Source organism: Podarcis vaucheri (genome assembly GCF_965113315.1).
Source record: "Podarcis vaucheri genome assembly, chromosome: 16".
NCBI classification, from domain to species: domain Eukaryota; kingdom Metazoa; phylum Chordata; class Lepidosauria; order Squamata; family Lacertidae; genus Podarcis; species Podarcis vaucheri.
This window is the reverse complement of record NC_138754.1, coordinates 2,546,504-2,661,623: the sequence shown is the minus strand read 5'-3', so window position 1 is coordinate 2,661,623 and position 115,120 is coordinate 2,546,504. Positions and strand designations below refer to the sequence as shown.

The 115,120-nt window shown below is 48.5% G+C and overlaps 1 protein-coding gene across 5 annotated transcripts; it reads right to left on the bottom strand.

Annotated features, from left to right (window-relative positions):
• Positions 1-12,896: 12,896 nt before the first annotated feature.
• On the bottom strand, positions 12,897-102,913 carry RORC (RAR related orphan receptor C). 5 transcript variants are annotated; one of them, XM_082202250.1, is made up of 11 exons: positions 102,722-102,913; positions 60,254-60,283; positions 27,038-27,123; positions 24,708-24,849; positions 22,822-23,337; positions 21,887-22,008; positions 18,844-18,976; positions 17,341-17,448; positions 16,029-16,139; positions 15,134-15,243; positions 12,897-14,725 (listed from the first exon to the last, which is right to left on the bottom strand). In XM_082202250.1, the coding sequence occupies exons 1-11, from the start codon at positions 102,795-102,797 to the stop codon at positions 14,561-14,563; spliced, it is 1,599 nt and encodes a 532-aa protein (XP_082058376.1). In that variant the 5' UTR covers positions 102,798-102,913; the 3' UTR covers positions 12,897-14,560. The 5 variants fall into 5 exon arrangements, with proteins under 5 accessions (XP_082058376.1, XP_082058378.1, XP_082058379.1 ...); XM_082202252.1 differs by lacking the exon at positions 102,722-102,913 and adding an exon at positions 68,452-68,523; XM_082202253.1 differs by lacking the exons at positions 60,254-60,283; positions 102,722-102,913 and adding an exon at positions 53,046-53,143.
• Positions 102,914-115,120: the final 12,207 nt, after the last annotated feature.

The window sequence follows — 115,120 nt, the reverse complement described above, 5'->3', positions numbered from 1 at the left end:
CCTGGGCATGGGGTAATCAGACGGTTTGGTCATCTGGTTCAAAAGGCGGTAGTCCACAACTAGTCTTTTTTGGGGCGTGTCTTTCTTTTTCACGAAGAAAACGGGACTGCCCCCCACTGCCTTGGACTCTCTGATGAAGCCACGCTCCAGATTATGCTCGATGAACTGTTTGAGTTCCTGCATTTCATCTTCAGACATGGAGTATAGCCGCCCCTTCGGCAGCGTCGCCCCCGGTAGGAGGTCAATCTTGCAGTCATATGGCCGGTGAGGGGGTAGCTTGTCCGCCTCCTTCTCGCAGAAGACCTCCAAAAAGCTCGCGTATTTGTGGGGGACCGCTTGCAACGTTCCCAACTGCAGTTGTGATTCCTCCTCCTCTCCCTCCCGTCGGGGCAGGATGCAGTGTTCTGCGCAATAAGAGGAGCCGAAGATCAGTTGTCTCTGGTACCAAGCCAGTGTCGGACTGTGCCTGTCCAGCCAACTCATGCCCAACACAATGGGCGTGTCCGACAGTTGGGTGACATTAAAACTGATGACTTCCCTGTGGTTGCCAAGGCGCATCACCATCGGTGGCGTCTGCTTCACCACCTGCCCCCCTAGCAACTCTCTGCCATCCACTGTGACGACTTGCAGGGGCAGAGTGGCAGGCAATAGCTGTATAGCGTGCTGCTCCACAAAGCTCTGCGCTATAAAGTCTGCGTTGCTTCCAGAATCCACAGAAAGCGGCACTTCGATAGTGACGCCGTCGGGTAGCTGGAGAGATGCTGTGAGCTGCACTACTGGTTTGGGTGGGAGGGGATCCGTGGGTTGCAATATCGCTGGGGACTGCTTCACAGATGCGTCTGGCTGGGCCCCAGTGCCTCCGTCTCCAGCCAGACATCGTCGTTTCCCTGCTGTGGTTCTCCTTGCTGCGTTGCTGCAGTCACCATTGCTGAGGCTGCAGTGTGCTTGTGGAGCCTCCGGGGACACTCCTTCGCCAAATGGCCTGGATCCTCGCAGATGTAACACTTCCTGTTCCCTCTAGGAGGCTTCGCTTTCACTGCTGCCGGTGCTAGGGCTCTGGCTGCTGACTGAGCCCTTGCACCTCCAACCTCCATCGGTTCCCCTCCCCCTCCTGGCGGAGGTGTGGATTGCGCACGCGCTGCTTCCCTCGGAACGAAAGAGAAACTTCTCGCTGCTTCGCGCCCTCCACGTCCTTCATCTCTGCACCATGGACGTTCTTCCAGCCTCACCCCCACAGTCAGCGCCCTTTGGACCACCTCCTGCGTGCTTCGGGGCCTCTCCCCCCTTGCAATTTCATCCTTAACCGCAGAACTTAGACCCTCCCAGAAGAGGTCTCTGACAGGGGGCGAATCCCGATCCCATTCTAAAGCACTGACCAGCGCAAAAAATCGGGCGTGATACTGCCGGACGCTCGCCCTCCCTTGTTTTAGTCCATGAATCTCCCGTCTGGCAAGATCCACATCAATAGTAGACAAAAAACACGCATCCATCGCTTTGATAAAGGCATCTGCATTCTGAAGCGCCGGATCTTTATCCCTCCACAAATTGCGCAGCCAGGCTTTGGCATCCCCATGCAAATGGGACAATATGAACCCCACCTTCTCTTCCTCATCTCTAAAGTCTTTTGCCAGCAGTTGCAGTGCGCACATTACGTCTGCTCTAAAATTAGGGTACTGTTGCAAAGTCCCATCGAAGTGAGCCACAAGCCCTCCTGCTCTCCGTGCCAATCCCACGCCCTCCGGTCTGGGTCCCGGTTGCCCTTGCTTAACAAGCATTTCAAACCTGGCGTGTAGGTCTCTGTAGGCGGCTGTAGTCTCCTCCTCCCGTTTCTTGGAAGCCAATACCTCTGAGGACAACTGGGTCACTGCCTCTTGCAGCGCGGAGATCCTCTGTTCTTCCGTCATCTTGCTAACCTTTGTGAGCTTGCTTACAGACACCCCTCTTCCTCCCCTAGCGGCTTCTGCTCCCGCTGCGAGGTTTCAGGTTTCTGAAGCTTTGAGGAGATGGGTCTTACTGTCAGAGCTGCTACCAGGTCCCAGCTCACATAGGACCACGCCACACAGCGTCCACTTTAAAAGAGTCTTTATTGAGTTACAGGTTTCATTTCCGAACTGCAGCGTGCAGCTCTACACCTTCTGCCCTAGGTCGGCGAAGACCCATCTGAGTCCCCGCCTCTTGCACACCAGCTTAATACCCTAGCCTTGCTCCACCTCCTTCGCCTCTCCCTACGTCTCTGGGTCCTTCTGCCCCCCTGGGACTCCTCCCTTCTACTCTCCTCTGACGCTGACCCCCCTGATCCTTCCGCTTCCTTTCGGCGGGCTTTGGGACCTGGCTCACTCTCCGGGCTGCTTACTGCTCCAGCTTCCGCTGCATTTGAACTTGGCGCGCGCGCCCAACTCTCTACTTTCCTCTTGACCGTTGCCTCGCTCTCTGAGGAGGGCGTGACCACCCCTGACTCGTGCCCTCCCTCCTGCTGACGGCCTCCGGAACCCGATGCCTGGCTGCCTTCCTCCCTGCTGCTCTCAGTCTTGAGCGTGGGTCCCGACTTCCAGCTGCTGCTCTCTGAATCTCCTCTGTTCCCTTCCTCCTGGGGTGTCCCCCCGGATCCCCCCCTTGCTCTGCTCACTGGGGCTCCCTTTTGGGAGTCCTCTGACTCACTGCTTAGGCTTGGAGATCTCGGTTCGTCATCATCACTCATTCTCCCTTCGGCTTCCTCCCCCTCGCTCTCTGTTTCCACCCTTCTCTGCGTCTCTGCTTCTGAACCCCTGACAATATGTGTGTGTTTATTGGGAAGTTATTTGATTTGTATGTCTGTAAAAAAAAAAATCTAAAATTGGAAAAAGTGTAGAGAGAGACGAATGATTGAATGAATAAAGTGAAACCTTTGTCTTTCTCCGGGGGGGGGGGGGCAGAACTCGCAGATATCTCTGGAAGCTGAATGTTGGAAGAGTCAGGACAGGTGGTGGTGGGGAACGGGTTTTGGCATGCAGCGCAGAGTTAAAGACTGTGGAACTCCTCCCCACAAGACGCAGTGATGACCGACAGGCTGGATGGCTTTAAAGGACAAATTCACGGAGAAGGAGAGCGCTATATATGGCTACTATTCATATGTGGTGGGATTGTCCGTTAGTTAATGAATTTTGGAATCAGATTTGTATAGAAATATCGGGAATTGTGGGTAGGAAGGTAGAAATATCTAAATTAATGGTTCTTATTACCCTGATCGTGAAGCTGAGGCTCCAAGACTTTGGCTACCTCATGAGAAGAGAAGACTCCCTGGAAAAGACCCTGATGTTGGGAAAGATGGAGGGCACAAGGAGAAGGGACGACAGAGGATGAGATGGTGGGACAGTGTTCTCGAAGCTACCAGCCTGAGTTTGACCAAACTGTGGGAGGCAGTGGAAGACAGGAGGGCCTGGCGTGCTCTGGTCCAGGGGGTCACGAAGAGGCGGACATGACTAAACGACTAAACAACAACAGCAACGTTCTTGCTCCTGATCCTGAAGGCAGGAGACAGCGCTGATGGCTAGCAGCCATGGAAAGTCACCCACTCCATGAATTTCTCTAACCCTTTCTAAAGTCGTTCAGGCTGCTGAGCATCAATTTTGGGAGTGGATCCCATGATTTAACTCATGGGTAGGCAAACTAAGGCCCGGGGCTGGATCCGGCCCAATCGCCTACTAAATCTGGCCCACGGACGGTCCGGAAATCAGCGTGTTTTTACATGAATAGAATGTGTCCTTTTATTTAAAATGCATCTCTGGGTTATTTGTGGGGCATAGGAATTTGTTCTGTTTTATTCTTTTCAAAAATAGAGTCCGGACCCCCCCCCCAAAAGGTCTGATGCACAGTGGACCGGCCCCCTGCTGAAAAGGTTTGCTGACCTCTGGTTTAACTGTTCCCCCAGTACTTCATTTAGGCTGTCCTGGATCTCCCAAACATTTCGCTTCATTAGATTTGCAAAAACGACACTTTGCAGCAGGGGCTGTCAAACTTTTCTCTTTCAAAACAAAAGTTTGCTGGCGCCAAACTGATTATTATTATTATTAATATTGATAAGAAACACATTGGAAAACAAAAAGAAACAACTCCCAACAAGGCTTGATTTATAACGCAGAACACAACAACTTAATAATATGATTATGGGGCATGCAGAAAGTATAAAACAGCGCAGCTACATAAAAGCATGAATCATTTGCAGAACATAAATGAGCCTCTTCAGCATGTATTGCAAGTTCAGTGAGAGGTGTGAGCTTGCTTTGGCCGGGTAATCTCATTTGCATGAGGTCTAATTTGAGACAGAGAAACTCTCATCTCCTTGTCTTTTCTGACCTTTTGTATTTGTCAGAGTTGAAAATCCCTGTTCACAACAATGTGTCGTGGAGAACTCTGGGAGGATAGCCAATGCTTTTGAATATCCAGTGCTTTTTCTCGGAAGACGGGACACACGTTGTTGTTGTTTAGAATGGATGCTTTTGAATTGTGGTGCTGGAGGAGACTCTTGAGAGTCCCATGGACTGCAAGAAGATCCAACCTCTCCATTCTGAAGGAAATCAGCCCTGAGGGCTCACTGGAAGGACAGATCCTGAATCTGAAGCTCCAAGACTTTGGCCACCTCATGAGAAGAGAAGACTCCCTGGAAAAGACCCTGATGTTGGGGAAGATGGAGGGCACAAGGAGAAGGGGACGACAGAGGACGAGATGGTTGGATGGTGTTCTTGAAGCTACGAACATGAGGGAGGCAGTGGAAGACAGGAGGGCCTGGCGTGCTCTGGTCCAGGGGGTCACGAAGAGGCGGACACGACTAAACGATTCAACAACAACAGCGCCATGCTTTGAAGGGAGGCAAGAGAGGCAAAGCGGTTGTGGGAAGGGCCTCATTCCCTGAATGGCAGGAGGCGGGGGACATAACCTCTCTCTGACGGCGGCGAATAGCTGCCAGCATGTGTCCTCAGCCTAGCGGAGAAACTTAATCAGGCTAATGCGATCACATACAGGCCAGAGACTGAAGGAACAAGGTGTCTGGAGCTTCGCGCGGGGGAAATATGAGATGCTTTCTGCCAAAACCAATCTCCTGATGGCCCCGCTTTGGCCGGGGTCCCTGCCCTCTCCCAGCAAAGCAGAGAGAGCCTCCAAAAGTGCGAGACTTAAATGGGACTGAGGAGAGATGCACAGATCTGCATTGAGCCCACCAAAGTAATAGGACGGCTTCTGAAATTCTCCTCATCTGAAGCTCTCTCCAGATTTGGGGCTTCCAAATTCCTTGCTCTCCTTTCCCAAACAGAATCTGGAATGTTTGGGTTCCAGGCTTCCAGGCCTCATTGAGGAAAAAGGGGATTTTAAAGCTGTCTCGAGTTGGGCAAGAGCTTTCAGGGTTCTAGACCTCATGGAGGAAAAAGAGTTTTCAACTGTGCTGAGCTGAGGCCCAGCTTCTCAGAGCTAATTCTTCGCCGGTCTTGCATCGAGCATGAAAATTTCTGCATGTTTCCAGGTGCCAAGGTACCCTTTGGCTGCGAGTGTTTTCCATTGCTCTGTATCGTTTAAGAAATCTCCCTCATTTGGTGGTGCCCATTGCCCATCGCAGACCAGTAGAAACGCTCTGTCATAATGACCCTGGAGTCTTCCTGGACTACAACTCCCATCACCTGTGACCCTTGGGCCATGCTGGGACTGCTGGGACTTGTAGTGCAACATAATCTGGAGGTCGAAAAAGGATGGAGTATACCAGTGTAGAGAGGCAGCGGTGGTGTAGTGGTTAGAGTGTCGCACCAAGACCTGGGAGACTTCGAATCCCCACTCACCTATGAAGCTCGTTGGGTGACCTTGGGCCAGTCTCTTGGCTTAACCTGCCTCACAGGGTTGTTGTGCGGATTAACTGAGGAGGCGCAGAACCACATGCGCCACTTTGAGTTCCTTGGAGCAATAAATAAATATTTATTTGCAAATAGTCCAAAAGGACATGGGGATCTGAGGCTCAACAAGATTGCCACAGAGTTGGGTAGGCAAACGAACGCCCGTGGGCCGGATCAGGCCCAACTGCCTTCTAGATCATGCGTAGACAAATTAAGGCCGGGGCGGCGGCGGATCCAGCCCAATCACCTTCTAAATCCGGCCCATGGACGGTCCGGGAATCAGCATGTTTTTACATGAGTAGAATGTGTCCTTTTATTTAAAATGCATCTCTGGGTTATTTGTGGGGCACAGGAATTCGTTCATCCACCCCCCAATATAGTCCGGCCCCCCACAAGGTCTGAGGGACAGTGGAGTGGCCCCCTGCTAAAAAAGTTTGCTGACCCCTAGACAGAGATATGTATTTACTGACTACATGGGTCTTCCTTAACTTTGTGAGGTAGTCAAAATAAAAAAAATTCCTTCCAGTAGCACCTTAAAGACCAACTAAGTTAGTTCTTGGTATGAGCTTTCGTGTGCATGCACACTTCTTCAGTATCTGAAAGCTCATACCAAGAACTTAGTTGGTCTTTAAGGTGCTACTGGAAGGAATTTTTTTTTATTTTGACTATGGCAGACCAACACAGCTACCTATCTGTAACTGTTTGTGAGGTAGATTAGGCTGAGAGACGGCAGCCGTCCCAAGGTCCGTGTCCATCCCCCATTGTGCCTCCTGTGGCCAAGTGGGGATTTGAGCCCAAGACTCCCAGGGCTCTAACCACTGCACCACACCGGCTCTCAAGAAGGATGGAGTCTCTCTCCCACGAGTAGCCATTGCTTCTTGAGTCTGGGCCCAGGAGACCCCAACGGCTGGCCTGCCAACGCTCAGCGATTTGAGACTGAGAAGCGGTGGGCGGCGAAGGGTCAAGCCTCCCTCCCCGCAGAGCTTTCCCCTTCCAGATCCTCCTCCCCAAAGCTGCTTTTGCTACTCATTACGCATGTAACACCTCATCCCACCCGCTAAGCTCAGCCTATTCCGACGAGGGGGCGGGTGTATTTCCCAAATGTGTGCAAGCCTCCGTTCCTAAGTCATCGTTTATTTCTCCGATCTGGCAGGAAACATCCATTTAAGTACGCGGGAGTTTGCGCGGGGGTTTTTGCGCGCGTGTGTGTTTCTGCAGGGAGAGGGGCGCGGGGTGCTGAAGTCGGAGTTAACTTACCATTGTCTGCTGTGGATCTCTCCGTGCTTTTAAAAAAAGCCGGTTAGCATTTGCAGCTGAAGCGCAAACTCACCCCCTTCTCCCAAATGTCGCGAAAAGCTTCCCACGAAGACTGGAAGCCACCTGGATCTTGGCAGACGGAGCCGGCAGCATCATATTCGCTGTCCGCCTTTTAAAAATAAAAATGAATGAATGCACAACTGGGGAAACGGAAGAGAACTGTGATGCTTTCGGGCTGGAAAATCCCTTCGGACGTGCGGGTCTGGGGAGCCATATTCCGGCAATGGAGTCTGGTCCATGGGGGCAAACGGGGCACGGACTCACTAGCCCCCCATGGCCAGCCCCCTTACTCACAACCAGTCCAAGGGGTGCCCCTCCCTGCCAGTTAACCTCCTCTTTTTCCTTAGTCTCAGTGGTGCCCCTTGCAGAAGGATGGGGACAAAGCTAAAATCATTTGGCTCCGCCTCTTGTCGGCTCCGGCTCCGCCTACTGTTTTGGGCCCCCTTTGCCAGCCCCACAGCTGCACCGAAAGAGATTTAGTGGATCTCTGCCGTAAGCCAACAGCTGCAGGGATCAGGAGCCACAATCGCGATTATAACGAAAATAATTATCGCTTCTAAACTCTGCTCAGAGCAGACCCAGCGAAATTCAGAAATCGAGGTGAGCCGCGCCCATTAACTTCAACAAGTCTACTCTGAGTAGGACCGGCACTGCGTACAACCCAAAGCATCCCGCCTCCTAATTTCCCCCAAAATCAACCCAGCTAATCTTTATATCTGCAACATAGATTCTTTCAAAGCTGTAAATGACGAGGTATGTATAAATGAAAGGCAGCAAAAAGCAAAAGTGAGTTGTAACTGAAATACGGAGTGTGTGTAAATAAATGCAGATCTTCTCTCCCCCCGCTCAGATTTATCCCTTTCCTCTGGAGTCTCTGCTCTGTTGACTTTCTGATTGGACGCTCTTTGCGGGCAGGGACCTTTCAAGTTGGAGCAGAGCTGGTTTGCTTCAAAGCACCCCCCATTCCCAAACCTCACGCGCACGGATGTTGCCGGCAAGTAAGCCTGGGATTTCCGCAGCACATAGAAACCTAGAGCTGGAAGAGACCCCAAGGATCACCTAGTCCAGCCCCCATAAGTGCAGGAATCATGACATGCTTTCATCCTGAATTTAGGAACCCTGCCTTTATACTGGAGCAGACCATTGGTCCATCCAGCCCAAGATGCTCGACTTGGACTGGCAGCAGCAGCAGCTGTTCGCCAAGATTCCTTCCTTCCCTCGCCACGGACGGAGGCAGCAAGGACTCGCCAGTGGAGACCAGAGTCCTGCTGTTGCGCTCCTCCCACGGGGCATTTGAGAAACCAGGACTCCGGACCAGATGGATCCAGAAGGGCTCTTACGCCCAGGTCACCTTCTGCCCCCAATCCTGCCCCCCAAACCGGTTCCAAACCGGGAATCCCAGGACAGGTCCGTGAGAGCGCTCTTCGCGCAAAGGAGATGCGCAAACCAGGTTCATGGTTTTGCAAACCTCTCTCACCCTCTTCCTTCCTCCTTGAGCTTTCCAAAAGGTCCAAAAAGCACACAACGCGCTTTCTCCCGTGGCAAAAAGGACCGAGCCGCTTGCTGATATCCCCACCCCACCCCTTTTAAAAATCTGCTCCGGTCTGTCCAAGGGAGCGAGCCGGGCGGCTTACCTGGAAGGTGCTTCGGGGAGACACAACAAGGAGGCTTCTCTCTGCCCAATGATGTCTCATGTGTGTCTCTTTCCCTGCCTGTCTCTCTCTGCCGCCCCCCCCCCCGCTTCGCCACCTCCCTCTCTCTCTCCCCCCTCCCTCCGCCAGCCACGTGGATGTCATTTTGCCAAGGGAATGTTCCACCCCATAGTTTCTTCTCTGTGCTGAACAACTCAGCGCAGACGGCGGCGTCGAAACAGCCAAAGCCACCATCGTTCCAAGACAAGGTGGCCTGACAAAAGAGGAGAAGGGAAAGGGAGTTAATTGCTGGCACCCATCTGTCTCGGGAGACAATGCAGAAGGGCGCCTTTGGGGGCGAAATCAGACTGTTGGAGAGTAACAGCGCCTGCTGTGGCCCTGGAGAACAATAGGGGAGAGAGATGTTTTGTTGCAGCTGGGGCAGGTGAAGGCGTCTGGCACCTGTTTGCTGCTGCAGGTGCCCCATGGCGTTTCTTCTCTCTGCCCTCCTCCCAGCGGTCATTCCTCCTGTGGTCACTGCTATGGATGCACAACCTGACTGTCTGTCTCCAGGCACTGCGGTCGGTCATCTGCAAGGGATTCCCACACGGTGGGGTTTATGTTGCCGAAGTCTTTGTAGCGCAGATTTGGTCCGACAACCAGTCTGGTGCCTGAAGCCAGCTCCCAGTAGAGCACGTCAATAATAATAATAATAATAATAATAATAATAATAATAATAATAATAATTTATACCCTGCCCATCTGGCTAAATTTCCACAGCCACTCTGGGCGGCTTGCAATTGAGTGTTAAAAACAATACAGCATTAAATAATAAAAACTTCCCTAAACAGGGCTGCCTTCAGATGTCTTTTAAAGAGAAGATAGCTGCTTATTTCCTTCACATCTAAAGGGAGGGCGCCACGACCGAGAAGGCCCTCTGCCTGGTTCCCTGTAACCACACTTCTCGCAATGAGGGAACCGCCAGAAGGCCCTCGGAGCTGGACCTCAGTGTCCGGGCTGAACGATGGGGGTGGAGACGCTCCTTCAGGTATACTGGACTGAGGCCGTTTAGGGCTTTCAAGGTCAGCACCAACACTTTGAATTGTGCTTGTGCCAATGCAGATCTCTCAGGACTGGTGTTATGTGGTCCCGGTGGCCACTCCCAGTCACCAGTCTAGCTGCCACATTCTGGATTAATCCAATTAATCCTTGGGGATCCTGCCATCTTCCATTCTGTGCACATGGCCAAGACAGCGTAGACATTGTGGGATGTGAAACACAAGAGCAGTCAAGTACAACATTCCTAGAGTGAACCTGTTTACACATGGGGAGGAATGTTTGTCCAGCCAGCAGGTAAACTTCCTGTTTCCTTCTGGGCTGGGACAGACTTCCATTGCATGGGACTAGAGGTGGGCGTGGCCTCACCTGTGCAGGTAAGGATGAAAGCACAGGGCAGGGCAGCCATCTCTCTCTTTTTGACTACATGCATCGAAGAAGCAACATCTGCTTAGTCAAAGATGCTCTCTTCGCCTCTAGCCAAGAGAGAACAAAGGGACTGTCCCTTTATGGGATAGTTTCCAGGTGTATGTTACTTTTCTAAGATAAGTCTGCCTTCTGGGATCCGATTGTGAACAGAATGTGATTAAACTCTTTTTATACTTTTATAGAAGACTGTGTCGTGTCTTATCTTTTATGAGGGAATAAGGGACGCGGGTGGCACTGTGGGTTAAACCACAGAGCCTAGGATTTGCTGATCAGAAGGTCGGCGGTTCAAATCCCCGTGATGGGGTGAGCTCCCATTGCTCGGTCCCAGCTCCTGCCAACCTAGCAGTTCAAAAGCATGTCAAAGTGCAAGTAGATAAATAGGTACTGCTCTGGCGGGAAGGTACACGGCGTTTCCGTGTGCTGCTCTGGTTCGCCAGAAGCGGCTTAGTCCTGCTGGCCACATGACCCGGAAGCTGTACGCAGGCTCCCTCGGCCAGGAAAGCGAGATGAGCGCCACAAGCCCAGAGTTGGTCACGACTGGACCTAACGGTCAGGGGTCCCTTTAGCTTTACCTTTAAGGGGAAAATACCAGAACAGTTATTATAGAGGCTTTAGCGAGCCTGAGCAAATGCATCCGCTGTGAGTTTAAAAAGGGGAATGTTACTCTGCTAAATTGTGAACTTGTTCACACAAGTTGGAAAGGCTATAATCAAACAACATATCCTCTCCTGGATCCCTGAACATTCCCACAGACATCGCTGAGACAGCAGTGCGAACGTGCTGGGGATGTGGGCATGACAGAGAGCATCTTTCTTTGAGACTTTGTCCTGCTGTGGGATGCCCAAAATCGTCCTGACACAGTGAATGTGGAAGCTGTTGAAGTGTTGCTCTTGGAGGGTTCAAGTTCCCCATGTCTCATGACCACAAAGCAGCGTGCTCAACATGCAAGCCCTGCTAGACCTTCACCTTGGTATTGGTCGCTAAGTATCACATTCTACCAGACCCTTTCGGAGAGGCGCGCCATTGCTGTATCTGCCTTGCCAATACACCTGTCCAGCTCAGCATCGATGGAGAGGTTGCTGGTTATGGTGGAACCCAGGTAGACAAAATCACCTACGTGTGTGGTCACCCATTCTGAGTGCATTGCCATTCAAATGATGTGTGTATGCGCCATGTCAGTGATGCGCGGCAGTGCTTACCTGGTCCCTCCCCCCCCGCGTTTTATTTTATTCAAGTTGGTGCCCCTCTGGAAAGCCCAACGGATGTTTCCCCATTCTGGTTGCCAGGCCAGGTACGCCCCACTCGCGGAGACTTCAGGACCCAAACCTGAGACCTAGGCGGTGTGCCCCTCTCAGCACTGAGCTCAGGAGACGGAGGTTAATTGGGAAAGTGGAGGCGGTGGTTGTGGTGGAGGGCATATCCCACAGAAAGCTATGCAATGCTTTGCAGAGATGGAGGTTAATTGGGAGCGGAGGAGGGCTGACCCCCCCCGACAGTCTTATGCAATAATTTGCATTCGGCTCCTGCCAGCCTGAAGCTTAGAATCATGGCGAAATAAATAAAGTCCATCGGGTTCTGTGGGACTTAGGCCACAACCCCACTTTAAAAAGCCATGGTGTCCCCCAAAGAACCCTGGGGCTGTAGGGTGTTTTTTTAAGGGCACTGAGAGTTGCGAGGTTAAAGGTAAAGGTAAAGGTACCCCTGCCCGTAGGGGCCAGTTGTGACCGACTCTAGGGTTGTGCGCCCATCTCACTCTAGAGGCCGGGAGCTGGCGCTGCCCGGAGACACTTCCGGGTCACGTGGCCAGCGTGACGAAGCTGCTCTGGCGAACCGGTACCAGCGCAGCACACGGAAACACCGTTTACCTTCCTGCTATAAAGCGGTACCTATTTATTTACTTGCACTTAGGGGTGCTTTCGACCGAACGATGGGAGCTCACCCCGCTGCGGGGATTCGAACCGCTGACCATGGGATCGGCAAGCCCTAGGTGCTGAGGTTTTACCCACAGCACCACCCGCGTCCTGAGAGTTGCGAGGAGACTCCCTTATTCCCGACAGAGAGGTACAATATCCATTTTACAGGGGACTCTGGGGAATGTAGCGCTAGCACCTCTCGGCACCCTGAACAAACTACAGCTCCCAGAATTCTTTAGGGGAAGCCGCAAAGGCTTTAAAGCGGCATTGTGGTCCTTCAAATGTGTGGTGTAAATGTGACCCTTCTCACTCTCTTGCACATTCTGAATTTATTATTATTCATGTTTAATACTGTATTTTATGCTGTTTTTTGTTGCATCAATTAAGTGTTTTAAATTTGTTGTTAGCTGCCCTGAGCCCGGTTTTTTGAACTGAGAAGGGCGGGGTATAAATAATAATAATTTCTTGTTGTTGTTGTTGTTGTTGTTGTTGTTGTTGTTGTATGGAAATACACCCTCTTCAGAAATAAGCCTTAGCATCCCTGTGATGTTTGTCACCAGCAGAACTTTTTAAAAATAAAATTCAGAGAGGTTTTGGGACACTCCCCCCCCCCCAGTCCAACAACATTTGGAGGGCCGTAGATCAGATGAAGGGAATGCATCAAACAAGGGAAAATGAGGCCAAAAAAGGGAGGCTGGTGCTTTTATTTTGCTTTTATTTTTGCTTTCTGACCTCTCACGTAATTCATAGGCGGATTTAATCCACCGATCCAAACCCATACAACAAACTGACTAAGCGTACTTTAACTGAGAGACAGTCCTAACAAAAGGTACAAGAAAAAGGTAGGTTTGCATCACCTGGTAACAGTCTCTCCCTTCTCAACCCCGTTCCGGAAGAAGAGACAAGGAATTTTCCACACGCCCACCCCCCACCCCCATTTCTGTGCAAATTACAATTCCCAGAATTTGTTGAGGCAAATGTTAAACTGGTACAAGACTGATAAAAGTTTTTAAGTGCAGGTGTGGTTTTGGGTGAAGGAAAGCTGTGAGGGCTGGTTAAGCAAGACTGGAAGTTGCTGGCGGGGGTGGGGGGTTGGACGCTACAGAAAAATGTGACTTAGTTAATTCAAGTCAAGTTTTGCAGCTATTCCCCTCCTTCCTGGGCTATCCAGTCCCAATCCAGCCTCAGGTTCCATTTTTGTTGCTGTCCTACAAACACAACGGCCCCTTCTGTGCTTAAGCCACACAGAAGGTTTCTCCCCAGCCAGCCTGACCTCCTCACTTCCCTCACAGAAACCGCACAACCTGTCGACATCCTTCCGTCAACCGTTTTGTGCCCAATCTTGTTTTAAGCACAGGAGGAGCGTGGCAGAAGGTGGCATGGGCTTCGCGAGACATTTGATGTGAGGCAACCCCAGGCAACTACTCCAGTTCATCGGGAAACTGCTTGGGCAAAAGTTACCCAAAAGCATTCGGGTTTTGTGCATATGTGCCAATATTCTCCCCCTCCCGTTTTAAAAGAAAGTGAAAGCAGCAGGATATGAGGTTTGCGGGGGGTTGTTGGTTTTTGGAAGTTGCTGGTGAGTTAGAATCTAAACCGAGAGGTCAGTGTGTGTGTGAGACACACACACACACACAATGAGAGAAAAAGACAAGAGACTCTTTCGTTATCAAATACAGAAGCGGACAGACACTGAAAAATAGAGATCTATCTTATAGAACCACATTTGTCCACAATATATATATATTATTATTTCTTAAAAACTTGGTTTCAAGAAAAAAACAAAAAACAGAACAGCTTGGTTGAGTCTTGTGCCATTAGGCAGCAAAAATGAGGTATTTCTTGGCTACCTAAGTCGGCCATTTTGGCCACGGCGTTACAACGTGGGCAGCTAATTGGACTTTGCCCCTCCAGGGAGACTTCGTCACGGAGAGAGCTTCCTCACGCTAGGAGTGCTGTTTGTCCACAAGACCCTCCCCTTACTTAATACTTTTAAGCTTCCACAGCGGTAGGCTTCCAAATGCTTTCCAAAGCGGCTGTCACACACGTTGCCTAGTCCCTCAGCCCCGTGGTTTCCTCTGAGGGGCTAGTGTGGGCTCGCTCCGTGCTTATCCAGGGACGAAGAGATGCGGTCGAGGTTGCGTACCAAAGCTGGTGTCAGAAGTGGGGATCTTTCGAGCACAAAACCCAGGCATTCCGCTTCAGCTGCTCTGCTCCGTTTTGGGCAGGCAAAGATGGCAGCAAGACTGTTTTGGTCTTGGTTACCACCTCCTGTCCCTTCCCGCTCTGGCGTCAGTTGCAGAGGAGAAGCTGGAGAAAGGCAGAGAGAGAGAGGGTCCTCACCCTGCTGGGAGTGGGGGGATTATACCCCTGCTGTTCCCTGTAGAGGGTCGCAGTCTGCGCTGAAGAGCTCTTTGTACAGGGGCGGGAAGACGGCGTGGACAATGATGGGGTACATCTGGCGGAAGGAACGCAGCTTTTCCACATGCTGGCAGCAGAGGCTTCGAAGCTTCCCTTTGGGAGGCAACTGTCGGAAGTGAGAAGAGAGAGAGTTTACATATATCTTCCTATATACATAACAATGTAAGGCTGTTGTCATGCTGCAGTCTGCGCAGCTGGCAAAAGGTGGCCACATCAACTCCAGCATGACTACAGAATGGCAGGCAGGCAGGGAAGCGGACAAGGAGGGAGAGGTTGATATATCTTCCTATAGACATAAAAACGTAAGGTTGTTGTCATGCTACAGTCTGTGTAGCTGCCAATAGGTGGCAGCATCAACTCCAGCGTGATAATAGAATAGCCGGCAAGCAGGCAGGCAAGCAGTACAGGTAGCCGGTGATCTAGGTGAGGTGTTTAACGGAGGGAGAGGAGGTGCTTAAGACAGGGGGAGGGTCTCTCTCACTTGCACCCAGCAAAGTCCCCAGTAGATACGCACCTTGGCCAGGATGCCTTCCCGGTGGTTTTTCCGCAACATGTGCCTGAAGGCCAACTCCAGATTGTTCTGCAGACGCTCCACCTTGCTCTTCTCTTGCAACCAGGGACGATCTGCAAGGAAGGACAAAAACTTGGAAAGAGTCCATTGCGGCTGTTGGGAAAGCTGGCCGGCTTACAATTCGCCTGGGGTGAGCAGTGAACCGTCTGCAAGCGACACCTGGCCTCTTTTGAACATGCAGATCAACTGGCTGTTCAAAGCAAACATCAACATTTGTGGTGAGGAACCTCAGTCCTGGGGGCTGGATGAGGCCCTCCAGGGCTCTTTACCCGGCTCTCAGGACTCTCCCAGACCACCCCCACCACTGCATTTTCTCAGCGCCCCTCTCCATTGCGGATAAGTATAATCACTGGGTTGAGATCAAACCACTTGGTCTGACCTCTCTGTTATATTTAAGGGGGTGTGTGAGTTTTTTCGCTCTGCTGGAACTTTAGGGTCCCCACTCTTCCGTGGGGGGTTTCTCAGGGGTGCGCCAAGCCCTGGCGGCACCCTCAAGCCCTATTTTGCCGGGACCGTGTAATCATTTAATCGGACGACACGGAGCTCACCGCCATTAACCTCCTGCAGCAGACCAGAAGTGACCTCTCTGGTATATTTAAGGCAGCTACATAAGGCAGTATAGGTAGGATTGTAAGTAAACTACAACTCCCAGGATCCTTTGGGGGCAAAGTAGGGGGAAGAAAGTGCAAGTGTAGCAAAAAAGATTACAGCACAGACTTCTCCACCGGCATGATGGGAGCTGAGGTCAGGTGGCCCCTCCCAGCCACTAGGACCCCGCCCTCTGCCACCTCCAGCGACTTCCTCAAACACGGCGCAGGATGAATCGGCAGCCTCTTACTTGAGTTAATAAGCACCAGCGCTGTGAAGAGGGCCATTTCGTTCTCAGAGAAGTGCAGAGCACAGAGACTGTGAGCAAAGTCGAAGATGGAGTTGATCAACTCGTTGCATCCTGGAGGTGGAAGATGGGGAGACTTGGATCAGTGACAACAGCAAAAAGGTAATCAACCTATTTATTAGCGCGTTCATATCTCTATTTATTTATTTAGGTTCCAAAGCTTTAATAAAACAGAACTTTCTTCAAAACAGACTTACAACAATAGCGATACGTTCAAATAGTTGCACAAAATCATGTGCTTGTCCAAGAACAGGTACATCTTCTTAGAAATGTAAAATTACTCCAAACAGAACTGAAATCAAAGTTCTTTCTCTCCATGCAGCCTGCATCTCCACAGAGAGAAGCATCTGCACAAGGCGGCTTGAGAACAAAGACAACTCCCGCAAAATGGAGATTTGCAGCTGAATACCCCTCCCATGTAATCAAAGTTAAACACCACATGAGAGAGTAGCAGAGATACATTCTCAGTTAATTATCAGCCTGTTTGGTGCTCAGGGGACGCGGGTGGTGCTGTGGTCTAAACCACAGAGCCTAGGGCTTGCCGATCAGAAGGTCGGCGGTTCAAATCCCCGCGATGGGGTGAGCTCCCGTTGCTCGGCCCCAGCTCCTGCCAACCTAGCAGTTCGAAAGCACGTCAAAGTGCAAGTAGATAAATAGGTATGTGCGCTTCTCCATGCACAGGTACATCATCTTAGAAATGTAAAATTACTCCAAACAGAACTGAAATCAAAGTTCTTTCTCTCCATGCAGCCTGCATCTCCAGGAGAGAAGCATCAGCACAAGGCGGCTTGAGAACAAAGACAACTCCCGCAAAATGGAGATTTGCAACTGAATACCCCTCCCATGTAATCTAAGTTAAACACACATGAGAGAGTAGCAGAGATGCATTCTCAGTTAATTATTGGCCTGTTTGGTGCTCAGAGAACTTCACTCAGCTTTAATGGACATTTCCTTTTTTTAATTTTTTTTTTTGGGGGGGGGGCGTGTTCATATCTCACCTTTCCCTACCCGGAGCTCAAGGTAGCAAATACGTGGGTCTGTCCACCCCCTCATTAAATCCCCACAACAAATTTCCGAGGTAGGCCAAGCTGAGATCTCAAAGCACGGCTTGCTCCACCCTGGCAACTCCTCCTCCAAAGACTTATCCCCCTTTCCTCAACTTCTTTTGGATGGCACAACTATCGGCCTTGGGACCCATAGCGGGCTCATTCCGTTTTTTTAGTCTATCGTCCTGAGATGACGGTCGCCGTCATACCGAGGGATTTGAAGAGCTCTGGGCCGGCGTATTTCCCTTCAAAGAAGACCGTCCGGTTCTCGGAATTGAAGGCACGACACATCCTCACCAGAACTACTTCCATGGCACCTGGCGGGGCGGAAGCAAAACGAAAATAAAGACTTAAAAGGCAAGGATGAAGCAAAAATAGGAAGTTGCAGACTTTTCTCTTTGCCTCACCTTTGGAAGGAGGTGGGAATGTGGGGGGCAGCCAAGCTGGGCACCCCTTTTCAGGGTGGGTGGGGAGATAGTGGGGACTCCAACACCTCATTCCCAGGACTAGACAGGGAAGAGACCCCCCCAAAGCAAGTATCATCTAAAGGTGGCCCTAGTGGACACCCAGTTTTTCATTCCTCCAACCTCGTTCACCAGTTTGAGATTTAAAAAAATATCTTCACTGAAGCAGCTTCCCTAAGCTGTAAAAAAGCTGTTGCAGATTGTGATTCTTCCTGTAATCTTTCTAAATCTGCAATTTTAACATTTTCAATCTCTAATACCCTTTTTTGCAAACCTGCAACTTCTGTTTTAACCTCTCGGAGGTCTTTGCGCAAAATTCCAAAGTCTTTTTTAAATTCCTGGAGACAGTGCTCTGACCTCAATTGCAAGACTCTGCAAACCTTGCTTATTATCTTTCATAAATTCCAAAATTTGCTCTTGGAAAGTCTGATCTTTGGAGGCTTTTCTAGTCTGTAGTTTAAGATTTAAAAAAATATCTTCACAAAATCAGGTCAGCATATTAATGTTTGCCTTTCTCCTTGCCCAACATAATATGTTTTCAAGTAATTTAATACTACAATACACTGCACTGTATTATTTTTGCAAATATACCCATTTTTAATCCAAACTTTCCTCCCAATACACTGGGTTTGCACCCACCGCTTGTCGTCTTCAGAGGGGGCTCGTTGAAGGTGGTTCCAATCATTTCGGTGGGTCTACTCTTGAGTAAAACTGTGCTGTAGACCACCAATTTGCAGGGCATGCAGGTGTGTGTTGTTTAACTACACTGCAAAATTCAGAGAGCTGCGAATTTCCGAGAGCGGCTGTAAAAGTGCTATTTTCTTGGGAGTGAGCTGGGATGTCTCAGTCAGTACAGCAGGAGACTCTTAATCTTAGGGTTGCGGATTCGAATCCCAGGTTGGGAAAAAGATTCCCGCATTGCTCAGGGTTGGACTAGATGACCCATATTTTAAAAATGAATAAAAATGTATTAAAAAATAAAGATTCTCTTGGAAGGGGATTCCACAATCTGGGAGCAGCCACAGAAAAGGCTCTCTCTCCTGTGTCAGTCTGTGATATCGATGGGAACGAGAGATGAGGATTTTAAGCTCCTGGGCAGGTATGGATCAGGAGGTGCGACCTTGCAGTTAGCCTGGGCCAAAGCCACATGGACTCTCCTCTTTCCTTCTCAGCTGATTTGGCTCCATAAAATGTCCAGCAACTACAGAAGCCTAACTGCGACCCGCCCAAAGAAGCTCCGTTCCTCACCCGCTTTGAGGAGCACGATCTGGTCGTTTTGGCACAGGTCCATGAAGCTGTCCATGCGTTTGGCGAACTCCACCACGTACTGGATGGCCTCGGTGATCCGGCAGGCGCAGCGCTCCCACATCTCTTCCATGGACTGGAAGGAGAGAGAGAGAGAGAGAGATTGGGATGGGGGGGGGGAACCCACTATAGGGACAGGAACGAGCCAGCAGTAAATCACAGTGAGCAAGCAAAAGAGAGGGATTCATCCCAAGGCTCTCTGAGGCTGGAGCTGAGAGGCGACTTGCCTGCCTCCCTGGCCCATCTGGCAGGCTGAGTCACTGGTTCAGTCATTCAAGGCATACACAGAGCAAAGGATCACTCGTTACTCAACGGGAGCGGCTGAAATCAAAGGGAGCTTTCTCGCTCGCCCCAAACCGCCCCGTTCCGCACCGGCTTAGGCATTCCACCAAATGAAGCGCACGCCAGCAGAATGCTTACGCACGGTGGCGTTGGCAGCGAGGGAGAGGAATCGCGCCAAGTCTGGGGTGTTGCCATTAGTATATAAATAATAGCCCTTAAGGGCTTGGGACTAGTTCACCTGTGAGATCGCCTCGCCCCCCAATTTGCCCACTCGGCTGGTTCAATCTGCAGAACTGGCACAGTCACAGGAGCCTTGATTTAATTCTGCAAACCGCCCTGAGACACCCCCCCCCCAAGTATAGTGTGGTATATAAATTCAATAGAGCCACTTCCGAGCTGGGGAGGAGGTGGGGTTGCGGGCCCACCCCCTCCCTACGCACGCAGAGGCTGGCTCACAGCCCCCGCGAGAGTAGGGGAATCCTCGGGCGCGTCACCGCCCCGGCCAGCCAATCAACAGGCCGGGGAGGCGTGGCCTAACACATTTAAGGCTGGCGCGCCCGGGGACTGCCCTCTTTTCCCCATTCCAGCTGCTGCGGCTTCCCATCCCACCCTCCCTTAGGGTTAGCCAGCGTTGACCTTGCTATGGACTCCGGTTGGTCGCCACAAGGGGCCTGGTAGGAATTTTTCCGTTTGGCAAATATCCAGCCATTTGGTTTTTTCGCCTACCTTGTAGCAAACGTCACAACTTTCCCGGTATTGGCGGTTAGGCATTGGCAGGGGTAATTGTTATACAAATGAGGGGGGGGGAAGGAAGCGCCATACCTTCCCCCAAGGCGAAGGGTAGTCCGGTAGAGGACTCTGGGGGGCGTTGCCCTGTCCGAAGCCTATGGAGGTGTGGGCCTAAGGCACGCCCCCAAGCGGTGACACCTGGGGGGTCCTAGTTGGCGTACTTCAGCAGGAGTCCCCCGGCTGGTGGTTAACCCTTCCCGGTCTCCATGCCGGGTAGTCGATAGGAACCAATGCCTAAGGCCAATACCTCTCAATTCCTGTAATCAATAAAGTTGTGGCCCTTTACGCCCATTAACCTTAAATAATGTGTCCTGTGTCTTCATTTCACAAGGGGGGAGGGGACTTGCTGGCTGAGTTTATGTTGACAGAGACCACATCCTGACAGAGACCACATCTCATCCACAATGAGATTTTCGTAAGCCGTCAGGGCTTATTAATCTATTGATAAATTGTTAATCATAACAGTTTGCGAATTCCATCTCTTCTCAGCTGCAATTGCGATCTCAGGTGTCCATTTTTTTCTGCGCAATGCTGGATCATTTGCTTTATCTATTTCCTCGTGTTCTACCTAAGAGCGCTGAATTGAATTTTGGCCAGTAGTGGAGACGATTAGAGGTAGGCGATCGCTTTCAGTCCTAATATTGACGTTGAATTTTTTAATTGATTCGAAAGCCTCCCTGTTAGTGAGACAGTAGTCTACTGTGCTGGCTCCATTTATATTTATGAATGTGTACTCGCCTTCTCTGTCTCCGAGGAGGACTCCATTAACAATGATAAGGTTAAGACTTATTTGTAAAAAAGCTAGGCAGAAGCCAGAATGTCTATGAGGGGGTGGGTTTAGAAAGAGGGCACTATTTTCTTTTAGATCTCTTAATATTGGGAATTTTATTTCCAGGCTATCATCATTTGAGCCTATTCTGGCATTCATATCTCCTATTATGTAAAATGGCGATCTGGGGTACTTAGTTTGTAGGGAGTAAATGAAACTGTAGGGACGCGAGTGGCGCTCTGGGTTAAACCACAGAGCCTAGGGCTTGCCAATCAGAAGGTTGGCAGTTCGAATCCCCGTGACGGTGTGAGCTCCCGTTGCTCGGTCCCTGCTCCTGCCCACCTAGCAGTTTGAAAGCACGTCAAAGTGCAAGTAGATAAATAGGTACCACTCTGGCGGGAAGGTAAACGGCGTTTCCGTGTGCTGCTCTGGTTCGCCAGAAGCGGCTTAGTCATGCTGGCCACATGACCCGGAAGCTGTCTGCGGACAAAGCCGGCTCCCTCGGCCTATAGAGTGAGAAGAGCGTGCAACCCCAGAGTCATCCGCGACTGGACCTAATGGTCAGGGGTACCTTTACCATTAAAGGAAACTGTGGAATTTACGCCATGTGCTCTCGATCTGTGTTTGCACTGGATATGGTGGGATATAAGTTGAAACAAGAATGATACTCTTGGATTCCAGATGCAAAGTGATCCCCAGCGCTAGCTGCTCGAAAACTGAGTGCTCAGTAGTAGAAGAAGAAGAGTTTGGTTTTGATATCCCGCTTTATCACTACCCGAAGGAGTCTCAAAGCGGCTAACATTCTCCTTTCCCTTCCTTCAAACACTCTGTGGGGTGAGTGGGGCTGAGAGACTTCAAAGAAGTGTGACTGGCCCAAGGTCACCCAGCAGCTGCAGGTGGAGGAGCAGAGACACGAACCCGGTTCACCAGATTACGAGTCCACCACTCTTAACCACACCACCACACCAGTGACGCCAATTGAGTGGAAACCAGAGTTACTAGGCGCCCCCCCTCGGTCGTCTCCTTCCACCGTAATAAAGATTGATTGATAAATTCAATAAATAATAATAATAAGGCAGCTTACAGACAATACCCCACACGGTAAAGAGGCGGAGCCTTTCGGCACTGAGGAGAGCGCCCCCTCACCTTTTTCTGGTAGCTCCCCACTTCCTCCCGGGTGAAGGTCTCCCACCTCAGCAGCTGGAGGTCTTCCAGGCGAAGCTGGCACGTCTCTCGGTAGGACTTGACGACGTTCTGTGTGAGGTGCTCTGGGGAACGGCGGGGAAGAGGCGGACAGGTCAGGGTTTGCGCGGACTCACCTAGCTACTCCCCCTCCTCCTCTGGCTCCTCCCCCTGCCCCACTGGAAAAGAGGGGAAGTGGCGGGTGTCTCTGTGTGTGCCTTCGACCCAAATCACAGCCTGCGCATTCCCCGTTCTTCCATCCGGGCTTTGCAGGACTGGGGCCTTCCTGAGTTTGGCCTGGAGAGGCAAGGCACGGCCGCACAGGTGAGGCCGCTTGGTAACTGGTGGAAAGAGCTGGGAAGGGATATAAGGCCAGCATTTCCCTTCGGCTCTTTGCCACAGCAACACGCTTCCTGCCTTGTTGTGTTTGGTTCCTTGACTCCTTGCTCCTCGGACCCTTGACTCGTCACTCCTTGCTTCTCAATCCTCGGACCCCTGACTTCGTGACTCCTTGCTTCTCAATCCTCGGACCCCTGACTTCTTGACTCCCTGCTTCTTGACCCTCGGACCCTTGACTTCGTGACTCCTTGCTTCTTGATCCTCAGACCCTCAGACCCTCGGCTTCTTGACTCCCGGCTCTCTGACCCTCGGACTCCTGGCTTCTGGATCCCTGTCCCTGCTCCCACCCCGCCATCTTGCCCCTCGGTCCTGACGTCCCCTGCCAGGACTTCGATCGCCCCGTGAACCGGACCGTGACACCATGGCGTTGGAGAAAGGGACCTTGTTGCAGAACCAGCCTTTGACCTGCCTGGCCATCACAACCCCATACTGCTTCACCCCTCGGTGCCGTGGCTCAAAAGTGCTGAGCTAGAAAAGTCCACCCTCTTCCTTCCACTCACCGATCTCCGTCAGGGACGAGTTTGGGGACTCCAAGAGGCTGGTGAAGCTGGGGGCGGTGTAGAAGTCGAGGCTCTCCCCCTCGCCGCACGCCGGCCGCTTGGCCCCGTGGGCGTCCGGGTGCGAGAGCTCCGGCGATGCCTGCGTCCCCAGGGCGTAATAGACGCTGCCCCGGCTCTCCATCTTGATGCGCTCAGGGCTGTACTCCTTGGTGAAGGGGGCGCGCAGGTCCTCTCCCAGAATGCTCTGGGCCTTGGCAAGTCCGTTGGAGTAAGCCAAGGCGGCCGTCTCGTCCGGGCACTGGCTGAGGCGCGCCTGGCCGTTCAGGAGGGCGGTGGTGGAGCAAGCCGAGGCCTCTAGGAGGTCCGGCGGGGGAGCCAACTTCAACTGCCCGTTGGCGACACCCAGAGAGTAAGACGAAGCCTCTCCGTCCTGCTGCTGCTGCTGCTGCAGCTGCTTCTGGACTTCAGCGTGGAGGCTGTCCCGCTGCTTCTTCGACATCCGGCCAAATTTGACGGCTGGGGAGGGAAAATGAGATTTGTTACGCATTGGTCGGATGTTCCTGCCTGAACCAGGCAGAGGGCCTTCTTGGTGGTGGCACCCGCCCTACGGAATGCCCTCCCAGCAGATGTCAAGGGGATAAACAACTACAGTGGAGGCTCGGGTTGCAAACGTGATCTGTGCGGGATGCACGTTCGCAACCTGCAGCGTTCGCAACCCGCAACATCGTGTCTGCACACGCGTGGGTTGCGATTCGGCGCTTCTGCGCATGCATGACCCCCCAAACCCAGAAGTAACCCATTCTGGAACTTCCGGGTTTTGGCAGGTCCGTAACCTGAAAAAAACATAACCTGAAGCGTCTGTAACCCGAGGTATGACTGTATCTGACTTAGAACACGTCGGAAGGCAGCCCTTTTTAGGGAAGTTTTTAATGTTTGATGTTTTATCGTGTTTTTAATATTCTGTTGGGAGCTGCCCAGAGTGGCTGGGTATGAATATTTATTATTATTATTACAGTGGTACCTCGGGTTACAGACGCTTCAGATTACAGACTCCACTAACCCAGAAATAGTGCTTCAGGTTAAGAACTTTGCTTCAGAATAAGAACAGAAATCGTGCTCCGGCGGCGCGGCAGCAGCAGGAGGCCCCATTAGCTAAAGTGGTGCTTCAGGTTAAGAACAGTTTCAGGTTAAGAACGGACCTCCAGAACGAATTAAGTACTTAACCCGAGGTACCACATTATTATTATTATTACTGACATGATTAAGGCCACATTCACACTAGTCAGTAAGACTTGATTTAAATCTTTTTTTTCCTTTTTTTTTTTTACAGAAAGACTCATTCTTGCTGGTACAATCTCATATTTTTACAACCAGATGCAGGTTTCATTTTTGAATAATAAATTTCCAGAGTAGTTGTTACAGTTACATCAAAAACACTCATTTGGTTATACAATTAGAAACACATTGACAGATAATCATGAAATTATTGTGAGGTTCAATAAGTTCACTGTTTATATTTGGACAACTTTTCTGCTGTACTTTATTGGAAGGAGAAAAATAATCATTTCCTTAATAAAAATTTAAGCAATTTATTTAACTAAAGTAGTAACATTATAGCATATATATCTATTTTTGTTAACCGATGTGGTTAAACGGTTTGTTTGTTTTTAAACACCTTAGACTGAGTTTTAGCACACATGAAAAACTTAAAACAAATCCTTATTTCCCGATGAGTAGCCTTTGGAAATAGAAAACTATCCTTGGAAAGATTTTTCCTCCAAAAGCATTTTATTTTAAAAATTCGATTTAAATAAAAATAAAAATCCGATTAATTTTTTTTAAAAATAATTGATTTTTATCCACCCTGCCACCAACCCGTCTCTTACCGTCCCGAGACATGCCGAGGCTGAGACATTTCTGCAGGCGGCAGTGCTGGCACCGGTTTCGGCTGGTGCGGTCGATTTGGCAGTTCTGCTGTCGGGTGCAAGAATAGGTCACATTCCCTTGCTGGCTCCGCCGGAAGAAACCCTGAGAGCAGAAGGCCGAGAAAGAGAGAGAGAGAGAGTTGGACCCCCTCAGAATACGGGCATCATCCGCGCTACCCATCTAAAGCACTATCACCCCACTTTAAACCATCGCGGCTTCCTCCAAAGCAGCCATTCTCAACCTGTGGGTCCCCAGGTGTTGTTGAACTACAACTCCCATCACCCCTAGCTAGCAAGGCCAGAGCTCAGGGATGATGGGAGTTGTAGTCCAACAACATCTGGGGGGGATCCACAGGTTGAGAACTGCTGCTCCAAAGAATCTCGGAAACTGCACTTTGTTATGGATCAGGGCTGGATTTAGGTTTGATGAGACCCTGAGCTACTGAAGGTAATGGGGCCCTTTATAGGTCCAGCTGTCCTTAAAAAGGTAAAGGTAAAGGGACCCCTGACCATTAGGTCCAGTCGTGGCCGACTCTGGGGTTGCAGCGCTCATCTCGCTTTCTTGGCAGAGGGAGCCGGCGTACAGCTTCCGGGTCATGTGGCCGGCATGACTAAGCCGCTTCTGGCGAACCAGAGCAGCGCATGGAAACGCCGTTTACCTTCCCGCTGGAGCAGTACCTATTTATCTACTTGCACTTTGACGTGCTTTTGAACTGCTAGGTTGGCGGTTGGCAGGAGGCAGGACCGAGCAACGGGAGCTCACCCCGTCGCGGGGATTCGAAGCGTCGACCTTCTGACTGGCAAGTCCTAGGCTCCGTGGTTTAACCCACAGCGCCACCCACGTCCCTTCAGCTGTCCTTAGGCAATATCAAATTGTCACTGGTTTTTTGTTGTTGAATATATGCTATATGCTAATTTATGGACCTAATAAGTATCTCAAGCTATTTGCACATGTGGCCATGCAACCAGTCCATGCAGAATATAGGCACCCGATATATAGAAAGGAGCAAAGCATTGATATTTTAGGGAGCAGGCTAGGCCCATGACTTACATCCTAGGAGCCTACACAACACAAAACACTGTTGCTGCATGTAGGTTTTATTTTATTTGTTCTTTATCTTATATTTTGGAAATGTACATCCAGTTGTTTTTTCCCTTTAAATTTTTTTGCCCCCCCCCCCAGAGAGTGGGGCCCTAAACTATAGCTTATTTAGCTTATACGTAAATCTGGCACTGTTAAAAATGCTGAGAGATGTTTTCTTCCCAGAACGACAATCCCCAGAGTTCCTCTGGGAAAAGGGATCGATTGTTAAACCACCCTGGGAAAACTGCTGCTCCCTGAAAGAGGAACTCCTAACAACACTAACTGCTAACACTAACAAATAGAATTAAGAATATTGTATTGAACGTAACATTCCATAATACATAACACTATTCCCCCCCCCTTTATAGCAGTCATGGTTTTCTTTCCTAACCTACAACCAAAACAACATCCACAATTAAATCCACGTTTCAGTTTTCGTAATTTGCCCAAAGCTCCTATTTTTACTTAAGAAGACCAAAAATGTTTTATATGGAGCTGGAATGGATCTACCAGAATCCTAGTTTATTTATAAAATCAGATGTTTTGGGGCCACAACTCCCACTGAATTGTTGTAGTTTGGCCTTTGCAGGATAACACCCTTAGCTGATCTGGGTTTCTATGGCACTGGTGAGTGCCATGGAACCCATAACCATAGCTGTCAACTTACAGATTTGAAAATAAGGGACCAGCAGCCTCGAAAATGAGGGATCAGCAGCCAAAATAAGGGATTTTCCCAGCACAGGTATGTTCAACTTCTGAGCCCCTCCGAGCCAAAGGCAGAAAGCCCAGCCAGCAGCCAAACGAAGCCTCAAGCGGTGGTTCCCACAGCGCAGCAACCCGGCAAAGGGGATGCAGCAAGGAAAACCACCGTCACCTCTCCGCTGGGAAGCGCTGAGCAAAGGCGAGTCCCCAGGCAACGCGGCCGATTTGATTGGCACAAGGCATGCAAGCTCCACCCCCCAGTCGTTCTTAGACTCCTTATTGGGTGAGCAACGCAGCCAAGCAACACAGTTGGAGCCTCCCTCCTCCCTGGCCGGCAGGGAGGGAGGGAGAGGAGCTGCTTCCTTTGAAACCCGGGAAATTTAAGGGACATCATCATAAAGGGACAGCAGCGGGAAACGGCGCTGGGATAAGGGACTTTCCCACCAAATAAGGGACGGTTGACAGCTATGCCCATAGCAGGTTGTGGCTGCCTCTTCTGACTCACTTTGCACCCTTCGCAAGTGATGACGCCGTAGTGGATCCCGGAGGACTTGTCTCCGCAGATCTTGCAGGGGATCACCTCGATCTGGGCTGTAGTAAGGGAGGAGGGAGAAACAAAGAAGGCAAAATCTGGTTAAAATAAGAAGCAAAGAAGGCAAAATCTGGTTTAAATAAAGAACTTCCATTTTAGGCTTGCGTTCATTAGGAGCTCGCAGAAATTAGGGTTGCTTTTGTTCTTGCAACTGATTTGTTAATCGCTTTCCAAACCAGCACCTCAAGCCGATTCTCTCTCTCTCTCTCTCACACACACACACACACACGAGGTAAGCGAGAACAGTTTTAAAAACACAAAAGCAACATATAGGTTTAAAAGAAGACTAAAACTCTAACAAGTTGCAAAGACCCATTTGTGCAGCTGGGAAACCCTGTTGGAACAAAAAACGTCTTCAGTAATTTCTTATGCCTCTTGCCAGGGACGCTGTTCCACAGAACAGGGACGGCCACCCTAAAAGCCCTGCTCTGGGTTCCTGTGTAGGGGGATTGTGAGATCTTTGAAGCTTGCGGGAAAGGCTCTCTAATGGACTGAAGCGATCTACTAGGTGTATATGGCACGTGGGTGGCGCTGTGGCCCAACACCCCAGTGAGTGACATTATGGGGCTTGTCAGGAAAGAGTTATTCTTCTGTTGTTTTCCAGACTGTTTAGGAAAGATAGGTACATTTTGCTTCCTTTTGGCAAAAAGCACCCGCTGCAATACAGACCTTGGTCCACTAGGGGGCACCCTTGTACTACATTCTTCCTCGCTGGCTTTCAGAACACCACCCCGCAAGAGAGCCTCTGAGCATATGAGAAGTGTCCGACTCTTTCGGCTTTCAAAATCCTTACCAGCTCACATGTTTTCGGTAGGGGTTTGAGGTGGTAAGGGAAAGGACTTCCTGCTCATACTTTCTAGGAATCAAACGAAACCTCCCCACCTTTCACAGGGACCTGAGTTCGAATCCTGCCTGAACCAGTCACCACGGAGAAGTCACTACCTCTCAGTTTTGCAGGAAAGTGGGGCTAGGTCCCTGGAGTTGCTGTTAGGACCAATGAAATAGCTCAGTGCTTTTGCAAACTGGAAAGGATGGCGCGAAGACAGATTTTTAGCAGGGCCCTTAGTCTGGGGCTGCCTGCCTGCCTTACGTAAGTTACACAATGCCACTGCCTCGATATTTCCCAAAAAATCCCCTACACAGGTTTGGGGCAGTGCTAAAAGGATCTGTATTGTGTGTGAGAATATAAATGGAATACACCCCAATATCTCCAAATCTCACCCCCTGGGAACCAAGATTTTGGTTCCTCTCTTGTTGCTTTCATGCCGGCGACCAAAAACCCGCCATTTTTAGTTGTGAATTTCTTCCCCTCAACCCCTTTTGGGTTGATTTGGTCTTTCGCTTGCAATTGAGGTGGTTCTCCCTTTGCTACCATGCTAACAGTCGCCGCAGGACTCCTGGGTCCTTTCCCAAGTCTCTCAACTGCAGAACCTTCTTTTTCAAAGCCACCGCGCATCCCCGGGAACACGAGCTGCGAGCCGCAAATCATCGTCGACAACAGTGCCCTAAGGCGCGTGCAGAGACCATTTCCCTGCTGACCCCGCTGAATAACTGCAGCTCAGCTGTGGCGAGCGATGGCAGGGGGAGCAAAGAGGCAGCTGCTTTGAGGCAGAACGACTCCCTCGCTTCTCGCACCAGAAATGTTTAACCACCCTGGGGTGGCACCGCGGAGAACCCACCGTGCGGAGGCAGGGATGTCGGCACAACAAGCCACATGAAAGGGGAGAGGGCTGCATCAAACCTCTGCAGGTGGCTGTGGGAAGGGGAGACGGAAGACCCCCGAGACGTGAAACAGAAGGACAAGAAAATCTATTTTCCCACCCTTTGTCACGGCATTTTATACGACGTTAAGAAGAGCTTGGCTGCTGGATCAGACCCCAAAGACCCATCTGGTCCAGCATCCGGCACTCTTTCACACGACCCCTTGCCCATGTGCAGAGAGGCGACTTGCACCCGTGTCCACAGTAATGTGCACACAAGCCTTGCCTCTCAGCTCAAGCGTGTGGGTAGAAATTAGATCTGGAGTGGGTGTATTTTGCTGCAGGGTTAGGTCGTACGAGCTGCACCTCATCTCAATCCTACTCAAACAGATCCACTGATAATAATAATAATAATAATAATAATAATAATAATAATAATAATAATAATTTATACCCCGCCTATCTGGCTGGGTTTCCCCAGCCACTCTGGGCGGCTTCCAACAGAACACTAAAATATAATAACCTATTAAACATTAAAAGCTTCCCTAAACAAGGCTGCCTTCTGATGTCTTCTAAAAGTTTGGTCCTTATTTTTCTCTTTGACATCTGGTGGGAGGGCATTCCACAGAGCGGGCGCCACCACCGAGAAGGCCCTCTGCCTGTTTCACTGTAGCTTGGCTTCTTGCAGGGAGGGAACCGCCAGAAGGCTCTAGCAGCTGGACCTCAGAGTCTGGGCAGAAAGATGGGGTGGAGATGCTCCTTCAGGGACACTGGGCCAAGGCCATTTAGGGCTTTAAAGGTCAGCACCAACACTTTGAATTGTGCTCAGAAACGTACGGGGAGCCAGTGTAGGTCTTTCAAGACCGGTGTTATGTGGTCTCGGCAGCCGCACCCAGTCCCCAGTCTAGCTGCCGCATTCTGGATTAATTGCAGTTTCCGGGTCACCCTCAAAGGTAGCCCCACATAGAGCGCATTGCAGTAGTCCAAGCGAGAGATAATCAGAGCATGCACCACGTGGCACACGCTCATTAATTTCAACGGGTCTACACTGAGTAGGGAGTTATACTGCTGGCTACAAACCTAAGTCGTTTGCGCCTGACTCAAGTTGCCATCCCCTGGAAGTCTAGTTTAAAAAATAATAATGAAGTCAATCTGGAAAAGTTTACATCTGTCCATTCCTGCCTTAGTCCATCTTGCAGCGCCGTTGCAAGGAGACCCTCAGGGCACTCTCTCTGCTTTGTGAGAGTCTCTGGGTCTTTACAGGCAGGGAAAGCGACACTGTTTTTTTGCATTGCATCACCTGCAGCTACCTAAGTGTAATGTCATATTAATAATAGAAAGGGGAGGAAAATTAAACCACGGAGGCCAGTGGTTTCTTCCCTGAACCACAAGAAGCCGCATGAGTCAGCCCCTAAATTAGTCAGCCCGTCCACCTTTAAGATTCTGCCAGTAAAGAACAACTCTCACTTTTATACAGAGATTGATGCCAGTAAATCCGCCCTCCTGACGCAAGGTCAACAGAGCTTTGGGTGCACACGATTGGGTCGATTGCAAAATGAAGAGGAGAGCAAAAACACAAACCAAATAAGCAAAAAATAATAATCATATATGTATCTGTATTTTATATACGTGCTGATGCGGTTCGGAAACGGGGAGTTGATTCCCGTCTAGGCTCCGCGTCACAGCTTCCATTGCCTCATCGGAAATGGCGCTTGCATCAGCAGAAAAAGGAATGAAGGCAGACCCTGTTCGCTCCGGGCGAGGAGCTGTGCTAAAAATCCGCTCTTTCGAGACAAACAGAGCCCCCTCCCCAATTCTCCGTTGTCCTTCAGGGGAAGAGATTCGGTTCTGTTTGCAGCGAAAAGCAATCTTCACTTCAGCTGTGTTCGCAGCATACATTTAAAGCACTATAATACCATTTTAAATGATCATGGCTCCCTCCCCAAAGGATTCTGGGAGCTGTGGTTTGTTAACGGTGCTGAGAGCTGTTAGGTGGTGCCTCAATTTATCCCACAGAGCTAAAATTCCCCAAGAGGGACTGATTGTTAAACTACTCTGAGAATTGCAGTTTTGTGGGGCTGTCCTAACTACGTCCGGCACCCTTAACAAATTTAAGAATTCTGGGGGCAGCCATGGCTGTTTAAAACGGTATAACAGGGCTTTAAAAGCATGGGGTGAATGTGGCTCTAATCTGCACTTTTAGAGAAGTATCCTTTGAAATTTGCACTGCTCTGAATTTTGCAATCTAATTCTCCAGTCCAGTTGTGTGCACAAAAATACTATACTAGTGTAAAGTGTGCATTGAAATGCATGCTTTTCAGTGAAAATAACAGGCTTAAAATGCGCCAGGGAAACTGTTTTGCAAAGAAATGTGTGCATTAAAAAAACTGCATATGGAAATGTGTGCAACAAGAGACATTTTGGACCGAAATGTCGATGAATTTTCATGAGGAATTTAAAAATACATATCGCAAATTGATGAGGAAACACAGAGGACTGAACTCAAACTGAAAGAATGAGAAACCAAAGTGGGCACATTCGCCCATCCCTAGTTGCCACCATCTTGAACGTAATGCCAGTGGGAATTGAAGAGCAGGGTGGAGAGAAAACGACAAACAGATTTTTTGGGGTGCCAAATGGTGTTACAGAAATGAGAAAGGATGACAAATGTCGCTGGGTTGGACTCCAGGCTCAGAAACTACAGGAAAACTCCCTGCCCTCTTGTGAAACTGCTGACTATCAAGAACGCAAGGCAAATTGTAGGGCCTGCCTGACAGAAGATGGCAAGCCCAGGCTGCGTTACTATAGCAACCGGACAGGGCCCGACACCATCTTGCCTTCGTTTTTCAAGAACACCACACTAGGGCGCCTTTGAAAAGGCCCTACCCCGAACAGAAAACATGGGCTCCCTTGGGCATGAGTGAATTGTGTATGTGTCAGGTGTCATCTGAACCGACAAACACAACAAGTACACAATCTGGGCATCACATGGAGTCACAGTAGGGTTCTTTGTTCGTGTGGCATCTGCCCAATGTGTTCACGCACTCTCATGCATCAGGAAAAGCAAAGCATAGGAACGAACAATGCAACCTATGAGGGCACTGAGATCATTCTCTATTTTTTTTTGGCCACATTTCTTATCCCTTTCCATTTTTGAATCCATGACCTGAGGGGTGGAGTTCATGGCCTGATGCAACAAAGTGTGCAGGATGCATAGCTCTCTGGAGAAAATGGGGAAATCGGAATGATGTTGTAGCAGAAGATATCTAGATCAGCATCACTCCAGGAGCAACTCTCTTAAGGAGGAAAGGTTGTTGTGTTTAGGACTTTTTAGTGCGGAGAAAAAGCGAAGAAAAGGTGACGTGATAGAAGTCTGTAAGATTATGCCTGGCCTGGACATTCAGTGAAAACCGAATGTTGGAAGATTCAAAACGGAGAAAAGAAAGTCCTTCTCCGTGCAGCGCAGAAACTGTGGACCTTGATCCCACAGCATGGCCACCAACTAGGACAACTTCAAAAAGAGAATTAGACAAATTCATGGAGGAGAGGGGCATCAACGCCTACAATGCTTCTGAAAAGCATTTGCAGGAGGGGAGAGTTGCTCTTCAGCTCAGTGTCAGGAGTGCATGCAGGAGCCACAGGCCTTGGGACCAGTAGGGCTTCGCAGGATTGGGGCCTTCCTAAGTTTGTTCTGGAGAGGCAAGGCAAGGCCGCACAGGTGAGGCCGCTTGGTAACTCACAGCACCTGGTGGCAAGAGCTGGGAAGGGATATAAGGTCAGCATTTCCCTTCGGCTCTTTGCCAAAAAACACGTTTCCTGCCTTGCTGCGTTTGGCTCCTTGCTTCCTGATCCTCGGACCTCAGCTCATTGCTTCTTGATCATTGGACCCCTGACTTTGTGACTCGTTTCTCGACCCTCGGACCCTTGACTTCATGACTCCCTGTTCCTCGACTCTCGGACCCCTGATTTCGTGACTCCCTGTTCCTCGACTCTCGGACCCCTGATTTCGTGACTCCTTGCTTCCTGACCCTCAGACTCTTGACTTCATGACTCCTTGCTTCCTGACCCTCAGACTCTTGACTTCATGACTCCTTGCTTCCTGACCCTCGGACCCTTGACTTTGTGACTCCTTGCCTCTTGATCCTCGGACCCCTGACTTCATGACTCCTTGCTTCTTGACCCTCGGACCCCTGGCTTCCTGACTTTCGCTCCTGCTCCCACCCCGCCATCTTGCCCCGGTCCCGACGTCCCCAGCCGGGACTTCGATCGCCCGTAGACCGGACCGTGACACTCGGATCCTGCTTGCAACTTTCCCACAGGCAACTTGGTTGGCCATTGCGAGAACAGGATACTGCCCCAGGTGGGCTCCTTTGGCCTGACTCAGCAGGGTCTCCTTTTGTTATTAAAAGGGGGAAAGTGACCCCGTTTTTTTCCAAATCCCGAAGGGACCTGGATTGGGGAGGCAGCCAAATGCGCATTCCTAGCTGCACATGGGAGAAGAGGACGGTTGTCTGCTGGCTAGCGCATGCGCCACAATGCTCTGCGCCAAGGAATGCAGCAACAGCCACCCTAAGGGCTTGGGCGTGGGGCTCAAAGCAAACCATTGCTTGCAACTCTCCCCGCACAGCGTTTCCCAAACCGGTCGAGATTACAATCTGTTTGATGAGGCAGTTTAACCCTCTGCCCTTTGGGGCTGACAACTCTTCCCCCCCTCCCTGATTGGGGTCGTGGGGAAGAGGCGCCGAGGGGTATGTGAACTAGGCGAGAGGGGCGGCAGCGGGTGAGTGGGGCAGAAAGTGCCTGCTGGCTTTTCAGAGACCCAGGAAGGGGTGTGTGGGTTTGGTTTCCAGGAAACCCTAAACCTTTTATTTCTTTCTTTTGGTGTGTTTTCTAAGGGGGGCTGAAGATGTCAGCAGACCCAGGAGTGGTAGAGCTGTTTGTGAACTGCCAAGGGTCCTGATAACATCAGAGGATGCCGTGGCGAGGAGAACGTAATCGGTAAGGGGGCTCATTTCTGCTCCCAGCTGTGGTATTTGGGGTCACAAAGGCACAGGCACCAGCTGTGACAGACTGTGGGTAGGAGATTATAAAAAAGAAAACTCACCTAGTTCTTCTATACAAAACAGAGAGAGCTGAATAAACCATCAGGCACCCAACACGCTACAGAGCGCCACTCTGGACCAATCTGAGCCCCCTGCCGCCCTCATTTCCCAAGGCACCCAGAACAGCCCTGAGCTTGGGGTCCCTGGGAAACCATCCTTTTCCTGATTTTCCCTTTGGGGGCAAGATTTTTTTTTTTTAATGTTCATGTGTAGAGTTGAAAAATAAGTGGCATTCTGATGTTCCACAACTCTAGCCTGGACTTTTGAAAATGTAATCACTTGAATCTGTGACGGCCCATCTACATGTGCAAGATGTTCCTTGCAGGTTAGAACCATCCAGCGGCTGGCCTGAATGTAAGGATGTTAACGGCACTTTCCGTTCTCTGACACTCTGATCCTAAAAGGTAAAGGGACCCCTGACCATTAGGTCTAGTCATGACCAACTCTGGGTTTGCAGCGCTCATCTCACTTTACTGGCCGAGGGAGTCGGCATACAGCTTCCGGGTCATGTGGCCAGCATGACTAAGCCGCTTCTACCGAATCAGAGCAGCACACAGAAACGCCGTTTACCTTCCCGCTGGCATGGTACCTATTTATCTACTTGCACTTGGACGTGCTTTCAAACTGCTAGGTGGGCAGGAGCAGGGACCGAGCAACAGGAGCTCACCCCGTGGCGGGGATTCGAACCACCGACCTTCTGATCAGCAAGTCCTAGGCTCTGTGGTTTAACCCACAGCACCACCCGCTCTGATCCTAGACACCTGTACTTGCAAGCAGCCAAATTGTTTTGGGAAAAACAATGGACATGTGTTCTCGTAGTTGTTCCTGAACCATTACCCTTGACCGTTGCTCGTGTTCGTGGCAGCTGATGGGAGTCTGAGTCCTAGCACCTGGAAAACATCACAGATGCTCCCCGTCCCTGTGTTAAACTCTTACTGATGTTGGGGTTATGCTCATGGCTGAGTCACTGGCTCCCACTGGGTTCGCCCCTTCCCGCTCAGAGCCCTCCCTTCCCCAAAGAGGGGATCCCACTGCTGACACCACTTCCTGACCTCCCGGGAAGACAAAGAGCGCACCTTTCCAACCACAGCCTGCCTTCCTGTCCCTGCTGCCCCCCTTGGTATCTGGGAAGTCCACAACATGCCAGGAAAGGGTTTTGAACCGGGCCAACTCTAGGTTTGAAAGGCTACCACCGGCACGTTCGACACGGCATCAAAATCTGCTCTCGCTCAAAAATTGCACCTGTTATAAAAGAGAGAGCAAAACAAAACCCAGCCACAACGCAAAGAGGCATTCGAGATGACTGTGTGTTTATTGCTGCCGATTCATGGCCCCCCTCCCCTTCCTTCCCCCCCTCGCAGCGTAGGGGCAGCCGCAGCAGCAGCAGCGTGGAGGAAGCCTGAGTCGTTGACACCCTCGCCACATGAATCAAAGCAGGAAAGACGCACAACACAGCAGGCGCCTCCGGGAGAGATGGAAACCCAACTCCCACCCACTGTGCGTGTCTTACTCAGTTCGCCCGGGCACTCTGGCAAGAGTGAAGGTGCAAGGGAAACAACCCCAAACTCCCTTTGCCGTGACCGAGAGTGGCAGGACCCGAGGGGTCCTGGGACGCAAAGAGCCCTGCGAGGCTTGGGGATGGAGAAAACATCAAGGGGAGCTAGGGTGGCGTAGCGGGTCGAGTGCAGACCTTGGGGAGACCACAGTTCAAATCATTCCCCTAGGAACTGGATTTCCATGGGTCAATCCCTGCCTCTCAGCCTAAGCTACCTCACAGTGTTGTTGCGGGGATTAAACGGGGGGGGGGGGGACCATGTACAGTGGTACCTCGGGTTAAGTACTTAATTCGTTCCGGAGGTCTGTACTTAACCTGAAACTGTTCTTAACCTGAAGCACCACTTTAGCAAATGGGGCCTCCCGCTGCTGTCGCGCCGCCGGAGCACAGTTTCTGTTCTTATCCTGAAGCAAAGTTCTTAACCTGAAGCAATATTTCTGGGTTAGCAGAGTCTGTAACCTGAAGTGTTTGTAACCTGAAGCATATGTAACCTGAGGTACCACTGTAGGTGGTCTCTCTCGCCCTGATCTGTGTCTCTCTCGCCCTGATCTGGCCACTGTGATCCACGTGACGGTCACCTCCAGACTTGATTATTGTAACTCGCTCTACGTGGGGCTGCCCTTGAGACTGACCCAGAAACTCCAGCGGGTGCAGAATGCCGTGGTGAGACTCCTTATGGGGTCCTCGCCGCAGGATCACATTCACCCGGTGCTATACCAGCTGCACTGGCTCCCAGTGGAGTACAGGATCAGGTTTAAGGTGCTGGTTTTAACCTTTAACACCCTATACAGCCTAGGACCCTCGTACCTACAGGACCGCCTCTCCTGGTATGCCCCACAGAGGAACTTACGGTCTTCAAATAAAAACATCTTGGAAATCTTGGGCCACAGGGAAGTTAGGCTGGCCTCAATCAGAGCCAGGGCTTTTCGGCTGACTGGACCTAATGGTCAGGGGTCCCTTTACCTTTTACCTTTAGATCACAGTCTCTTGGGAGTTGGACATGCCTTGTGTAAACCATACTGAGGTACACGGATTGAGGGTTTGGGTCACTCTGGTTTTAGATAGTACATGGGTAAAGGTAAAGGTAAAGGGACCCCTGACCATTAGGTCAGTCGTGGCCGACTCTGGGTTTGCGGCGCTCATCTCGCTTTACTGGCCGAGGGAGCCGGCGTACAGCTTCCGGGTCATGTGGCCAGCATGACTAAGCCGCTTCTGGCGAACCAGAGCAGCACACAGAAACACCATTTACCTTCCCGCCTGAGCGGTACCTATTTATCTACTTGCACTTTGATGTGCTTTTGAACTGCTAGGTTGGCAGGAGCAGGGACCGAGCAACGGGAGCTCACCCCGTCGTGGGGATTCAAACCGCCGACCGTCTGATCGGCAATTCCTAGGCTCTGCGGTTTAACCCACAGTGCCCCCCGCATCCCTTGATTCAGAGTAGACCCACTGAAATAGCCTCCTCCTTATTGCCCCAATGATGACCGTGCCCCACTGAGCCCAGGATGTGTACACCAACTGCCTGAACCTTCGGCTGCTCCCGTAAAGAGCAGGGTGGCTATCACAGCAGAACATCACCTGTGGGGCAAAGCTCACCTGCCCCCACTGCCAGAGAAAGGATGCTTCTGGGTACTGCTGGGAACTTCAGGTTGACGACGGAGAAACCTTTCCATTTCTCGCAATTTCTCCTGTTTTCCACTTGAGTTTGCAATTTTATCTTAAACTCCTCACAAAAATGTGGCAATATTTTACACACCATTTTTCCTAAAATGCATTTTTTTGGGTGTGTGTGTGTGTGATTGTCTCATAAAACATTTTTTAAAATGTTATTTTTTGTTTTTCCCCAAAGGTTTTTTAACAAGTTTACCTCACATACAATATATCATTCACTTACATTTCCCTTTTTGACTTCCCACCTCTCCCGCCGTGGTGTTTTTATTCTTATCTTTATTCTTATCTTATTAATTGCTGCATTATACTTATTGCTCACCCCCCCATACTCCATCTTGTCATTTTTTTAAAATGTGATTTTCACCAAAATTCCCCTCATAATAGAGGAAATGAAGAACACTGGAAGAGCTGTGCTGGATGAGCGCAAAGCGGTCCTCATCGAGCCCAGAACCCTGTTCTCATAATTTATTTGGCGGGGGGGGGACGAGAATTACGGTAAGTATAAGCTGCTTATGGACATAAAAGAAAGAGGAGGTTTTTCCCTGCCTGATTTGAAGATATATTTTGAAGCAGTGGGCTTCTGCTGGATTAAAGACTGGATTAAATTAGAATATTTTGGACTTGGAGGGACTGGATAATAGGTTTGGATGGCATGCATATCTTCGGTATGATAAAGTAAAGGCCCATAGTGGTTTTAAGAACCATATAATCAGGAAGGCGCTTTATTATGTATGGATTAGATATCAGGATCTTTTGTTAAGAAAAACACCCAAATGGATTTCACCAGTGGAAGCTCAGGTACAAAAAAAGTTAAATATGGAGAATAAGTGGTTGAGATATTCTGACTTACTGATAGGTGATGCTGAGAACCCTGTTTTCACAGTGGCCAAATGCCCTTAAGAACCTAAGAATCGAGATAGACTATTCTGGACCAGGAGGTTCCATAAGGACAGAAGAAGACCCCAGTTGAATCAGCCCGGCATCCTGTTCTCACAGTGGCCACCCAAATGCAAAACCCGAAAACTGAAGATGAACCCAGTTTGAACACAGGCTTCAAAAAGGCAGGGAGGATTATTTTGGAAAATATGTGTGTCTTTATATTTTCTTGCTTCTCGCCCCACAACCTGTCTCTGACCCGAGACTGCCTTCCCACAGCTCTATGATTCAGCTCCGCTGCCTCGCCCCTTACCGACGGCAATTTGCCCCCAAGCAAAAGTTCCTCTGCTGTCAGTCGTTTATCCCTTTGATCGTGACTCACAAAACAGGAACACGACTGCAGTGACCTCGGCACCCAAACAGAGTGGTCGCGGTTGCAGCGACCAAGTCTAGATCAGCCCTTTGCCCACCTGTGGAAGTGCACCGCAGCCAACATGGCGACCAGACATGGATAGCCTTTGAATTGATTGAATAATAATAATAATAATAAACTAATAAAATGTTATTTATATCCTGCCCTCCCCAGCCGAAGCTGGGCTCAGAGCAGCTAACATCAGTATAAGCAACACAGTTTACATAAAATCACAATCAATTAATCCTCTTTTAAAGATGCCTGTGCTGGTTTGAGGATGTAAGATTAATGTTTGTTTATAGAAAGTTTCTTTGTGAGGTGTTATATGTTGGATTGGAAGAAGTGAATTTTGTTTCTGCATAGCGGATGGAGGAAGAATCGGAAGTTCTTTAGTTTCTGAATCTTATTTTTCTACCTTTCTCTTTCTTTCTTTCTTTCTTCCTTCCTTCCTTCCTTCCTTCCTTCCTTCCTTCCTTCCTTCCTTCCTTCCTTCCTTCTCTATTTCTTTCTCCCCATCCTGCCCCTTTGTGTTTTTATTGCACCTAGATAAAAGTCTTGGTTCGGTTTGGCAAGAGATTTAAAGTTTTGCATTTCCCCTCTACAGACCTTAATAAAATGTATTAAAAGATAAATACAGTCGCCCAAGATGGCGGCCACCTTTGCCTGCTGTGGGAGGGAGTTCCGCAGTTTAACCATGTACTGGATTAAGGACTTTTTTTCCCATCTCTCCTGAATCTCCCAACACTCAGCTTCTTTGGAAGTCAACAAGTTCTAGTGTTACGACAGGGAGGAAAACATTTTCTTTATCCACTTTCATAGAATCATAGAATTGGAAGGGACCCCGAGGGTCATCCAGTCCAAACCCCTGCAATGTAGGAATCACAGCTAAAGCATCCATGACAGATGGCCATCCAACCTCTGCTTAAACACCTCCAAGGAAGGAGAGTCCACCATTTCTAGTGGGCGTCTGTTCCACTGTCGAACAGCTCTTACCGTCAGAAAGTTTTCCTGAATGTTTAGTGGGAATCTCCTTTCTTGTAGCTTGAAGCCACTGGTTCAAGTCCTACCCTTAAGAGAAACATCATTTCATAAACCTCTATCAAGTTACTTCCTTCTTGACTTTCCTCTAAACCAAGAAGTCCCAAACGCTGCCCCCTTATCTTACAGGGGAGTTGCTCCACCCCTGTGATCATTTTGGCTGCCCCCCATTCTTTTACACTAATAGGGTCTGAACAGAAGGCGTTGGGGCCGTAGCACATAATACAAATGCTGACCCAATGTGTGGCAGCTGTAAGAAATGAAATTCCCATCTTATGGACCATTAGGAAAGGGCTTGGAAGCAAAATTGTCAATAACTTAACACCAATATATATATACGTATATATAAACGTCGCCCAGACACCCCGACTCTTACACGGGAAGACACCCGAAGACACCAAAACCTGCATATATATATATATATATATATATATATTGGAATAAATGTGAGTGGGGCGGGGTTCAAATCACAGGTGCAAACAGGGATCGGATAATTCCACTTTCTCCCAGTTTCCCATTTCTCCAACCTTAAGGCCGGTTACTGACCATAGCAATAAATATTTGATCTCCAATTTTAAGTTCCGTTCTCCACATTGGTTTGCAAATTTCTTTCGTTTCCTTTTTCTTTAAGGCAGTCCTCATGAAAAGGCAATTCGTGACGAATTTCCACTTATACCTCTGCGTGCAATTCCCCCTATTTCTGCCGAACAATTCATCCTCACAGAACGGTTTTGTACATCATTTCCACGAACACATGAATTCCTCGGCATTCTCTACCCTGTCGTATGCCTTTTCTTGAGCACATTCCTTTGCTGGAGAGTGGCACAGCAAAAATTCACAGAAGTGCTTATTTTTAGAGAGCCGGTGGTGGCGGCGTAGTGGTTAGAGTGTAAGATTAGGACCTGGGAGGGACCAGGGCTGAAGCCCCCACTCATTGGGTGTGACACTGGGCCACTCGTTCACTCTCAGCCTACTATACATGAGTGTTGTGGGGATTAAATGAGGACGGGGAAAGCTGTGCTTGCCATCTTGAATTCCTTGGGGTGGAAAGGCTAGGGTGTAAATGTAATAAAATAAATAGATCTTTCAAACTCCATCCCAGAAGAAGTAAGGACACTGAGGTCCAGCTCCGAGGGCCTTCTGGCGGTTCCCTCACTGTGAGAAGCAAAGCTACAGGGAACCAGGCAGAGGGCCTTCTCGGTGGTGGCACCCACCCTGTGGAACACCCTCCCGTCAGAGAACAACAGAGAACAACAACTACCAGACTTTTAGAAGACATCTGAAGGCAGCCCTCTTTAGGGAAGCTTTTAATGTTTAATAGGTTATTGTATTTTAGTGTTCCGTTGGAAGCTGCCCAGAGTGGCTGGGGAAGCCCAGCCAGATGGGCGGGGTATGAATAATAAATTATTATTATTATTATAAGAACACCAGAAGAGATCAGTTTGTTAGACGGTGGTTCTGATAACGCCGAGGTTGCAGGTTCAATCCCTGTACAGGACACCTGCGTATTCCTGCATTGAAGAGGGTTGGGACTAAATGATCTGCAGGGTCCCTTCCAATTCTATACTTCCATGGTTCTATAGCTCTGTGGCTGGATCAGGCCAAAGGTGCCCATCTAGCCTAACATTCTGCTCCCACAGTGGTTATATGCCCTTAAGAACCTGCAAATCCATATAGACTGCCTCTGGACCTGCAGGTTCCATAAGAAGAGCTCTGTCAAACAAAACCAGGCTATTTATGTATGCAACGTCAGCAGCAAGGGTTATAGTGGCAAAACACTGGAAAGGCAAAAATATACCCACTAAAGAGGAAGGGGTAGTCAAATTGTGTGAGTACTTGGAGCTCGCAAAGCTGACAGATGCAATAAGAGATAAACCTAAAAAGTTGGTGAAAGAAGAATGGGAATGTTTAACTAATTATTTAGGGGACAAGGGCTCAGCAAGAAAGATCTGGCTATGTTTAGAATGATGCCGCATAGAGAAATGTTCCCTGATACCAAGATGAGGGATTCCTTTGGAATGCAGATAGAGTTAATTGATAAGAATAATGATCTGTTGTGAGCTTGACGGAAGTGTACAATAGATGAGCTTTCCTGCTTTGGCTCATCTTCCTTTTTCTTTCTTTTTCTATTTTTCTTTTTTCTTCTCTTTTATCTTTCCCATAGTTGCTTATGTTCTGTGTCATGTACTTCAATATTTTTTCTAGTCCCCCCCCATTACTATTAAGGATTTTTCCTTTGTAATTTTGTTTGTCTATATTTATATGTACCTGTTTAAAGCAAAATAAAAGTTTAAAAAAGAAAAGAAAAAAAAGAAGAGCTCTGTCGGTGGATCAGGCCCAATGCCCTTCAAAGTCCAGCATCCTGTTTTCACCAGGGCCAACCAGGTAAGATGATGACATCAAACTCCAGAACTCAATTAGATCAGCACTTTTGAATTGATTTGTTTCGGACTCAACCAAAAGCTCAGTCCTCTCCCACACAACTACAGGTATTAATTCGGCAGAGCGAAGTTAGGAAGCTTGCATCATTACCAAATGCTAGAAAGGTCATGGTTTTTTGCGTGTGCGTGTATCTGCGATATCTGCTGTCGTTCTTTTTCTCGTTCTTCATTTGCTGTGTTTTGACGGCTGTCTTTTTAAAGTATCCGCTTCCTCGCATTTCGGTGCATCGTTTTTATTCTCTGCGTTTTTTAACGGAGAAATCGCTTTGAGGTATTTCACCGGAGGCGATTCATAAACGGAATCGAATCAAACACGCAAAATGATATAGCGGTTTAACATTGCAAGCAGCCAACCTGAAATTATTCAAGGCAGAGGACATCTCTATAGAAATCTTATTCGGCGGCATTTCTAGACAGTGAATGGGGACACAGGCTTTAGAAACACGTTGGAAGAAAAGTAAAAAAGAGACCACAAGACAGAAGGTTATAAAATTAGGTGTGGCACGGAGAAGGTGGGGGAGAATAGCTTTCCTCTCTTTCTATCCTAATACTAGAATTTGTGGACGGCCAATGAAGCCAAATGTTGGAAGATTCAGGACAGAGAAAATAAAGTGCCGTATTTTTCGCTCTATAACACGCACCCGACCATAACACGCACATAGTTTTTAGAGGAGGAAAACAAGGGAAAAAATATTCTAAACGAAACAGTGGAGGTATGATTTTTGTGGTTCATGCTGTGGCCACAGACATGTGATCTGACAGTGAGTTTGGAGTAGCCCAATGCAAAAATCCTGAGGATCCATGTGGATCCATGCTTTGTAACCACGCTTTTGCACCACTGCGGCCCCAGGCAACAGTGGGTGTGTTATTATTTTGGTGCAAGATGTAGCCATGGACATGCTATGTGATCTGATTGTGAATTTGGGGTGACCCAGTGCAAAAATCCTGAGGATCCATGTGGATCCATGCTTTGTAACCACGTTTTAAGTGGGGAGGGAAGGAAAAGTACTCAAAGGACAAGGAGCATGCGTGGGGTGGGTGGAGAAGGATGCTGCTAATAATGAAGAAGAGGGATATAAGGGGAGAAGGCTCCTTTCCTCTCCCGCTTTGCTCCTTTAAAGCAAGCAGGCTCTCTGTCCCTCTCTCCTCCCCACTCAGCAGCTCTTCTCCCGCTTTGCTGTTTCAAAGTGAGCCACGGAGGAGGGAAGGAAGGGGAACCATGGATCCTCTGCTCACGACTGCAGCAGATCCCCCCCCGCCACCCGTAGGCATTCCCTCCATAACGCGCACAGACATTTCCCCTTGCTTTCTAGGAGGAAAAAAGTGAGTGTTATGGTGCAAAAAATACGGTATTTCTTTAGTTAAACTATGGATCTCCCTCCTGCAGGGGCCAGAGCGGTTTAACAGCCAACCGCTCTTCTCAGGGGAACTCTGGGAATTGCAGTTCTCCAAGAGAAATATTGGCTCGCCTGACCACTCTCGGCACCCGTCACAAACTACAGCTCCCAGAATCCTCTGGGGAAAGCCAGGACTGCTTAGAGTGGCACCATAGTGCTTTACATGGAGGAATGTGGCCTGTGTGTGTGTGTGTGTGTGTGTGTGGAAAATAGAGTACCGTACAAGGGAAAAAATGCATGTGTCACCTCACTCACTTAAACCTCTGGCCCTGTCCATCACAGGCATACAGCCCTTAGGAAGTCTGCCAAGAAGGGAGTGTGGCCCTCAGTCTCAATAATAATAATAATAATAATAATAATAATAATAATAATAATAATAATTCACCCACACCCATCTGACCCAACTGCCCCAGCCACTTTGGGCAGCTCCCAGGAGAATATTAAAACACAAAGAATATCAAACATTAAAAACCCTCCCTGAACAGGACTGCATTCAGAAGTCTGCCAAAAGTCAGATTGTTCCTTGATATCTGATGGGATGGCGTTCCTCAGGGCAGGTGCCACCACCGAGAAGGCCCTCTGCCTGGTTCCCTGTAACCTCACTTGTTGCAATGAGGGAACCACCAGAAGGTTCTTGGAGCTGGACCTCTGTGTCCAGCCTGGATGAGGGGGGCCAAATATGTTTAGGGATGAAGCTTCCCTGCCCCCTGATCTATCTGCTTAGCATTTCTCAAGGGGAATAAATAATAATATTTCTACCCTGCCCATCTGGCTGGGTTCCCCCAGCGACTCTGGGCGGCTTCCAACAGAAGGTTAAAAATACATTAAAACATCAGTTGTTATAAGCCAAAAATTGGAAATCACAAGAAATACCAACAATAGAAGAATGCAGATGAAGATGGTGTAATTTTGGAGCTGGCTGACCTGACTGGAAGAATCCATGACCAGAAAGAGGAGGAGACACAAGAGGACTGGAAGAAATTCAATGAACATTTAGCTAAATATTGTAATATAAGATAAATAGAAAATCATTGGAAGTAATAAATAGGTCTAGGGGTAGAATAAGGATATGTGGTAGTAAACATTAAGGATTGGAATATTAATAAAGGAGAAGAGATTAGTAAATGAAAGGAGTTAATGTTATTAGAAACATGAACTTGGAGAACTGCTATAAATGTGATATAATGAAATTCAGTTAGAGGGGATTCGAGGAAGTCAGTTAGCAATGTTAAGAGAATTAGGTATTAGAAGAAATAATTCCTTTGTGTGTTTAATTTTATTGTACTGTAGTGTGTTTTTCTTTGTTGTGTGTTTCGTCATGTCATCTTGTGATAAATGTGGAAAACCAATAATTTTTTTTTGAAAACAAAAACACCAGTCGTTCAAAACTTCCCTAAACAGGGCTGCCTGCAAAACCTACAGAGGTGCTTGTGGCCACGACAAACCCACCGGACTCTAGTGATGCCACAAAACTCTCCGCAGGCAGGTGCGTGCTTTAAAAGGAGGTGCCGTGGCAGCTTGAGGGGGTCTCCGACGGGTGCTACAAGCGGCGGCAGTGCGATGGGGGGCAAAACTGCCGTGAGGAACGGAGAAGGAGGGTTTGCACGCGAAGCTTAAGCCACAGAGCTGACGCTTCAAAGAGGAGCTCGCTGGTTCCTCCGTCAGGCCTTGAAAACAAGCCTCCCCTCTCAATTTCCTCCCGTTGCTTTAACATTTCGGTCTGCTGGCGCATGGCGTCAACCCACATCCGAGTTCCATCAACCCCCTCAAGGCTTTCTCCCCACATCCCTTCTTTTCAGCCCCCCGAGGACGGGAAAAACCTTCTCTGAAAGGAGCCCACGGGCGGCTCCCGGACCGGTTCCGGGTGCAACCCCCGGGGCAGTTTATTCCATCTCCCCAACATTTCCCTAACCAGTGGTTCCTGCGTTATATCTGAGCTTCCGCACTGCACAGAAGCTAATGCTAGGAAACTAATGGACTACAACACATGCCTAAACATCAGGGGGGAATGGTAAGGGCTGTTCGACTGTGGAATGGTCTCCTTTGGGAAGTTGTGGTCTCTCCTTCCTTGGAGGTTTTTAAGCAGAGATTGGGTGGCCATCTGTCATGGATGCTTCCAGTTGAGATGGCTGCATTTGGGGGGGGGTTTGGACTAGATGACCCTGGGGTCCCTTACGACTCTACAATTATACGATTCAGTGTTTTTCGACTCCATAAAGAATGTGTTTCCCTGTTTTAATTCTGCATGGTATTTGAGCTTTCACATGCCACAAAAGCCACTTCCACAAACATAATGGACTATAATGTAGGTTTAGCACTTGCTCGCATGTTATTTGATTCTGGGGGGGGGGGTTGCAGCCCCCGGAACCTGGAAAACTGCAGGCATAAAGTGACAAACTTTGGGGTGCTATACAGTGGTACCTCTGGTTGCGAACGGGATCCGTTCCAGAGGCCCGTTCGCAACATGAAAAGAGCGCAACCCGCAGTGGCGCATCTGTGCGCCTGCGCGGGTTGCGACCCGCTGCTTCTGCGCATGCGTGTGACGTCATTTTGTGCCTCTGTGCATGCGGCGAAACCCAGAAGTAACCCTTTCCGCGAGACGTAACCTGAAAGAACGTAACATGAAGTGGACGTAACATGAGATATGACTGTCTCAGCAAAACATTTTCTCCTGCCAACTTTATGGGGGAATTTGCAGGCGAACCAAAGGCAGCATGCGCAGAAAAGATATGGAGGAGTTCCGTTGCTCAATGACATCTGTTGTCGCTCCTCATGGCACCCACTGCCACAAATGAAATTTAGTGTGACGTGTGGATCTATCGGCCGAAAAGCCACAGTTCCATAGCACAACAGGTGCCGCCGCAATGTGAAAGGAATGTTTTAAAACGGCGCAGAAGCTCTGGGCATTCTAACAGGGAAAATTAACACAATACATTAATACCTCGTGTTACGTTTTGCTTCATGATATGTTTTTTCAGGTTGCGTCCCGTGGCGACCCGGAAGTACCGGAAAGCGTACTTTCGGGTTTCACTGCTCGTGCATGTGCAGACGCACAAAATGATGTCACATGCATGCGCAGAAGTGGCAAATCGCAACCAGCGCATGCGCAGACGCGCCGCTGCGGGTTGCATTCTGCTCATGTTGCGAACGGGCCTCCGGAACGGATCCGGTTCGCAACCAGAGGTACCACTGTATAAACTCTGTGCTAGAATCCAGTCTCAGCTTTTCCTTGAGAGATGCAGGCAGACCAAGCAGCCCCCAAAACATTTATTCAACAAGGTGTGTGCTGTGGCTATCAATCTCAACCCAGAATCGGGGAGGTTCCCAATTGAACCTGAAGCTTTCTGTATGCGCTGCAAGTGCTCTGCTGTCTGAGCTACCTGCCCTATCCCCCCATTAAGATTCTAGTCCTCATGGCTCTGAATGGAAGACAGATTTAAATAGGGGCATAAGAAAGCTGCCCTACTGAATCCAAATGCAAAGCAAAAGATCTCGGGATCATTGCCACCTGTTGCAAAGAACCTTTAGGCCACCAGGGGTCACTGTGCGCTCACCAGTCCCAGCTAGCAATTGTAAATTGCGCAGGAAGGTAAAGGGAACAACTAATTTTACATTGCAATCAGCAATATAAAATTAAAACCACACACACTGAAATTAAATTTGCCCATGACCTTTTGCAAAACCTTGGGATCCCCTATCTCCCATCTGATAGTCTGTGACAGATTAGCCCAGCAGATTTTTATCTGACACAGACGAAAGGCATTTATTGCTCAGAATAGAGAGTGGGAAGGAAGATGTAGGTTGAGGGGGGGTGAGAAGGAAAGCAAGAGGGGGGGAGCCTTAAAAAAACAGTGCCCATTTCGCCACACGCAGAAAAACGGAAGGTGGCAACTAATTTTGAAGTCTTCACACCCTTTTCAAAACCCCGGAGAGAGGCGTTTTGCGCACGAAAAGATTTTAAGCAGAGTGAGCAGTGATCTCCCTTCAGGGAGATTGCCAGAGGAACGGCTTTTCTGGTTTCTGGGCGCCTGCTGAAAATTTAAGTTGTGGGGAGCGGGAAAGAAGCTGTTAAGTCGAGCGCAAAGTGTTTCCTTGAGAAACCTCTGGGGCAAGTTGAGTGAGGCTGGGACCCTCTTTGTTGCTTAAACTGACAGGGTTAAAAAAAAGCAACAAACATGCGGACAGGGCCAGAGAAAGAGGGTACACCTGAGTCGAAGCGAAGGTTTTGGAAGTCCCAGCAGAGATTTAAACGTGGGCTTAGACAAGTGGTGGTGGGGACAGATGTTGCTGGACTCAGTCCCATCAGTTTGCATAGCTAGCAGCCAGGGATTATGAAAGGCTAGCCATGTAGCGAGACCCCCAGATTCCTCATCCCTGGCCTAGGTGAATTCCTATGGCGTACAATGATGCAATCTTCTGTATCATCATCATCATCATACACAAATTTATCAGTGTTGTGTTCAGTTGCTCAGCATATAACTACTGAAATTAATGAACCTATGGTAGCTGCGCTCATTAACTCTCAGTAAAAGGTAAAGGTAAAGGGACCCCTGACCATTAAGTCCAGTCGTGACCGACTCTGGGGTTGCGGCGCTCATCTCACTTTATTAGCTGAAGGAGCCGGCGTACAGCTTCTGGGTCATGTGGCATGACTAAGGTTGATTTTCCCTCTATTTAAGACAGGCACCCCCAAAATCAGCCCTCCAGATTTTTTGGGACTACAGTTCCCATCATCCCTGACCACTGGTCCTGCTAGCTAGGGATGATGGGAGTTGTAGTCCCCAAAACATCTGGAGGGCGGAGTTTGGGGATGCCTGATTTAAGAGCTCTTTTCTATAGATTAGGTATATTTTTGGTTAAGGAAAACTTCTTCCCATATTACTGAGACGGCTGCAAAATACATTCAGATCTGGACAATTTTTTGGGTCAGTTCCTAGTGGGGTGGAATGTACAGGTGGTATTCGATGCTAGTCCTACGCTGAGTAGACCCACTGAAGTTCATATACACGACTAAGTTAGGCTTCTTAATTTCAATGGGTGCAACTCTGAGTGGGACTTCGCTGGATGAAACCAACGTATTTTGCTGACACTCGGTTCCTGGGTGCTGTTGCTTTTGGAAGATCCACAATGCCGATTTGTGTGATTTCATGTTTTGAAACAACATTGCTCGTTTTTAAGGCTGAAATAGGTGTTGAGGACTACCTCATTTTTTTTTTGTCTTGAGCTCACTTCCCAACATTTATGCATCAGTTAGGAATTGTTTTCTTTTCTTTTCTTTCCCTGAGTCCTCATGGAGATACATCACCATTATATTTGCGTCTTGTTCTAACCAGCTGCATACTTTAATTGTGTGTTCACTTCTATCGGTCAGCGACCACAACAAATAAACCATTCATTCAAGTTTATCAGAGCTCCTTACGAACTGCTATTACTAAGTATGACAAACTGAAACAACCCAGCTTTCTTCTGAATAATTTGTCACTTCGCAATGAGGACTAGCGGCAACCAGTTTCAAGATTCAAGTTTAGGTTCCTGTCTGCAGATACTTGCCTGGGCATTTGCTAAACTCCACAAAATTATCCAGACCGCTTTATATTGAATCTGAGTCCCCCCCCCCCGCTAAAACACCTTGAGGACTAGCGCCAAATATTTTAGATTTTTTTAATTGCCTAAACATAGAACTGTTTCATAAGAGCCCTTTTGAAGAGGCCAACAATAATAAAAATAGTTTAAGAATGACTTTCAGAGTGCAGAGAAACACGTCGAATTAGTAGTTAATTCAAACAATTAGCTTTAAAGATGACACATTTTTTTAAAAAAACAACAACACAGAAATATTTGTGGTCCAGATGCAGGAAGATTAAAGCATGTGGGAGGGTGGCAGAGCTAAGAAAATATGAATAGCTTCAGTTACATAAGACAGTGCTGGATATCAGAAATACATCTACTGAAATTCAGAAAAGTGTGGCTATAAAATAAGTGGATAGGCTCGATCCTGACCTTCTTTTGGAAAGAAGTTATATACTGATTTTAAGAGTATTGCAAGCTCTGCATGGATCGAACAACAATTTTGTAAGGTAGGACAGTTCTTACTAAGACACACTCAAAACTGGGGATGGGCAAATTTGTCCATTTTGGCTCCTCTCGGTTTCTCATTTCCCCCCAGTCTCAAGTTCATTTTCCTGCATTTCCATATCAGTTTGACAATTTTTGAAAGAAGCCCTCAATTAAAGCCATCTGCAGATTTCGCCTCGTATACGCTGTTGCAATTTTGTCCAATATGCAAATTCTTGCAAAGCGATTTCCCCTAATTTTAATGCGTTTTTGTACGCTGCTGTTGCAAAAGTGCATTTTTACACACTCGTAACCCCGGTTATGTGCATCTTTGGAGACATTACTTGGAGGGAAGACTGCACTGCAAAATTCAGAGAAATGCAAATGGCAAAGGACGGCCAAGTTTCAGTTTGCCTACCGTTTTCAAAAGTGCAAATTATAACGGCAGGCACCCTCCTACTGCCCCTAACCTTAAGTCCATGTTAATCAGACACAGAAGCCTGTTCTGTTCACCTTCGGCTCTTTCTGCTGTCTCCTGGCATCCATTTTTTACAGGTCCTGGGGGGGGGGCAGAAGACCTGGTCCCTCCTTTCTCCTTTGTCAAGTACAGATCAATGGTAGTCCATTAATAGCATTAAAACCATGATTCTCCCCAGCAAGAGTTTCACACCTGACCGACTGGGGGTGCTCCATTTAACCCTGAAAAATTCAGGTTGTCTTTGTGAAAGGAGGAGATCTGGGGAGAGGCTGACTCAAGAGACTTCTAAATGGCCAGGCAATGGAGAAAGAAAAATATATTTGCCCCCCAACCCAGGAAAATCAGCATGTTGTAACACGACTCAGCAACCCCCCACCCAGAAAGAACAGAATATGCATGAGCCTGATTTGAATTAAATATACCTGGATTTAATAAGGATGAGAATATTTTAACTGGGGTGTGTAGAGAAACAACCCGTGATTCATTACCAGAAGGAAACGGTTTTAAATTCCCCCTGTCATTCTCGACTGTGTCGAATGCCGAGTACCAGCAAGAAAGAGGCAAATTCTCATTGCAAATCTTGATGCAGCACAGATATGTGAAGAGGTCGCGAATTAAACTACCGCTGTTTCCTTTCATCCGTAAAATGGAGAGAATAAGAGCAAACTTGCACTGACTTTCAGTGACTGTATGACCAAGATACATCGAAAGGTATCCCGAAGGCTAAAAAAAAGTGATGATCACTTTTAGTATTTGCTTTTTTAAATAACGATGGTGCCAGGGAAGGGGTCCTTGTAAAGCCATCTAGTCAAACCAACTGCTCTGTGCCAGATATCGAGAGTTAGGTCCACCCTGATGGACGGCTGCCCATCTGGAAGAGCTCTGGTGAGAGAGAGAGTTCACCACAACCCTTTTGGAAACTGCTGAATTGCTCTGAACTGCTGAGAACTTTCAGCCAAAATCTCTCCCTCCCTCCGTAACTTAAGCCCATTACAGTCTCACCTTCTTGCAAAGCCAAGAAAAACTCTACGGCCCCATCCCTGCGATAGACAGGGATGTGAGGTGGCATTTTATTCATTCATTGGAAGGATCTATAATCTGCACCCATAAATTCCAGAGCTAAAATTACAACCAAGATGTTTAACCAAGGACCATGAAATCCATCAATCTAGGATGTAAAATAAAATGAAATGTCCTCATGAAAATTCACTAGCCTTCTTGTGCAAATTTCTCCTAACAGACACACGGGCAAATATTTTTCCCAACACACATTTTGGCAAAGCCGTTTCCCTGTATTCCCTAAAATGACACTTTTGGGGGGGTGCATATCTCATTTTTACCAATGTGCATATGCCATTTTCCCCCTTTTTGATGCAATGCTGGCTGGAGAACCAGACTGCAAAATTCGCAAGTGTGCAAATTTCAAAGGACGGCGAAGTTTCGGCTAGGAAAGTATAAATTAGGTCCGGATCACCTTTCCGTGTGAACCAGTTTGAATTCAATCTGATTAACAAGGCAGCCAAAGACAGGTTGCAGCCAAACAGGATCAGACAAATGTAAAACACGGTTTATATATAAGCTATACATACAATTCAAATTTCTCGCCAAATCCCTACTCTACAGCCTCCAGGAATGTAGGCAGGAAATTCAGCATTGCACACCGTTATCAGCTCACCAGCAATATTAGCATCATTATTGTTTTGAAGGGGATTCCTTGAGCAACACAGCCCTTAAATTAGGAAAGCCACAACTTTGGCTCTGCTCAGGGATTGGGCCTTTGGGGGTCCCATAAAAAAACATGATTGTTCCATGTGGTGGATATGTACATAACCAAAAAGTTTGGGGAAAAATATAATATAATGAAGAACCTGTTTAAATGGATATTTCCAAAAGACCAGACCTTTTCCTTACATATATAATAGAGACAGCTGTCCCAAAGAGAGTGATCAAACTATTTATGTCTGTGATAACGGCAGCTAGAATATTATATGCACAGAAATGGGAAGAAGAAGCAGTTCCAACAAAGGAAGAGTGGTTTTTGAAAGCAATGGACTATGCAGAAACAGCGAAATTTAGAGATCAAAATGACCAACTCTTCATAGAGGACTTTCGTGGACTATATATATATCTCGCCGAAGAATTGATGCTTTTGAATTCTGGTGCTGGAGGAGACTCTTGAGAGTCCCATGGAGTGCAAGAAGATCACACCTCTCCATTCTGAAGGAAATCAGCCCTGAGTGCTCACTGGAAGGACAGATCGTGAAGCTGAGGCTCCAAGACTTTGGCCACCTCAGGAGAAGAGAAGGCTCCCTGGAAAAGACCCTGATGTTGGGAAAGATGGAGGGCCCAAGGAGAAGGGGACGACGGAGGACGAGATGGTGGGACAGTGTTCTCAAAGCTACCGACATGAGAGTGACCAAACTGCGGGAGGCAGTGGAAGACGGGAGTGCCTGGCGTGCTCTGGTCCAGGGGGTCAGGAAGAATCGGACACAACTAAATGACTACACACACACACACACACACACACACACACACACACACAGTGGTACCTCAAGTTAAGTACTTAATTCGTTCCGGAGGTCCATTCTTAACCTCTAACAGTTCTTAACCTGAAGCACCACTTTAGCTAATGGGGCCTCTTGCCACCACTGCACGATTTCTGTTCTCATCCTGAAGCAAAGTTCTTAACCTGAGGTACTATTTCTGGGTTGGCGGAGTCTGTAACCTGAAGCGTATGTAACCCGAGGTACCACTATATATATATATAGAGAGAGAGAGAGAGAGAGAGACAGTCAAATCGTTGGCAGTATTTGAGATAAAAGCAGGGAAGAAAAATGATAAAATAACAACTTCAATAGAGAAACATTTTTTTGTGATAGACAAAGATATAATGCAGAAGAAAAGGTGTGAGGAAAAACACTGTGGAGGTGAAGGTGAGAAAGTCAACTTAGGAAACAATGCATTTGATTTGAAGGTTACCGCGAAAACGTTTGAAAAATTCAGTGCAAATACACACACACACACACAGCCCGATTGTTCTGGGCTCTGGAGCCACAGGTGGCATCTTGCAGCCTTGCCTCCGCTCAGTTATGGGTTTCTGGGGGTCTCATCAAACACCCCATTGCTCGGGCGCCGGCTGTAAGCCAACAGGTGGCCCCAAGCAGTCGCTTCGCCTCCCCCAACCTCTCCCCACATACCTCGCATGGTGAAGACGGCTTGTGGGGAAGGGGACTGGCAGCGGTTTGGTTCTGCAACACCTGTTCGTCTCTGGGCATCAGCTGCAACGAGCGAGAAGCGCTTTTGGGGAGTGTGTGTGTGTGTGGAGTCAGATTTCCTTTTTTAAAAAAGGCAGCAACATCAGCAGACTGACAGGTGATGCAGCACCCCACAGACTGGCGCTCCCAACGGCCAATCAGAAACTCCGGTTGTAATTTTTTTTTGGGGGGGGGTTAAGAGAGCAAGAGGCAGCAGTGAGTTGGAAAGTTCCAAACCCACAAAAGGCCAAAGAGAAAGGCAGAGAGAAGATAAAAAGCCACAAGAAAAGTTTCCGTTTGGGGGGGGGAACATGGATGGATGAGAGGGTCTGAGGCGGGAGATGGTGAGCACAGAAAACTCTGAGGCTGGAATGTGGCTTTCTGTTTCAAGGGGAAAGTCACGTCAAGGGTTGGCCGTGATGGCAACGTCGTCCCTGGAATGGCCAAAGGTACCACACTCCGCCTCAGGTTGTTTAAGGGTTAAAAATCAGTGCCCAGATTTGGGCCTGGAAACAAGTAAGCAACTGGCAAAAATCGGAGCAGAATCGGCGTGATATGGCCCAAAATGCCTGGTTCCAAAGGCTGGATCAGGCCGGAGATGCAATGCTCCAGCCCCTTGTTCCCACAGTGACTGTGATGGCCTGGGAATCCGATTCAGAGGCTGAACCGGAGGAATCCCAGCCTGCACAGGAGTCCCCGCCACCAGGGCCGGCTGAACTGGGGCAGGGCCTTGATTCTGAAGCGCCTGCACCTGTGCCGGATCCTCAGGAGGAGGCACCAGGTGAATCCACTCTGACTCCAGAGGTGGTTGAGGACTCAGTGCCTACAGGTGAGTCTCCCCCTGGGCCCAGTAACCCTTCAGCCTCTCCTGAACTGCAGAGGCTCAGGGCAGAGAGGCGAAGGGAACTGGTTTCTCCCAGGAGGAGTGCTCGCCTTAAGGCCAGGGGAGGCGGGTCTCCTGGGGGCCGGGACCGCCCCTGGCATCAGAGAAGATAAAGGCCAGTCAGCCCACTCCCAGGTTGCGGGAGCAACGTCATTGTTGAGTACCTGTTCCTGCCCGGACCCAGACCTGACCCTCCAGTGTTCCTGTCCCCGCCCGGCTTCCTGCTTCGGACCTTGTGAACTGTTTCCAGGCTAGTGACCCAGGACTGGACTTTGACTACGCCAACGGTAACCTTTCCCCCGGGACCAGCACAGTGACTTAACATGGTTCCCCCAAAAAACTTGCAAGCAGAACTCGATCACAACGGCTGAACTCACTCCTGCAGTTTCGAGCAAGAGGTCTTCAGACCTGGGACCCCTTCGGACACCGCTGGCAGCGTGCGCACAGTTGACGTGGCTAAAACCAAGCATTTCGGATGCGCAGCGTACAGCCGTTTCTGGAGTGTCAAGAAAGGACTCCAAATATGGAAGTAAAGAAGGAGAAGGAGAAGAAGGAGAAAGGAAGTGTGTGGCTGCCCATTTAGGGAGATTTCTCCCCACAAATAGCACCCCAACAGCACATCTGTCCAGCACTCAGATCAGAAAGGAAAACGTAACTGGTGGTACCAGTTTTTCTCCCTCCCTCGTGACACTCGAACTCATGAACACGCAATGGATCACAGGTGGTACGTGGTGCCAGGAAGGCCAACAAAAATGAATAAAACATATAATAATAAGTGCTGGAGATGTAAGAAACAAAACGGAACCTTCTACCATATGTGGTGGACATGCCCCCAAATTGGGAAATTTTGGAGCATGATCCACCAAGAAATAAAGAAAATACAAAGAATATCATATAGTAAAAGGCAGGAGGCATTCCTTTTAGGAATTTTAAATGATGATATTTAAAAAAGACAAAACTATTTTTTTCTTAGACACGACGTCTGCAGCAAGAATCCTGGTGGCTAAGTACTGGAAAGGGAATCAGTTACCCACTAGGGGAGAATGGTTATGTCAGCTTTCAGAATATTTAGAATTAGCCAAATTGTGGTCTGAAGCTCAACATCAAAAAAACGAGGATCATGGCCACTGATCACCTCCTGGCAAATAGAAGGGGAAGAAATGGAGACAGTGAGAGATTTTACTTTCTTGGGCTCCATGATCACTACAGATGGTGACAGCAGTCATGAAATTAAAAGACGCCTGCTTCTTGGGAGAAAAGCAACGACAAACCTGGATAGCATCTTAAAAAGTAGAGACATTACCTTGGCAACAAAGGTCCGTATAGTAAAAGCTATGGTTTTCCCAGTAGTGATGTATGGAAGTGAGAGCTGGACCATAAAAAAGGCTGATCGCCGAAGAATGGATGCTTTTGAATTATGGTGCTGGAGGAGACTCTTGAGAGTCCCATGAACTGCAAGAAGATCCAACCTCTCCATTCTGAAGGAAATCAGCCCTGAGTGCTCACTGGAAGGACAGATCCTGAAGCTGAGGCTCCAAGACTTTGGCCACCACATGAGAAGAGAAGACTCCCTGGAAAAGACCCTGATGTTGGGAAAGATGGAGAGCACAAGGAGAAGGGGATGACAGAGGACGAGATGGTGGGACAGTGTTCTTGAAGTGACCAGCATGAGTTTGACCAAACTGCGGGAGGCAGTGGAAGACGGGAGTGCCTGGTGTGCTCTGGTCCAGGGGGTCACGAAGAGTCGGACACGACTAAATGACAACAAAGCCCTCTCCTCCACAAGTTTGTCCATCCACCCAACATGGCAGCCATGGCTACATTTGGCCATGGTGAGAACAAGAGGCTAGACAAGGTGGGCCTCCAAACTCAAGGCCTGCACCCTTGTTTTGACACATCTGACGTGGCCGACCCACCTCGCCCTCCCTGTTTATCGAGGTCAAACACCCCCCTCCCACCGCAAAGCACGACGTCAGGAAGGGACGCCCTCTGTTTCCCGAGATGGAGCCCCGCTCAGCGCTTGGGCGAGCCCAACCGCATCCCGTCGTGCAGAGAACCGTGGTGCTGATCTGTGTCCCACAGCGACAGGAAGGGGCCCACCACACAGATCTTGTTCCAGGCACCAAATAAGAGGGGGAAATACGCCAATGTCCCCATTTCTCTCCCCTACCAGCCCCAACCCACAGAGGCACCGGAGGTGGAAAGAAAGTAGGTCCTGGGGCGTCAAGAGAAAAGCAACTGAGCACAAGGCGCCGCGATAGAATGAGGTACGACAAAGGCCCATTGGCACGACCTTGTTGGAGGTGGCGGGACTCTGGCTCCTGGCAACCAGCAGGACTAGTGGTCTGAATAGACAGTTCCAAGCTAGACGAGCCAATGGACTCAAATTCCCATCATCCTTGACCTTTGGCCATGTTCATAGGTGCCAACTCCTTGGTGCCCTGGGTGCCCGAGTGTCAGGGAACTGCCGTCGGCTCAGAGGCGAGAAATAGAAGGGCAGGTGTGTTACAGGGAGCCTCCGAAAATCTTGCGAAGCAGTTCCTCTTCTGGGGAGGAGGAAAGCCCCACCTCCAGTGGGGAAGAGAGGCAAGGACCAGAGGATGCTGCTGGGAGCCTTAACTCTGCTTCTGGGCAAGCCGGGCAGGAGGGAAACACGCCCTTGCCATCGCCCATCCTGCGCAGTAGTTTGGGGCACAGAGAGGGGAGGAGACAGCTGGGGGTAACGAAACTCTTATGTTGGGGGAGGTCCAAAAAAAGACCCCTCCCGGATTCTGCTAGCGATTGAGCCAGACACGAGCTTTGGGGCTCTTTACTGTAAATAGTTTGCAGCAAAATAAAGCCTGTAAAACACAGGTCGGAGTCCTGCCTGGTTACTCCCGAGCAACCGCAACAGCACCTGACGCTGAGCATCCACAAATTCCCCATGAAGGGTCCAGGCACCCACAAATATCCGTGCCCCTAAACTGGCCTCAAAACCAATCTCTGTATGATGCGGTCCTCTTATCCTAAACAAAAAGAGGCCTAAAAAGATTGGTAAGAGAATTCTCAGTGTATCGCCAGAGAGAACACCTGGTCGTAAACTATCAGAAAACCAAAGTTATGGTTTTCTCAAGAAAATAGAAGCCCCACAGTTGGCACATGAACCATCAGCCAATCGAACATGTCAAAGCTTTCAAATATTTGGGCCTTATCTTCCAGTCCACGGGGTCATGGGCAGCACACCAAAAATGTGCAAAAGAAAAAGCATCCCAAAGTGCCAAGACTTTGACTCGCTTTTTCCATGAAAAAGGGTGGCAAACATATACCATCAGCCCTAGAAGTCTTCCAAGCTAAACCCCTAGCACAGCTACTATACGGGGCTCAGATTTGGACTGGTGAACCACCTTAGCACTTTGGAAGCTGTTCAATCAAAGTTCCTAACTTTTATTTTTTCTGTACCGCCATGCGTCCCAAATGCATCATTGAAACTGGAGGCAAGTCTCCCTTCAGTAGAAGTACGGACTTGGCAAAGAACTCTTAGCTTCTGGCCCTGCCTAAACTCAAATCCCCCTTGTTTACTATCCCTAGTACTTCACGACTCCCATAAAAGTGCCTGGCTTAAAACCGTCTATCAAAAACTTCACTCTTGTGGCCTGTCCCCACAACACCTACTCACTATGGGCCCCACTAAAGCAAACAGTCTAACTGGTCAGCGTCTAAAAGATATCGAGCATCAGAACAACCTGGCCACTAAAAGGAAATTCTGCCCTTGGTATGTTCATTTCCCACCTCTCCATTTTGATTCTCTGGCCCCATATCTGCACAAATGTATTATCCCAAAATACAGATGTGCTTTTACACTTGCAAGACTGGATGTTTTGCCATCTGCGGTGCTTGAGGGCCGATTCCAAAAGATTCCGCCTGAGAAACGTCTTTGCCCCTGTGGAGATGGCAGCACCGAAACAGCGGCACACGTCCTCCTGTCTTGTACTCTCTACAAAGACCTGAGGAACGAGATCACCACCCCACTCGTACTAACCATCCCAGGGCGCTCAACCACTGCCACAATGTCCTTTCTTCTATCAGATCAAAATGAGCAGATCACAGCAAAGGTTGCGAGGTTCATAGCAGGGGCCATCAGAACAAGGGCCACTAACTGATGGCTGATTCAGGACTTTAAATTGTGCTCTTTTATCAAATTTCCTTTTCTGCGTATACTGTAATGTTTTACTGTTGCTATGGCCATTGGCTAATGCGAATAAAGTTTTATCAACTCAACTCGGTGCTAGGTTCGCAGTACCCATGTCCCTGGGCACCCACAGTTAGTACTCCTGGCCATGTTGGCTAGGGCTGATGGGAACTGGAGTCCAAGAACACTGGTGGTCCGACCATCCTCGCTGGCCATGTTTGCAGCGGCCGATGGGAGTTGGAGTCAAAGAACGCCATTGAACTACATCTCCCATCAGCTTCAGTCGGTGTGGCCAACAGGCAGGGATGATGGGCATTGTAGTTCTATGATGTTTGTGGACTCCAGCTCCCATCAGCCCCAGACATTCTGGCCAACTCTCAAGGATATTGGGAGCTGTAGTTCAGCAATAGCCAGAGGACCATAGGTTTGGGAAGGCTGCACCCTCACGTATTTGACAAATACACAGAGGAATGGGCCATAGATGGTCGCCAAGCCACGACAGCTGAATGGAGCCTCCATGTGCAGTGACACTTTACCTGCAAAGGCCAGTTCATAGAATCATAGAATCATAGAGTTGGAAGAGACCACAAGTGCCATCGAGTCCAACCCCCTGCCAAGCAGGAAACACCATCAGAGCACTCCTGACATATGGTTGTCAAGCCTCTGCTTAAAGACCTCCAAAGGAGGAGACTCCACCACACTCCTTGGCAGCAAATGCCACTGTCAAACAGCTCTTACTGTCAGGAAGTTCTTCCTAATGTTTAGGTGGAATCTTCTTTCTTGTAGTTTGGAGCCATTGCTCCGTGTCCGCTTCTCTGGAGCAGCAGAAAACAACCTTTCTCCCTCCTCTATGTGACATCCTTTTATATATTTGAACATGGCTATCATATCACCCCTTAACCTCCTCTTCTCCAGGCTAAACATGCCCAGCTCCCTTAGCCGTTCCTCATAAGGCATCGTTTCCAGGCCTTGGACCATTTTGGTTGCCCTCCTCTGGACACGTTCCAGTTTGTCAGTGTCCTTCTTGAACTGTGGTGCCCAGAACTGGACACAGTACTCCAGGTGAGGTCTGACCAGAGCAGAATGCAGTGGCACTATTACTTCCCTTGATCTAGATGCTATACTCCTATTGATGCATCCCAGAATTGCATTGGCTTTTTTAGCTGCCGCGTCACACTGTTGGCTCATGTCAAGTTTGTGGTCAACCAAGACTCCTAGATCCTTTTCACATGTACTGCTCTCAAGCCAGGTGTCCCCCATCTTGTATTTGCTACTGAAGGCCGGTCCCTGGCACTTCCAGGCAGGGGACATCCTGGTCTGAAATACTGGAGAGCCTCTGCCTGTCAGTGTAGGGAGTCCTGATCTAGATGGGACAATGGCCTTGGCTTGGTGTGAGACATCTCTCTGTGTCACTAATGGATTTCAAGACCTGCTTGCGTGATCCTTTAAAGGTGCTGACCTTTAAAGCCCTAAACGGCCTTGGTCCAGCATACCTGAAGGAGCATCTCCACCCCCACCGTTCAGCCCAGACACTGAGTTCCAGCTCCAAGGGCCTTCTGGTGGCTCCCTCGCTGTGAGAAGCCAAGTTACAGGGAAGCAGGCAGAGGGCCTTCTCGGTGGTGGCGCCCGCCCTGCGGAATGCCCTCCCACCAGATGTCAAAGAGAAAAATAGCCACCAAACTTTTAGAAGACATCTGAAGGCAGCCCTGTTTAGGGAAGCTTTTAATGTTTAATAGGTTTTTATATTTTAGTGTTTTGTTGGAAGCTGCCCAGAGTGGCTGGGGAAACAATAATTCTTATTATTATACCGGGACGCTGTTCTTTTTAAAGCATTTGAGCCTTGCGTTTGCAGCTGCCGATCATTAACTCGCAAAGGAGCCCACCAGTTGTTGCAAAGTGCTTAGCAGCTGGCAGGAAGATACAGGGCACTTACGTTCTCCGCTGTAGTTAACCTGATGTTGAGTAGTGGGTACTTTGCACTTGCTCAGAGATCGGGGTGAGCTGAGGGGCAGGAAAAATCTGGTAATTTCATGGACTTTCCTTTTTCAAAAAAGCTACCGTCCTCCTACCAAACCCAACAAATAATGAAATCCTACTCACACGTGTGCGTCTTCTTCATTGCTGCTGACCCTGCGAATCAAGAAGAGGGCAAGTTCAGATGGGTTCATTCGTTTTCAAGAAATAAGTAAATGAGACCAAATACAAACCAATGGTCCAAAGCAGTGTAAGCTGCCTGCCTGCTTGCCTGGTGAAATATCTTCACCCACAGCCCCGGCCTGCTATTGGCCAAGCTGCTGTGATGTCACGGAATGTTCGGCAAGCCATGAAAAGGTTGGCTACGGAATTAAAGCAAACACTCCACCTGCTCAGAGTGACTGGGAAAGTTTGGCTGGAAAGAACTTTGCCAAAGGGAAACGAGACGGGGTGGTGGAAAGGAGGGAGAGAGGGGCATGGTCAGGTGAGGTACGGTGCCCAGATATTAAGGAGGAAGCAGAGCTAGGGGGTGGCAACAAAGAAGCAAAGTGGCCGAGAAACCAAGAGGTAAGGACAGAAAAGGGCAGAGGTCTGTCAAAGAGGGAAGTCAAGAGTTTGGTATTTTGATGTATCAAAATTGCTTTTTCGGGGAGCAGAAAATACCAGTTTTTTAGGCTCCATATTAGGGACGCGGGTGTGGGACTTGCCGATCAGAAGGTCGGCGGTTCGAATCCCCGTGACGGGGTGAGCTCCCGTTGCTTAGTCCCTGCTCCTGCCCACCTAGCAGTACGAAAGCACCTCAAAGTGCAAGTAGATAAATAGGTACCGCTCTGGCCGGAAGGTAAATGGCGTTTCCGTGCGCTGCTCTAGTTCGCCAGAAGCGGCTTAGTCCTGCTGGCCACATGACCCAGAAGCTGTACGCTGGCTCCCTCGGCCAATAAAGCGAGATGAGCGTCGCAACCCCAGAGTCGGCCACGACTGGACCTAATGGTCAGGGGTCCCTTTACCTTTACCTTAGGCTCCATATTACCACTAGTTTGCAAGATGGGAGCAGCCTCCACTGATCTGAGGGCAGATGGGAAAGTTAGGATGGTATAATTCAGAATGGGTTCAAGTGCTTTGTTGTCTTAGCACAACAAATCCCTTTTAGGGCATAGCCCCGAAAAGTGTGAGGTGGGAGACTGATTAACAGAAAGTTGGGATGGTAGAATTTGTCTGTTTCAGTTGTTGCAGTTTCTTAAATTCCCTTCTCCACATTCCCAAATCAGTTTGTGACTTCTTTTTTAAAAAAAATCCTAATGAAAATTCTTCAGCATTTTAGTGCGAATCTCCCCCCAATGCACAGATTTTTACGCACTGTCTTGACAAACGGACACATTTTTGCAAGCAATTTCTCCTAATACAATGCGTTCCCCCCTATTATTTCCACAGACGTATTCGTTTTATGAACTTTCCACTAATACAAGGCATTTTTAAAATGTTATCCTCACAGTTATATTCCTTTCACCCCCCATGCATGCATTTTTGCAAACTCTGACCGAAGAACTCCATTGCAAAATTCAGATTAGCATGAATTTCAGCGGATGTCTGCTTCGAGGTTATACCGTTTCTGAAATTTGCAAATTTCATAAATTCGATGTTAAATGCAAACTGAATCAATTTTTTCCTCCCATCCCTAATGGGAAGCTGTCTGACACCCCTCAAGCAAATCAGGATGAATTCCCAGCAAACATCTGGACTTCTATTTGACAGTAAACATTCTCAAAAAGTGTTGCAGTTTTGCACTTTGGCCACAAGAGGGAGCACCCAAACAACCTGGTGGTGAGGAGAGTTAAAATAACTTCTTCGATCAAGAGAATCAATCCGATCAATTGCTTGTTGATAAAACCCTGGAGTTTTGCTGCAGCACGCTTTGTCCTTCGCATTGGAGCAACGGTTCTCAAACGCTCCCCCACCCCCTGGCACAGACCAATTGAAAATTGTTGAGAGTTTTGCTGGATCAGTTAAATAATTTTCCTGCCAGGTGCAGGAATTTTAATTCTCTGTGCTAGACGTGGTGTGATTTTTCAATTGCATTCCTTATTGCTCCTTTTATTTATTATTTTTATTTATTATATTGCATTACAATTTGAATTCCAGTTTTAAGATTTACTATTCACAGAATCACAGAATTGCAGAGCTGGAAAGGTATGGATTATTAATTATTTTTGCTACTTCCACAACATTTGCACCCCGACTTTTCCTCCAAGGAACTCAGGGTGGTGTACTGAATTCTCCCCCTTTTCCGCCGCATCCTAACAACCACCCTGTGAGGCAGGCCAGGCTGAGAGAGCAAGACCGGCCCCAGGTCAACCGCAGACTCCGTACTGCAATGCAGTAAACTATAACGTACAAGATGGGCACGATGGGGGCGGAGACGCTCCTTCAGGTATACTGGGCCGAAGCCGTTTATTGCAGTTCCCAGGGAAAACTGGAATTCAAATTGTAAAAGTCCGTGTGGTCCAGCCACCTGGCTCTCGGAATCTAGATAGACTGCCCTTGAACCTGGAGGTTCAAGAGAACTTTAGAAGAGCTCAAGGGAAGCTCGCAAGCAGAACCCGAGGGGAGCAGCAACGCTCCTGATTGCGACTCCCAACAACTGGTACTCTTTTGAGTTGCACTGCCTCCAGCCGTGGAGGAAAACATAGCCATTGTGGCTAGTAGCCACTCTCTGCTTCTGACGAAGGGCGGTACAGAAATCTAACTAATAATCCTCTTTCAAAGCCACCCAGGCAGCAGCAGGGAGTTCCGTAGATTACCGTATTTTTTGCTCCATAAGACGCACCTAGTTTTTAGAGGGGGAATTCAAGAAAAAAAATATTTTTAAAGGGAGTGCTGAGCAGAGCCTGTGTGCATCCCAGGCACTGCTCAGCGCTCCCTTTCACGAGCCACGTGGAGCGTGTGTGCCGCACTTGCAGGCTTTTCCCTGAGGAAGGAGAAGGGCTGCCCATCACTGACGGGCTGCCCTTCTCCCTCCTCGGGGAAAAGCCCGCAATTGCTGCGCAGAGCATGTGTGCGGCTCTTGGGGGCTTTTGCCGCCTGCCTCCCGCCTGCATTCGCTCCATAAGATGCACACACATTTCCCCTTACTTTTTAGGCAGGGAAAAGTGTGTCTTATGGAGCAAAAAATACAGTATCTGTTATGCCCCGCTCTGAAAAAGTCTGTCCTTGCAATTCTTGCAATCGCTTTCCACGGTTTTGTACACCTCTTCCACGTTGCTCACCTTTTCTTAACTCCATCAGTGGCGAACGCCTGTGGACTGCCAGGGGCTGCCGGACTCCAACTCCCATCAGGCCTGCAGATCACCACTGCCAACAAACAAGGACAATGGGACTTGGGAGTCCTGCAGCAACTGGGGGTGGGGACTAATTGCTGCCCACGACTAAGCTGCCCTGAAGGTTGTCGCTATTCCCTATAGGGGGCTGGCTGCAACCCCTCGATCATTTCAGCCGCCCTTTCCTTCAAAGCCACGCTGCGTACGTGTGGCAGTGAAATCCCCGTACCGCTGATGAGCTAATTGGAAGATCCTCTGCGGTAGCTAAGCCACGTCTAAGCCGCTTTACCCTTTCTGTTCTTCATCTTCACTCCTTTATCTCTGGGTCTATTTATAATTGGGCCAGGATGCACTCTGCACATTGCAAAACAGGAGTGCCACTCTCCCACCCCACTCCGCCTCCGAGAAACTCAGCTCTCCCGCTTTATTTTATTTTTTTGAGCAAGTTGCTAGTCCTTAAGGGTGCAGAGCTATTCCGCAATCAGAATAATAATAATAATAATAATAATAATAATAATAATAATAATAATAATTTTTTATTTACCGTATTTTTTGCTCTATAAGACTCACTTTTTCCCTCCTAAAAAGTAAAGGGAAATGTGTGTTCGTCTTATGGAGTGAATGCGGGCTGCGCAGCTATCCCAGAAGCCAGAACGGCAAGAGGGATCTCTGCTTTCACTGCGGAGCGATCCCTCTTGCCGTTCTGGCTTCTGAGATTCAGAATATTTTTTTTCTTGTTTTCCTCCTCCAAAAACTAGGTGCGTCTTGTGGTCTGGTGCGTCTTATAGAGCGAAAAATACGGTATATCCCGTCCTCCCCAGCCGAAGCCGGGCTCAGAGTGGCTAACAACAATAAAATAATGCAACATTCTAAAATCATTCCATTATAAAATTAATTCAAATCAAATTGATGGCAACCATTGGGCTAGAGTTCTGTGAGGATTGCCAAAGGAGGGAGTCAGGCTGTGCCCTGGCCAAAGGCCTGGTGGAACAGCTCCATCTTGCAGGCCCTGCGGAAAGATGTCAAGTCCTGCAGGGCCCTAGTCTCTTGTGGCAGAGCGTTCCACCAGATCGGAGCCACAGCTGAAAAGGCCCTGGTTCTGGTTGAGGCCAGCCTAACCTCTATGTGGCCTTAATAATAATAAAAACATTTTAATAAAAAACCGGGGGAGCAGGGCATCACGCACCTGCGATCTGGCACAGAACTAGCCTTCCTGAGAAACTTAGCCAGGTTTCATTTTCAGAAAAGAAAGAGAGGCCTCCGTGGTTTTAGTCCTTGTGACCGCTTTGCAAGGACAGCACCCGCCGAAGTCTCAGGGGCGTTTTGCAGTGGCGGCTGGTTAGGTGTGGAGAGAGACGCAGGACTGACAGGGGTGGGAATGCAATTCCTGCATCCTTTGGACCTTTTCCTTTGTATTTATTTAGCCCAATTTTCTGCCTGTGGAGCAGCGGTTTAAAAAGATCTGGAAAACAACAGCACAGTTGCACAAAAACCCAAACTGTTTAAAGACACCCCTTCCTCTCCTCTAGTCAAAAAATCAATCAGTCCCTTAATTACGGTCAATAACCATAATACGAGTCACAAGTGTAGAATGGATAGCGAGCCAGTCCTCTGGTCATAACCATGAGAACGGGAAACCTCGCTTTTCAAAACTTAGGGTCACTGCAAACTGGTGTTGGTCTTCTGCCAGTGTATTCTGTAAGATCTCATTGCCACAATCTCAGCGCATTAGTGGTACAGCTGTACAGTGGTACCTCGGGTTACATACACTTCAGGTTACAGACTCCGCTAACCCAGAAATAGTACCTTGGGTTAAGAACTTTGCTTCAGGATGAGAACAGAAATCATGCTCCGGTGGCGCGGTGGCAGCAGGACGCCTCATTAGCTAAAGCGGCTTCAGGTTAAGAACAGTTTCAGGTTTAGAACGGACCTCCAGAATGAATTAAGTACTTAATCTGAGGTACCACTGTACTTTGGTTTTCGAACAGCTTAGTTCCTGAACGTTTTGGCTCCTAAACTGTTCCAGTTTGCAAACTATTTTCAGAAGCCAAATGTCCAGCTTGGTTTCCAAATGTTTTGGAAGTCAAAGGGACTTCCGGAACGGACTCCATTCGACTTCCAAGGTATGACTGTACACAGATAATGGACTGTCCACACATCTTTCTAATTTCTTAGTTGTTCTGAGGTGCTTTCCCAACAGCAACACATTTTTGCTGTCCAAAAGGGGCACTCTTGCACTCTAGCGCAAGAGATTTAAACTGGAAGATTTGTGATATAAAATGATACAGGATTTCAGCAGGTTACAGGCTGGGAAACCACTGGAAATGAAACAGGATCCGCCCCCCAAAAACCATTCTCCGAGGAGTTCCAGGCAGTGTACAGACTTATCCTCCTCCCCCTTTTATCCTCACGATAACCCTGCGAGTTCAAGGTCACACACCCAGCGGGATTTGAACCCGCGACTCTCCCAGGGTTCTCTGAACACTACACCACCGCCGGCTGCTTTGAACTGGGGTTTCTTTTGCCAATACAGTCGTACCTCAGAAGCCGAGCGGAATTCGTTCTGGAGGTCCGTTTGACTTCCAAAACGTTCGGAAACCAAAGCGCGGCTTCCGATTGGCTGCAACCGATTGGCGGCGTTTGGGAGCCGAAATGTTCGATTCCCAAGGCGTTCGGCTTCCAACGTATGACTGTAATTTAACCATGTTATTCTTTCCATCAACCGCTTTGAGGTTTTATCGCCACATCTCGTAAGATAAATAAATTAAACACATCTGGCATGTTCTAGCATTCTGTTTCTCCCCATCTGAACTTTTTATTTTTCATAAGAAAAACAGCAAAGGTTTGTTTGCCTTTCGTTTCTGTTTGCTTCCTTTGCCCCTGAACTTCGATTTCTCTGAAGAAACTGCAAAATCCATCAGTTTTTGGGTGGAGAGGAGTTCTCTTCTCCTAGCAGCCAGCTTTCATAATAACTAAAACGCTGCCAGAACTTCGAAAGTCCTTCTCTGACAAACTGGTACCATGAAGTATAGTAAATACAGCACTTGTGGAAACATTTAAATAATAAAAAAAAGGATTGGCACAAGGCCGGAGCACGAAGACTCTTTTGCAACCGAACGGCAGAGCTTTATAAAGCACATGATTAAAAAAGAAAAATGAAAATAAAGGACAACCTCTCATGTTATAAAACGGCTAAAGATTTGCCTTCTCTACAAAGAGCAGCCTGCGACAAGAACTTGCTGTGTTATTTTGCCTAAACGTCGAGGCTAGGGTGGGATATTCCATTATTTATACGTATGCTGTTGCGATACGTTGAAATAATTTTATAGAGAGGGAGGGTGGGGAGGAAAATCAAACCAGAAGGAGACGGGAAGAAGAAGAAGAGGAGGAAAAAAGGAACTCTACAGATCCGAGGTCAAAAATGGTCATTTTGCAAGCACTGCCTAAACACCCAACTTCTGGGTTTGAGGAGTCATCTGCACGGTGTTGTTGCATGTTGAAATAATTTAATAGAAAGAAATGGAGGAAGGAAAATCAAAGCAGGAGGAGACGGGAAGAATATGTGCACTGCCTAAACACCCAACTTCTGGGTTTAAGCATTAATCCTCACGGTGTTGTTGTTGTATGTTGAAATAATTTAATAGGAAGAAACGGAGGAAGGAAAATCAAAGCAGAAAGAGAGGAGGGGAGGGAGGGGAAAAGAGGAACCACACAGATCCAAGAGCGAAAAGCGAGTCCCCGTTCCTTCCCCTCCGCCAAATCCCTCTCCCTCTCTTTCCACGGATGAGGTTTAAATAAGGAAGTGAGCCGGTCGCTAGGGGAGCCTGCAGCCAGATGAGAGAGCTGTCCTCACGCGAACCCGGCCGTTACATAACTCAGCTACCAAGCCTTGGCAAGCAGCCAGGCCCCAGCGGGTGGAAGCTTCTCCAGCAAGCCGAGCCGAGCCAACGCCAGCTGGGGAGTGCCTCTCGCCTTCTCCACCCCGCTTGCAGCCCTGCACAGGCCAGGAAGGGGAAAGAGGGAGAGGGAGAAGGGGGAGGCTGTCGAGAAACGGCTGCAAAAAGAGGTGGCAAGGATAAAGGACTTGGCCCCTGTGATCCGTGCAACAGCATAGCGGTCAACTTTCAGATTTGAAAAGAAGGGTTCAGCAGCCTCACCTGTCCCAGGGACAGTCTACGGGATATCTAACAATCCAGGATAGCAGCGGGAAGCAGCGCTGGAATAAGGGAATTTCCCGCAAAAAAAGGGAAGGTTGACAGCTATGTGAAACAGTCACCTCCCGACTCAATTATTGTAACTCGCTCTACGCGGGGCTGCCCTTGAAGCTGACCCAGAAACTCCAGTGGGTGCAGAATGCTGCGGCGAGACTCCTTACGGGGTCCTCACCACGGGATCACTTTCACCCGGTGCTCTACCAGCTGCACTGGCTCCCGGTGGAGTACAGGATCAGGTTTAAGGTGCTGGTTTTGACCTTTAAAGCCCTATACGGCCTAGGACCCTCGTACCTACGGGACCGCCTCTCCTGGTATGTCCCACGGAGGACCTTACGGTCTTCAAATAAAAACATCTTGAAGGTCCCAGGCCACAGAGAGGTTAGGCTGGCCTCAACCAGATCCAGGGCTTTTTTGGCCGTGGCCCCGATCTGGCGGAACGCTCTGTCCCCAGAGACTAGGGCCCTGCGGGACTTGACATCTTTCCGCAGGGCCTGCAAGACAGAGCTGTTTCGCCTGGCCTTTGGCCAAGGCACAGTCTGACCCCATCCTTTGGCAATCCTCACAGAACTCTAGCCCAATGGTTGCCATTAATCTGACTCTGAATTGATTTTAGAATGAATTGATTTTAGAGTGTATTTCAATTAATTGATTGTGATTTTATGTAAATTGTGTTATTTTTACTGTTGTTAGCCACTCTGAGCCCAGCTTCGGCTGGGGAGGGCGGGATATAAATCAATTATCATTATTATTCTTATTAAAATCACGCACAGAAAAACAACAACCACACTCTCCCTACCGCCTCTCCAAATCTCTCTCTCCCCTCCCCAGAAGGCTTTCACAGTGCAGCACTCCGAACACCCAGCTCTCAAGCGTGGCAACAGAAGCCACTGACTCAGGGCAGGTGGGGCAAACGGGAATCGATCGCCTGGCACGGGGCTGCGGCCGGTTCTGGGGTGGAGCAGCCCATCAGCCAGTTTCCATTTATACATTTGGAAGCGAGGAGGGATGGGAGGGATAGGCGCCCGTAAATCCGTGCTAAATTTGGGAGAGTCGGCAGAGGGGAATAATAATAATTAAAATATATATTTTTTAAATTTATACCCCACCCTTCTTGGTTCAAAAACCGGGCTCAGGGCGGCTAACAACAAATTTGAAACACTTAATTATAAAAGCAGCATAAAATACAGTCTTAAAACATGAATAACAATAAAATTCAAAATTCAAAAATCAATTACATAATCCCCAGGGCTAGCTGGCTGCATTGGTCCTACTTGGGCCAGCGAGGAGGCCAGGGGAGAATTAACTGTGGGGTCTCAGATCTTCATAAAAGAGGAGGGGGAGGCAGAAACATGGTCTCATGGGACAGAGCATTCCGCCAGGACAGTTGATACAGTGGACCCCCGAGTTACATACCCCTCTGGATACACAACTTTCAGGTTGCAAACGCAGCAAACCCGAAGTGTATACAGTCATAGGTAAAGGTAAAGGGACCCCTGACCGTTAGGTCCAGTCGTGACTGACTCTGGGGTTGCGGCGCTCATCTCGCTTTATTGACCAAGGGAACCGGCGAACAGCTTCCGGGTCATGTGGCCAGCAGGACTAAGCCGCTTCTGGCGAACCAGAGCAGCGCATGGAAACATCGTTTACCTTCCCACTGGTGCGGTACTTATTTACAGTCATACCTTGGGTTAAATATGCTTCAGGTTGAGCGTTTTCAGGTTACGCTCCACAGCGACCCAGAAATAACGGAACGGGTTACTTCCGGGTTTTGCCGCTCGCGCATGTGCAGATGTTCAAAATAATGTCACGCATGCATGGAAGCGGTGAAACGGCGCATGCGCAGAAGCACAGTAGCGTGTTACGTTCTACTCAGGATGCGAGCGGGGCTCCGGAATGGATCCCGTTCACATCCAGAGGTACCACTGTACTTCTGGGTTTCGCCACGCACGCATGCACAGAAGTGCTCTATCATGCCGCGCACGTGCGCAGAAGCGGCACCTCCAGTTACAGACTTTTCAGGTTAAGTACGGACCCCTGGAAGGAATTTAATTCATATCCGGAGGGTCCACTGTACAGTCCTACCTCGGGTTGAATATGCTTAATGCTGAGCACGTTCAAGTTGCGCTCCGTGGCAACCCGGAAGTAACAGAGCGCCTTACTTCCGGGTCTTGCCACTCGCGCATGCGCAGACGCTCAAAATGATGTCACATGCATGCGCAGAAGCAGCAAAAAGCGACGTGTGCATGCGCAGACGTGCCGTCTCTATTTACACTTGCTTCTGGATGCGAACAGGGCTCCGGAACGGATCCCTTTCCAATCCCGAGATACCACTGTAATTGTAGGAGGAAAAGAAGCTTGGGTTGATCTAGACTAGAGAAGCAGCAGGGAGGGGACTTCCGGGGTGGCGCCTCCGGTGATGGCGGACTCCCTCTGAACTGGAGGGGACGCTGGAAGAAGATTGGATTGTTTTTATTTTATTGTACTTTTTTGTATTATTATTAATAGAAATGTTTCATGAATGTTGGGAAAATGTTGAAATGAAATTACTTGGCTCTTGCTAAAATGTTTAAAGAACTAGGCAAAAAGGTAATGGTTACGAGAAGTTGGTAAAAAAGATCTAAGTTTTAAGCTCTAAGGTCGCTTTTATAAGATAAAATGAGAATAGAGTAAAGTAACGTAATGATAAAATATTATGAGTTATGGAAAGGATTTGATGCGATAATTATTAATCAAGATACAAGAGATGGGAGGAGGAGGAGGTCATGGAAAGAAGGTAATGGAATTTGGAGAATTTGATAAGGATGGTTTTATCTTTTCTTCTCCCCCCCCCCATGATTGTGTTTTTTTTTCTTTTTTGTAATTTTGTCTTTTTTGTGTGTGTATTTTTAAAAAAATTATTTTGTTTCAATAAATATCATTTTTTTAAAAAAATAGAGAAGCAGCAGGGAGAAGCCTGCTTAACCCTCTCCCTGCCTGTCGCTTTTCCGTCGCAACCCTCCCCTGAGCATCTTCTCGCTCTTTTTTGAGCCCCAGAGACATTGTCTGTTCCAGGTTTGGGACTCTCTTGAGCAAGACCCCCACCCGCAAGACCCCTTCCCTAGGTGAGTGTTCCTGCTTCCTGCCACCATCACCAGCTCCTCCTCATGGCTATGTACCCATTTTCTTGGAAGGCAAGCAGCCGCTGAAGAAATAGACATGGCATCTACTACTCCATCTTCCTCTCGCCCACCGCCACTGTTTGGGCCAGAGCGAGAGGCGGGTGAGGAAGCATGCAGGTCGCCATGTTGGAGAGGAGGGACAGGTCCAGGGAGACGGGAGATGTGGGCCCATGGCTGATGCCCAGCTGGGGTGACTCGCATGGCGCCAGTCTTGCCTGCAAGGGAGAAAGGAGCTGGGGGAGTGGAGTTGCAAAGGGGCTGGACACAACTGGGCGGGGGACCCTCTCCGGTCAGACTTCCCCATCAGAAATCCCTTAGCCCTCTTTGCCACTTGCTGAAGGGAGAAATGAATGAGGTTGGGACAAGTTTGCAGCAGAAAACCACTCGGCAGGGGAAGGGCGAAGCTCCTGTAGAAAACATCTGAAAGCAGTTTTTTATGTCTAATGTTTTTGTATCTGCTGGAAGCCACTCATAGTGGCTGGGGCAACTCAGCCAGGTGGGTAGGGCACAAATAATAATAATAACAACATTATTATTATTATTATTCCTCCCCCATTGCTACTTTGCTCTTACAAATTGCCCCCCCAAAAAAATTCTTTTTAGAAGAGGATTTTCTTTGTCTCCAAGGTAAAGTTCAGCCATCTAGTTAATTTCCAGGGGTGTCATACTTTCCTTCTAATGTGTTCTGCTTTTGCTCCCGGATTATGCTGTCCTCTCCTGGTGGGGGCAGCGCTCTGCACATGGCCTTGAGCACTCCGCACTCTGCACACAGCCCCAAACCCTTTCCCAAAGCCTGGGGAGAGTCTGCTCTCCCTCTGAATCGTATTTCCCCTCTTTTCCAAAGCAAACCGTGCCATAAGAGCCACCTCCTCCCTAAGGCCCCAAGGAAGTCAGACTACCCTCCACCAGGGCCTTCTCAGTGGTGGCTCCAACCTGGTGAATGCTCTGTCCCAGGAGACCAGGGCCCTGCAGGATTGAACCTCCTTCTGTCGGGCCTATAAAACAGAGCTATTCCGCCTGGCCTTTAATTTGAATTCAGCCTGATCTTTTCTTCCCCTTCCTTCCCTTTTTATGAAGATTACCCGCTCTGGGATCCCACAGCTAGTTCTCCCCTGGTCTCCTCGCTGGCCCAAATAGGACTCATTTAGCCCTGGTGATCATCTAATGTTTATTGGATGGATTTCCCCCCTAAATTGATTCTTGAATCCCGAATTTATTATTCACGTTTTATACTGTATTTATGCTGTTTTTTTTGTTGCATCAATTAAGTGTTTTAAATTTGTTGTTAGCCGCCCTGAGCCCGGTTTTCTGAACCGGGAAGGGCAGGGTATAAATAAAAAAATATTATTATGATGTTCTGAATACACCCAGAAACAAAGCAGGACATTTTGTGGAATTTATTGAGGAGAGGGCGGGCAGGAATCGGGAATATTCCTAGTATTCCCCCCCCCTTGCCCCGAAGCGATACAGAGATTCCCAAACAGATGCAACCACCCATCCCATCTCCCCGCTCCCAGGTTTGGAGTTTCCTGGAGTTACCACATAAGGATTTTGTGGGGACACAGAAATCATTCCATGGGGTTTTCCCCTTCCTCTCCCCCTAATTCCCGTTTTATTTCCCCTCCTCTTCTAAAAGTTTCCACTTCCTTCAACGCTCCTTCCTTCCAGAGACTTTATTTGCTGTTCTCCCTCCACGTAAAAATAAGTACGGGGGTGCCTTGATTCTCAAACGCCTTGGTACTCAAACAACTTGGAACCCAAACACTGCAAACCCGAAAGTACAGTCATACCTTGGGTTACAGACGCTTCAGATTGCGCGTTTTCGGGTTATGGATGCGCTGAAACCTGGAAGTACCGGAACAGGTTACTTCTGGGTTTCGGCGCTCGCACATGCACAGAAGCACTAAATTGCGCTTTGCGCATGCGCAGAAGCGCCGAATCGTGACCTGCGCGTGTGCATATGCGGCACTGCGGGTTGTGAACTTGCATGTTCAGATCATGGGTACATAGCCCAGATCACGCACAGATCATGTTCGCAACCCCAGCGTCCACTGTAAGTGTTCTGGTTTGCGAACTTTTTCTGGAAGTCGAACGTGCTCCGTTTTGAGTGCCGCACTTCCGTTTTGAGTGTTACGCTGATGTCTGTCTGTTTTTGCTATTTATTTTGTGTTTTTGCGGCTCTTTTACTCTTGTTTTTGTGACTGTGCGGAACCCAGTTCAGCTACTGATCGATCGATTGATTGTGTGACTGCAGTACGTTGTTTATTGCTTTCATTTTATGGATCAATGGTCTCGTTAGATAGTAAAATTCATGTTAAATTGTTGTTTTGGGGGTTGTTTTTAAAAGTCTGGAATGGATTAATCCATTTTGCATTACTTTCTTTGGGGAAGCGTGCCTTGGTTTTGGAATGCTTTGGTTTTGGAACGGACTTCCGGAACAGATAAAGTTTGAGAACCAAGGTATCGCTGCAAAAATCAGTGGGTCGGAGACCTATAGATGTTCCTTTGATAGGCAGAGAAACACCACCCCATTGGCCTGGAAACTCTTCCAACTAAGGACTAAGGGAACTTGCTGGAAGCTTCTGTTCCCTCCCTCCCATTGGCTGAGCTGATGTGACCTCACGGAATGTTTCACAAGCATTCTGACCAACCAGCAGTCAGTATGGAAACGGGTGGTTGGACTCCAACTCCCATCAGGCCCTGCCAGCATGGCCAATGGTCAAGGATGTTGGGAGTTGTAGTCCAGCAACATCGAACCTAAATCTTCCTGAATCTTTCAACATCCAGATTCTCTGGATATTTGCAACTGAATATTCACGACTGAATATTCTGCTTTCTGTGGCTGGTGTGTGTGTGTATTATTTCTTTATTGAATTTATATATCACTTTTCCTATAAGAAAGGCGCTCAAGCGGGGAGCAAATGGTTCCTCCAACTCCCCCTTTTATCCTCACAACAACCCTGTGAGGTAAGTTAAACCAAGAGGCAGTGACAGTGTGACGCGGCAGCTAAAAAAGCCAATGCAATTCTTGGATGCATCAATAGGAGTATAGCATCTAGATCAAGGGAAGTAATAGTGCCACTGTATTCTGCTCTGGTCAGACCTCACCTAGAGTACTGTGTCCAGTTCTGGGCACCACAGTTCAAGAAGGACACTGACAAACTGGAACGTGTCCAGAGGAGGGCAACCAAAATGGTCAAAGGCCTGGAAACGATGCCTTATGAGGAACGGCTAAGGGAGCTGGGCATGTTTAGCCTGGAGAAGAGGAGGTTAAGGGGTGATATGATAGCCATGTTCAAATATATAAAAGGATGTCACATAGAGGAGGGAGAAAGGTTGTTTTCTGCTGCTCCAGAGAAGCGGACACGGAGCAATGGCTCCAAACTACAAGAAAGAAGATTCCACCTAAACATTAGGAAGAACTTCCTGGCAGTAAGAGCTGTTCGACAGTGGAATTTGCTGCCAAGGAGTGTGGTGGAGTCTCCTACTTTGGAGGTCTTTAAGCAGAGGCTTGACAACCATATGTCAGGAGTGCTCTGATGGTGTTTCCTGCTTGGCAGGGGGTTGGACTCGATGGCCCTTGTGGTCTCTTCCAACTCTATGATTCTAGGATTCTATGATTCTATGACTGGCCCAAGTTAACACCCACTGCGCTGCATGTGGCTGAGCGAGGATTCGAACCCTGGACTGTCAGGTTCCAGTCCAATGCTCTTACCTTATTTTTATTATATATATATTTATACACTGCTAGTTTGGAGAAAGGGAAACCCCTCAAAGAGAGATAAAATTACCACCAAGAAAAACAATTTAAGATGTCGGAAAGGTTAAAGCAATAACAGACCGAACACAGATTTAAACTCTTGCTAATTTTCTAGAGCTTCCAAGACACGTATTACAATCCTTTGAAACAGGCACCCCCAAACTCGGCCCTCCAGATGTTTTGGGACTACAATTCCCATCATCCCTAGCTAACAGTGGTCAGGGATGATGGGAACTGTAGTCCCAAAACATCTGGAGGGCCGAGTTTGAGGGTGCCTGCTTTAAAACATACAAAAAACAACAACAATATACTGCAGCAGATTAAAATTCCCACCAGCATTTCTAAGCCTCTGAGTAGGCTTGCCTAAACAAGGATGTTTTTAGCAGGTGCTGAAAGGAATACAGCAAAAACAACTGCTTGGTATCAATCGGCAGGAAGTTCCAAAGTGCAGCCACGTTAAAAGATCCATTTCTTTCAAATCCGGAACAGGCATTACGTGACACCTGTAGGCATGCCAATTCAACTGACTGAAGGAGTCGAGTGGGCGTTTATGGGGTGAGGCGATCTCGTAGGTCCCAAGCTGTCGAGGGCTTTATAGTCTAATACAGGTGTCAGAGCTGCTTCCAGATCCCAGCTCACATAGGACCACGCTAGCCAGCGTTCACTTTATAAGAGTCTTTATTGAGTTACAGGTTTCATTTCCGAACTGCAATGTGCAGCCCTACGTCTTCTAGGTCAGACCGACGAAGACCCGTCTGAGTCTCCGCCTCTAGCACACCAGCTTAATACCCTAGCTTTGCTCCACCTCCTGCGCCTTTCCTTCCGTCTCTGGGTCCCTCTGCCCCCCGGGGTCTCCTCCCTCCTAGACTCTTCCGAGGCCGAGGACCCCCCGGACCCTTCCGCCTCCTTGCGGCGGGCTTTGGGACCTGGCTCACTCTCCGGGCTGCTTACTGCGCCAGCTTCCACTGCATTTGAACTTGGCGCGCGCGCCCAACTCTCTACCTTCCTCTTGATCGTTTCGTCGCTCCCCGAGGTGGGCGTGACTACTCCTGACTCATGCCCTCCCTCCTGCTGAAAGCCTCCGGACCCCGATGTCTGGTCCCCTTTCTCCCCGCTGCTCCCAGCTGGGCACGTTGGTCCCGACTTCCAGCTGCTGCTCTCTGATTCCTCTCTGGCCCCTTCTTCCTGGGGTGTCCCCCTGCTCTCCCCCCTTGCTCTGACCGCTGGCGCTCCCTTCTGGGAATCCTCGGACTCACTGGAGAGACTCGGGGATCTCGGGTCGTCATCATCACTCATCCTTCCTTCGTATTCCTCCCCCTCGCTCTCTGTTTCCTCCCTTTCCTGCGTCTCTGCTCCTGAACCCCTGACAACAGGCTTCTTCAACCTCGGCCCTCCAGATGTTTTTTGGCCTACAACTCCCATGATCCCTAGCTAGCAGGACCAGTGGTCAGGGATGCTGGGAATTGTAGCCTCAAAACATCTGGAGAGCCGGATAATTAGAAGGTACTTGAAAGTATCAAATAGGCCTAGGATTAGAATAGGAATGTTGTATAGTGATATGGATTTAAACTAGTAAGAAAAGAGATGACGATAGTAAACGGAAAGAGTTAATTGTATTGGAAAGATGATCTTGGAGAACTGTCACAAAGGTGTCACAATGAAATTCAGTTAGGGGGCATTTGAGGAAGTCAGATAACAAAGAAAGTTAATTTGGATTTTAGAAGTAATAAGTGTTTTTGTTTTTTATTTTTAGTATTGTAATGTGTTCGGTTTTGTGTCTTTTATATGTTCTATTTGTTATAAAGGTAAAGGTAAAGGAACCCCTGACCATTAGGTCCAGTCGTGGCTGACTCTGGGGTTGCGGTGCTCATCTCGCTTTATTGGCCGAGGGAACTGGCGTCCAGCTTCCGGGTCATGTGACCAGCATGACTAAGCTGCTTCTGGCGAACCAGAGCAGCGCACGGAAACGCCGTTTACCTTCCCGCCAGAGCGGTTCCTATTTATCTACTTGCACTTTGACATGCTTTTGAACTGCTAGGTTGGCAGGAGCAGGGACTGAGCAATGGGAGCTCACCCCATCAAGGGGATTCAAACCGCCGATCTTCTGATTGGCAAGTCCTAGGCTCTGTGGTTTAACCCACAGCACCACCCGCGTCCCTATATTTGTTAGAAATGTGGAAAATTAATAAACTTTTTTGAAAAACAAACAAACATCTGGAGGGCTGTGTTTGAAGAAGCTTGGTCTAATAGTACCTGGCCCAGTAACAAACTGGGAACCAGCGCAGACCTCGGAGCGCAGGTGAGATACGCAAACCCGGCCTCACTCCCGCCAGCAATTGCGCTGCAGCATTCTGCGCCAGCTGCAGCTTCTCAGATCGGGTGCGGGGGAAGCCCCACGTAGAGAGCATTGCGGCAATCTATCGTCCCACCCGCAGCTCACAACAAGGGCATTACACACACACACACACAAACACATTCCATCCGTGGAGACGGTTTGGGCTTTGGCACGGACGCGCCCAGGTGTGCCAACGCCAGGCGGCACGCCCTCCCCTGTGCAAGGAGATTATGTAACGCCCTGATGCGAGGCATGCGCCTCCGCCCAAGTCACGCACCCTGCCAGATCTGCTTACTTCATCCCAGCTCCGGGCACACAGCAGGGCAACAATTAGATTAGCCGCCCTCGGGTGCTTGGCCAGCTGTTGTCGGGAAGGCCGTCGCCCAAGTAGGCGCCCGGGCACGTGGCCCCGGTGGCGCTTCCAGGAAATTTCAGGGTGCGCTTCTGTGTGCATCATGGGGCAAGGAGTTCCAGAGGCAGCCGGCAGCTCAAGCCGGTCCCAAAGGTGGACTCTGGGTTGGGAAGACAACTCACAACGCCATGTTCCCGTCAGAAGAGCTGGGTTGTTGGGTGAGGCCAAATGTGGCCCATCTAGGGCTGCCATATGCCTGGAACTGAAAACAGTGTCCAGGGAAAATCCCCGCTTAAATGTCGGGGGAAATCCGGGCGTATGGCAACCCATGTTGGATGTGTAGGTTTTGTCGGACTACCTGAAAGAATAGCTCAAATTTCTCTTTTTGGGGAGATTTTGCCCCCCAACTTCGCCAAAGCTCAACAACTTTTATGTCTGGATTTTCACTGTTTGAAATATGGAAGCCTAGGCCACTCTAGCCCAGTTTCTTCTTCTTCAACAATCCCTCGTAGCCGAATCATAGAATCATAGAATCCTAGAGTTGGAAGAGACCACAAGGGCCATCGAGTCCAACCCCCTGCCAAGCAGGAAACACCATCAGAGCACTCCTGGCATATGGTTGTCAAGCCTCTGCTTAAAGACCTCCAAAGAAGGAGACTCCACCACACTCCTTGGCAGCAAATTCCACTGTCGGACAGCTCTGCTTCTCTGGAGCAGCAGAAAACAACCTTTCTCCCTCCTCTAGGTGACATCCTTTTATATATTTGAACATGGCTATCATATCCCCCCTTAACCTCCACTTCTCCAGGCTAAACATGCCCAGCTCCCTTAGCCGTTCCTCATAAGGCATCGTTTCCAGGCCTTTGACCATTTTGGTTGCCCTCCTCTGGACACGTTCCAGTTTGTCAGTGTCCTTCTTGAATTGTGGTGCCCAGAACTGGACACAGTACTCCAGGTGAGGTCTGACCAGAGCAAAATACAGTGGCACTATTACTTCCCTTGATCTAGATGCTATACTCCTATTGATGCAGCCCAGAATTGCACTGGCTTTTTTAGCTGCCGCGTCACACTGTTGGCTCATGTCAAGTTTGTGGTCAACCAAGACTCCTAGATCCTTTTCACATGTACTGCTCTCAAGCCAGGTGTCCCCCATCTTGTATTTGTGCCTCTCATTTTTTTTGCTCAAGTGCAATACAAAAGTGCCGAGTAAGATTGTCTTCCGTAAACACGGTTTTAACAGTGAGTCCGTAAGTGGCTGTGGAGGCCAATTCTGGACCCACACGTCCTTCCACAGCAGGGACATTGGTATGGCTTGTTTGGAAGGTTTGCCAGGAGAAAGCTTTGTCTCTCCAAAAAGAACATGGCAGCACGGCTTAGGTTTCCAAAGTTGCATCTGAACAAACCACAAGACTTCTGGAACCATGTCCTTTGGACAGATGAGACCCAAGTCCATAGCTGTCAACTTTTCCCTTTTCCTGCGAGGAATCCTATTTGGAATAAGGGAATTTCCCTTAAGAAAAGGGAAACGTTGACAGCTATGCCTAAGTCTTCATCTTTGGCGATCACTCATAGCTGAGTGTCTTCCAGAAACACCGTTTTAACAATGAGTCCGTAAGTGACTGTGGAGGCCAATTCTGGATGCACACATCCTTCCACAGTGGGGACATAGGTTTCCAGGCGGGAGTTGATCACGGTGTGGATTTGCCAAGTGTGCCTTCCTCTTAGCACATTTCTCCCTTGCGTCCTGAGTTCGAGTGTCTTCAAAGCCCATGACACCTTTGGCAAAGGCTGTTCTCCAACTGGAGCGCTCACAGGCCAGTGTTTCCCAGTTGTTGGTGTTTATACTACATTTTTAAAGATTTGCCTTGAGAGAATCGTTAAACCTCTTTTGTGGACCATCAGCATTACGCTTTCCATTTTTAAGTTCGGAATAGAGCAGTTGCTTTGGGAGACGATCATCAGGCCTCCGCATAACATGGCCAGTCCAACGAAATTGACGTTGAAGAATCACTGCTTCAACACTGGCGATCTTTGCTTCTTCCAGGACACTGGCAGTAGTTTGCCTGTTTTCACTATTTGAAATATGGCAACCCTAGGCCCATTGAGTCCAGCATCTCGTTCTCGCAAGGGCCCAATGACCCTAAGCTTATGGATAGACTGCCTTTGAACATGGAGGCTCCATAAAGACATCCGAAGAGCCCTATAGCTCTACCACGCTGTCCTCGCATCCCAACTTTTTTGCATAACTCTGTCCCTTTACTTCCTTTTTTTTTTGGCTGCAGAACGTTGGCAACTTTAAGGAGCTGCTAGTTAAGCCCCGCCCTCTTTGGAGGGGGTGTGGCTTCAGCTCAAGGGGCGGGGACTCTGCCTGTGAGGGGAGGGGCTTCTGCACAATACATTAACTCAGCCCCTGAAAAGCCTAAATGCAGAAGCATATCCTGGGAGCAAAACCTTGCAAGACGGCTTCGTCCTTACTTAAAAACTCAAACGAAAACCCTGCCTGACGCACGTCAACAGAAAATCTAAATCTCTCACCTGAGGGAACATTTCTGGGGAGTGCGTTTATCTCCCTCCCCCCCCCACCTCAAATCCGAGTAAACTCCTTTCTCTGAGCTAATTTCTTTCCCGCAAAGCCAGAGAGTCGAAAGTGGGGAAAGGGGCTCTGTTAAGACGGAGCAAATCGGCTCTCGGCTAATAATCCGCCTTTATAAATAGCTGTGCTTTCTCCACAGGCCTCAGGAAAGGCCACTTAAGGGCGCTAGGAAGGGACCTTATAATGCCTAAATCCCATGAAGACAAGCCGTTCATTAAAAAAACAGACACCTTTGAATTTTGCGGTTATTTTCTTCTTAAAGTTCTGTATCAAGGAAAGCTCAATTCTAACTACTTGGGTATCTAAAACCCTAACCCGTTCCACAGTTGTAAGAACTCTAGTCTTTTAGTGTGGCAGCACCTGAACTTTGGAACTCCTTGCCACTTGAATATCTGGCAGGCGCCTTCTCTGTGCTCTTTTTGGAGCCGACTGAAAACATTCTTATTTAGACAAGCCTACCCAGATGTTTAGAAAGTTGATATGAGTTTCAATCAGTTTTTAGTCTCTTGATATTTTAACTTTTGAAAGTCTTCTATTATTGTTAGTCTTTCTTATGGATAATTTTATTGTTTCAACTTCTTTTGTAAGCTTCTTTCAAGTAGTTGTTTCTTTTCTTTCTTTTACAATCAAGTGGAGCATAAGTTTTATAAAATTATTATTATTATTATTATTATTATTATTATTATTATTATTATTATTATTTTATTTACACCCCACCAATCTGACAAGACACAAGCAGTTCAGATCAACGCAGGTTGCTGATACCCAAGGCAGCTCAATGCTAGTAAAACGAGATTGGGTCAGAACCACCCAGCTCTGAGGTTTATTAAATCTGGAAGTCGGCTTAAAAATCCAAAAGCAATCTACAAGAAAGCTTTTAAAAATGCAAAATTAAACAACCACCGAGCTGCTTGGGTTTTTTTTATGGCGGAAAATCACGTTCAAATGAAGGACATTTCGGAATACATTGTCAAGGAGAGGTTTCTAAAATGCAACACAGGCGGCTGCTTCAGAAACACTTCGAAGCACACACACACACACACACACACACACACACAACACAGAAAAAGCCCTCCCCAAACCCATCACAATCACAGATCCTGAAGGGACCCGAAGAGTTATCTAGTCCACCCCCTGCAAAATGTCTTCTTTGCAAATTCCCTCTCTGAAATGTCCCACGAGAGCAGACAGTCGGGAAGGAATTCTAGGTTTCCTGAACCCGCTTCTGAAATCTGGAAGAGAAGATCCGAAAGGATGGAAAGGCGAGAGCAATAAACTCCTTCCTTTTCTTCCAAGCTACGTCTCCCAGAAGCGGAAGGAAGATCCAGCTGTGTTTTGCACAAAGGGAAACAGGACGCTCCCTGAAATCTAGGACGTTATATCAGGGACTTACCGTTCCAGGGTTCAGACAGGCAGAGGACATTTGCCTATGGGGAGATCAAGGTGGCCGGGGAGAGAAACTCCCCTTGAAAGCAGGGGAAACCCTTTGGGTGAAATCTCCAGGGATCCAGTGGGGCAACAGAGGCAGAAGTCGGCGGAGCAACACACAGACCGCTCAAGATTTTGTACAGTAGTCGAGCATCTGCCAGGGGTCTCCTCCTCCCAGGAATGCAAGAGGCGTTGCCTAAGTTCAGGGGCAAATTCCAGCCAGGCAAAAGCACCTGTGGGGGGGCAGTGTAGAACCCCGAGGGCCAGGCAGGGAGTCCTGGGGGCCGCCTTCTTACAGCGACCAACCAGGCACCTCCCAAAACCCCCGTAAGTGGGGCTCTCACTTTGCTTGGTTCCTGGCACCTGCCGGAAGCATGGCTGTGTCTTGGTAGCTACAGAGTGCCTGCTTTGAACGCAAACGGTCCCAGGTTCGGATCCTGGCCTCTGCAGGTAGGCTCCCCCTGCCTTAAACCCTGGAGAGTAACTGCCTGTTAGAGTAGGCAGCCACAATCTGGAGAGGCTGGTGGGCGGACTGGGTATACAAGGCAGTTTTCTAAGTTCCTGGCTTGCCGATCAGAAGGTCGGCGGTTCGAATCCCTGTGACGGGGTGAGCTCCCGTTGCTCGGTCCCTGCTCTTGCCAATCTAGCAGTTCGAAAGCATGCCAAAGTGCAAGTAGATAAATAGGAACCGCTCCGGCGGGAAGGTAAACGGCATTTCCATGCACTGCTCTGGTTCGCCAGAAGCGGCTTAGTCCACATGACCTGGAAGATGTACGCCGGCTCCCTCGGCCAATAAAGCGAGATGAGCGCCGCAACCCCAGAGTCGGCCACGACTGGACCTAATGGTCAGGGGTCCCTTTACCTTTTACCTTCTATCTAGAACCATGAGGACTGCCTCCTTGGTTTATTTGGAAGGGAAGGGCTAACCCTGGGTGGCAAGCCACACAGTTTGGCTCAGCCTCCGACATCTCCAGGCAGGCAGCTCCCGAGCGCGACGGGCCGAGGGTCTGCCTGGGTCACATCCTAGGCTCCTCCTGAAATCATTTCCATGAAGAGTCACGAGGACTGGAAGCTTGCTTTATTTTATGAGAGCAAAGGCCACACAGCTCAGCGAGCAGAGGACTGGCTTCGAATGCAGGAAGGCCTCGGATAGCTCAGACAAGGCCAAGGTTGCTGTTCTCCAATTAGAGTGCTCACTGGAAGGACAGATCCTGAAGCTGAGGCTCCAAGACTTTGGCCACCTCATGAGAAGAGAAGACTCCCTGGAAAAGACCCTGATCCTGGGAAAGATGGAGGGCACAAGGAGAAGGGGGAGACAGAGGACGAGATGGTGGGACAGTGTTCTCGAAGCTACCAGCATGAGTTTGACCAAACTGCAGGAGGCAGTGGAAGACAGGAGGGCCTGGCGTGCTCTGGTCCAGGGGGTCATGAGAGTCGGACACGACTAAACGACTAAACAACAACAACAACAACAACACCACACACACACACACACACACACACACATATATAGTTAGGATTTTACACCAGGACATATACTGCCACAGGGACCAGATTAAATCAATCAAAGGCGGATTTTGGACGTGCCTGAACTAGATGATTCTCAAGGCCCCTTCTAACTCTGCAAGTCATCTAGGAAACCCCGGCAACTCCATCTCAGGGCTGCTGGGGAAATATCTCCCCTTTGGAGAGCTGCTGCCAGCCAGTGCCAGAAATACTGCGCTAGGTGGACTCGGTGCAAAGGCAGCTGTTGACGTTACTGCCTTCCAGCTGCTGCCTTCCGGAATATAAGGGGAGCGGGGAGGAATGTCCCCAAAGCTTTTCGCCCAGGCCTCCGGAAGCAAGGAAGGTTCGAAAGCCAAGATTTCCGTGGCACCTTCCTAGAATTCCTCAGCGCTGAGCTGGCGGATCTGATCTCTCTCTCTCTCTGAAACGCACACATATGTGAAGACACACACACATATAGCCTGTTCTCCCTGATCTGCTCCAAGAGCTTCGCCCCAAGAGACGCACCCCTCCCAAATCCTGCCCTCCTCCTCCTCCTTCTCCTGCTGTTGTTCCAGCTCCTTTTTCTCTCCCCAGTGCCTGAATTACGCATCGCTCCACCCCAGAATCAGGCACATTTTGCCACTGGGAGAAGCAGGGAGCTCCGAAAGGCAGCCGACTCCCCAGTACCAAAGGGCAAATGAAAACGTGCCGGTTTCTCTCCCTCTTTTAAAAAAAGAATTCGGTTCTCCGGATTGATGCGTCAAGTTGCCATCCCCTCCCCCTTCCCAAAAAAGTCCGCATAGCATGGCTCAATAATGTTCCTGCCTTGCAGCGGGTTCGACTAGATGTCGCCTGTGGTCCCCCTTCCAACTCTTAAGGTTCTGTGTAGTCTCCATATATCTGACAGGTCATATTTGTCTACCATATCAAAAAACAATTCTGGAAGTCTGCCTGCATTTTGCACTTTCTGCTCTTGTGATTTATCCAAAAATGTGGAGACTACTCCATTCAAATCTCCCATTAATATTATTTTGTATTCCACATAGTCATTAAGTTTAGAATCCAAATTTCTTGAAAAATTCTACTTTTCCGTCATTTGGTGCATAAATTCCCAATAAAAGATATTTATCGCCATGTGCTGTTATTTCCATGGCAATGTATCTTTCTTCCTCATCCTTAAACAACAACTTGGGGTTCCATTTTTCTTTGACATAAAAAACCACTCCCCTTTTTTTAACTTTCTCTGATCCCCCTTCCAACTCCTAAGGTTCTGTGATTTAAAGTCCGGGATCAACCGTCAGCATCGTTGCCAACTTTTCCCTTTTCTTGCAAGGAATCCTATTCGGAATAAGGGGATTTCCCTTAAAAAAAGGAAAATGTTGACAGCTATAACCGTCTGCACACCTGGCAAGGCTGGAACTCACATCCCAGTAATAACTTGGGGCTCCCCATCCAATTTGAAACCATACTGGACCCTGCTTAAAGCTGTTTTATTTCCATCAGTTGCTATCCAACTGTCCCCTCCACCTTATACATACAGAATGCAGCACAAAATGAAATATAAAAATATATCTTCACCATCAAAAATAAAAAAGGACAACCGTCTGGGATATAACTCTGCCTGAACGTCTTACAGAACACAGACGAATGGGGTTAAGCTAGCTTTTCCACTCAAACTGAATTGAATCAGCCCCCCCCCCAAAGGACAATGGGGGCTTTATAATAAATAATAATAATAATTTATTATTTATACCCTGCCCATCTGGCTGAATTTTCCCAGCCACTCTGGGCAGCTCCCAGTTGAGTGTTAAAAACAATACAGCTTTAGGATTTAGGTCCAGATTTATACCAAGATCACAGCACAGGTTGAAAGCATCAGACGTCAAGGAAATAAACAACTCTCTGACTTTTAGAAGACATCTGAAGGCAGCCCTGTTCAGGGGATTTTTAAATGTTTGATTCTGTTTTTAATATTCTATTGGGAGCTGCCCAGAGTGGCTGGGGAAACCCAGCCGGATGTATAAATATTATTATTATTATTATTATTATTATTATTATTATTATTATTATTATTATTATTATTATTATTTTAAAGCACCATGAAAACACTTTAAACACTCCTGGCTTCCCCCAAAGAATCATGGGAGTTGCAGTTTGTTATGAGAGTCACTGGGAGATTCCCTTCCCAGAGCTATATTCTCCAGAGTGGTTTAGCAATCAATCCCTCTTCCCAGGCAGCTACAAAAGCAGGATAAAGTGCGGACAGTCTGGTATCAACCAATCACTGGTGCATTTGTTGCTGTTTAATCATTTAGTTGTGTCCGACTCTTCGTGACCCCATGGACCAGGGCACGCCAGGCACTCCTGTCTTCCACTGCCTCCCGCAGTTTGGTCAGACTCATGCTGGTAGCTTCAAGAACACTGTCCCACCATCTCGTCCTCTGTCGCCCCCTTCTCCTTGCGCCCTCCATCTTTCCCAACATCAGGGTCTTTTCCAGGGAGTCTTCTCTTCTCATGAGGTGGCCAAAGTCTTGGAGCCTCAGCTTCAGGATCTGTGCTTCCAGTGAGCACTCAGGGCTGATTTCCTTCAGAATGGAGAGGTTGGATCTTCTTGCAGTCCATGGGACTCTCAAGAGTCTCCTCCAGCACCAGAATTCAAAAGCATCCATTCTTCGGCGATCAGCCTTCTTGATGGTCCAGCTCTCACTGGTGCATTATCATTGTGCAAATCACAACCCCCCACCCCCCAAAAAAACCCCAGTCTGAAGTGGCTCTTCAGTACGCCCAGAGATGCAGCCTTCTCCATGACAATGGCTGAACCCCAGGACACCCTCCTGAGGAAGGCACCCGTTGCATTCTAGGAAATAATAATGATAACGATAATGATAGTATTAACCTGCCTTCTTTCCTGACGGAGACTCAGGGCAGGTTACAGATGAAATGAGTCCAGCTAAAAACACGGACGGGGGAAAGCAATAATTAAAACAACAACAAAGCATTAAGAGAATTAAAACTACACGCACACGTGCACACACACACACACACAAATCTATTAAAACCATACCAATAATTATAATAAAAACATCACGGCAACAGCCCTTTCATTAAAAGCAGTCAGGTCCCAGATGTTCTGTTGGAACAAGAACATTCCCACCAGCAAGGCTGGAGCCCGGCTGGCTTCTCCAGGGAGCGAGTTCGAGGGTCTGGGAGCAGAAAGGTTGAAAGAAAGATGCCTTCTGCAGAGCCAGTAGTTTGGGATCGCCAGCACTGACTGGCAGCAGCAGTGGACCTCCGGGGATTCAGACAGGAGACAGAACCGGGGACCTTCTGCATGCAAGGCACATGCTACCAGTGGCGTAGCGTGGGCTGTCAGCACCCGGGGCAAGGCAAGTAATTTGCGCCCCCTTACCCGTGGATTTGCGCCCCCTAACCCTAACCCCCAGATGTTGTGCCCGGTGCGGCCGGCCCCCCCTACACCCCCCACGCTACGCCACTGCATGCTACAACCCTCCCCAAATGTCTCGATCCGCCAACCACTCGAGGTGCGGCTTATCAAAATAGCCGAGTACGAAAAGACTGAAATTGAAGTTTCGAAGCTCTGCCCCACCGAAGCTCTGCCCCACCGAAAGCTGCCGCTCTCAACGGCCTTAACTTTCAATCTGCTGAATTTCTGCTGTGGTTGCCACGTTTCCTTTCGAAACTTCAATTTCAGTCTTTTCGTACTCGGCTATTTTGATAAGCCGCACCTCGAGTGGTTGTCGTTGTTTCAATAAAGAGAAGAGAGGCGAAGACGCTTTCAAGAAAGAAACCCTAAATGGCAACGTAATTTTATTACGTAGATTTGTGATTCTTAGTTGCTGGGCTTTATATTTTGATCATCTTATTACAACTACCTATTTTTTTAAAAAAATTAAAAATTTTGGGCTCCTCTGATGACCGGCAGGATCAGACCAGTGGCTCATCTAGTCCTTACAGTGGCGAACCAGGTGCCCCTATTGGAAACCCCAAAACGAGACCCAAACGCAAGAGCAATTGTCCCCCCATCTGCGGTTTCTAGCAACTTATATATATTCAGAAGAATTGCTTGCCGATCGGAAGGTCGGCGGCTCGAATCCCCGCAACGGGGTGAGCTCCCGTTGCTCGGTCCCTGCTCCTGCCAACCTAGCAGTTCAAAAGCACGTCAAAGTGCAAGTAGATAAATAGGTACCGCTCCAGTGGGAAGGTAAACGGCGTTTCCGTGCGCTGCTCTGGTTCGCCAGAAGTGGCTTAGTCATTCTGGCCACATGACCTGGAAGCTGTACACCGGCTCCCTCGGCCAGTAAAGCGAGATGAGTGCCACAACCCCAGAGTTGACCACAACTGGACCTAATGGTCTGGGGTCCCTTTACCTTTACCTATGGATTTAATTAAGGGACACAGGTGGCGCTGTGGGTTAAACCACAGAGCCTAGGACTTGCCGATCAGAAGGTCGGCGGTTCGAATCCCCGCGACGGGGTGAGCTCCCGTTGCTCGGTCCCTGCTCCTGCCAACCAAACAGTTTGAAAGCATGTCAAAGTGCAAGTAGATAAATAGGTCCCGCTCCAGCGGGAAGGTAAACGGCGTTTCCGTGCGCTGCTCTGGTTCGCCAGAAGTGGCTTAGTCATTCTGGCCACATGACCCGGAAGCTGTACGCCGGCTCCCTCGGCCAATAAAGCGAGATGAGCACCGCAACCCCAGAGTCGGCCACAACTGGACCTAATGGTCAGGGGTCGCTTTACCTTTACCTTTAAGCTGGGGGCCACCCCGCTCTCTTGTGGCAAGGAGTTTCACAGTTTAACTGCACTGCACAAAGGACTTTCTTCCATCTGTCCCAAATCTCCCAAACCTCATACTCCCTTGGAAGTCCACAAGTCCCTGTGTTATGAGACAGAAAGAAAAACCACTTCCCCCTCTATCCACTTTCTTTATCATTTCATAAACTTCTAGTAGGTCACTCCCTATTTGACGTTTCTCTAAACTAAGAAGTCCCAAACGCCGCCACCTTTCCTCACAGAGTTGCTTCACCCCGTTCATCATTTTGGCTGCCCTTGTTTTGCACCAGGGGTCATCAAACTTTTTCAGCTGTGGGTCAGTCCACTGTCCCTCAGACCTTGTGGGGGGCCGGACTATATTTTGAAGAAAAAATATGAACGAATTCCTATGCCCCACAAATAACCCAGAGATGCATTTTAAATAAAAGGACACATTCTACTCATGTAAAAACATGGCAATTCCCGGACCGTACGTGGGAGGAATTTAGAAGGCAATCAGCCTTAGTTTGCCTACCCGTATTTTACACTAATGGCATCTGAACAGAAGGCCTTGGGGTCGTGGCACATAAAACAAAATGCTGAACCACAACGAAAGAAGAGTGGCAGATGAAGATAGTGGACTTTGCAGAACTGGCGAAGCTGATGGGAAAAATCCGAAACCAGCACAACCAAGTATTCCAAAAAGACTGGAGTAAATTTACACAATATTTAAAAGATCGTTGTAAGCAACTAACAACACTAGTAGGGTTATCCGAAGACTAGTAATGAGAATTCCCCCCCCCTTTTCTATATTTATTTATATTATGAGGTATTTTGTAACGAGTTATATTAGAATTGGAAAATATATAAAATGCTGTGATTACTTTTGAAAGCCAAGGGGTTGGGAGGGAAGGAAGTTGACAGGCTCTAAAGAGCCAAGGAAGGAAAGTGAATAATAACGATGTTACTATATACGTTTAAATGGAAAATCAATTTAAAAAGCTATATATATATAAAACAAAAACAACAGAATGCTGAACCAGTGTATAGCAGCTGTAAAAAAAAAAAAAGATCCCAGCAATCATTAGGAAAGGACTTGGAAGCAAAAGTGCCAAGATCCTAATGGCGTTATAAAAATCTATGGTGCAGCCACACTTGGAATATAGATTTATAAACTTCTGTTGTGTCAGCTGTTAGTCAGGTCAAGAGAAAGCCGTATCAGTTTCACCTGTGACTCAGTTTCTCGTTGATGAAGCTTTAATTGATGGGATGTGCCCCCATACACACCTTTAGAAACTGGGGGTTTGTGGGGGAGGAAGGAAAGCAGAAATAGCTTTCTGGGAAATTGGCCTCATTCCCAGAACACTCACTTAAAGCACCTGAATTGTAGATTGTTGGAGGTGCTGGGAAGCGTAGCACGGCAAGGGGGTAAACGATGGTTCTCGTGATTCTACGTGGGCATTAAATGGGCATGTGGGTGGGACCGTCGGCAAGACTCCTGCCATTTCAATGGACATGGCTCCCCCCCCCAAAGAATCTTGGGGACTGTAGAGTTAAAGGTGCCGGGAGCTGTAGCACTCCTGCTCTTTCACCGGAGACCAGAGGATGCCCCTAGCGGGCATGTGCCTCCTGAGTATATTATATAGAAAACCAGTCTGAAAGATGCCCTCCGTATTTCAGGCTCAAACTGCAGCCTGGGCCACCCTCTCTCAAACACCACATTTCAGACCGGGAACGTCTCTCCTACGTTATATTTTTGCAAGCGTCACGTTGTAGTTTGCATGGCCGCCAACAGGGGGCCAGGCTAACTTTGTGGCTTAGGGCCCTCGTATTTATGGGAATGCCTCTCCTGGTCTGCCCCGCAGAGGACCTTAAGGTCCATGAATAACCATAGTTTAGAGGTCCCAGGTCCTAAGGAAGTCAGACTATCCTCCACCAGGGCCTTTTTAGTGATGGCTCCAAACTGGAGGAATGCTCTGTCCCATGAGACCAGGGCCCTTCAGGATTTAACTTCCTTCCGTCGTGCCTGTAAGACAGAGCTATTCCGCCTGGCCTTTAATTTGAATTCAGCCTGATCTTTTATTTCCCTTCTCTTCTCTCCCCCTCCCCTTTTATGAAGATCACCCGCTCTGAGACCCCACAGCTAATTCTCCCCTGGCCTCCTCGCTGGCCCAAGTAGGACCAATTCAGCCAGCTAGCCCTCATGACTATCTAATGCTTATTAGATGGATTTCCATCTAATATTAGATGCCTTATGAGGAACGGCTAAGGGAGCTGGGCATGTTTAGCCTGGAGAAGAGGAGGTTAAGGGGTGATATGATAGCCATGCTCAAATATATAAAAGGATGTCACATAGAGGAGGGAGAAAGGTTGTTTTCTGCTGCTCCAGAGAAGCGGACACGGAGCAATGGATCCAAACGACAAGAAAGAAGATTCCACCTAAACATTAGGAAGAACTTCCTGACAGTAAGAGCTGTTTGACAGTGGAATTTGCTGCCAAGGAGTGTGGTGGAGTCTCCTACTTTGGAGGTCTTTAAGCAGAGGCTTGACAACCATATGTCAGGAGTGCTCTGATGGTGTTTCCTGCTTGGCAGGGGGTTGGACTCGATGGCCCTTGTGGTCTCTTCCAACTCTATGATTCTATGATTCCCCTAAATTGATTTCTGAACTTTGAATTTTAATGTTATTCATGATTTTATACTGTATTTTATGCTGCCTTTACACTTAAGTGTTTTAAATTTGTTGTTAGCTGCCCTGAGCCCAGTTTTTGAACCGGGAAGGGTGGGGTATAAATAAAAAAAAAATATTATTATTATAACTGCAGCCTGACAAGGGAAGAGCAGGAAGGCAAGGATGCAGCGCTTAAAGGCAGGTGGGCAACCGCCACAGATTTGCTTGGGTAAATCCCTTTCTGAGGCACGAACGCCGTCTGCTAAGCATCGCCAGAGCCGTCCCGTGTACGGGAAGGGGTGGTAGCAAACTCTGCTTTGATTGGCAGGACTGGCGCTACACACAGCTGCCACGTGACCCCCGCATTCGTAAGAACGCCGGCGTTTACTGTGGCAGCACCTTTGGAACTCCCCACCTATTGAGACCAAGGCAGGCAGGGGGCCTTTCCTTTTCAGTCCCTGCCACTAGGAGCAATCAGACCAGTCTACCCAAATGCTCAGAAATGCGATGGGGGAAGTTTAATCTCGTTTTAGCACTTTAACTTCCTGTGCTTGTTCTAACGTAAACGTTTCCCCTGGATTTCAACGCTTTCGCCTTTTTGCAAACCGCTTTGAGGGTTTTTTAAGCAAAGAAACAAGTGTTATGATAATTTAATGAAACGAATAATCAATAAATAAAGGGATGGTGTGTTGGTCAACAGAGTCAGCAGGGGCAGGAAATGAACACCCACAAACGATACGCTTCTAAGGTACCCCTGCATTGGCCCGTTTACAGAATTATGGAACCGAATGAGACCTCGTAAGGCCTTCTAGTTCAGCCTGCCTGCGCTAGACGAGGGTGTTAGTTTCACTGGCAAACTGTTCCCACCACCCATATTTTTCTCCTAATATTGAACGGAAATGTGCCTTTCTTAACATTTTATCATATGTGGTGGGAATGTAAGACAGTAAAAAACTTCTGAGAAATGATATATAATGAGATGAAAAAGATGTTGAAATATACATTTCTAAAAAAAACCAGAAGCATTTTTACTGGGCGTTATAGGTGAGGATATTAATAGACAGGATGCAAAATTGTTTTTATATGCAACAACAGCGGCAAGTGTATTGTTAGCTCAGAAATGGAAGCAAGAAGAAATACCAACGAAAGAAAAATGACAGACAAAATTAATGGACTACGCAGAATTGGATAAAGTGACAGGAAGGATTCAAAACCTGCTGGACCAGAGATTTACAGAAGATTGGAAGAAATATACGAACTATTTGAAGAGCAACTGTAATCAACAAATTATGCTAGCAGGACTACAATAAGTTTTGTAAGGCGAAATATATGAAATATTGCAAAGAAGAGAAAGAAAAGAGATATTAGCTATGAGATTTAAAAGTGAAAGCTCTGATCTGGTGGAACGCTCTGTCCCAAGAGACTAGGGCCCTGCGGGACTTGGCATCTTTCCGCAGGGCCTGCAAGACAGAGCTGTTCTGCCAAGCCTTTGGCCAGGACACAGCCTGACCCCCTCCTTTGGCAATCTTCACAGAACTCTAGCCCAATGGTAGCCATCAATTTGATTTGAATTAATTTTATAATTAAATGATTTTAGAATGTTGTATTATTTTATTGTTGTTAGCCGCCCTGAGCCCGGCTTCGACTGGGGAAGGCGGGATATAAAAAAATATTGTTGTTGTTGTTGTTGTTGTTGTTGTTGTTGTTGTTGTTGTTATTAAAATAAGAAACGTAAATTAAGTGAATAGATTGAAAAATTTTCAGATGTGATTGGTGGAAGTAAAAAAATTGTATATGATGTAAAAGTACGTTTAATTATTGTTGAAAATGATATGTTGAAAAACTAATAAAAATTTATATATATATAAAAGGAAATGTGCCTTTCTTTTGTCGCTTCAAGCCATGCCCTCTGGAACGGCCGAAAGCGCCAGCAGAACCCAACCAAGTCCAATGCAGAACAGAACCACGGAAATTAATGGAATAGAGGAATCGCAGCTACCGAATCCCACTCATTCTCTGAGCCCATTGATTTTGCTGGGTCTGAGTAGGGATGGAGGAGGAGTAGACAATCAAAAACAAAGTCGTTTCATTTGAAATACGCACTTCTCCAGACGTTGCAATGCAAATTTCCCCAGTTCAGTAACGTGTTGCCAAAAAATGCACATACAGTGGTGCCTCGCAAGACGAAAAGAATCCGTTCTGTGATTGTCTTCGTCTAGCGGTTTTTTCGTCTTGCAAAGCAACCCCATTGACGGATTAGCGGATTAGCGCTATTAGCCGGCTTTTAGCGGCTTATCTGCTTATCAGATCAGCTGATAAGCGGCTTAGCGGCTTAGAAAAAGGGGGGAAGGGGAAAAAACAGCAGGAACTCTCAAGACATTGTCGTCTTGCGAAGCAAGCCCATAGGAAATTCGTTTTGCGAAGCACCTCCAAAACGGAAAACTCTTTCGTCTAGCGAGTTTTCCGTCTTGCGAGGCATTCGTCTTGCGGGGCACCACTGTACCAGGGTATTTATTTGTTATATTCGGACCCGCCTCTTCCTCCCCAAAAGGAGCCCAGGACAGAACAGACACGAAACATTTAAAAACAAGAGTGCAAAGCGTTCTCACGTTTAGTGCAAAAGGTAAATATCTGAGTGAAAACAGCGGGAACTGCATTGTTAAAAATGGGTGCCTTAGGCAAAAATGCATACAGACACAGGTATATTGGGAGGGATTTGCACTTGAGCGCTGAAGGACTTAAAAAGACAAGCTGATGTGGAAATATGGAGAACTGAGTTTGATACTGGAAAAACTGAAACTGGACGTATCTGCCCATCCCTAAGTCCGAAACGGACTTAGTTGAACGCATCAAATCTTTGACCTCTTCTCATTTTACTGCCTGGAGCTGGAAGAGTTCATCCAGGAAGATGGAAAAGGGATTGTAAGGGTCTAGGGACGCCGGTGGCGCTGTGGGTTAAACCACAGAGCCTAGGGCTTGCCAATCGGAAGGTTGGCAGTTCGAATCCCCGCGATGGGGTGAGCTCCCGTTGCTCGGTCCCTGCTCCTGCCCACCTAGCAGTTCGAAAGCACGTCAAAGTGCAAGTAGATAAATAGGTACCACTCTGGCGGGAAGGTAAACGGCATTTCCGTGCGCTGCTCTGGTTCGCCAGAAGCGGCTTAGTCCTGCTGGCCACATGACCCGGAAGCTGTACGCCGGCTCCCTCGGCCAGTAAAGCGAGATGAGCGCCGCAACCCCAGAGTCGGCCACGACTTGACTTAACGGTCAGGGGTCCTTTACCTTTACCTATGGTTTTCTCTGTGGAATACCTTTAACCAACAAGGAAAAAAACAACATCCTCTTTCCTGACAAATCAACCCAGGACAAATGTTAGCTGGGTGAATGGATTAAGGAACTGCAAGTGCTTGGAAATGTGTGGCGAGCTCACAAGACAGGTGAACAAGGGGGTCTCTATTGGTTCAAGGTTGACACCCCTACACAAAGCGCTAGCTGGTGTTCTGAATTCTTTTTCCGTGTGGCTTTTACTGTTTACAACAAGCACACGAGGAAAAAACCCCTGAAAGGTCAGTCCAATGGTCTGTCTCAGCCCAGCGTCCTGTTCGTACAGTGGCCAAACGCCCCCGGGGACCCAGAAATTCTAGATAGACTGTGTCTGGAGCTGGAGGCTCCATAAGAAGAGGCCTGTCAAGGATCAATGGTCTCGTAAGATAAAATCCATGTTAAATTGCTATTTTAGGGGTTGTTTTTAAAAGTCTGGAACGGATTAATCCGTTTTGCATTCCCTTCTATGGGAAAGCGCACCTTGGTTTTGGAATGCTTTGGTTTCGGAATGGACTTCTGGACCGGATTAAGTTTGAGAAGCAAGGTACCCCTGTACTTTATAAAACAAGCAGATTGAGAGAGGGGTTCCAAAGCCTTTACGTTCAATAGCCACTTTCCGAGCAGAGAGGCTCGCGGCTTAAAGCGCCGCCGAACATCCCTCCCATTTCACAGATGGGGAAACTGAGGCGGGAAAGGCAGGGCTGTCCAGCTACTGAACCAAAATCCTGCCCTGGCGTTCTCTCTCTGCTAAATTCCGCACCTCCAAAACCAGCATCACTCTTGGGCAGGTGAGAATGAACCGCTGGATGCTTGTGTGTGGGGAGGGCCTAGCCATCTCCCTGGACTTCGCTCTGCTCTTCTGCTCCCATCACCTCTCCAAGTCTTCACAACCTCCTTAATTGCTGTGAAACTTTCAGCTAGTCCCGAGCCAGGATCCTGGGTGTACTGCTGAGTATCTCCCTCTCTGCTAACTCCGGCTCTTGGATTGGCCTGGAGCTTCTCTCCCCCAACTCTCCTTGTGTTCCTTTTCCACCACGAAGGTGCGTTCTCCGGAGAATCTGTGGCCCCTCCAGGAAGTTGCTGGGCTCCCCACCTCCCATGGGGAAAGGATACAGCTCAGGGGGGAGAGTGCTGGCTTCACCTGCACCAGATCCCGGGTTTAATCCCTGGGATCCGCCAGCAGGGTTGGGAAAGGCTCCCACAGCTCCGGCAACCCTGTCTTGGTAACGCTGAGCGAGGTGCGACAGCAGTAAAATGCAGCTCGCTACGTCCCCCTACCTAGTGCACCAGATGGGTGCATTTGGGGCCCCAATCCTGAGATTTTCCACCCTCTGTCGGTCAGTTTTTTAAAATGCTTTTGCAGCGGTACCTTGGTTCTCAAACTTAATCCGTTCCGGAGGTCCGTTCCAAAACCAAAGCGTTCCAAAACCAAGGTGCGCTTTCCCAAAGAAAGGAATGCAAAATGGATTAATCCATTCCAGACTTTTAAAAACAACGCCTAAAATAGCAGTTTAACATGGATTTCACTATCTAACAAGACCATTGATCCATAAAATGAAATCAATAAACAATGTACTGCAGGCACACAATCTATCAATCAATCAGCAGCTAAACTGGGTTCCACACAGTCGCAAAAGCAAAACAAAAAGAGTCGCAAAAACAAAAACACAAAATAAATAGCAAAAACAGGCAGACCTCAGCGTAACATTCCAAACACGAGTGCGGCACTCAAATCAGAAGCTGAACACTCAAAACCGAGCACGTTCTGCTTCTGAAAAAAGGTTCACAAACCGGAACCCTTACTTCCGGGTTTGCAGTGTTTGGGTTCCAAGTTGGTTGAGTACCAGGCGTTTGAGAGCTAAGGTACCACTGTATTCAGCGTCCTTATTCAACGTAAGCCCTGCTCAGGGCAGTTTGCGGGCGCGACTAATTTAGTACCACAGGTCTACCTTGAGTGGAATTCAAACGCAGCTCCCAGAGGAGCCCTGGGTGGCAAATGCACCTGCTTATTGATTTTTAAATTAAAAATAACATTTAAACCACTGTTAGAAACGCGGAGAAAACAATTAAGCATGACAAATCATTTAAAAAGTAAGCAAAACGAAAACCCGCAAATGTAAACCAAATCAGATGTCTGGATATAAGCCTGTTACAGCAGTGATGTTTTCCATGAGGGGTCTAAAAGGGAACAGTGATGACGCCGACTTAATGTCAAGTGGCAGGGAGTTCCGGAGGAGATGTGCCGCCTCACTATTGGGGGGGGGAGAGATCAGGGGTGGGGCACCCCTGACCAGTGGCCCTTCTGGGTGGGGCTGGTGGGTCAAATCCATCCCTTCATGTCCACCGCAGGTTCTTCGGAAGGAACTCAAGCACCCCTGTCGCCAGGCTGTGAAAGATTTCCCCTTTCTGAAACCCAGGAGCGTCACTGCTGCCAGTCAGTGCAAGCAGTGCTAAGCAACATAAGCCAATGGTCTAACTGGGTACAGGGAAGCTACTGAAATTCCTCATCTCCCTAGAGCCGAGGCCCCAAAGCTCAAACGAAGAGGGTTTTTCTGTTTTGCTTTATGCAGCAAAAGTCTCTCCACCTACCCAGGGGAGAAAATGTAAGTTTCTCGCGAGGGAAAGGCAGCCGGTTTCTTGAAAGCGCCCTCCCCGCCCTGAAGGATGCAGCAAACCCACCTGACGCCGGCTTGACCGAAGGGGGCCATGCCAGCCCGTTTGGGGGGGGTGATTTTGGAGCTGGGAGGTGGGGCAGAGATTACCAGCAGCTTAGGAATCACGTCTGAGGGAGATCAGCTGCTCCCCCAGCAAAGAGCCCTTGCCCGGCGCATTAACATATTAGCTGAAATCCTAAGCGGTTAAAAATAAAAGCAATTGCTTGCAAGAAGGGAGCGGGAACAGAGTTTACCCGGGTCCAACTCCCGGGACGCCAATCAGCCGGGAAAATTGCGAGGTCTCCGGAGGGTCCTTAGATACCTTTAGTCATTTCCTTTCCAACTACATTCCACTTAGAATAAATTCACTGAAATGTTAGGTATGTTGACCAATTCAGTGAGTCTCCTGGGAATAGCACTAGGGGAGAGGCAGCGGTGGTGTAGTGGTTAGAGTGGCGGATTAGGACCTGGGAGAGACCAGGGTTCGGATCCACACTCTGACAGATGAAGCTGGCTTGGGCGACAGTGGTTGGCTCTCAGGTTGTCGTACCTCACAGGGCTCTTGTGGGGATTAAACGAGGAGAGCCTAATAATAATAATAATAATAATAATAATAATAATAATTTATACCCTGCCCATCTGGCTGGGCTTCCCCAGGCACTCTGGGCGGCTTCCAACAAAATATTAAAATACAGTAATGCATCAGACATTAAAAGCTTCCCTAAACATTATATGGCCCAGCGGCTAGACTGATGGAGCCCTCGTGGTTGAAAAGGTCCCCTGCTCTGTACATGCTCAGAGGCACTGTGACCACAGACGAAGTACGCGCTGCACATTCAAAGCACATCAAAAGCATGGTTTCCCATACATACATCCAAAGGAAGAATACTCGGTGCTGGGAACTGTAGCTATGGGTGGGGGAATATACTACAGTTCCCAGCGTTCTGTTTCGGGTGGGAGGGGAATGGGCTTTCGATGGCGGCTCCAACCCAGCTCAGGACCAGAGCCCAAAGAATTTGTCTTGAAGCCCACGGGGAGCATCTAATAAGGATGGAAAGAGTGCCTCTGAGCAGATGCAGAGTTCACCTGGCTTTTCTTCCAAGCAGACCAAATCATGGGTAGGCAAATTAACGCCCAGGGGCCGGATCCGGCCCAATCTCCTTCTAAATCCGGCCTGTGGACAGTCCGGGAATCAGCGTGTTTTTACATGAGTAGAATGTGTGGTTTTATTTAAAATGCATCTCTGGGTTATTTGTGGGGCATAGGAATTCATTCATTTTTCTTTTCTTTTCAAAATATAGTCTGGCCCCCCACAAGGTCTGGGGGACAGTGGACCGGCCCCCTGCTGAAAAAGTTTGCTGGCCCCTGGACCAAATTCAGGATTTTGGCAAAGAGGGGAGTATTAGGGTTAGAGCAGGCATCCCCAAACTCGGCCCTCCAGATGTTTTGGGACTACAACTCCCATCATCCCTAGCTAACAGGACCAGTGGTCAGGGATGATGGGAGTTGTAGTCCCAAAACATCTGGAGGGCTGGGTTTGGGGGTGCCTGGGTTAGAAGATGAGCTCAAGGGACATTGTGATAACACTCTCTACACGCAAACACATGTTCACAATCCTGAACAAGTCAACGAGAGAAACAGATGCACTGTAGTTAAATGAACAGCATTGCAGCCGCATGAAGCTCTGCCATGCCAGCTACTTGAAGCCATGGGGTGCCTCTTCCACTGTCCCACAGTGCACACACTTCCAAGGAATCTAGTCCTCAGCTTTTGAGATTTGCAGACTACACGTGTCCTTTCCAGAATTGGCCCAAAAACCTCTGCTCTAACTGTTAGGCATCACTAGCCTAGCTAGGAATAAAAATCCCAGCAACATGACATGCAAGCACTCTCCCCCAATGTTCCTAATCATCATGGTTGTGGAGCCAGGATGGAAAATATGGTAGGATTCTGCTTTCAAACCCCAAACTGACCACCCAGGCAAACAACTCAAGACGATGCTCACCTGCTAGTTCTGCAAGGAAATAAAAAATTGGGGAAGACGCAAGATCCAGATGTAAATATTTGGCAGCCGTCAGCTGGGAGAAGAAATCAGACTACAGAGGTGCAGGGCTACAATTGAGTAACAACCCGGCTACTTTGTGGAAAATATTTGGGCTAACAGGCTACCATAGTATGGAGTCAAAGTTGCGGATCTATTAGAAATCAGTGGAAAGGGGAAATAACTGATTAACACGGGTCATTCATTTGAAATGGGTCTACTCTGTGCTGGCTGCCCACCGCATCTTCAAAGTGCACAGCTCCCCAGAATTTATGGGAAGCGTAGTTTGCAGAGGGTGCTGGGAATTGTAGTTTGACGAGCCAGTAAAACTATAGTTCCCTGGATTCTTGTGTTGGGGGAGAAGGTTGCAGGCTTTAAATGGACAGGGTAGAAAACAGCCTGCTATTCAGGAAGCTCTGATATGAGGAACACAATCTCTGGAAGAAGTGTAGTTTGCAGAGGGTGCTGGGAATTGTAGTTTGGCGAGCCGGTAAAACTATAGTTCCCAGGATTCTTGTGTTGGGGGGGGAAGGTTGCAGGCTTTAAATGCACGGGATAGTAAACAGCCTGCTATTCAGGAAACTCTGATATGAGGAACACAACCTCTGGAAGAAAAACCAAATAAATAAAGGAGCTAGAATAAGGAGGCTTGCAGGGACGGACTACATACTTGTGGCTTTTTTAAGTCTCAAGGGCTTCACTCTGTGAAACAAATGTTTAAACATTTTTAAATAGAAAAATAGAATCAAAGAATTGTAGGGCTGGAAGGGACTCCAGGAGGCCATGTAGTCCAACCCGCCGTTTGGTTGCCTGAATATGTTTTTATTCCCACGAACTGCCTCAATTTTTTTTTTTACGGCACACAAGTGTTTTCATTAAATAAATGAAGTAACAAACCTGCACCCCAATTTGCATATGCTGATTCACACACAGGGAGATGCAAATTTCAGCCTCTGCCCTAAGCGGAGAGGGTTGTTCGTGGAGTGCCCGGGAACATTGAAAAGCAAAGTAATATATATTTAAATAATTTTTTTTAAAAGCAGAAAAAGCCCCTCTCCTCTAACAACGCCCCCCCCCCCAAACTCCCGGAGACAAAACATGTCAAATTTGCAGAGTGAAAACGGAAGCCAGATGTTGAGCTGAAAACTTTGAAAGTATTCTTGCGGGGAGAGGTTGAAAAAGATTTCGGTGAGATGAGAGCAGCACCGGTTCTTGGAGGTCACGGCTGAGGAGCAGTTGGGGGGGGGGAGAGGAAGAGGAAGAAGAAGAAGAAGAAGAAGAGGAGGAGGAGGAGGCGGCCGGGTGCACCCTCTGTACCAGGGAATCCAAAGGGTTCTGGGCCACCTCAGTCCCAAGAGAGATGGAGAAAGGGAGTCTCCTTTGGGGTGGCAGGAGATGGCTTTAACAGGAGAGTGAAGGTGTTCATTAGGGAGGCAAAAGACGCTGCGGAACGAAACCCAGCTTCGCTCTGAAACTGGCCAAGCCGCGTTCACAACTCATCTCTCTCTCTCTGCCTCGGAGAGAGAGAGAGAGAGATACGATCTCTTTTCCTCTCTCTGCCGGAGAGAGCAAAGGACTCGAGATTGCCGCTGTGCCGTAACCACCATGCAAATGACTTAATTGGGGCGCTCGCTCTCTCTCTCTCAGATGGGAGGAGGGTTTTGTCAACAACCCCAAAGGGGACAAAAAAATAAAAATAAAAAGAGAGGGTAGAAAAAAATCGCAGTGAAGGGGTGGCGGTGGACAATCTGGGCCTTAGAATAATTAATCCTACCAGGATATCAGCCTAGGCCTCCCTTTGCCTGTGTACGCACCATAGATTATAAACCCCCCCCCAATAAAAGGCACCTGGGAACTATAGCTTACTCCTCACAGAGCTTCAGTTCCCAGCACCCCCAAAAACTACAGTTCCCAGGATTCTTGGGGTGAAGGAAAATGTGCTTCAAATGTATGGCATGCCCCCAGGAAGGTGCCTCAACAGGTGATCAGGCTAGAGAGACATAATCCCAAAAGGTTTGGGGGTTGGTGTCAAAATGCGCAGGGGAAATGTCACAGCCTCACCTTTGACCCCAGAATGCTGTGTACCGTGTGAAACTGTTAGTCCGCCCAGCTCAGCCTTGTCTACACTGACAGTTTTCCTGGTTTTCAGGCAGGGCACATTCCTGACCTCAGCTGGAGATGCCAGGATTTGAACCTGCAACCTTCCACCTGAAAAAGCAAACGTCTGGAGAATGAACTATATGCCTTTATCCTTCTTAATAGCAAAGGGTGTTTGCAAGCACATTTCGGATAATTTTCCTTTGGGGGCTTATATGGGGAGAATGTGCCTTTGTGAAGATTCTCTCTCTTGAGAAAGAAACAGGAGATGGTGTCAAAAGAACGAAGGAATGTGGAATCGGTCCCTCAAATTCAGGACTGTCAACCCCGACTGTCCAGAGCCAGTACTCAAGGTCCAGGACTAAGCTTCTAGTCCACCTAAGTTATGCACAAAGGCCTGGTTTAAATGAGAATAAACGAGATGCCTTCATACAGTCAATGCATCCTTTTCATGGATATCAACAAAGTTTTATTTTTTGGGGGAGGGGGGAGCATAATCACAGCTAAGGGTCGCTGCAGAGCTGGTTCTATGGCAGCCAGGACAGAGGAAGAACTGGGTGGCTGTCAAAGGTAGCAGAGCGAGCTGACGTTCTGGGGACCAGGAATTTCATTCTGCACATGCCACCCAACTTTGAAACAACTGGGAAGCCCCTTCCCCAACCCCAAGAACAGCAATTCCCCAACACACTTAACCTGCTTTAACCCCAGTTCTGTTCCCGCACACTGGTAAAGAGGAGCTTGCACCTGCCCCACAGAGCTGCCTCAATTTTCCTCTCTGCGAAATGGGCCCCACTCCCAAGAGACTTTTCTGTGCAGTAAACTGAGCATGCCAAAACTGAAATCCCACAAAAATAGAGGAGGAGGAGAAGGGAGGAAGCAATAAAAGACATTGAGGCATAAACGTGGCTTCTCCTTATTTTGGAGAGGTGGTTCCAATGGCCAATAGGTCATTTTGCAAGGGAAGATGTGGGACAGAATATTATTTTTTTGTAAACAATGCAATCACTCGCGTCTCACGGGGCGGGGGCTATCAGGGGCTACTGGCCATGACACCTATGATCAGCCTCCCCTATTGGAGCCACATTTGACTCTCAATCCCAGTTTTGAGGAAGCCCAAGCGGGGAATCTGGTGGTTGTCCTCTGAGGCTCGGATGGAACCTCCAGGTCCAGCGGCAGTCTATCCACACTCCTGGGTCCTGAGGGGCATTTTTGCCCACTGTTCGTAACAGGATGCCAGATCACACAGCCCTATCCAATGTCTTTATTGCCTGATACAGAGGGAAAAGGGCAGTGCTATTTTCTTTAAAAGTAGAGGTGCCGGAATTCACCACAAACAATTCCCTCCTTCTTTTGGAGTGGCAATGCCACACACCTGAGAGGGGCTGGAACTGAGTTCCAGTGAGTTCCCCCGGGAAACAAAAAGCGCTGGAAGAGAGAATATAACATTCCCTCCCACCCAAAAAAACACCCCCACACATTGGACACAGCCTGATCCCAACAGATTGAGAAAATAATCCGTGGCACTTCTGAGATTCTCTAGGAGGTGAAGGCAAAGAATAACCACCGCCGGTTTGGTTGGGGGGGAATATAACTGCAAATCACTCTCACTGAAAAAGCAACAGAACAAATCTGATTTTTGCAAAGCATAGTGGAAAACCATGGAAATTTTAAGGGGAGTGGTTTTTTTTAGGGGGGGAACAGCAGCAGAAGAGGACATGCACTGGTGCTCCACGATCTCGAAGTGATTGCAAAAGGGTTAGAAACCCCTCTGGCTAGCCCCCCCCCCCAAATTTTTGGGAAAGCTGAGTCCCCACAGTGATACTCTCTAAATAGGGTTGCTTAAAAGAGGGTGGGAAAAGAGCCCTACTTTGCGGACCCCCCCTCATTTCTGCCAGATATTGCCGTCCTCACCGGAGTCACGGAAGCCCCTCGCTGAGACGCAACCACCCCTTTCTCCACCCACCCAAATAGCCCCCTCCCAACTTAATTCTCTTTTGATACCCCCCTCCCTGGAATAACTATGCCTTTCCCCAAATAACCCTCCTGCCTCTGGATCGCGGAGGGTGGGTGTGTCCAACGCCAACCCCCCCCCTCCCTGAGCCACCCACTTTTCCGAACTGGATACCCACTTGACAAACTTACCTCTTCTCGGAATCCACCTCGCGTTCACCCCGCCTCCCCCCTCTCCGTCTTTGACGACCCCCTTTTCACTTTTTGTCCCTCCCATCGGGGAAGGAAACAGCTTTCCTTCTCTCCATCCCAACACCGGGAAAAGCCCCGCGCCCCCTCCCTTTGGGGGTCTTCTGCTCCCCACCGCCTGGATCCCAGCGGGGCAGAGCGCGTCTCCAGGACGCACCAGGGCGCACAGGGGCGCACTCGCGGGCAGCGTTGCGCGCTTACCTCTGGCGACGGCGGCGGCGGCTTCTCTACCCCGCTTGGCTCCCGCGGGGCTGCCGAGGCTGGCGTTGAAGTCCATGGAGCCGGCGCGGAGTTTGCGCCGCCCTGCGCCTCTCCAGCTGGCTCCGGCCGCGGAAAGAGCGCGCAGCCGCCGGCGCTCCGGGAGGACCCTGCTGGGCTGACTTGGCTAGAGGCAGACGCGGCTCCGGCCGAGCAGGGGAGAGCAGTGGCGCTCCGAACCGGCGGCGGCGCGCTTGCACCGGCCGCGCGCGGCCGCCAGGGGCGCACCGACGCGGCCCGGCTCCTCCCCGCGCGGCCTGCCTGCGCAACAGGCGGCAATTAAACCGGTTCAGCTTCCCCGCGCGGACCGCGGCACTCTCCCGGCTGGAAAATCACGCGTCGGGCCCTGCGCTTTCTGCCTCTCTGCCTAACCAAACTCTCGCCAACAAACACCTCCCGCCTGGGCAGCAGGCAGAAGTTCGTCTGGTCAAGCTTACCCGCCCTGATTAATGCTCCCCCTCCCCCACTCGCCAGCGCCGCGTTGGAAAAGATTCGTCACCCGTATATATTTTTTTCTTCTCCCCTGCCTGTGCTTAACTAAACTCTCGTCCCCCGTGCAACAGGCAGCAATTAGACTGGTCAAGCGTCCGCCCTCTCTGATTAATGCTCCTCCCTCCTCGTTGGAAAAGATTTGTCACCCGTAGACTTTTCGCCTATGCTTAACCAGACACTCGCTCCCTTCACCTCGTGCAACAGGCAGCAATTAAACCGGTCGAGCGTTCCCTCTCTGATTAATGCTCCCCCCTTGGGAAAAAAAAATCTATTAATTTTCTGCTTGCGTCACTCAAACCGCCGCTTGAAGTTGTTTTTTTTTAATATTTAACAACTGGAAAACTGGCTGTCGTTAAACTGGTGAAGCTTTCCTAACCACCTTGGGTCGGGGAAACGCACGCACAGCACCGGTTGCATTCCTGTCTGCTTCGTGGCGCTTGTTTTGTGCCAGGTGTTCCATAGTTATTGTTGTTATTCTTAGGGAGAGGGTTACGTTAGCGGCCCCTCTCTTACAAGGCGTCTGAAGCTTTTAATAACTGCGGCAACAGGTTTTAATTAAACAGGTGAATCAGAAGGTGTCACCCTAGCTGGAAAGCAGACCTCACCAGTTGGATTTTTGTCTGTCCTGCAAACGCTTGCTCTGCCTCAGCTCTTAAGCTTAGATGCTGAAGAACTGCACAATTATGGGCTGTCATTAAACAGGTGAAGCTTCTTCCTATCCTTCTCCCAAACTTGAAGAAACATCACCTGTTGCTCTACCGCCTTTATCTTGGCAAGGAAGGTTCCCCCCCCACTCCCTCTCTCATAAGACGTCTGTGCCTTTAAGCACTGAACAGTAATCCAACACCAAAAAAAAAATCTAAGGGGGGCATTACCTGTTGGATTTCTGTCTGCCACATTCCCTATTCTGACCCTTTGCCATTAAACCAGCGAAGCTTTTCCCTAAACAACATCACCAGTTGCGTTTCTGCTGGCCACGCAACCAGCTCGCCCCACCCTCGGCCCCTCCCTGCCTCTTATATAACACAGCCACCCCGCCCCGATGAGGCCTCTATCCCTACCAACAGCGCAGCAAGGCCATAATTAAACAGGTGAAGCTTTCCCTGCAACTAGCATCACTCCTACTTGGAAGAAAAGACGTTACCAGCTGTATTTCTGCCTCTCGGGCGGCGCTACCCCACCTGTTGGACGGCAAAGAGCTTTATCTGCTCGCCCCGCTCCGCATGCAAACATTAAATAGTAGGCCTGCCAGCTGTCCCAGCGAGGCCTGCTCTTTGGCGTTTAACACCCGCGTAATAGCTTGCACAACAGACAGAAACTCAACAGGTGGTGTGTCCCCCTAAAAAAACGGAATCAGTGTTTTTAACGTGCATTTGCCAAACTACACGCTGCAAATTAACTGGGATGAGGTCTGCAAAACAAATAAATAAAATGATTTCCTATTCGTAAAAGTTTTTATACTGACATTAAGTCCGGTATATACAATCTCCCCCTCTATTGGATTGTGCAGGTTGCTATTATATCTCGTTTATAAACAGAGCGGCTGTATTTTCATAGGCATTTGTTAAAACAATCTCTTTTAGGAATTGCAGCGTATTACATTTTTGGGGCAAAGTTTCGGATAGGAATCATTTTCCGAAAAAAAAATGAAGGAAAGCCACATAGCCCCAGCCCGTATTTTCCCCAAAGTGACCACACTCTCGTCTCTTGCTCACTGAAAGGTCCCACGGCAGGCAGAAATCCAACTGGTGCTGTTCTTCGACATCCCTACCCTGAAAACGTACTTTCCACTAGAAACCTGCAACCTTTTATTTCTTTTTTTCCTGGTGAGGCTGTGGTGGTTTTAGCTACTGCCGGACAGGCAGAAATACAACTGGGCGGTTGTCTGGGTATGAAACGCCGCCTGCCCTTGCAGTATTTTCTGATGTGTCCTGAAGATGTCCGCTTCCTTAAACGCCTTCTTTGACAGGCAGAAGTACAACAAAAGCAGTTTTCTAGGCATACAGATCTCACATCCTCACAAAGAATTGCCCAGCGGTTGCCATTCTCCTCCTCTTGTTTATGCGTAAAAGTTGCAAAGCTGGCAGAAATGCAACTGGTAAAGCGTCCTGCGCACGCAGTTCCCGCTCCTGTCCCCCAGCCCCACTATTTCTCCCCATCTGGTCTTTGGCTGCCTCTCCCACCCCCAATTCCCCATCTCTTTCTCTCAGGCAGAAATGCAACCGGAGCGCCTCTCCTCCCAACAGTACTTGGGTTATCCCCTCTTCTCCTCAAACCACTCGGTACTTTAACAGGGGCAGGCAGGAATCCAACCGGTATAGCTCCACCACCCCACCCTCCATACCAAATCGTTTGCAGGGGGCGCCACGTTTCCTTGCGGCATCTTCCTATAATTGCTGCATTAACAGGCGGGGGGGGGGGCAGAGGTTGAATCTGTCAGGGATTCTTCCAGTTGTGATGCCTGCATTCCGGTGGGTTGGAGTAGATGACCTTTGGGGTACCCCGTTCCCATTCTGTTATCCGACCAACGTCCCGTTCTGGCCGCCCGCTCTTCTTCCTCTGACAGCTGCCTCAACAGGCAGCGATACAACCGGTAGAGCTCCCCTGTGAGGCACGGGAACCATAACCCTATGAAATAACCCCCCTCTTTTTTTTGCATTTGTGTTTCTCGGCACATCTCATTCCTTGACAGGCAGAAGCACAACCGGTACAGCTCCCCTGTGAGGCACGGGGACCCTAACCCTACGAAATAACCCCACCCTCTCTTTTTTTGCATTGTGTTCCCTTTTCTCGGCACATCTCATTCCTTGACAGGCAGAAACACCACCGGTGCAGCTCCCCAAGAGCGCGCAACCCCCACTGGCCAATCATTTCCCAGGGGATGCCACTTGCAATCCCCCTTCGCGGCCGCACTGCCTCCCCCTCTTTAACATCTGCCTTGACAGGCCGAAATCCAACCGGGGCAGCACGCCCAAACCCACGGCTTTCGGCCCTTTTCCATTAAAAAAGAGACCCAGAGAGCGAGCCCGGCTGGTACCCAGCGGCTCCGACCAGCAGCACTCGATTAGCCGGGGCTGGGCTTCGCTCTGCCACATTACACAACGAGCTCTTGCTCCGTGTCATTCCAGCCCGGGCGCTGGATCGGGGGCAGCAGCGCCTCGCCAAACTCCGGGCGGTAAACACAGCCGCGCAGGCAGCCACGCCGAGGCCGCGTGACTCGCCCTGTCCATCACCCCCGCCGCCCCGCCCACCCCTTCCCCACCCGTCACGTGGAGCCGGGCATGGGCGTCCGGAGACTTGCTTCCTTTTTTATTTTATTTTATTTTATTTTATTTTATTTTATTTTATTTTTCTTTTAAAACTCCTCCTCCTCCTCCTCTCTCTCTCTTATAAGGCTCTTAGTTCCTGGAACGTTTTGCATTTCATATGCAATTGAAAAAACCCCACTCGTTCCATCTTTTAAAAAACCCTCAAGTTCATATTGTTGCTTTGCATTTAAAGAATCCCCTCTTCCTCTTTTTCAAGGCATCTAAAATGTCCCGAATTTATATTGGATTTTTGCATTGAGAAGAATCTCCTCCTCCTGTTGCCCGTTGTTTAAAATCCCCCCAACTTTATATTCCCATTTTAAAAGACTTTTCTCCTGTCTCTGCTGCAAGAATGGCTCCCTTCTTTTGCAGGAAGACCAATGCTTTTCATCTGTTTTGTTTTCTCTCTTTGTTTTGCATTTAGAAAACTCGCCTTTTTCCTGGTGGGGAACAAAGATCCACAGGAAAAAACACACCAAGACGGTTGAGAGCTCTGTATTAGAGTGGCAGTGGGAGCTGCACCAGTGGTATTTCCGCCTGCCTTGGCTTGCTCCCAGGTTAGGACTGCAACCTTTGCCTTTTTCTTGAGGGCCTTACCCTGAACTGAACACTTCTTGCGTAAGCTCTACCTACTAAGCCAACCTTCCCTAAACCTCAACCCCTCTGGATGTTGGTCTGCAAACTTAAAGCAGAATCAGACAGACCTGCTTCAAAAATTATTATTGAATAATTATTCAATTACATTATTATAACACTTTATTTGCTGGTTGATTATAAAAGCAAGAAACAATTACCAAGCCCTCTAACCAGGCTGCCTCATCCTCGGCCCTCCAGATGTTTTGGGACTACAACTCCCATGATCCCTAGCTAGCAGGACCAGTGGTCAGGGATGCTGGGAATTGTAGTCTCAAAACATCTGGAGGGCCGAGGTTGAGGAAGCTGTTTACAAAAATATAAAATAATAAGGCAGTGAGCTTTTCTCTCTCTTGCAGTTAAAGAAGCAAACTCTAAAAAGCTGTGCCGCAGGCAGAAGTTCAACTGGTGCAGCGCTTAGAAGAAATGTGGGAATTTGCCGCTTGGTTTAAATAGCAAGAGGCTTGGCAAATATATGGAGGAGATTGGTCAGCAGCTGTCAGAGGCCACTTCCACTGTTGGAAGCTATGCTCATTTAGTGAAGCTTCTCAGTCCAACCAGATGTTTCTGGCATCTACAGCGCTCTCTCTCCTTCCTTCCTTCCTTCCTTCCTTCCTTCCTTCCTTTCTTCCATCTCTCTCTTCCTCTCTCTCTCTCCTTCCTTCCTTCCTTCCTTCCTTCCTTCCTTCCTTCCTTTCTTCCATCTCTCTCTCTCGCCTTCCTTCCTTCCTTCCTTCCTTCCATCCATCCATCTCTGTCTGTCTGTCTGTCTCCTTCCTTCTTTTCTTCCATCTCTCCCTCTCTCTCCTTCCTTCCTTCCATCTCTCTCTCTCTCTCTCTCTCTCTCTCTCTCTCTCTCTCTCTGTCTCTTTCCTTCCTTTCTTCCATCTTTCTCTCCCTCTCTCTCTCTCCTTCCTTCCTTCCTTCCTTCCTTCCTTCCTTCCATCTCTCTCTCTCTCTCTCTCTCTCTCTCTCTCTCTCTCCCTCTCTCTCCCTCCCCTCTCTCTCTCCCTCCCCTCTCTCTCTCCCTCCCACCTTTGGCCTGATCCACCAGGGCATCTTCTGACCCTCTTCTGGAGCCTCCAGGTCCAGGAGCAGTCTATCAAGATTCCTAGCTTCTTTAGATTGCATTGCAATCTAATCTCCAACAGGAATGGAAACGTGTAGAGGAACACATGACCAAAAGATGCTCCAACAAGAACATATTGATATGTATAGACGGATATCACAAAGTCAAGCTAAGCTAAACTAAGCTAAGCCGGAAGAAATATCAACAACCTCAGATATGCAGATGACACAACATGGATGGCAGAAAGTGAGGAGAAATTAAAGAACCTTTTAATGAGGGTGGAAGGGGAGAGGGCAAAATATGGTCTGTAGCTCAACATCAAAAAAACAAAGATCATGGCCACTGGTGCCATCACCTCCTGGCAAATAGAAGGGGAAGAAATGGAGGCAGTGAGAGATTTTACTTTCTTGGGCTCCATGATCAGTGCAGATGGTGACAGCAGCCACGAAATTAAAAGACGCCTGCTTCTTGGGAGAAAAGAAGTGACAAACCTAGACAGCATCTTAAAAAGCAGAGACATCACCTTGCCAACAAAGGTCCGTATAGTTAAAGCCATAGTTTTCCCAGTAGTGATGTATGGAAGTGAGAGCTGGACCATAAAGAAGGCTGATCGCCGAAGAATGGATGCTTTTGAATTCTGGTGCTGGAGGAGACTCTTGAGAGTCCCATGGACTGCAAGAAGATCGAACCTCTCCATTCTGAAGGAAATCAGCCCTGAGTGCTCCCTGGAAGGACAGATCCTGAAGCTGAGGCTCCAGTACTTTGGCCACCTCATGAGAAGAGAAGGCTCCCTGGAAAAGACGCTGATGCTGGGAAAGATTGAGAAGCGGACAACAGAGGACGAGATGGTTGGACAGTGTTCTTGAAGCTGCCAGCATGAGTTTGACCAAACTGCAGGAGGTAGTGGAAGACAGGAGTGCCTGGCGTGCTCTGGTCCAGGGGGTCACGAAGAGGCGGACACGACTAAACAACTAAACGACAACAACGAAAACGAAGCAGGTATATAAGATTGAATGTTATTAAGATACAAAATTACAATCTCAATAATAAAGTTACAAAATAATAACAAGGTCGGGTGAAGACACAGGGCAAGGAATAAGAAATGGATAAATGTTTCTTCTTTGAGGCTAAAATGACAAAAAAAAGATTCCTAGGTTCTTATGGAAGCCCAGCCAGATGGGCGGGGTATAAATAAATTATTATTATTATTATTATTATTATTATTATTATTATTATTATTATTATTATTTGGTCCCTGTGCCAGCAGGATGCCAGACTCTTGGCCACAACCAGCCAGCCAGCCTGTTCCTTATGTTCTTAATGTAATGTTCTTTATGTAATTATTCCTTTGCTGCTTTTAAATACCCATCATTAGAGCAAGGTGTGATCATACGAAGGCAAGGACCTTAAAGCATCTAACCACAACCTCTGTGAATCGAGGAAGTCTACCTGTGAACGCCAAGCGGAAACTCTTGTTATAAAACACCTATTGGAGAAACTGAGATCAGGCACTAGGGGGCAGGACAGAGGCCATCAACTATGTCAGGATTTTTGGGGGGATATGCACCTCTAAATAGCCCCCTGCCCCAACCAGGGAAGGATGGGAAAATTGATGTTCAATAAGTGCTAATGGGAAAGTGAGCTCCTTTATTTTCTGTCCAAGGGAGAACTCCACTGGTAGAGTATGATTAATGTCAGGTTGTGGATTCAAGTTCTACGCTGGGCAAAGGTTTTCTGCATTGGGGTCCCTTCCAATTCTACAGTTCTATTTATTGCATTTGCATCTTGCAGCCTTGCAAGGCACACCCTCAAGTGCCAGGGTGCTGTAGTGGCTAGGACCTAGGAGAGACCAGGGTTCGAATTCTGACTCGGCCACATGAACAGGGCTGGATTAAGCAAAATAAGCCTGGCTTTTTAGGGCATCGAGGGAAGCGGGGAGGAAACCACAGAAATTTCCACTGGCGGATTTTTAACGTTAATGGTCCCAAATTGCTCAGCTGAGCGTTCATTTTTTAGTGTATCAAAAATCCCAACTTTGCACAACTCTGCAATGAGGCCGGCCGGTTGCCGTATCTCTGCTAAGCACAGAAGCTAACGGGTTATGTAAGATTTGTTTTGAAGATCTGATCAAAGCCTTTGCCATCAGAAAAAGTAGGAGGAACTGATGGAACTCCTATTTGGGGACTTCCCTGGCTTTTTTCTGGCCCACGTAGGACCAGTCTGGATAGTTATCCTTGGTGAAGACTTGACGTTTTTATCCTCAAAAAAGTTTTTGAGCTTCTGCTGAAATGAGGCTGCATTTTAATGTTGTATTTTAATCTTGTTTTTTTAAAGTTGTATTTCAATCAATTGTTTTATATCTGGTGTTAGCTGCCCTGAGCCCGGTCTTGGCTGGGGAGCGCAGGGTATAAATACTTATTATTATTATTATTATTTTCATGTATAAATAAAGTGGAAGTATACAAAACTAAAACACCACTTCCCATCTTACAGTAGGTTTTTTTCATTTCGGAAAACAACAACAACATTTTATTTTACGTTTTATTTTTGTTTCTGTTTTGAATTCGATAAACGTGGGGGCACCGACATCTTTTGAAGCCCTCTAAAGGTCTTGATGGGGACGCATGTGGCGCTGTGGGTTAAACCACAGAGCCTAGGACTTGCCGATCAGAAGGTCGGCGGTTTGAATCCCTGTGACGGGGTGAGCTCCCGTTGCTCGGTTCCTGCTCCTGCCCACCTAGCAGTTCGAAAGCATGCCAGTGCAAGTAGATAAATAGGTACCGCTCCAGCGGGAAGGTAAATGGTGTTTCCGTGCACTGCTCTGGTTCGCCAGAAGCGGCTCAGTCATGCTGGCCACATGACCCAGAAGCTGTACGCCGGCTCCCTCGGCCAATAAAGCGAGATGAGCGCCGCAACCCCACAACTGGACCTAATGGTCAGGGGTCCCTTTACCTTACCATGAAATGCATTGGGTGTGTGACCTTGGGGGCCAGTCAAAATCCCCCTCAGCCTCAACTACCTTGCAGGGTCATTGTGAGGATTAAAAGTCACCTTCAGCTCTTTGGAGGAAAAAAAAAGAGTTAGGCCATAAACGCATAAATTGGGCGACATCCCCATTAAAAATTCCCAACCCCTTTCTCCTATGGGACACACCCAGTTGCTTGACCCGGGGATAATTACTGTTTACCGGGATGACTTTCGGAGACACATGGCTCCACACCTGGGGCCGCACGTGGACAGTGACGCTCAGTGGCTAGAGCACAGGGCGCGGCTGGGCTGAGGGGCCTGATCCTGCCCACCGCCCCCGGGCTTCGCCTTCCCTCCCTCCACTGCTTCTGGCTCCCTGACAATGCCAGGTGTTGCTGAGCCTTCGAAAACAACTCGCCCGGGCAGGATGCCACCTTCGCTCCTTCTCATCGCCAGAAGGGCTCTGGCGGTGCTTCTCTCTCCTTGCCGACGATATGCGGACGGGGAGCGCCGCAGTTTCACAGGTGCAGCTTTTACCGGCACAACCGTATCACAAGTGCAGTTTGGCCAACGCCATATCTGTTAAGGGCTGGCTGACGCAACGTGTGGGGCTGAGAGGCAGGGAAGTTCCCAGATTAGGAAGCCTCTTGGCCCATCTCGTTCAGTAATGTCTGCACGGACCGGCAGCTGCTCTCCAGGCTGCCTTGCCCAGCCCTGTGTGGAGCATAGCTGTCAACTTTCAGATTTGAAAATAAGGCAATAGCAGCCTCAAAAATAAGGGACCAGCAGCCTCACCTATCCAGGGGACAGTCTACGGCAGGGGTCTGCAACCTTTAAGACAAAAAGAGCCACTTGGACCCGTTTCCAAAGGGGAAAAAAACTGGGAGCCGCAAAACTCGTCATTATAAAAATAACTTTTTTCTCACTTTTTATTATTTCTTTGTTTGATCCCTCAGAATTACTCCTCCTCATAGAAATAAATGTTAAATTAACAGTGAGCAGCGTACATGCCCCCTTTCAATGCAGTGACCAGTGTACATGCCCCTTACAATGTAGTGGGCGGGCGGGAAGGTGACGTCGGGACGGTGTGTGACTAACGCACGCTCTGCCCCCATGTGACGTCACAGCCAGTACAGCGCCCGCCACAGTGGGGAGTGTCGGGGCGCACAATGCGCCTCCTCCCCTCGCTAGTATCCACCCTGGAGCCGCGGCAAAGGTGTAAAAGAGCCACATGCGGCTCCGGAGCTGCGGGTTGCAGACCCCTGGTCTACGGGATATCTAACAATCCGGGATAGCAGCGGGATAGCAGCGGGAAACGGCACTGGAATAAGGGAATTTCCCACAAAAAAGGGAAGGTTGACAGCTATGGCGTGTAGACACCAGGAATCAAAGTGGGGGATTTCTGCCTGCAGAGCAGGAGTGTGGCCGCTGAAATCAGCCTTTCTCTGAATTGTCCGGAATCGGCCTTATCCTCATTGTGTTCATGTTGGTTCTTTATGGAAGGACCATAGCTCAGTGCTAGAGGATCTGTGTTTCATAGAGAAGGTTAAAGTAAACTGCAACTAATCCAGAATGTGGCTGCCAGACTGGGAGCGGCCGCCGAGACAACATAACACCGGTCTTGAAAGACCTACACTGGCTCCCAGTACATTTTTGAGCACAATTCAAAGTGTTGGTGCTGACCTTGAAAGCCCTTAAACCAGGCATAGGCAAACTCGGCCCTCCAGATGTTTTGGGACTACAACTCCCATCATCCCTAGTCAACAGGACCAGTGGTCAGGGATGATGGGAGTTGTAGTCCCAAAACATCTGGAGGTCCGGGTTTGCCTATGCCTGCCCTAAACAGCCTTGGCCCAGTAGACCTGAAGGAGCATCTCCCCCCCCCCATCATTCTGCCCATTCCCTAACGTCCAGATCCGAGGGCCTTCTGGTGAGAGCCAGTGTGGTGTAGTGGTTAAGAGCGGTAGTCTCGTAATCTGGGGAACCAGGTTCACGTCTCCGCTCCTCCACATGCAGCTGCTGGGTGACCTTGGGCCAGTCACACTTCTCTGAAGTCTCTCAGCCCCACTCACCTCACAGAGTGTTTGTTGTGGGGGAGGAAGGGAAAGGAGGAATGTTAGCCACTTTGAGACTCCTGAAGGGGAGTGAAAGGCGGGATATCAAATCCAAACTCCTCCTCTTCTTCTTCTTCTTTTTCTTCTTCTTCTTCTTCTTCTTCTTCTTCTTCTTCTTCTTCTTCTTCTTCTGGTGGTTCCCTCCCTGCGAGAAGTGCGGTTACAGGGAACCAGGCAGAGGGCCTTCTCGGTGGTGGCGCCCACCCTGTGGAACGCCCTCCCATCAGATGTCAAGGAAATAAACAACTATCTGACTTTTAGAAGGCATCTGAAGGCAGCCCTTCAGAACAACAATGCCCACTGGTGGTTTCTGAGATCTTGTGGTCTCCCAAGGCTCTCTTGAGGACCGGAAACTTGATTCTCTTTTTAAAGTGGTTTGGAGCAGGGGATGTTGTGCCTGGTTCTGAAACCTTCATGGATGGGGAACTGTTTCAGAATTGGTGCTGCTCTGCTGATTCAATCTCCATTCATTCACAGATACACCCGATACCCCATGTTCCCTTTCGAAGCGCATTAATGATCACTCACGCAGCCCACTGCCCTTCAGTTAATGTGTCTTTCTCGTTACTACCCCCAAATTAATGCCATTCTCCCCTTAAGATATCACTATGCCCTGTCTGGTTGGCATGAGATAAGAGCTGGCTACTGACTAGTAAGGCCTTCAAGGGGCCTTGGGGCATCCCAAAAGATTGTGTTGCCCTGAATATTAATAGATAATGTGTAAAACGTGCAGGGGCAAGCAAGGAAATAATAAAAGAATCAATTGAATAATTATTAAACTACAACAACACAACAAGATGGAAGAAGTAAAAAAAATAAAATATTGAGATCACACATGGGTGAAGGGAAGTGGGGGGTATAGGGGAATTTATAAAAAATTCTAACATAATATTTCTAATTGCGTTGCATATACAGCAAAGGGAAGTCCATAGCAATTAGGTATATTTAAATCTAGTCAACTATGTAATAGGCTTATGTTACAAAACGAATATGGATTTTGAATTTGATGTTTGCGATTCTTTTTCGGTTTTGGAATAAAGTTTAAAAGAGGGAAAAGAAAAGGAAAAGATTGTGTTGCCCTGCGGTTTGGAGAGGTTTGTGATAACTGTTCCCCAAACAGGTCAAAATCTTCGGACGAGGGATATGTTTGCTCAGGCAGTTGATCCAAGAAGAAAAAGGAATTCTGGGTGTCACCGTGGCACTCCCAGAAAGCCTGTTAATGGGACACTTTCTGAATCCTGTAATATGACTCTTGTTGTCATTGTGCTGTTTCAAGTACAGTCGTACCTCTGCTTACGTATCCCTCTGGATACGTAAACTTCGGGTTACGAATGCAGCAAACCCAGAAGTGTATACTTCCGGGTTTCACTGTGCGCGCATGTGAAGAAGCGCTTAATTGCGCTGTGTGCGTGCGCAGAAGGGTGCCTTCGGTTATGGGCTTTCGGGATACAGCCGGGCCTCTGGAATGGATCCTGTCCGTAACTGGAATTACCGCTGCATCATTATTTTTTGTTATTTTAATTGTGTTTCATAGATTGCAATTGTTTTTACTGACATTTGCTTGCTATTCTGTATGATACATGTTTGTGATGTTCTAATACAATATTTTCATTGGAAGTTTGCAAGCTGCATTGCGAACCATGGAAATGAAAGGCAGGAGAGAAATACAATCGATCAATCACACCACGTTCGCAGGTTTGATCCCCATAAGTGACAGCTGCAAAGTCTTGCATTGTAGAGGGTTGGACTAAATTATTCT

Coding starts and splice junctions, on each gene's coding strand:
- RORC (XM_082202249.1), bottom strand. CDS start 50,487: ATGAAAGGAAACAGCGGTAGTTTAATTCGCGACCTCTTCACATATCTG. Junction 15,244..16,028: donor GCTGGTGCTTATTAACTCAA/GTAAGAGGCTGC, acceptor CCTTCCTTGCAG/ATCGTCCCTGGTTGCAAGAG. Junction 14,726..15,133: donor GGGAAGGCATCCTGGCCAAG/GTGCGTATCTAC, acceptor CACTTCCGACAG/TTGCCTCCCAAAGGGAAGCT.